The sequence below is a fragment of the Alligator mississippiensis genome, chromosome 11 (genome assembly GCF_030867095.1).
Source record: "Alligator mississippiensis isolate rAllMis1 chromosome 11, rAllMis1, whole genome shotgun sequence".
Classification (NCBI taxonomy): Eukaryota; Metazoa; Chordata; order Crocodylia; family Alligatoridae; genus Alligator; species Alligator mississippiensis.
The window spans coordinates 64,153,589-64,294,217 of NC_081834.1; the positions used below are offsets into that span (position 1 = coordinate 64,153,589).

General features: G+C 53.7%; 3 protein-coding genes across 9 annotated transcripts; 1 reads left to right on the plus strand and 2 right to left on the minus strand.

Moving 5' to 3' along the window:
- Positions 1-50,658: 50,658 nt before the first annotated feature.
- LOC102560735 (major histocompatibility complex class I-related gene protein) lies at positions 50,659-61,324 on the minus strand. 5 transcript variants are annotated; one of them, XM_059715305.1, is made up of 9 exons: positions 60,845-61,324; positions 57,763-58,026; positions 54,970-55,242; positions 54,211-54,504; positions 53,932-54,021; positions 53,493-53,525; positions 53,039-53,062; positions 52,294-52,326; positions 50,659-51,892 (listed from the first exon to the last, which is right to left on the minus strand). In XM_059715305.1, the coding sequence occupies exons 1-6, from the start codon at positions 60,924-60,926 to the stop codon at positions 53,509-53,511; spliced, it is 1,020 nt and encodes a 339-aa protein (XP_059571288.1). In that variant the 5' UTR covers positions 60,927-61,324; the 3' UTR covers positions 50,659-51,892; positions 52,294-52,326; positions 53,039-53,062; positions 53,493-53,508. The 5 variants fall into 5 exon arrangements, with proteins under 5 accessions (XP_059571288.1, XP_059571284.1, XP_059571286.1 ...); XM_059715301.1 differs by lacking the exon at positions 60,845-61,324 and having other exon boundaries at positions 57,763-59,664; XM_059715303.1 differs by lacking the exons at positions 53,932-54,021; positions 60,845-61,324 and having other exon boundaries at positions 57,763-59,664.
- Positions 61,325-68,539: 7,215 nt separating this feature from the next.
- On the plus strand, positions 68,540-81,643 carry LOC102560511 (H-2 class I histocompatibility antigen, Q9 alpha chain). Of its 3 annotated transcripts, XM_059715308.1 has the most exons (8): positions 68,540-68,648; positions 71,218-71,481; positions 78,017-78,289; positions 78,750-79,043; positions 79,591-79,680; positions 80,099-80,131; positions 80,305-80,336; positions 80,775-80,864. In XM_059715308.1, exons 1-7 carry the CDS (start codon positions 68,576-68,578, stop codon positions 80,331-80,333), a joined length of 1,056 nt encoding a protein of 351 aa, XP_059571291.1. In that variant the 5' UTR covers positions 68,540-68,575; the 3' UTR covers positions 80,334-80,336; positions 80,775-80,864. The 3 variants fall into 3 exon arrangements, with proteins under 3 accessions (XP_059571291.1, XP_059571289.1, XP_059571290.1); XM_059715306.1 differs by lacking the exon at positions 80,305-80,336 and having other exon boundaries at positions 80,775-81,643; XM_059715307.1 differs by lacking the exons at positions 80,099-80,131; positions 80,305-80,336 and having other exon boundaries at positions 80,775-81,643.
- A 44,857-nt stretch (positions 81,644-126,500) lies between these two features.
- Positions 126,501-132,727, minus strand: LOC132243763 (fish-egg lectin-like). Its single transcript, XM_059714151.1, has 4 exons — positions 132,673-132,727; positions 130,154-130,375; positions 129,031-129,370; positions 126,501-127,797 (listed from the first exon to the last, which is right to left on the minus strand). The coding sequence occupies exons 1-4, from the start codon at positions 132,725-132,727 to the stop codon at positions 127,653-127,655; spliced, it is 762 nt and encodes a 253-aa protein (XP_059570134.1). The 3' UTR covers positions 126,501-127,652.
- Between the last annotated feature and the right edge of the window lie 7,902 nt (positions 132,728-140,629).

Sequence of the window (140,629 nt, forward strand, 5' to 3'; positions counted from 1 at the left end):
TGGGGAACACTACTGCTGATGCTATCCAGGCCTTACAAGAACAGATCTCACAAGTAACTATACAAAACTGCATGGCCCTAGACTACCTACTGGTATCCCAGGGAGGAGTATGTGCCCTGGTAAACTCCACCTGTTGTGTGTATGTCAATCAAAACATGCGAATAGAGACAGACATTCACAAAATCTGCGACCAGTTTAGGGTCCTACACCAGGTAGCCTCAATAAATACCGAATGGGGAATCGAAGACATGTGGTCCTGGCTTACCTCCTGGCTGCCCAGCCTTGGGGCTCTGGGAAAGAAAATTCTGTATGGAATAATGTCTGTTCTAATACTGTGAGTAGTGCTATATGTTTTACTTCAATTGTCTCTTTGCTGCATACGCACTGGTATCCAAAACTTTGGCAAGATTAGTAAACCTAAGATAGAGAACAAAATAATGATATTACAGAGATGTGGGCAAATTGAGAAGGAACAAGAAAAAAGATATAATGAAATACAAGGGTTAATGAGCATTGAAGTTTAAGGCTAAAATGAGACTTAAAAGTCTCACAGGGTGGAGTGTGGAATTCAGACATCGCTGGCCTTAAACTTTGACTGGACTTTGTAAGAAAAAGAATATGAGTGGAAAAGTGCAATTTTTATCTTTCAGTTGTTAGCAGAAAGCGTTTGTTCTAGCAAACCCTGTCTCCCCCGTAACCGCTTCCCGATAACAGCAAGACAGCACGCGATTAGTGTCTATAGCTGCTTGTTCTAAAAAATCCCATTATACGATCATGTGAGTTGTAGTGGCTGTTTAAAAGTATATAAGCTGCCTGATTTTGCTTTTGGAGAGAGATCTCTTCCAAGTGCTTGGTGACTCCATGTCACTTTGAGGTCTCCTACAGCTGAAGTTTCATTTAAATAAAAAGCTTCTGCTGACCTGGATCAAACGTATCCTGCGTGTGTTTCCATTACACCTCCACCCCTTTTCTCCCCACCCCGAACTTCATGGTTGGTGTCAGATTAAGCTGGCTGAGTAGAGGACTCACTGAGATTTGCAACTGAGACTGCAGAGTCTCAAGGAGGATGAAATGCAACAGAAACAGAAAGCCTGGCATGATATCAAGATCATGCCTTGCCGTTATAAGAACAGGTTTGGCAGAGAAGTTTCCATCATTACAGAGAAAGTGTGAAACCCCCTAGAAGTCACAGGAGCTGTTCTGGAGTCCCAGCACAACGGCATCAACAAAACCACACGCAGGTCTAGCAGGGGGTCACAGGCAGGGTGGTCGAGGCAGCTGAAGTCTTCCATGAGGCACAAGGCTGACGGGCCAATCTTAGATGTAGCTGCCTGAAAGGCATTTTCTCAGAGCATCCTCCAGGGCAGGGAGTTGAGCTGCAGGGAAAAGGACTCTCTATCCCCATCTTCTAACCTACAGGATACAGAGAATCAGTCCAATGTGAAAAATAGGCATCCACTCTGTTCCTGACCCCTCTGCAATGAACTGGGCTCCAGAGAAGGCCAAGTCACTGCTGCATTTGGGAGGGCTCTTATATGGAAGTAGCGTCCCCCTGACAGGGATCAGCAGTGTGGTCTCAGGATCTGGATTTTAAACTTCATGCCAAAGTCCCTAGGGTATAAGAGGCATGAAAATGGGGTCTGCGACAGAGTCCATGGGTCTGGAAGAGCCAGCACCCACTACCCCAAAGCTTCCCCAGTGAGGTGTGAGAGGAATTAATTCTCTTAAATTGCAACAGGGGAGACTTAAAGTGGGGACTAAGAGGTTCATAACTGGGTGGCTCAGCCTTCAGACAGGTTACTGGAGAATTCGGGCAGGTCAGACACACGCTTGTCTGGGATGGTTTAGAAAGGGATGAGCAGAGGGTTATACTAGATGCCGCTCTTTCCAGCCAGGTTTTCCCAAGGGCACTAGCAGATGTTACAACTCTCCTGTGATTAATGTATTAATTGAGTGATACATTATAACATGACACATGTTCAAGCTATTTACCAGCTAATAACCACCTGAAAAAATGGTGATCCCGCCTCAGAGATGTTACTTGTAAAAGGTAGAACTTGTTGCAGCGAGTCTGTATGCAGCTTGTGTGCAGTGCTGCTAAGTGTCTTCTGCAACCCTGCCCAGCTGGAGCCTACCAGAGACTGATGATCCTGTCCAGAGCTGCCGGCTCATTGGCCCAGACAGGAGTAACTTGCAGGCAAAGCATTGAAGAGGAAGCAATTCTCAGAAACGGCCCAAATTCCTGGAGCGGGGCAGGGGGTGACGCTTGTGCTCAGTGGTGCAGACTTCCCCCCTGAGCAGCAGCAGAAGCTCAGCCGTGACAGGGGGTTGGGAGTGCAGAGCAGTGGGAGAGGGTCTGAAACCCCTGGGTCTATACTATGGGTTTCTCCTCGCCCTGAAATACCTGAGGGGCAGGGAACTGGAGTGACATAGCCACGTACACATGGGAGTTAGGATTTAGGAAGGGTCTCATGGCTAGTACTGTCAATGCACTGGTCAGTTTAGAAACCTAGGCAGAGATTTCAGGGATTGAAAGGTAGGACTGGCCCTGGAAGCTGCCTGAAGCATAGAAATAGGGGCTGGAGGTAAGAGTTAGTGCCAAGGCCTATACTTAGAAGCAGGACCCAGAGGCAAGATTAGGGTTGCTCTCATCTCAGTGAGCCCCAGCTCCATGTGCCCTGCTGCAGTCTGGGAAGCCCCAGACCAAAGCAGGGGTGGGTGGGGGCAGACGACCTCTGTAGTCAGTGCTGGGTCCATGTCAGGGAGCTTCCTGGCTTTCCAACCCAACAGCACCCGTGGATCATATGAAAGTCAGGCTGGAAGGGACCTCTTGAGGTCACATCTACTATCTACTCAAGGCAGGATCACTCCTGATTAAACCACCCCAGCCAAATGTCTGTCCCACCTGCTCTTGACACCTTCCTAGGAAGGAGATTCACAATTCCTCTTCTGGAAGCCTGTTCAGTGCTCGACCGCCCTCAGTCAGAAATGTCCTTCTCATCTGCAACTTCCATTTCTCCTGCTTCAGCTTGAGGCCATTGCTCCTAGTCCTGTCCCAGACAGCCAGGGAGGAAAGGATGGTCTGGCCTGTCCTCCAGGTGCCTCTGGTGAGGGACTTTCCCCAGACGACTCCTGCACTGAGCTGTAGTTAGACCAGAGCTTTCCAGTCCCCGGACTCTAGACTGGAGGTGCCCCACGAATGGATCTGGGGTGCCAGGCCCTAATCCTCCTGCAAGGGTTGGGGCAGGGGGTGATTGTTTAGGGGAGATGTGAGCAGAAGGCCCCAGCATGTGACCATTCCCACAACTTCATAAGGGCAGACCAGTACCCACAAATGCACACAATCCCCTCCAGGGGCCTGCCAGTCTGAACTAGAGGGGAAAATCCTTCCTGGCCCCAAAGCCAATGATCAGGGTCGCTCTGAGCATGTGACCAAGACCCTCCTTCCTGTCATCAAACAAGGGGATTCTCCACACCCGCTCAGAGCACCGACCCACCGTGTCCCATGTCCAGCCATGGCCAATCTACTGATGTTTCAGGGGGAAAAGTCTGCCCAGTAATTTCTACACCACCACGAATCTCACTCCTGCTCCCTGCAGCTGGATAGCTGGTGTCCTCCATCTTGAGAGTAGACTGTAGTTATTTCACAGCTCACCTGACAGTGATGAGGGCAGCCCAATGCTCCCCACAGGAGGAAGACGAGGGAATGAATGAGCAGTGGGGTTAGATGTCACAGACTCCCAAGGCCAAGAGAACTGTAACAACACCCAGCCCCCAAAGAGCAGAGTTTCTCCCAGACACTGCAGTAGAGCAGGCCATTGATGGGCATGCACAATGTCATGATAAAGCTTTCACATCACAATAGAAAAATCAGGAGCACAAGGCAAGAACAGACCTCCTGAAGTCCTCTCCCATTGACTTCAGAGGATAAGAAAGACATGTGATCCCCTGCATAAACTCAGGATGAAACTGGATATGCGCAAGTCTAAAACGACTCCAAGCCACAGTGAGTCCACCCCACCCTGGTAACGCCATTCCAGTGATTAATCACTTGCTGCTAGGAAAGTGGGTCTGTTGTCAACACTGAACTTATATGACTGCAATTTTGAGCTGGTGCCTCTGTTTATGCCGGTGTGAACAACAGCAAAATACCTCCCCTTTGCTACTTGTGAGCGGCTGCACCCAGGGATAGAAGCCCTTCTCCTCAAGCTAAGGAGACAGAGCTTCTGACACCCCTGGATTGTGACATTGGTTTTCCAGGCCCCTGGTTATTTCTGTGTCCCTCTGATATGTGTACATCTTTCTTGAAGCTTAGAATTGGATGTAGTGTCCTAATCACAGTCCTACCTGACCTGGGCACAGAGGTGAGTTCCTTCCCCCCCCCCACCCCCGGCCCCTCATCCCCACAGTCCTGGTTCCCCATTTCAGCCATTGAACACTACATTAAAACTAGCGTGCCTGGGTGACCTGAGGACCTTCTCTGAGTCATTCAAAGCAGCAAGTGTTGCCACGCAAAAGAAGTCACCCACTGTTGTAGCCCCTGCAACTCCCACATCACAAGCTCAGCCCTGTTTCAAGGTGCCCATAATTATACCAACAGCATACCAAACATGTGCATCAATCTTGTGAGACAGCTTCCCACTTGGTGGGTATGTAGCATAACAGACCCTGAAGCATCCCCTGAGCCAACAGACCAGAAGATAAGTATTATCAGATACTCAGGAGCATCCCACACAATCCACGTGATGATTGACATGCCAAAGAGCTACAGAGTCAGATTCCAGGACGCTGGATTATGGAACCGCATCAGACATCAGGTGGGGATTAGCCAAGGGAAGGAGCTTTCTCCCAAAAAGATCCCCCCACACCACAGTCAGCCCCTGGGCTCAGAATAAAAGCATTCTGGGTGTGGAGATGCCAATGGGCATGAGGTGGGACTTCCTGCCACTGTCCCCAGTCACATTGTTTTATCAATAGAAAAGGTAATTTTGCAGTCACAGGGTGCACCTACATATGAGACTTTGCTGTGCACTAGACTAATCTAATGCAGGGGTAGGCAATGTTTTTTGGATGGTTTGGATAGGGTTGATCCTGTCTCAGGCAGGGGGCTGGACTAGATGGCTTCTGGAGGTCCCTTCCAGCCCGACTTCTCTATGGTTGCATGAAAAGACAGACTTTATGAGGACTCAAGAACCTGGCTTACTTAAACATACCGGTTTGGACTTGAGAGACCAATGCCACTCACCCAAATTTAAAACCAATGCATTGGCAACCCAGACAGAGCGGTTTATTGTGGGGGATGAAGCAGCAACTGGACCGACCCGACATGTCAGGGGATACATATTTACAACCTCTTCCTTACAGCCTATGAATATATAATTACAGAGCTCCTGGCCTTCATCTCTGAAAACTCATGGTGATTGGAAGAGGTCCCAGATAATTGGAAAAGGGCAAAGATAGTGCCCATATTTAAGAAAAAGAAAAAGGAGGATCCAGGGAACTACAGACCGGTCAGCCTCACCTCAGCCCCTGGAAAAATCATGGAGCAGATCCTCAAGGACTCCACAAGGAGGAAGAGTTGGAAGTCCTTTCACAGTCATGGCACTGGGATGTGACTAGGAAATTGCCTGTGAAGAATGAGTGGGGGTGGGGGCAGGGACAGAGGCCCGTGTCCACACCCCCACCCCAGCGCTTTAGGTCTGGGTCCACCTCCCCACCCTCCATGACTTTGGCCTGGATCAGACGGCGTGCCCCCACCCCCTTTGGATCCTGGTTTGGATTCCCCCCTCCCCAACTCTGCCTCGCATCCGGGCCTGATTGCCCCCTCAGGTGCTTTGGGTCTGGGTCCAGCTTCCTCCCCTGTCCCCACTCTCCCCACCCGAATACCACTTTGGTTCTGGGTCTGCCTTCCAACCTCGCCCCAACCCCCTCTCCTCCCAACCCCCAGTCTTTGGGTCCAGGACCACTCCCCCTCTCCTTCCCCAGTTTCCCCTGCATTGACTCCAGGCCCACTCCTCCCCTCTCTTCCACTACTTCGGGTCTGGTCCCCCCCACCCCTGCCACCACTTTGGGTCTGATGCCTCTCCCCTCCCAACCTGCCCTCCAGGTCTGCTTGGTCCCTGTCCACCGGCCTCCCCGCACCACTCCCCTCCCTCCCTGTGCATCCCCTCTCCCAAGGTGCGGTGAGGCATGACAGTCGTGGTGGGCCCAGCCCCAGCCCCAGCCTGCTTCCCCCAGCCCCACACCTCCCTCCATCCCTGCCCACTGCCTCCCCCTCCCTGCCAGCTATTCTGAGGGGTGGCAGGGCTGGGCAGCAGTGGGGGCTGCCACCATCATCCCCCCCTGTACCCTCAGGCAGGGAGGCGAGAGGGGGCAGCCCAGCTGCTTGGATGACTGGTGCTTGTTCACCCATGAAGCCTGGGCTGCCCAGCCAATCAGTGCCAATTCTCTGGGCAGCACATGTGCAGTTGGCCTGGAGCAATATGACAGACAGACAGAGAGACTAAGCCTTTTATTATATTAGAATTGGAATAACAGAGACTTGGTGGGAGCTCGCATGACTGGAGCACTGTCATGCATGGGTACAAACTGTCCAGGGAGGGCAGGCAGGGGAGAAGAGGAGGAGGGGTTGCACTGTATGTAAAAAAACCTGATAATTGCTCAGAGCTCCAGCACAAAGCTGGAGACAGGCCTGTTGAGAGTCCCTGGGTTAGGGCTAGAGGGGCGAGCAATAAGGGTGATGTCGTGGTGGGGGTCTGCAAGACCACCACACCAGGAGGAAGTGGTGGTTGAAGCTTTCTTCAAACAGGTAGCAGTAGTTTCCCAATAACAGGCCCTGGTTCTCATGGGGGACTTCAATCACCAGGACATCTGCTGGGAGGGCAACACAGCAGTGCCCAGGAAACCTAGGAAGTTTCTGGAGAGTGTTAGTGACAACTTCCTCGTGAAAGTGATGCAGTGGCCAACTAGGGGTCTTGCTTTTCTTGACCTGCTGCTCACGACCAGGGAAGAATTGATGGGGAATTTAGTAGTGGATGGCAACTTGGGCAGCAGTGACCATGAGAGGACTGAGTTCAGGATCCTGAGGAAAGGAAGGATGGAGAGCAGCAGAGTAAGGATCCTGGACTTCGGAAAAGCAGACTTCAACTCACTCAGGGAACTAACCCATAGGCAGGATCTCCTGGGAAGCCAGCCCGAGGAGGAGACGAGTCCAGGAGAGCTGGCTGCACTTGACAGAAACCTAACTGAGATTGCAGGAACAATCCACTGTGATGCACAGGAGACTAGCAAGTACGGCAGAAGAACAGCTTAACTAATGTTATGTCTCAGCTCCATGCTCTTGGGGAACCCTGGCACAGGATGCAGCCTGTCTGACTCACAAAGGACTCACCCTCCCGCCCCTCCTCTACATAAAGAAACTGATTAAGATGCAGTGAGAGACACACCTAAAACCCTCCAGATCAGGGTGACAAGAGTGAAACAACTGCCCTAGGTCTCATTTGCATCCGAGATGGAACCAGATGACCATTCATTTACATAAGAGATGGAGAACAGAAAGCCTGAAGCAGAGACTGCAGTGAATTCTGGAATCAGAGAAGCAGGGGAGCACTGCATGATGGGGAATCTGTGCTCCAAATGCTAATCGACCCATGTTCACACATACCCAGCTCAGCATTTATCAGACCAGTTCTAATCTGGATTTACAAAAGACTTTTCCCCCCCCAGACACACACACACCTCCAAGTTTACTAGACATCTTGAGCCGTACATTCCCTGGTTCCACTCTGGGAGGCCTATTTAAACTTGATTGACTAAAACTCGGTTGCCAGGTTAGGGAATGCTGAGGCAAAGATACCGAGTCAGAGGCTGTATGAGCAACATTTGAACAATGGTTAAGGGTTCATCACAGCTTCCAGCCCGTTGGAGCCCTAATCACAGGTATTGTCATACTTTTCCCGAGATGACTGGTGGAAGTCCTCTCCATAAAAGGTTATGAACACCCCAATAATTGCCTTAAGTCTGTTAAAAGACTATAGTAAGATCTGGAAAAGTCATGCTAAGCTGAGGCTTGTTCACAACAAGTGAAAATCCAAAACCCTGATGCTGCAAGCTACCTATTGTTTCTGAAGAAACCAGGAGATATCCCATCAGTATATCTGCTAGCCATAGGAATTTCAAGCTGGCTCCCAAGTGTCTGGTTACTCCCTAACCTGATGTGTTTCCTGATTATCAATCAGTTTCTTGAGATGTTCCAAACCAGATAACCCCTTGTCAAGAGAAAAGACAATGATTTACACTATTGAGAGTGCTTTGAAGCAGCTAAACTGAGGGTATAAAAATCTGTAAAAAGCAGCAGTGTGTGTGCTTCAAGAAGAAAATTCCTGTGCTCACACCATCCCCTGTTGTTCTTGGGATGCTGGAAGAACAGATCGTCTCACTCTCTCTTCAAGGATTGTGCTACGGACTGTGCCTGTCAGCTTTGTAGCCTGAGTACCTTGGACTGTTGAGATCCCAACGCTCTCTCTCTTTTCTCTCTAGGCATATATTTCTGAACCTGAACTGTACTAGTTAAGCTTGAGCTAAGTTTCCCCAAATACTTAGTGAAACCAGGGTAGTATTGTAATTGTTTGTGTTGTGTTTTTTTTCTTTTGCATGTCTATTACTACTAGTACCATTATATATTTCATGTGCTTAGCAATAAATAACTTTTATAGTCAGACTGGTAGTAACTGGGTATATTTTTCCTTCTCTGCTTCTCTTTCTTCCTGTGCTCTGCAGCAACGCTTCTTTTACCTAAGCTGAAGATCCCTGTGAAGCTCAACAATACTGTGGGGTCTGCTCATCAAGAGGCCAAAGATTGGGACGTGCTGAGATTGAAACACATAAGGGGATCAGCTTGTACAGGCCGATTGACCCAGTTTGACTCAGACGTGCCCTTATGAACTGAATGCTGGCCCATGAGGGTCTCAGCTGGATATCCAGCCAGATTCAGAGGTATTCTGCTTGCCTGTGCGCTTGTGTCTGACTGCAGTTTATTGTTGCTCTGATGAACTGATTCTTGGCATATGAGGGTGTCAGCCTGTCCATGCTGATCAACCCAGCTGGGTCAGGCGTGTCACATTAATCTGTGTGTGTTTGTGTGTATGACTGATTTGGTGACTGGAGGAACCCAGCCCCATTGAGACTGAGTCCTGCAGGATAGCTCCACTGGGGGTGAGGGCTTGCAGAAGGGAGATATACAGCTCTGTATAGAAACACAGGTAACACAAGCAGCACATTGGCAGAATTACCAAGACCCTAGAAACCTATCCCTAATAAATGAGCACACCCCAAAGTAATGGGCAAATCTGGTAACACTAAATCATAAAAAGGAAGCTTATAAGTGGAAACTTGAAGAAATATCTAGGGAAGAATATAAGAGCATTGTTCAGGCATGAAGGGATGAAGTCAGGAAGGCCAAAGCACAATGGGAGTTGTAGCCAGCAAGGGATGTGAAGGGCAACAAGAAGGGTTTCTACAGGTCTGTTGGCAGCAAGAGGAGAATCAGGGAAAGTGTGGGTCCCTTACTGAATGAGGGAGGCAATGTTGGCTACAAAGGACCAACTCACAGGATCACCATAAATTCTAGTTTATTGTACAGAATGTGAAGTTACCAATAAGATCATAAATGCAAACTTTGAGTAATGAGGGGTATTAGCCACTTTAACACACACTGACACACACATACACACACTCATACAGACAATTGCTGCAATAGTAGTGTAGAACCAATGTTGGTTTATACCTATCCAGGGCGCTGGAGTCTGCTGTCGATGGTCAGCTTCCTCCAAGGTGATGTCTTCTCCAGAAGTGGGTCTTCTGCTTGTCCTTCTGTCTCGGTAGGTCGGGTGCTGGATGAGAGGGCACCACTGAGGGTCACGCTTCACTGCCTTTCATCCCTTTCTGGCAGACTTCTGTGATCCCCCAGCATCATCTTGGCTGCCCAGTCCAGAGGCTGCTGTCCCATGTGGGTCTTGCGTAGCTCATGACAGCTGTCAGTCACAGTCACTGGGGAATGTCACTGCACTCCCAATGTATTCTCATGTGCACAGTCACTGCACTCCCAATGGTGCAGTTTTGGGAGTCCACCCTTGACTTGACTGACTTAATGGCAGTGTCCTTGCAGGTTTCAGGTGGCTGGATTAACTTAAAATGGCTTGTAGAGTACAGTTTTGTAATGGTAAGTTCCTCTGGCTAGCCTATTGTCAATTAACAGCCAGAGGATTTTGCTTTGTCATTCAATTATCTAATGCAGGGGTGTCCAACATTTTTGAATGCGGGGCCAGATCACGAACTTTTTATCGCCCAGTGGGCCAGCGAGCCATATTCAAAGACCTCACAGGAAGTGACATCACATCAGAAAGCGATGTCACGTGACCTTTGACACCAATGAAGTCACAGGAAGTGACAATAAAATGGGTCTGCTCTGCACGGGAACTTACCCCATGCCTCCGTCCGCCCCGGCCCGGCCCAGAGGCACCCCGAACTCCGCACAGGAACTTACCTTGTGTCTCGGTCCACCATGCATGCAGGCAGGGTGCAGGCCATGCTGCAGCTCCCCCAGCCATGTGCTGGGGGCAAGAGGCAGAGCCCGTTACCAGCTCCTCCAATCACGAGCAGCTCAGGCAGCCCCACTCCGCACAGCCCTCACCGTTGCCTTGCTGCTGCTGCCCCGCCACCGCCCCTGCGGATCAGCGCTCTGCTGCCACAGCTCTGCGCTCTGCCGGCACTAACGCCACTGCCATGGCTCCATGCTCCACCGCCGTGGCTCCACCGGTGCTGCCACTGGTGTTGCTGTGGCTCTGCTGCAGCGGCTCCATGCTCCACTGTGGCCCTGCCACCGCGGCTCCACGCTACACAGCGGCCCCAGTGCCGCGGCTCTGCCCTCCATTGTGGCAATATAGCAAAACAAGTCCAGTGATTACAATTCCAATGTATTCTTATAATAATCATTTTAGTAATACAAGGTATGACTTACTCTACGGAATACATTCATTAAAAGTTAAAAGATATAAAACAAAATACAGAATACCAGGCCACAGATGAGACAGATGAAATATAAAAATGCACTGTGCCCATTCTCCACCCTGCATGTCAACACAGGCAGGGGCACTAACATGCAGTCTCAGGGGGTGCCAGGGGCAGGGCAGCTGGGGTGGGTGCCAGCGTACAGGTTCAGAGATGCACTGAAGCAGGGAGCTGGTTATCTGCTCTCTGGCAGCTGGACGAGGGTCTTTCCCAACTCAAGCTTCTCCCTTGCTGTTGCCTGGGAAGGCAGGAGGAGAGTGCACAGTGTAAATCCTTAGCACCATCACCCTGTAACCAGTGACACAGGTGCCCCAGTCCCCATGATTAATCAAGGACTGGATGGGGACCCCCCCCCACATGGGACATTTCTGCAACTCTCTGGGTCCTGGGGTCCCTACCACGGGCATGGGAGACCCACTACCTCCAGCCTGTGAGTGATGGTGTGATGCTAGCACCTTGCAGCTGCAAGACGGGATGTGGCACATGGTCCAGTGACATGAGGGGCTGTGACAGACGGGTGATCCTCAGCTTGGGGGCTCATTGCCTGGCCCACAAGGAAGTGCTTGTGGCGGGCCAGTAGGGGGTGCTCCAGTGTTGAGCCGCCCACCTCCCTGCGCCCGACCACCTTCTAGGCTCTGAGTGCCTCCCTGGGGTGCCTCATGTCCGGCCGACCCCTTCCCTGGACACCTGCTAGACTGGGGTTCCCACTGCCACCATCCAAGGCTCTGGACTCAATCCTGGCTCTGCGCACCTTGGACAACACAGGCCTGATCGTCCAATGGGTACTAGACCCAATACAGGCACTTGGGGCACTTCCCCAAGTCAGGGGCTTATTAGGAAAGTCTCCCTTAGTCCACAGACCTAAGGGGCCTCCTTGGCATAATTTAGACCCACCGCTCAATAAGTCTCCCACACCGGTCACAAGGAGAACTTTATTGATTACAGGGGGTAGGGTGGGAACAGGGTAGAAGGTAGAGCAGTATCATAGAAATATCAGAGGAATATCAGAGGAATCCCATAGAGCAAACCAGCATGGCTGAGGTAGCCTTTTAAACACGCATCTGAGTTACTGTAAGCTAAATATCTAGTCTGATCTCGAGTAGCTTACTCACACGCATCGTCCAGAGGTGGTTGGAGTTTTCCTCTGGAGGCAAGTCACTCTGAGCATGCAGTTATGAGGAGAGAGCCAGTTTCAGATTCACCTGGATGACCACATGGCTAATGGCTACCCTTCTTCCTGGCCCAGGCCTTTTTATAACCTTTCTGACCTCAACAGCCTGGTCCAATCGAAGCTACCAGTGCTGGTCACTCGCCAACCAATCTAAAAAACCATCACTGGCTACCTGGGCCGGTGAGCTGGGCTTTTCCCTCCCCCTCCCCAGGTGACCAGAGCATCCGCCACCCAGGCACCAGGCTTTTGTCATGTAGACAGGGAGGCCGATCCCCCACCCTGAGGAATTCAACCCCAGCCTCTCATGCTGGCAGAGACAGATTTCTGAAGAGGAACACAGACAGTGGCATTTCTGCCACACACCTCACCTCAGTCCCCAGAAAAATCATGAAGCAGGTCCTCAAAGAATCCATTTCTAAACACTTGGGGGCAAAGAAGGTGATCAGAAACAGTCAGCATGGATTCATTCACCAAGGGCAAGTCATGCCTGACCAACCTGATTGCTTTCTATGATGAGATAACTGGCTCTGTGGATGCAGGGAATGTAGTGGACATTATAGAACTTGACTTTAATAAGACTTTTGATATGGTCTCCCACAGTATTCTTGCAAGCAAGCTGAGGAAGTATGGGTTGATGAATGGACTGTAAGGTGGATAGAAACCTGGCTGGAGTGTTGGGCTCAACAGGTAGTAATCAATGACTCAATGTCTAGCTGGCAGCCAGTATCAAGTGGAGTGCCCCAGGGGTTGGTTCTGTTTTTTTTCAATATCTTCATTAACGATTTAGAAGATGGGATGGATTGCACCCTCAGCAAGTTTGCGGGTGACACCAAGTCATAGGGTGTAGTAGATATACTGGAGGGCTAGGGCTAGGATTCAAAGTGACCTACACAAATTGGAGGATTTAGCCAAAAGACATCTCATGATGTTCAATAAGGAGAAGTGCAAAGTCCTGCACTTAGGCTGGAAGAATCTCATGCATCAGTACAGACTGGGACTGACTGGCTTAGCAGCAGTTCTGCAGAAAAGGACCTGGGGGTTACAGTGGACTATAAGCTGCGTATGAGTCAGTAATCTGCCCTTGTTGCCAAGAAGGCTAACAGCATACTGTTGCAGTTAAAAGCAGGATTTTAAACCTAGTGCAGTTAAGGGTTGACATGACACCTTGTTCGATTAATAGCAGAAAGGCTTTAATAGCAACACCACAAACAAGCTATAAAACTAAATGACAGAAAAAGACTCCTTCCCAATATAAAATGAGCAACCACAGAAAGTCCTAGTACATATTTAGCTGCAGCAGTGTTTTTCCCACCAAGGCAGGCAGGAAGCTGGTCCAGTCTTCTTGCAGCCTTCACCAAGCAGGATCCTTCACCTTCGTGGTTTTCTGAGTGCAGAAATGATTCCTCTATCTTTCTTCTGGACTGTACACCTTGCTAGCAAATCTGTTTTGCTCTTATACTGTTTAATTGTACAGCTTCAAAGCATTTTTCCTTTATGGTTGGTCGATTAAAGTCTGAACAAAACAGGGAGGAAGGGGGAACCATCACATTATAATTGTTAAATTGCTTGGATCCTGTTTTTGTATTTGTCCAGGTGTGAAACTTGGTGGGGGTTGCAGTTTTCTGACCAGTTTGGAGGCTGTAAGTCAATCAAATGTGGTGAGTCTTGATTCGCTGAACAGGATACCTACAGGCATTGGTTACTGGACCTGTCTTTGGGTATGTCTTTAACAATGGGGCAGATTTGCAATAACCTGCACTGGTGATGGACTAGTTACAAAACCCCAGATAGACATTGAATGATTGAGACATTTGTAAAACCTCAGACAGACATTGAACGTCTGTTTTGAGAAATATGAAGATGTTTTAAGCAAGGCACATATAGCATACGCGCCCATGCAATTGTCACATACAGGACATCTTTCCTGTATTCAGTGCACTGTTTACAGGTTCTGCTTGAAATGTATATTTAGTCTTTTGTTTAGTTTAGTTACTAGTTCAATTGAAATGCATATGTAGTTTCCTGCTTCCTCTGGTTGCATTAACTCAGAGAGTCTGTGCACTTCTCTTTCTCTCTTAGCTTGGAGCATACACGTGGTGAGCGTGTCCCTTCTCTTCCAACAATTTTCCTCTTACAGGAACCATCACTTTTATTTTTAAGCTTGGGTGTGGTCAAAGATTGAAGCCTATCTAACTCAATACTTAGTGGATGGCAACCACTACCAGAGCAACTGTTTATTCTTCTTGATAGTGCACTCACCATCCTCATCCATGTTTGCCCCAGCCTTTATTATGACTGTTATCATCTCATGGCATGGGTCTAGTATTGAGTGCCACAAGCTCCACTTTCTCTATGCCTAATGGGTAGTAAGGGGATCAAGTTCCATAGTTTTTCTTGAGTTTGGATGGAAATGATGTGATGGTGGTTTTGAGTATTAAAGTGAAAAGGGGAGTTGGATCTTCCTGTAGTTTTTCATAGTAGGTGGTACCAGAGGTATCATCTGTTGGCTTCTTTTATCTAGTCTTCATGGTTAAGGGTAATTATAGCTGCTGCTTTATCTGTTGGTTTTCTTACTATTTGGTAATTGGGTCTTAGGGATTTTATGGCCCTTCTCTCTGAAAGGCAGGGTTGCTATGATGGCGTATGTTGCTGATTATTTCATTGTTCATTCTTTCCCTGAAGCAGCCAATATAGCAGTCAAGTTAGAACTGGGTGCACTGTGAGGTGTCCAAGCTGATTTTTTATTTTTATTTGGGGGGTGGGGGGCAGCTTGGGATTGATATTTTCCTCCATGTTGTCAAAGGATGAAGTGTTGTTGGAAGTGGATTCATTTTGGTTGTGGAAATATGACTTGAGGTGGGGGCCTCAGAAGAATTATTCTACTTCTCTACATTGTAGTATTTTATTAGGGTATTTTTTTCCAGAAAGAAATTCAGGACAGATTTTACAGCCTTGGTAAGTGTGTGCATAGAGCGACTGATCACATTTGAGGGTTGATTGCTTCTTTCAGTTTCATTTAGTCTGAGGTTGGAATTTGGTAAGGTGTTGGTGTTGTTTTTCTGACGGTTGTTTTGTGGTGGGAAAGTTATTCCTGAAGTAATTGGCTCCATTTCTTCTTTTTGTAGATAATGTAGAAAATGTTTGGTAGTCTCTTTGTAATGTTGTATGTTTGGGAAGATATCTGGATGTTTCTCTTATACGTTGCTGCAGCAGGTGTTGATTTCCATCTTGAACTGATCTCTCTTGGAGTAGGCTACCTGAAGAAGATGATTTCTAAGTCTTTCCAAAGTTCTCCTGTATAGTTGGGAAGCATATTTGCAGTTGTGTGTAGTGGTCAGAGAATTGTAGATGTTCAGTCCTCTGGGAATGATGTTATGTTTCTTGCATAGGCTTAAAAAATATATGTCGTTCTTGAGTTTGGCTTCTTTCTTTTTCATGTTGTGAAGTTTCCATTTCAAACAGCAAAATTTGATATCTTCCATGTTTCAGGGGAGTTGGTTATAGCCGTGTTGGTTTAAGGAGATAGGCAGACAAGGTTCTTTGGGTAAATCTGATATCTTTTATTAAACCAACTAAAACAGTTGGGAAAAATTCTTCTTTGCAAGCTTTTGGGTACAAGCACCCTTCTTCAGGCAAAGGGAGCATCTGCAATCTGTAAAAGGACTCCTGTCAGCCCCAGTCTCCTGCTGTAGGAGTTCATCTGCACGTGTTTGTGGAGCTTTGGCTGTGGGTGCGAAGCCAGTTCTGCAATGCGCTGCCCCGCGGGAGCACAGGTCGCTAGGGTGGCCGGGCTTGCAGCTGTTTCCCAAGACTGCACAGGAAAATGTGCATGCAGGAAGGGCACTGTGTGCAGATGCACATGGGTCCTGAACAGGGATTACATTGGTCTGAAGACACCCAGACACAACCCCTGTGCTCATGGCCAAATCAGTCCAAACCCTGTGTGCAGAGCAGGCCTCAGCACAGCGCACCACCCCCATGGATGGGCGTCCAGCACACTCCCCTCTCCCAGCATAGCCATTTCTGCACCAGGCTGCAGCTGCCCAGGGAGCCGTTGGTGGCCCAGGAAGAGAGGACACACTGCACCTCTAACAGGGAAGGCAGATGGGTTGCAAGCAAAGGAGAAGCTGCTTGTCCAGCAAGACCCCAGTGTGCTTTGCAGGGTCCCTCCTGCACCAGGTCCTAACTATGTAGTTGGACGGAGGCCTGAAAGGTGCTGGAGTTGGACACACGAGGGCTCCTCAGGAGCAGGGCGGGCCTGAGTGTCTGGGCTGTGCGAGTGCCTGTGCCTGGCATAGAGGGGGCAGGGCAGCACAACTGGCCTGTGAGACAGTGTGTGGCCCCTCCAGGCCAGGCCTGTGCCCTGCTGAATTCATTGATTCATAGATGTTAGGGTTGGAAGGGACCTCAATAGATCATCGAGTCCCACACCCTGCATAGGCAGGAAAGAGTGCTGGGTCTAGATGACCCCAGCCAGATGCCTATCTAACCTCCTCTTGAAGACCCCCAGGGTAGGGGAGAGCACCACCTCCCTTGGGAGCCCATTCCAGACCTTGGCCACTCGAACTGTGAAGAAGTTCTTCCTAATGTCCAGTCTAAATCTGCTCTCTGCTAGCTTGTGGCCATTATTTCTTGTAACCCCCGGGGGCGCCTTGGTAAATAAAACCTCATCAATTCCCTTCTGTGCCCCCGTGATGAATTTATAGGCAGCCACAAGGTCGCCTCCAAACCTTCTCTTGCGGAGGCTGAAAAGGTCCAGGTTCTCCAGTCTCTCCTCGTAGGGCTTGGCCTGCAGGCCCTTAACCATACGAGTGGCCCTTCTCTGGACCATCTCCAGGTTATCCGCATCCCTCTTGAACTGCGGCGCCCAGAATTGCACGCAGTACTCCAACTGCGGTCTGACCAGCGCCCGATAGAGGGGAAGTATCACCTCCTTGGATCTGTTCGTCATGCATCTGCTGATGCACGATAAAGTGCCATTAGCTTTTCTGATGGCTTTGTCACACTGCCGACTCACGTTCATCTTGGAGTCCACTAGGACTCCAAGATCCCTTTCCACTTCCGTGCCACCCAGCAGGTCATTCCCTAGGCTGTAGGTGTGCTGGACATTTTTCCTCCCTAGGTGCAGCACTTTGCATTTCTCCTTGTTGAACTGCATCCTGTTGTTTTCTGCCCACTTGTCCAACCTGTCCAGGTCTGCTTGCAGCTGTTCCCTGCCCTCCGGCGTGTCCACTTCTCCCCATAGCTTTGTGTCACCTGCAAACTTGGACAGAGTACACTTCACTCCCTCGTCCAAATTGCTGATGAAGACATTGAAAAGTATCGGTCCAAGGACCGAGCCCTGCGGGACCCCACTGCCCACACCCTTCCAGGTCGAAACCGACCCATCCACCACGACTCTCTGGGTGCGACCCTCCAGCCAATTCGCCACCCACCGGACTGTGCAGTCATCCACATCACAGCCTCTTAACTTGTTCACCAGTATGGGGTGGGATACCGTATCGAAGGCCTTCCTGAAGTCTAAGTATACGACATCCACCCCTCCTCCTGTGTCCAGGCGTTTCGTAACCTGGTCATAAAAAGAGACTAGATTGGTCAGGCACAATCTGCCTGCTATGAACCCGTGCTGGTTTCCCCTCAGCATAATTTGTCCTGCCGGGCTCTCGCAAATGTGAGCCTTGATAATTTTTTCAAATACTTTGCCAAGGATGGAGGGGAGACTGACTGGCCTATAGTTGCCCGGGTCCTCCTTCCTCCCCTTCTTGAAAATAGGCACTACATTGGCCCTTTTCTAGTCCTCCGGGACTTGGCCCGTGCGCCATGAGCATTCAAATATTCCCGCCAGTGGCTCTGCAGTGATGTTGGCCAGTGCCTTCAGCACCCTCGGATGGAGCCCATCCAGGCCTGCCGACGTAGAGGCATCCAGTTCCTCCAAGTGACTCTGCACCGTCTCAGGGTCTACGCATGGCAGTCTGGCACCTTGCTGCTGCCTCTCTACAACCCCAGTGAGAGACTTGTCGTGCCCCTCGCTTAGGAACACTGAGGCAAAGAACTCATTGAGGAGTTCAGCCTTGTCCCCCCTGCCTGTCACCAATTGCTTCTGCCCATTGAGTAGGGGTCCTATTCCTCCCTGGGCCTTCCTTTTACTCCCAATATATCTGAAAAACAATTTCTTGTTGTCTTTTACTTGGATTGCCATCCTCAGCTCCATGGTAGCTTTGGCCCATCTAACTGCCTCCCTACAAGCACGAGCAGAGGAGGTATATTCGTCTTTTGTGATCTCTCCCTGTTTCCACTTTTTATCTGCCCCCCTTTTGGCCTTTAGGCTACCCTGGATTTCTCTGGTCAGCCAAGGAAGCCGCCTGGCCCCTTTCCCTCTTTTTCCCTGCATCGGGACCGTCTCCCTTTGTGCCCGAAGGATCATTTCCTTAAGGCACAGCCACCCTTCTTGGGCTCCCATCACTTCAAAACTCCTACTCTGCAGTGCATCCTTGACTAATCGCCTGAGTTCATTGAAATCAGCTTTCCTAAAGTCTAGCACTTTCACCCTACTAGTTACCTTACCCACTCGACGTTTTATAAAGAATTCTATTATTAGGTGATCACTGTCCCCCAGATGGCTACCGATCTGGAGGTCCCCTATCATGTCATCCCCCATTGCCAATACCAGATCCAGTAAAGCATTCCCCCTAGTGGGACCGTGTACCTCCTGTGTCAGGTGGAGGTCCTGTACACAAGTTAGAAACCTGCGTGAACGGTGGGACTTTGCCGTCTGTGTCTCCCAGCAGATGTCCGGGTAGTTTAGGTCCCCCATGACTACCGCCTCTTTAGCTTTTATGGTCTCCAAGAGCTGCCTCAGGAGCTCTGAATCTATTTCTTCCCCTTGATGTGGGGGTCTGTAGCAGACCCCTACCACCAAACCCCTTTCTCCTTGCCCCCCATGTAGCCTAACCCACAATCCTTCTACTTCCTCATCCTTCGATTCCGTCTTCATGAGGGTTGACGTATATTGCTCACTGACATAGAGCGCAACCCCTCCTCCTTTCTTCCCCACCCTGTCCTTCCTGTACAATCTATAACTCTCAATATGTACCGCCCAGTTGTGGGACGAATCCCACCAGGTTTCTGTTAGCCCTACTAAGTCATAGGTGTTTTCTGCAAGCAGGAGCGCTAGTTCATCCTGCTTGTTCCACATGCTCCTAGCATTAGTATATAGGCACTTGAGCCCTGCGACTGGTGCCTTTGCTGCCCCCCAGCTCCGAATCCCAAGGGGCCCCTTATTTCTTACCTTCTCATTGCTGGCTGCCCCATGGCTTGCAGGTTCCCGGTGTTCTCTTTCTTCAGGCTGGGCTGTCCTTGTGGGTGCCACATGGTTTGGTGGTCCACAGCTTCCCCTGCCCTCGTACTCCCCTCCCCCCGACGAACCTAGTTTAAAGCCCGCCGGAGGAGATCCGCCAACCTAGAAGAAAACACACGCTTACCTTTGGGGGACAGGTGAAGCCCATCCCAGCTGAGCATGTCCCTCGTCGTGATGTGTGGGTCGTTGTCCAGGAAGCCGAAGCCTGCCTCGAGACACCACTGCCGAAGCTGCCAGTTGGTCTCTTGGATGCAGTTCTCCTGCCGTCTTCCTCGTCCGCTCACTGTTAGGATGGAAGAGAAAACCACCTGTGCACCGAACTCCCTCAGGACGCCGCCCAGAGCATTGTAGTCCGCCATCAGGTGATCGGGGGTTCTCCTGGCCGCATCATTAGTACCCACATGGACTAGGACCATGGGGTAGTAATCGGTGGACTTGATCCTGGCCTGGATTACTTCCTTCACGTCCCGGATCTTTGCTCCGGGCAGGCAGTACACCTCTCATGTTGAGGGGTCTTGGCAACAGATGGGCCTTTGCACACCTCTCAGGATGGAGTCACCTATGATGAGCACTTGTCGCCTCCTCCTCTGGGTCCGCCTGGATCTCTTGACCTGTTCAGAGTGTGGAGAATGTGGTGTTGCTTCCTGCCCAAGGGTTTCCTCCTCTCCTTCCATCTCCTGCAGGGTTGCCAGGGCCGTGTACCTGTTCTCCAGTCGGACTGGAGGAACTGGTACCTGTTCGCTGCGAGCAGCTCCGGTCCTGGATGTGACTGTCTGCCACTCTGCTGCGGAGGGCACTCCCCGGGGTGCTTCTTCCTTGGATGCCTGGGCCTGCAGGGAAAGGAAATAACCATCAATTTCATCCTCTACCTCCCTGATCCCCCTCAGCCTGCTAACCTCCTCCCGGAGCTCCCTCACCTGCGCCTCCAGAGCCCTAAGACGGGCACCTGCCAGAGGGGGGTGGGGGCCCCCAATCTCTGCCCCCCCCGGCCCTGCTGGGGATCCCCCACAGGCCAGGAGGTAGGGGGACATCAGCTCCCCCATGGGCTCAGTCTGGGTGGAGGCCTCAGACCAGCCCCGGGTAGGCATGGCCCCCTGGGCAGAGGCCGTAGCAGCACTCCTCGTCGACACCGTTCTATAAGCTGCTGTTCATTAGATCTGTGTGTTGTCTTCGCCCTACCCCTACAGGAGTTCAGGAACCAGCAGCGGGAAGGAGAGGAGTCAGGCACACGTGTGTCCTGCACGCACATGTGCCCCTTAACCAACTGACTGACCGGAGGCAGTGGCAGCAACAGCAGCAGCAGCAGAGGAATCGGCAGCGGGGGCAGCAGCAGCTGATCCCCCAAAGGTAAGTGGGGCGGAGGGACCCGGCGCAGCTGAGCCGGATCCGGAGGGGAAGCCCCCCAGGTCCCATATAGCTGAGCCGGTAGGGAGCCGCGCTCCCAAGCCGCGCAGCGCGAACAGAGCACGCCGGCATTTGCGCAGGCATTCACGCCAGCGGGCGGGCCGGGAGGGCCAGGAGTGAGACTCCTGTAGGGTAGGGCGTACACACCAGACAGATCTACAAACAGCAGCTTAGGATGGTGTCGACGAGGAGTGCTGCTAGGGCCTCTGCCCAGGGGGACAAGGCTACCCGGGGCTGGTCTGAGGCCTCCACCCAGACTGAGCCCATGGGGGAGCTGATGTCCCCCTACCTCCTGGCCTGTGGGGGATCCCCAGCAGGGCCAGGGGGGGCAGAGATTGGGGGCCCCCACACCTGTCCAGCAGGTGCCCGTCTTAGGGCTCTGGAGCCGCAGGTGAGGGAGCTCCGGGAGGAGGTTAGCAGGCTGAGGGGGATCAGGGAGGCGGAGGATGAAACTGACAGTTATTTCCTTTCCCTGCAGGCCCAGGCACCCAAGGAAGAAGCAGCCAAGGGAGTGCCCTCCGCAGCAGAGTGGCAGACGGTCACAGCCAGGACCGGAGCAGCTCGCAGCGAACAGGTACCAGTTCCTCCAGTCCGACTGGAGAACAGGTACGAGGCCCTGGCGACCCTGCAGGAGATGGAAGGGGAGGAGGAAACCCTTGGGCAGGAAAAAACACCACGTTCTTCACACTCCGAACAGGTCAAGAGATCCAGGCGGACCCAGAGGAGGAGGCGACGAGGGCTCGTCATAGGCGACTCCATCCTGAGAGGTATGGAAGGGCCCATCTGTCGCCAGGACCCGTCAGCATGAGAGGTGTACTGCCTGCCCGGAGCAAAGATTCAGGATGTGACGGAGGGAATCCAGGCCAGGATCAAGTCCACCGATTACTACCCCATGGTCCTAGTCCATGTGGGTACTAATGATGCGGCCAGGAGAACCCCCGATCACCTGATGGCGGACTACAGTGCTCTGGGCGGCGTGCTGAAGGAGATCGGTGCACAGGTGGTATTCTCTTCTGTCCTAGAAGTGAACGGACGCGGAAGACGGCAGGAGAACTGCATCCGAGAGACCAACTGGCGGCTTCGGCAGTGGTGTCTCGAGGCAGGCTTCGGCTTCCTGGACAACGACCCACACATCACGACGAGGGACATGCTCAGCTGGGATGGGCTTCACCTGTCCCCCAAAGGTAAGCGTGTGTTTTCTTCTAGGATGGCGGATCTCCTCCGGCGGGCTTTAAACTAGGCTCACCAGGGGGAGGGGAAGATGAGGGCGGGGGAAGCTGTGGACCACCAAACCATGTGGCACCCACAAGGACAGCCCACCCTGAAGAAAGAGACCTCTGGGGACCTGAAAGACATGGGGAGGCCAGCACTACGGCACAGGTAAGAAACGAGAAGGTAAGAATCAAAGGGCCCCTTGGGACTCTGAGCTGGGGGGCAGCAAAGGCACCAGTCGCAGGGCTCAAGTGCCTATATACTAATGCTAGGAGCATGGGGAACGAGCAGGATGAACTAGCGCTCCTGCCTGCACTAAACACCTATGACTTAGTGGGGCTAACAGAGACCTGGTGGGATTCATCCCACGACTAGGCAGTACATATAGAGGGTTACAGATTGTACAGAAAGGACAGGGTGGGGAAAAAAGGGGGAGGGGTTGGGCTCTATGTCAATGAGCAATATACATCGACCCTCATCAAGACAGAATCCGAGGTTGAGGAAGTAGAAGGATTGTGGGTTAGGCTACATGGGGGGCAAGGAGAAAGGGATTTGGTGGTAGGGGTCTGCTACAGACCCCCACATCAAAGGGAAGAAAGAGATTCGGAGCTCCTGAGGCAACTCTCGGAGACCATAAAAGCTAAAGAGGCGGTAGTCATGGGGGACATAAACTACTCAGACATCTGCTGGGAGACGCAGACAGCAAAGTCCCACCATTCACACAGGTTCCTATCCTGTGTACAGGACCTCCACCTGACACAGGAGGTACACAGTCCCACTAGGGGGAATGCCTTACTGGATCTGGTATTGGCAATGGGGGATGACATGGTAGGGGACCTCCAGATCGGTAGCCATCTGGGAGACAGTGATCACCTAATAATAGAATTCACCATAAGACGTTGAGTGGGTAAGGTAACTAGTAGGGTGAAAGTGCTAGACTTTAGGAAAGCTGATCTCAATGCACTCAGGCGATTAGTCAAGGACGCACTGCAGAGTAGGAGTTTTGAAGTGATGGGAGCCCAAGAAGGGTGGCTGTGCCTTAAGGAAACGATCCTTCGGGCACAGAGGGGGACGATCCCCGTGCGAGGTAAAAGAGGGAAAGGGGCCAGGAGGCTTCCCTGGCTGACCAGAGAAATCCAGGCCAGCCTAAGGGCCAAAAGGGGAGCACATAAAAAGTGGAAACAGGGAGAGATCACCAAAGACAAATATACCTCCTCTGCTCGTGCTTGTAGGGAGGCAGTTAGACGGGCCAAAGCTACCATGGAGCTGAGGATGGCATCCCAAGTAAAAGACAACAAGAAATTGTTTTTTAGATATATTGGGAGTAAAAGGAAGGCCCAGGGAGGAATAGGACCCCTGCTAAATGGGCAGAAACAATTGGTGACAGGCAGGGGGGACAAGGCTGAACTCCTCAACGAGTTCTTTGCCTCAGTGTTCCTAAGTGAGGGGCACGACAAGTCTCTCACTGGGGTTGTAGAGAGGCAGCAGCAAGGCGCCAGACTACCATGCGTAGACCCTGAGGTGGTGCAGAGTCACTTGGAAGAACTGGATGCCTTTAAGTCAGCAGGCCCGGATGAGCTCCATCCGAGGGTGCTGAAGGCACTGGCCGACATCATTGCAGAGCCACTGGCGGGAATATTTGAACACTCGTGGCGCACGGGCCAAGTCCCGGAGGACTGGAAAAGGGCCAACGTGGTCTCCATTTTCAAGAAGGGGAGGAAGGAGGACCCGGGCAACTATAGGCCAGTCAGTCTCACCTCCATCCCTGGCAAAGTCTTTGAAAAAATTATCAAGGCTCACATTTGTGAGAGCCCGGCAGGACAAATTATGCTGAGGGGAAACCAGCACAGGTTCATGGCAGGCAGATCGTGCCTGACCAATCTAGTCTCTTTTTATGACCAGGTTACGAAACGCCTGGACACAGGAGGAGGGGTGGATGTCGTATACTTGGACTTCAGGAAGGCCTTCGATGCAGTATCCCACCCCATACTGGTGAACAAGTTAAGAGGCTGTGACTTGGATGACTACACAGTCCGGTGGGTGGCGAATTGGCTAGAGGGTCGCACCCAGGGAGTCGTGGTAGATGGGTCGGTATTGACCTGGAAGGGTGTGGGCAGTTGGGTCCCGCAGGGCTCAGTCCTTGGACCGATACTCTTTAATGTCTTCATCAGCGACTTGGACGAGGGAGTGAAATGTACTCTGTCCAAGTTTGCAGATGACACAAAGCTATGGGGAGAAGTGGACACGCCAGAGGGCAGGGAACAGCTGCAAGCAGACCTGGACAGGTTGCACAAGTGGGCAGAAAACAACAGGATGCAGTTCAACAAGGAGAAATGCAAAGTGCTGCACCTAGGGAGGAAAAATGTCCAGCACACCTACAGCCTAGGGAATGACCTGCTGGGTGGCACAGAGGTGGAAAGGGATCTTGGAGTCCTAGTGGACTCCAAGATGAACATGAGCCGGCAGTGTGACGAAGCCATCAGAAAAGCCAATGCCACTTTATCATGCATCAGCGGAAGAATGATGAATAGGTCCAAGGAGGTGATACTTCCCCTCTATCGGGCGCTGGTCAGACCACAGTTGGAGTACTGCGTGCAATTCTGGGTACCACACTTCAAGAAGTATGCGGATAACCTGGAGAGGGTCCAGAGAAGGGCCACTCGTATGGTTAAGGGCCTGCAGACCAAGCCCTGTGAGGAGAGACTAGAGAACCTGGACCTTTTCAGCCTCCGCAAGAGAAGGTTGAGAGGCAACCTTGTGGCTGCCTATAAGTTCATCACTGGGGCACAGAAGGGAATTGGTGAGTATTTATTCACCAAGGCACCCCCGGGGGTTACAAGAAACAATGGCCACAAGCTAGCAGAGAGCAGATTTAGACTGGACATTAGGAAGAACTTCTTCACAGTTTGAGTGACCAAGGTGTGGAACGGGCTCCCAAGGGAGGTGGTGCTCTCCCCTTCCCTGGGGGTCTTCAAGAGGAGGTTAGACGAGTATCTAGTTGGGGTCATCTAGACCCAGCACTCTTTCCTGCTTATGCAGGGGGTCAGACTCGATGATCTATTGAGGTCCCTTCCGACCCTAACATCTATGAATCAATGAATCTATGAGTCTCTCTCCTGGCCCTTCCTGCCCACCTGCCAGCGCGAACGCCGGCACAAATGCCGGCGTGCTCTTACAGAGCCCACTTTGTTTGCGTGCTCTGTTCACGCTGCGCGGCTCGGGAGTGCGGCACCCTACCGGCTCAGCTATAAGGGACCCGGGGAGCTTCCCCTCCAGATCTGGCTCAGATGGAATTGGTCCTGTCCCTTCTCCCCTGGGCCCCTGCCCCTCACTCAGCTGCCTCTGCCCTCTCCTGTTGGGCCCCTGCTGCTCCCTCCACTCTGGCCGGCCCTGCAGCTTCCTCCGCGGCCCCTCCAGGAGGTGGCAGTGAGCCCTGAGGGCATTGGCTTCTGCCCCCACTAGTGCTGACCCCTGTCACTCTCCCACAGGCTCCCACTCCTGCCAGTCTTTCTACATGGAGGTGTTGGATCCTGGCCCAGACGTGCTCGCCTTCACTGCCCTGAACTATGTAGATGACCTGCCTATCATGTACTACAACAGTGAGACACAGAGGAAGGTGCCCTGTGGGGATTGGGTGCAGGGTGCTGAGGACCCAGACTTCTGAGACAGGAACACCAGGACCTTACAGGGCTGGCAGCAGGGATTTGGAGTTGATATGAGTACCCTGTGGGAGTGCTACAACCAAACCGGTGGTGAGTGTGGGCAAGCAGGTGTGGGGGAAGGACCCTGTCCCTGTGATGTGGTGTTCATGGCACCTGCCCAGCAGTGGAGGGTGGGGAGCTGAGTGGGTGTTTCCTGGGCTCTTTCTACCCTGTGTGTGTCAGCAGCAACATGTGATGTGGGAGGAGACTGCTGGGGGTGGAGGTAGATGGAGGAGACCAAAGGGAGATGTGAGAATCCCAGGTCAGGGCGACCCCATAGTGTGAGTACAGGGATTGAGTACATCAGTGCAGGCGGGGTGCAGGGCATCCAGGAAACAGGCCCCCATCACCTCTGGCGTGGCAATGCAGGGACTTGTTCTGAATGGGACGCAGGACTGGGAAGCATCTCCTGGGCCCCTGAGTCTGGTCCCTGCTCTCCAGGCAGCTGACCAAGCTCCATGTGGCCCCAGCTCCATTCCCGCCCCTGCTGTCCCCTGGGGAGGCTGTGCAGCCTCTCGCTGCTCCCATGCAGAGAAGGACTGTTCTGCTTTCCACCTGCACTCCTTCCCAGCTAGTTTCATCCCTGCCCCTTCCTCTGCCAACCTTGCCCTTTACCTTCAAGGATCCATGAACACCCAACCCCTCTGCCCTGCCTCTGACATTCCCAGGGTGCACATGGGCCTCAGTCACATCTCCTCTTCGCCTTGTCCTACTGGACTGATGCCCAGACCAGCTGGACCTCCTCCCCTCCCCACCCCTGGGAGATTGTGTCTGGTCTGTCCTGGAAGTCCTGACTCATGGCCCAGGTGTGTATCTGTGTTTCAGGGTCTCACAATCTCCAGCTCCTGTATGAGTGTGAGCTCAGAGGTGACAGTGTCATTAGGGGATTCCAGAAGTATGACTATGATGGGGAATTGCTCTTCAGCTACGATACAAGTACTCGTGCGTGGGTAGCAGTCGTCCCACAGGCCCAGGTCACCCAACATAGGTGGAATGAGGATCAGGCCGGCTTCCAGCAAGTGAGAAGCTACCTGGAGGAGACCTGCAATGAGTGGTTGCAGAAGTACGTGGGGTATGGGAAGAAAGCACTGCAGAGAAGTGAGTACAAGTCTTGCCCCATCCTGTGGCAGCACTGATGAGGGGCATCCCACTCACCCCACCAAGAACATACTGCTCCTCCTCCCGGTGGGGAGGGGAGAGCAGCCTCTCACTATTAGTCTGGTAGCTGATGAGGTCCATCCCTGCCTCAGTCAGTCCCCTTCAAGTGAGGGCAGCCTCCCAGGTGTCTGGTCCAGCCCCGTGTTTGAGAAGTAGAGATTAGCTCTAGCATTAGACCCCATTCCCTCAACTCAAGACCTGGGTGCTCCTGTCCCATGGAGACAACAGTAGGTTTTGTAGAGTGACCTGCATTTCCTTGACTACAGTTTGGCTAAGAGATACAGGAAATGAGCAGGTGAGAGGACATCAGGAGGTTTGAGTCACTCCAGAAAACCCTAGAGAGACTAGGAAAACCTAGTGGAAAGGGTGCAAGGTCTCCTTGATGGCATTTAGTGGGTTGATGCTTGACACAGTTAGCTTTAGACAAGACAAAGCTCCTACAGGCAGTGAGAAGAGGCCGATGAGTATGAGCTAGAGCAGCACCTGGCAGGAGTGCTGTTCTTCTTCAGGAAGCTTTTGGGCATCATAGCCAAGGCAAGGAGGATCAAAACTGGGCCCCCTTTTGGGACTGTCGCTCTTCAGTCTTGTATTGTAGTGCTTTCTGAATTGCCCACTTGCAAGTGGTCCTGAGCAGCGGTAGTTTGCCACTTCATTATTGACACCCTTCGGTAGAAGGTCCTTTCCATACCAGGCTGGCCGCCTGCTTGAGGCTTTCTGAGGTTTGGAGACCTACAAATGCTAATTGCTTTGAAACATCAATAAGATGGTTCTGCCTTCAGACAAATGCAGTTTTTCCAGGTTGATCGTGGGCTTGACACACCTTGTCCATGCTGTTCTGTTGTCCTTTCCCGTAGGCTGTTAGTGCATTTGCTGTCACACCTGTGGGCATTGTTGTGTGTAAGTGCTTAGTTCTGCTGGCCCATAGCCCTTGCAACCTTTCTTGGTTGCCAGAACCCAGCCGAGGGTCAACACACAGATGCTGCATGTTCCCACCTGGTTTGGGAGGAGGCAACAGTTCCTGGACTGAAATGGGAATGGGCTCCAGCTACCCCCATTGCTCAGTGCAGGGGCTCAGCCAGCCTTCTGGCAGGGATGTCAGCCCCACCAGATCCAGCTCAAGAAGCCCCTCTAACTGGGGTGTCTCCTCCCACCCAGAGCGCCCAACAGTATGGGTGAGCAACAGGCCATCGTCCTGGGATGGACTCACCACCCTGTCCTGCCAGGTCTATGGCTCCTACCCCAAGGATAGTATCAGTGTCATCTGGCAGGAGAATGGAGAGGAGCAGCTGCAGGAGACGAGCTGCTTGGGGGTGGTTCCCAGTGGAGGTGGGATCTACCAGACCTGGGCCAGAATAGAGATCGACCCCAGCAGTAACCACAATTACACCTGCTATGTGGAGCACATGATCCTGGATCGCTGAGAGTGCCCTGGATAAGTGTGAGTGACCCCAGCATGGGGAAGGAGGAGACATGGGCACAAGTGGAGAGAGGGGCTGACTGACCCTTGTGCCTGAGACAGGGTGGGGATGAAGGGGGCACCTGGGCATGGATGGAGGTGGGTAATGTGGAGGGGGACACGGGTCATGGAGTGGGGGTCAGTGGGCAGTGGGGGCAGGTCTGGAGTCCCCTTAGTCACAGACCCCTTCCTTGTTTCAGAGCCTGAGTCCAACCCAATGCACATCGTGCGTGTCTATATTGGTGTCACAATCACTGTCTTGCCAGTCATTGCCGTGATGATCCCAGCTGTTTTTTATCTCAGTGAGTGCTGGGCAAAGCCCTTGGGGTAGGTCATGTCCAGCCCTGTGGGGAGCGTGTGTCACCGCTGTGCTTGGGGCCAGGCCAGGGGAGGGACCATAGTCTCCGGTGGCTTTGGGGCCCCTAGCACTATGTTCCCCCGGCACAGAACCAGTGCCCTGAGACTGCCTTACAGGGGGCCCAGTCAGAGCCAATGGCCAGAGCTGTGCAACACCTGGAATCCCAGGGCCATGGGGTCCAAACCACAGGGAGCCCATATCCCCAAAGCCCCTGCGTGATCCCTGCAAGTCCATGGTGGCTGGGCCATGGCCACCAATTGGAGCTGTCACTGCCCCAGAAGCAGCCACACTCACTAACTTCTGCCTTGTCTCTGCAGAGAGATGGAGAGCAGGATACAGAGCAGAGCCTGGTAAGTGCGCAGCCCCCTCGTCTCTGTTTCCTTGTCATCTGTGCTGTGCGGCTCTGTGCAGAGTGGCCCTGAGGAGAGATGGCCTGGCCCAGCCCTGTGCCGCCTCCCTGCAGCTGCTGGGGCTGGTGCTGAAGCAGCTGGGCTGAGCCCTGGGCCTCACTCCTATGCCAGCAGAGATGGGGCATGCAGGGCATGGGGCTGGGGGATCTGGTCCCTGCGCTCAGGGAGCTCTAACAGCCTTTTCCTTCCCCCTCAGCCCACAATGTCTTGATCAGGAACAGTGAGTATCAGGGGAGGGGCTGCAGGGGCCTGGCATGTGTGGGCAGGATGGCGAGCCAGGCCCAGAGAGGTCATCCTAGGGCAGGACAGCTCTGCCAGTGGGTCTGTCTGGGTGTGGAGCCAGAGGAGCTGTTCTGGAGAGGGACTATCATCCTGCTGGCAATGTCTGTGCACACGCCCTCCCCCCCACCGCTCCCCCTTCCCGCCATGCCCAGGTGCCAGGGCTGGCCCAGCTGGGAGCTCTGGCTCCTGGGGGTGGGTGGTTTTCCTGCACGTCCTCCTTGGAGGCTGCTTTTAGCATGTGAGTCCCTGGCATGGTGGGGCCTTCTTTGCCCCCTCCCCGTCTGCCGTAGGCTTGGGCAGTGCTGTTTCCTGAGCTGGGATCAGATGTCACCCTCCCTCCCATGCAGCCAGCAGCTCTGGCTGGGTATGGGGCCACGGGGGTCGTTGCAATCCCCCCCACCCTCCCAACGAGGTGCAGGGCAGGGGTTTGAGATGCTCACACAACCTCTGTCTTCCTCCTCCCACAGTAAGTAACAGCAGCTCTGAGACCTGCCTCAAAGGTAAGTCCCAGGCACCCTGGGCTTTGGGTCCTGGAGGGGGGTCCATGAAAGAGGCTGTAGCCTGGGCACTGCTGAGAGCAGAGCTGGTGCAACTAAGGAGACCCATCAGTGGGAGATGTGTTGGAGAGAGGCATCTCGAAGTGGAGTTGAGTGCTGGGTCAGTGCCTGCCCAGTGCTGCAGTCCCTCTGGCTCCTACATCTCCTATGTTTCATTCCCACAGATAAGCAAAGCCTGGTGGAGCCTGCATTGCCTCTTGAGCAACTCACAAAGGAGGAGAGGGAGCAGCACAGACCATCACACTGCACTGATTCAGCTCTTCCAGATATCTTGGCTTTATTGCATTGATTTGCAGAGGAAAGGCCCTTGCTGTGGTTCAGCAAATACTGGGATCAGGCAGAGCATACAGCAGGGGAGGGGAGCCCCGGGGTGCCCTGGCTGGGGGCAGTGGGATCTGTTGGGGAACAGGAGCTGTCCAAATCCACTGCTCCCACCCTGGTGAGGCCTATTCTGAGCCTCCTGCTGGCTGCGGCCCAGCCCTGTCCTGTACCCGGACTGGGAACAGAGTCACAGAGTAGCCACAAAGACATCTGTCTGCTGGCAGTGGGGTCTATTTGAGAACAGGACCCCTCCTGCTGCTCCAGCTTTCCCTGGCAGCCATCTCTCCAGCCTCTGAGCAGCCCCCAGACCCTGCCACCATCCTGTCTTCCAAGCTGGGACCAGGGATTCAGGAGAGACAGTGCCAGGCCCAGACAATGGACACTTGTGAAGTGCATTTGCTCCATAGGAACAGCCTGTCGCCAGAGGTGGTTCAAGCACCTACTTTGAACGCCTTCAAGAGACATTTGGATGCTTATCTTGCTGGGATCCTATGACCCCAGCTGACTTCCTGCCCTTCGGGCAGGGGGCTAGACTCAATGATCTTCTAAGGTCCCTTCCAGCCCTAATGTCTATGAAATCTATGAAACAAGGGGCCTTGCCTTCGTGTGAAAGAGACTCCAGGAGGAGGTGGGGGGTGAGTTCAAAGCAGAAGAGCAATCCCCAAGTGTCTGCACTTAGTGCAGCTGCTCTTTCATCGAGGGACAGGAAGCGTGGATTGGGTTTGGCTTCATCCCTTCCTCACTGGATTCTGCTGAAATAAAAGTGTCCGTCCCCACAGGGAGCTGCTCTGCAACAGGCCCTTAGACTTGGTTTAATCTTTTTATATTATATTATTGCCAGTTGTGTTTTAAATTATTTTCCTCCCCCAGTGGTGACTGGTTTTGAGCTCTCTTTCCTCAGTTTGCTGTGCCGGAGGTTTCTGTATGGCAGTTGGGGCAGCAACTGGGAGGTTGGGGTCAGCTTTGGGGCTTTGACCTGGGGGAGGGTCATGATGGAGCTGGTGTCTGGGGCTGTGGCAAAGTCCTCATGCCTTTGGGTCACCCCAGGGCCCAGAACAATCTCCTGCCCTGCCCGGGGTTCCTCCTGTTGCTGCCCAGCAACTGAACCCCTCCTGGGTCCCTGAGTCTGGAGCGCGAGGTCTTGCCAGAGCAACCCCAGCCTGTCCTCTTGGCTGCAGGTGTTCTTCTGCCATGGTTCAGTACCCTCCCAGGTGTTGGGGCTTAAAGCCCACTTTATGGAAGTGATAGGCTCCTCCCCAGCTTGCTCCTGCAGACATGTGGCTCAGGGCAGGTAAAACCTGGGGGCATCCAAATCCCCACCACCACCCTTTTTTTCCCCTGCTTTGTCTCGCCTGTACATCCAGTAGCCCTCAATGTCCGCTGGCCAGTCGTGGGTGAATCCCACCAGGTTTCTGTGAGCCCCACTAGGTCTGGGTTTTTGCTAGCTAGCAGGAGAGTGAGTTCCTTCTCCTTATTCCCCATGCTTCGAGCATTTATGTAGAGGCATTTGAGGCCTCCGGTAGGTGCACGAGCCGCCCCCTTGTTCTAAATCAGAACTTGCCTAAATCCTGGTACCACCTTTCTCCATCACACAAGGCATTCAGTGCCACTCACATTTGGCTCACTTTTGCCTAAAATATTTGGAACCTGCCTGATGGCACTACAAGGGCCAAGTTCCAATTTGGGAGGTTTTAGCCTCTTGCCCCCACCCAGAAACCTGGAAAAATCAATACAACTGGGATACTAAAGGAACAATTTCCCCACTTGCAAGCCACATAAACAAAATTAACAGTTCATTAAAATGCAAATGAATAAATACAAAAATTAATCCTTATCTAATTCCCAGCTGATATAACCCCAAACAGCCAATACCCCACACTCCCCCAGGAACAATATCTGAATGTCCATTGTCCCTTTGGATATGAATGATCATGAATATCAAATTTGCTTACACATGAATTAACCTCAACTCCCAACTCTTGATAATAGGAGACACTCCAAAAATAAACCTAATGGCACCTAACATATACCTAATGATGTAGGTAGTGACGTAACATGGACATGTTAGGAGTGACCACCCCTAATTGGGTGGGACAGTCCCAGAATGGGATCATCAAGTCACTGGCCTGGGCTGCATGACTCTGGGACAGCATTTGTCCTGGATTTCCAGCACTGTGCACAGATGTGGGTTTCTCCTTGCAGGCTGGCAGTATCCCAGCCTGCAAGGGGCTGCCAGGAATGGGGGTGTCATGTGCACATGTGTGCCTCAACACATGCATGTGGCCAGGAAAGAGCTGGGTGGCCTGGAGAGCAGCTCCCTGCAGGTAAGGCTATGGAGGGCAGTGATCAAGGCCTCCACATTGAGGGAGGGTGGGTAGGAATGGGGCAGGGACTATGGCTAGGGGTGCTGCCCAGCCAGGGCAGTGCATGGGTTCCTAGGGTCAGGGAAGGGAGTGGGACAGAGCACCATTCATGGAGCGTGGGGAAGGGTGGCTCCCTGCTGCTGAGTGCACCCCTCCAGGGAGAGGAATGGTGGGCACATGCCCCCCAGATTTGTGCAGTGGGTTCAGGGATCCCCACATTGCTGCCCTCCCTTTGGGAGCCCCATGCTACCATGGCAGCATGCCCCCTGCCCGCCCAGCAAAAGCCAGGGCAGCAGTGGCATGGAATTCTGCTTCCCACTGCTGCCAGGCAGTCAGGGGGCATACGGTGGGCCTGGGGCTCCTGGCCTGCCGTATGCCCCATGATGGCTGTCCCATTTCATTTGTCAGGGGCTCTATGCTTCCCTTGTTCCTTTTGTGACTTCCTATGTATCTAAAGAAGGACTTTTTGTTGTCCTTGATTCAGGTTGCCAATTTATGTTTAGTTAGTGCTTTCGCTGTCCTGATCGACTCCCTACAGGTGTGGGTGCCTGCTGAGTACTCCTCTTTGGTAGTTGTTCCTGACTTTCATCCCTTGTAGGCTTCTCTCTTTAATTTCAAGAGGTCCATGACTTCCCTGTTGAGCCAAGGGGGTCTCCCAGCTCTTTTGCTGCCTTTCTTGTGAGAGGGAATAAACTTTCTTTGAGCTTCTAGGATTGCTTCCTTGAGGAAAGATCAATCTTCTTGTATTCCCTTTCTCATTGGACCATGGTCCCTCAGGGCCTCACCAACCAATCTCCTGAGTTTGTGGAAATCAGCTTTCCTAAAATCAGGGATTTCTACCCTACTGGATAATTTCCCTGGCTTGTGGTGAATGGAGAAAGTGATCCCCTCATGGTTGCTGTTGCCCAGTTTCCCTGGAGAGCCTTGCCTCTGGCTGGCTCGTAGACTTCCTGAGTTAGATAGAGCTCATCAATGCACGAGAAAGCAAGCCACACCTGTGGGGGATTGCAAATCATCATGGAAGAAACTGGACACAGAGATGGCAATCTTAGACTTATATTCTGTGAACAATTGGAAAGTCATGGCCAGCCTGTTGCATTGGCTTGGACAGAAAGAAGCTCCAGGGGGTCTCTGGGTAAACATGGGGAAGCCTCAAAAGACTGGACGCACACCTTGCTTGGGTTATTTGACCCCAGCAGTCTTTCCTGCCCAGAGCAGGGGGGCTGGACGTGAAGATCTCATGAGGTCAATTCGAGCCCTAAACATCTGTGAATCTGTGAATTTCCTCAGGGGTTGCCCTTCTGCTCACTGATCATGAAGTATCATTAGGGTGAAACCCCCCAAATTAGATGTCATTTCTCATGCAGTCGTTTCTTTTTCATTCCTGGTACTTGCCTGATATCCCTGTAAAATCCCCTCAGATTTCACCTGAGAAATCAATAGAAAAATATGGCAAGTTTTATCTTCTCTCCCTCCAGCTCACCAGTAATGATAGCCAAATCAGGTGCTGCCACCTCCTTGTGCCTGGTGATACATTTCCCTTCCATTGTCCAAAGCAGCAGCCCCTGGTCCCTTCCCCACCCAGTGCTGGAGGGTTTGGGGTGGGGAGACACTGGTGTGATTAAACCCCCTGGCCGACAGCTTCCCACCCATGCTCAGGGTCAGCCCTGAACCCAGCCACATCCTACAAAGGAAACGACTCACCTGTTTCCACAGGGAGAGTGACCCTTACCGCTCCTTCTCAGACACTGCATGAGCCGTATCTGAATGAATCCCGCAGCTTGGTTTCCTATGGATTATACACTCATCTAGAGCTGATCTAAACACCCGTTTTAGCTGGTACAAAACAATTCAAATTTTAAAAATGGTTTAAACGGGACAAGGTGTAGCTTAAAAATCTGCAGCTAGCAGTAGTCTTCTCCCCTCTAGTGGTTACATGAAAAAAAAAGAAAGTGGAAAGGAAAACTAATAGTGGTCTGTGTGTGTATGTGTGTGTTTTCACCAAAAATAGTAGAGTTTTTCCCCCTGTTCTCTCAGGACCCTCTCTGCTGTCAAAGGAGGGGGAAGAGGGCAGTTGGGAGTTTTAACACCATCAGAAGCTGTTTTTCTAATTACACAATTCTTAGTCTTCTGCTTTGGCCAAAGTTTGCCTATATACCCACACACATGCACTGAGCCACAGGATTCATTGGGATAAAGCTGAAGCAGTGTCTGAGATGAACATGTACAGAAGGGTCTGCCGCCCATTTCAAATAAGGGACAACAAACTGCATGTGCATTCAGCATAGGTGATGCCCATGAGTTGGGAGGCGGATTCAGCTGCAAGAAGAGTGTCCATCTACTCAGGGAGCTGCTCTGCAACAGCCCCCTAGACTCAGTTTAGTCTTTTTATATTATATTATTGCTAGTTGTGTTTGAATTATTTTCCTCCCCCAGTGTTTGACATAACAGGAGAAATCTCTATTAGAAATCTGGAACATGATTAGGACCTGAGTCTGCACTCAGTACGTTGACATATTAACACATATTTAATATTTTGGGTGCTGGCTGACCAATTACCCCCGCCCTTTAAAATTTAACTGTCAACTTAACTGGCAAAACTTGCAATGATTTGTGAATACGTAAATAACAGACTTCCACAAGAAGTGACTGGTTCTGAGCTCTCTGCTCAGTTTCCCGGGTTTGGAGATCTCTGTGTGGCTCTTGGGCCAGCAGCTAGGAGGCTGGGGTCAATTGTGGGCCTTTGACCTGGGGGAGGGTCACAATGGATCTGGTGCCTGGGGCTGTGGCAAAGACCTCTTGCCTTTGGGCCACCCCGGGGCCCAGAACAATCTCCTGCATGGGGTTCTTGATGTTGCTGTTAGCTACAGGACAGGATACAAAGAAAACAGCGAGAGATTACTTGGTGGGCACCTTAGATAACCCCACAGAAGGTAAGATGAAGCAGTTCAAGTGTAAGCTGACAGATCTTGATCTGAAGGAAGGCTGTGAATGAGTACTTCTGGGCAACTCTGCTATCTGACAATTTGGTTACCAAGGTCACTGCAGAGGGCAGACATCTCTGCCCCTGAGTTGTAACCTGAGCTGGATACATTCCTGAGGGAGGGGGGAAACCTGCTCCCTCTGTCTACATGACTGGCCTCACACACGTGTGTGGAGGCTTAAGCTCCCTGTTGTTCTAAGCAATGCCAACATAATGGGGAGGGGGCTAAGGACCCTGCCAGTCTACCTGGCAACCAGTGATCCATTTCATATTGGTTTGCTGGAGGCCAACAGTTGCTGGCCTCTATTGGACCAGGAAATTAGGTCATAAGGGCTATATAAATTTAGGACTGCCCAGAAGGAGGGGCAGTAACCATGATGAAAACTCACAGATAGTAGCTGGATCATCTGAAACTTTTTCTCTTCCTTGAAACTCATGATCAAGAAACTGCCTGCCTCCAGAGGGAAACTCCACCTGCCTCTGGATGATACTCACAAGCAACCTACCTGAGATCTAACTAGATATACAGCTTGCAGGAACTCAGATGTGTGATCAAAGGCTACCATGCCACTTTTCTCTAATGGATTTCTCTGATATTGCTCTACCCTGTACCCTATTCCAGACCTACTCCTTGTAACCAATAAAGTTCTCCTTTGTACCTAGCATGGGACACGTATTGGGAGAGGGGTTAGATTATGCCTTGGGGTTCCCTTTAGTTCAGCTGACTAAGGGAGACCACTATTTGTGCTTCAGACTGAGGGAAGCACCCCAAGTTCTTGCAGTGGATCAGGGACTACTAGGCCTGTGTTTCCCAGAGGGTGCAGGTCCCAAATCAGTCCAGGCTCTGCTGGGTGGTGGCAGCATTATCACCAGGCTAGAGGGTGTGCTCCAGGAAGGGGGTCAGCCAGATTTGAAGCACCCCCAGGGAGGCACTTGAAGCCTGAAAGGGGGTTGGGTGCAGTGAGGTGGGTGGCTCAGTGCAGGAGCACCCCCTACTGGCTCGCCACAAGGGGCATTTAGAAAAAGTAGACATGTACAAGTCCATGGGGCCAAAGACAATGCACCTGGGGTTGCTGAAGGAGTTGGCTGATGTAATTGTAGAGCCATTATCTCTGAAAACTTGTGGTCATTGGGAGACATCCTGGAACACTGGAAAAGTGCAAATATAATGCTCATATTTAAGAAAGGGAAGAAAGAGGATCTGAGGAACTACAGACCAGTGAGCCTCACCTCCCTGCCTCAAGAATCACGAAGCAGGTCCTCAAGGAATCTATGTCTAAGCACTTGGAGGAGAAGAAGGTGATTAGGAACAGTCAGCATGGGTTCACCAACGGCAAATAATTCCTGAGCAACCTGATTGCCTTCAATGACAAGATGACTGGCTCTGTGGATGTGAGGAAAGCAGTGGAAGTGGTATACCTTGACTCTAGCAAGGCTTTTGTTATTTCTCCCACAACATGCTTTCATGGAAGTTAAGGAAGTACAGGCTGGATGAACTGACTGTGAGGTGGATAGAAAACTGGCTGGATCCGAGGGCTCAAATGATAGTGATCAATGGCTTGATGTGTAGTTGTCAGCTAGTGTCAAGCAGAGTTCCCCAGGGGCCAGTCCTGGGGTTTTATTCAATATTTTCATCAGTGACCTGGAAGATGGGATAGAGTACACCCTCAGCAAGTTTGCAGATGACACCAAGATGTAGGGAGTAGTAGATAAACTGGAGGATAGGGTGAGGATTTAGAGAGGCCTAGACAAATTGGGGGATTCAACCAAAAGAAATCTCATGAGGTTCAATAAGGAGAAGTGCAAGCACTTAGGATGGAACAAGCCCATGCACCGGTAGAGACTGCAGCCTGACTGGCAAAGCAGCAGCTCTGCAAAACACGACTTGGGGGTGACAGTGCACAGTAAGATGAAGATGAGCCAACAGAGTGCTATTGTTCTGAAGAAAGCTAATAGCATCCTGGGCTGTATTAGCAGGAGCAGGGCTGTCCCTAGGGGCTGGGGGGGGCGGGGGGGGTGAATTGGGGTGACTGCCCCAGGCCCCATGCTTTGGAGGGCCCCGTGAAGCCAGGCGGAGTGGCCACAGCGATTCCGCGCTGCCACCAGCTTCACGTCCAGCCGCTTGGCACACCCCTCTCCTCCCCCCCCACCGAATCTGCCGCCAGCCTCTACGTGTCCAGGGCTGGGGCCCCTCACAGGCTGATTTGCCCTGGGCCCCACACGCTGCTCGGGTTGTCTCTGATGCCAGTTTACCATGAAGAATGGATTGAATCCATCCCACATGGATGTGTTGGCAGAACGGTGTGCTGGCTGTGCCAGAGGCTGGACCTACTTGGGATGCCAAGAACGGGTTACCTCACGAACAGTCCCGATTTCAGCCTTGTTTGTGTCCCACTTTGAGCATCCAACCTCAGCAGTGATCCATCCAGGGGACAGGGGCTGGCCTGAAAGGGAAATGGGTGGCATTGTCCTTCTCCTTGCCTGTCTTTCAGGTGCCCCCACAGTTCTTCCAAAGCCCTGAGGGTGGGAGAGCAGGGAAGGTGCTAAAGCAGCTGGAGATGCCTCCTGTGAGGACAGGATTGCACAGTGTGAGCATCATTACGTATTAGCATTAGTAGTAATGAGTAGCCCCTAGTGTTAGAAATTTCCTTAGTTTATAGGTCAAGCAAAGGCAACATTCACAGACTGTGCCGTTACGTGGCTTGCTAGGGGCTATGTTCACTTCTGCTGCTCTGCATTTCCAGATCTTGCAAACTGGCTCCCTCTCTGCTGTTGGGGTGTTTGCCTAACCATGAGGGACATGGCCTAGGGCTGTGCATGATCCCACACCGCGTGCATCTTGTGTCTCTTGCTGTCTTTTGCAGTTCCATATGTGGAGTCTCATCAGGACCGTTTTTCTCCTTTTTCTTCTCTGTTTTTCATCCCCACAGCTTTTCCTGCTTCTCCATCTGTCTAGAGCCTCTGAATCCTGCTTCCCTCCCAGGCTTTTTGATTTGCCGTGTGGGATCTGCAGCTTGGTGCAGCCTGACACCTTTCTTCAAACTAGGACTCTAGTTCCTGCAGCCTGTTCTGCAGCCTGGGTTCTTGCAATGGAATCACTGTCGGATCTCCTGTAAGGGGATGTGCTAGATTGCAGTGGTGACAAGTTTGACTTGGAGAGGTGCAATTAGCCGTTTAGGCTCCCTACCCCATGCATTCTCAAGGGGCAGTGCAGGCTGGGCCAATTGCCAAGGTGGCCACACCTACCTTGAAGCTCCACCTGCAACTCTACCCCAGCTAACAAGCCTGCTGGCCACTGCCTGGGCCTCTTGATTGGCTGCTGGAGAAAGCAGCTGCCTCTTTCGTTCCCCCTGCAGCAGCAGGGTGCAGGCCAGGCAGCAGTTTCTCTGGAGGTCTGCTCCAGGGAGCCTCCCTGGGCCTGTGCTCCTGATTTCTGACCCTGCTTGGCTCTGATCCTGGACTTGGGCTTCTTGGGTTTCCCGTTATATCTGGCCACATCGGGTTTGCCTCCCAAACTTTGACCCAGCCTGTGTCTCTGAGTCTGCCCCTGGGTTTTCCTTGAACCTGGGAACTTGGTCTCTGGTTTGACTTCTGTGGCCAGACTGCCCCTACGCAGACACTTACAATTGGTGATCCTTCCCTTGTTACATTACTGCCAACTCATTAATGTCAGTACTGATCAAACCCCTTCAAAAGAGTCCCCACCCCTGGGCAGGGCTGTGGGGATGGACAGGTCTAAATCCTCAGGACTCTGGCGGGGCGGGAGGTGTCAAGAGCCAGCCCCCTCCACCAGGACTGTCTTAGGGCCTGGCTGCTGAATGAGCAGAGCTGTCCCTGCGGGAGAAGAGATGCCGTTCTCTAATAAAACAAACCATTCCCATACTTGTGACAGCCACCTCTCCAACCTAGAGATCGTCCTTTCCCAGCAAGGCTGCTCCCGCACAGATGCACACATCTTTGAACAAGCCACCCAGATACCCCACAGCAAGTCACTACGATACAAAAAACTTCCCGCCCGCCCTAGTGAGCACACATTCCTGGTTGTCACACACCACCAGAGCTGACCCTAGGGGGCGTGCGGGGCCCAGGGCAAATCAGTCTGTGCAGGGGCCCCTCAACACTGCGTGGAGCTGTGGTACCGGGTCTCCATGCTTCTTCTGCAACGCGGGGCTGAGCCACCAGCTCCAGGCGGGCCCTGCAGGAGAGGCCACAGCTGCTCCACCCAGCTCTGTGGTGCCCCCTAAACCATGGGGCCCGAGGCAGCTGCCCCGATTCCCCATGCCCTAGGGACGGCTCAGCTCTGCATACCACCCCACATTGGAGCCTTTCAGAGGGATTATCAAACAGTTACTGCCTGTCCTCGAGATAAATATTCCCAACATCCAAACCTCGCACAACTAATCATCAGAAGCAAACTGATCTCCGCTGATCAACAAAAAGCAAACTGTATGCAACCCTGTTTTGAGAATAGATGCAAAACCTGTCAACACATCTCTACTGCCACCACAATCACCATTCCCTGGCAGGAAATTGTCCAAACCCACAGATCCTACGCAGGTGTGTCAGAGGCTGAGGTATATCCCATTCAATGCACTAAATGCCCTCATGGAAACAATGTGTATGACACCAAACAACCATTACACTTTGGAGCCAACTCTCACAGGAAAAGCATGAGACAGGGACACCCGGGCGCTTGTGGGAGAACACTTCACAGAACAATCAGTCCCATTCTTACCTGTCCTGTTATCAAGGGAAATCTATAAATCTCCATCAGAAGACAGGTCTAGGAACAAGAATTCAGAGTTTTGCTGAAAGATAACCACTGGGCATGTCTACACTAGATGCTAACTGCACAGTAGCCTAATAACGCCGCACAGCAGCATCCCAAGCAAAAACCATACTAGCACACTACTGCGCAGTACTATTAGGCTCCTGAGCAGTAACTGTCACTAAATAGCCATGCGCCGGTGCTATTGTGCAGTAATGCAAGTTATGGCACATAGATTTAGTTTGCCATAACTTAATGTGCCATAACTATGGTGCATTAATGAACTGTAGTCCCATTCACTGTGGATTAAGTGTAGAGGATGGCTTCAGGACTCATAATCTAACAGGTCTCTACTAACCTCCAGTGCTCGGGGAGTTGCAGCCCCCAGCCTTGGGCTCCGACCGGCTCTGCCCAGCCAAGCCCCATCTCCCTCCCCGCTGTGGCTCCTGCAGTGTCTGCTGGGATCGTGACCAGCGGTGCCCTCAGGAAAGCCCCAGCACCAAGAGACCCGGGAACCCCCACACTCCATGTCCCAGGACCCGCGAGTGCAGGATGCAGAGAAAAGCTGGACCAGGCCCAGCACCCTGAGGTGGGAAGGGCCCAGGGCAGTCGCAGCTGCAGACAGTGCTCCCCACTGGGCAGGGCCTGGGTGTGCATCCTGGCAGGCGGGACCCATGTAATGGCTGCTGTTAACAGGGGCAGAGTGGACAGACTCATGATGCCAGAATCTGCCCAACCGCCCCGCCGGCTGGAGCTTCATGTCCGTGGTGCAGCCCGGGTGTCGCAGTGGGGGTGGTGCCTGCTATAAACAGGGATCTCTAGGCCAGCTTTCAACAACAGGGCAGCAGCAGCAGCAGACAGGGATGGGCGCAGGGCTCCAGCAACAGCTCCTGCTCATGATGGTCACCTTCTCGGGTGGTGAGCGCGGCCAGGCCAAGTGGTTCAGGAGCCTCAGGGGTGGTGTCCGACCCTGCTGTCCAGGCCTCGGCTCCCTGCCCGGCTCTGCACATCCCAGGGGTCGTGGCCCTGCCCCAGAGGCTTTACCAGGCAGGGGAGAAACCAGGGTCGGCCCCGAGGCTCTCCCTGCAGAGGTCAGATCCCCCAGGATGGTGCTGTGCAGTGCAGGGTGCAGGGTGCAGACCTCCAGGGCCCCTACGAGTCTGCTGCAGCCTCCCAGTGGGAATGTCTTGGCTGTACACCTGTTTTATGCACAGGGGGATTTCTCCAGGGCTTGCTCCGCTATGGCCTTTGGCTGGGGGCAAGTGAGACTCGGGGGCATCTGAACCCCACAGTCCTCAAGCTTGGGGCTTGCACGTGGGATGCCTGCTCTGGATTTCGGAGTGTCTGAAGCCACAGGCAGAAGGGTCGGGGAAGGGGAGACTTGCCAGTCAGTGGTAGCACCACACAGTCCTGAACCACTGCGCTCTGTTCAGTCTTTGGCATTCAGACCTGACTTGGCTGATTTGCCCGAGATGCAAAATTAAAAAAAAAAAAAAAAGTTTATCAAAATCTGTTTCAGTCCCAGACCTTCAGCCTGCAGGCCAGAACAGCCCTGCTGTGGTCCAGTGCAGCAGGCCAGCAAGGCAGGGACTAGCGCTGCAGTTCTCCAGCCCTGGTCGGTACTGGAGGTGCTGTCAGGGCTGCCCCAGGGCCGCAGGGTCAGTACTGCTAGGGACTCCGACAGGGCTCACAAGAGAAAGCCACAGAGTGAAACAGGAAGTGTCCTGTGCATCAGACACGTCTTGCAGAGCAGCAGCCTGTGGCTCTTTCCGGTTACTTGGCCCCAGGGGAGCAACTCTAGGGTTTCTGTGGTCAGAAAACTAAGAGATGGCCTTTTCTGAGGAGAGCTTGGGTCCAAGGCGGAGAACCACTGTAGCAGGGGATCATGTCACGGGGTCAGGGTGGGGAGGGGTTGGGAGGCTGCTCTGGGCTTTGCTTGTTCTTCTCCACTCTGCTGTGCTGGGATCAGCCTGAGACCAGGGCTGAGGGGGGGCAGAGGAAGCACCAGCCCAGAGCAGCTGTTGGCCTTGTGGGGGCCAGCTCTGGTGAGCAGCGGGTTAACCCCTTCCTAGCATGGGGTAGAGGGAAGTGGCCCAGGTGGGCACAGTTTTGCTCCAAGTCTTCCCTGTTGAAATAGGCATTTCTTTGTCACTGCCGTGCAGCACCCTGTCCTGGGCAGGACCTACTTGCAAGCACCTGAACTTGCTGAACAGTCTTGTACGCTGCATTAAAAGTCCTCACATGCCCATGTGCTCAGAGGAGATAGCTTCGGGGGCAGATCAAGTGTGGCCCCTGTTCTTACCCATCATGGTTTCTGAGATGTGTTCCAGTCCTGGACCTTAAGACTGCAGGCCAGAACAGCCCAGCTTTGGTCCAGTGAAGAGTGGGGGACTCTGGTAGCAAAGGCTTTACCTGCTGCAGCTGGGCAGTGGGGACCTGTGCCCAGATTGGGCAGCTGGAAGTCATGTCTGAACCACAACCTCAAGAGCCTGGTTATATCAAAATGTGATCGTCAGACACGCTGAGATGGGGGTTTGTGGTGTGTCCGGTGCTTCCTAGACCTGCCTGTGTGCACGGGCTGCAGTCGCTTCAGGGCAGGTGCCATCCTGCAGAGCCATGGATGAGGTCTGAGCTCCCACGGCAGGTGATTGGTGTAGTTTCTTCTTCAGATGTGCATGTGTTCCTCAATCAGCATGGGGCTGAGTCTGCCTTGGTGAAGCCCATGTGGTAAGAACAAGTTCAGCAGCTACCATAGGTATTTTTAGGGTTCATTTGCATGTGTGGGGGGCTCTGGCTGTGGGCATGAAGTCAGCTCAGCAATCACTGCCCCTTGAGAATGCAGGTCTCTGGTGTGGCTGGGCTTCCAGCTGTTTCCCACAACTGCACAGGAAAAGGTGCATGCGGGAAGGGCATTGCAGGCCTGTGCGAGTAGGCAGCTATTCGATCCGGCTTCAGATCTGGCCATTTCAGATGCCAAGGATCTCATCCGGAGCTCTGGACCAGGTTCCCACTTCGATCCGGCTGAAGCAGCTCCGAAGCTTTGGAGCCCCCTCAGAGATCCAGCCATAGGGTATAATGGGGAATCAATGAAATATCTATAACTTTGTTGTTTTTTATCTTATTTGGATGACACTTGCAGAGATGGTAGCCCCTGCTGAGCATGAAGTCTGCCAAATTTCAAGAAGGTTGGTGCATGGGCTTGGGAGGAACTGTACCCCAAATTCTTGAAAGCAAAACTCATGTCACATGTATGTGTTACAGCATGGGAGGGGGCATGAAAACTGCAGGGGTGATGGCCCCTGGTGAGGCCATGAAGCCTGCCAAGTTTCAAGGTGATAGGTGCAGGGGTTTGGGGGGAACTGCACCTCAAGCTGCTGACAGGCAAAACTCATGACATGGGTGACCCTGTGTGTGTTAAGCCGCAGCAGGATGAAAGCTGCAGGGATGATAGCCCCTGCTGTGGCCACGAAGCCTGCCAGCTGTCGAGGAGATGGGTGCAGGGGTTCTAGGTTCTGGGGCCTGCACCTCTGCAGAAGGGGGAGCTGGTTGTAGGGTCAGAGGGGCCCCGGGATGGGGCTGGAGGGCAGTGGAGGGATTTCTGGTTCTTGGAGGGCTGAGAGCAGGGCAAGAAGGGCTTGGAGGTTCAGGGAGGGACCAGGCAATGGGAGGGGGTATTGGAGGGTGCGGAGAAATGGACAAGAGGAGAAAGTGGGGGAGAGAGATAGAAGGCCAAAGTTTGACTTGAGAATCCCAGGGGAGAAGGACCAGACCCCCCCCCCCCCCCGAGGCATGTGAGGACTGTGGTGGGGCAGTGACCGTGGAGACCGAGACGTCTGTATAGTAGGAGCTGTGGGGTGCAGGGACCAGGCTGCATCACTGCCCCAGGTGCAGGGCAGGGGTTGGGCTGAATGGGGCCCAGCCCTGGGCAGCACCTCCACGGCTGCAGAGTCTGGTTCCTACTCCCCAGGCAGTTGCAGCATCCACTGCTCATGCTCCACTCCTGCTCTCCCTGATGCTCCGTCAGGATGCTGTGCAGCCCTGCACTGCTCCCACGAGGAGAAGCACTGCTCTGCTTTCCAGCCTGGACTCATTCTGACTGATTTCACCCTGCTCCCTCCTCTGCTGACCTTGCTCTTTCCCTTCCAGGGGTCTGTTCTGTTGTGCACCCGCGGCAGTAAAGGATTGCTGAAGCATAATCTACCCAAAGTGAACATGGAATACGCCTCACACCATTCAACGTAACTAAAAACTGACTTTATTAACACATTAAATGTATTAATAGTTTCTACATAGAGAAAAACATGTAGTCCAGTTGTCACACCCAATCCCAGATTTTACTCCACTTCACAGGAAAGGTGGCCCATCAGTTCCTAAAAGTGGAGCATGGTCGTCTGTGGGTAATGGCTGTTTTATTCAGCCCCAATGTTATTGGATGACAATACTGTGGCGGGCCAATAGGGGGTGCTCCTGCACTGAGCCACCCGCCTCACTGCACCCCACCAAAAACCATGTTTCAAGTGTCTCCCCTGGAGTGCCTACATCAGGCCAACCCCCTTCCTGGAGCCCACCTGCAAGCCTGGGGTAATTGCTGCCACCACCCGGGCTCTGCTCTTTGTTAGGGCTTTGTGCCAGGGTACACAGACCCTGCTGACCTTGGGGGTGCTTTGCCCACTGGTAATATTTCTGGGTGCTCCTTATAGCTTGAAGCCTCCCATGGTGATCTTAAGTGTGTCTGGGGTAGCTAATAAATAGCCAAGACCTTCTGGGAGCACAAAAACATCTCTGACCCGGTCAGTGCTGGGACAGGGAAGGTGGTGCGACCCCTGAGGCCTCCTGCCCTTTCCTCATTGGGATGTGATCCCCAAAACCCTGCAGAGGAAGAAATGGGATGGGAGAGGCTCCCCATTAACCCTGCCCCTTGTGTGACCACATGGGTCTCTAGCTATTCTTAGGAACATAAGAACTGCCATGTGCTGGGTCAGCCCGTATATTCCTCTTGTCCACTCTCCTGTGTCACTGAGTGGCAGAGAGTGGATGCTGAAAGGGAGAGTGAGATGGGTCTGACAAGGGTTTTTTCACTGTTCCTCCCTCCCCTGCAGCCTCCAGCATTTAAGGTCCATCCAGGAAGTTCTCATTCAGAGGCTGAAACCATCACTCATATGCTCAATAGCTCCTGATACCTCTTTCCTCCAAGGATGTGTCCAATCCCTTGGTGAATCTGGCTGAACTCTCAGCTTCCACCACATATGATGGCCATGAGTCCCAGCCTTTAATGACCTACTGGCTGAAAAAAGAACTGCCTTGTGTTAGTTTTAAACTTATGGCCTACTTGTTTCATGTTGCGAACCCTTGTTCTTGTCTGGGGAGAGACGGTCAATAACAAATCCCATTCCATGTGACTTTCTCTTCACCATTTCTTATTTTGTAAAGGCTTCTCCTGTCCCCTTTCAAGCATCTCTCTTCTAAACAGAACAGGCCTGGCCTTGTTAGTCTCTCCCCATAGGGAAGTCCCTCTATGTCTGAATCAACCGTGTGGCCCTTCTCTGGACCTTCTCGAGTTCTCCTATATCCTTTAAGGTGAGGGGACCAAAACTGGGCACCATGTTCAAGGTGTGGATGCACCACGGATTTATAAAGAGGCACAGTGATACTCTTCTTGTGGGAACAGCTTCTCATTGGGTTCCCACTACTGCACTCTTAAGAAGCTGCCGGCCCCACTAGGTGCCAATACCCCTGAGCTTGTCTTTCCCTGGCACCATACCCATTGGCTCCTGGATTTGGGCGAAACCCAGCCACTCAGTTCTGCTGGCCTCAGGCTTTCCCCATCTTCCCCTTGTCTTGCTTTGGAGCCATTTCCCCACCATCCTCTGCCCCCAGGGCTCCTCTGCCAAAGTATCCTCCCTCCTAACTCCAAATGCCACTGCAAAGGCCCCTTTTTACCCTGGGACGCACAGCTCTGCACGCCCTGGCTTGTTCTCTAGGGTCTCCTCCCTGTAGCCCCTCTTCCCGAAGCCCTCTGCCTCTCAAGGGCTGAGGGGCCAGGCATCTGCTGAGATCCCCTCACCCTGCCATTCTCTGTGACCCAGATGCAGGCAAGTTGGGAGACAGGTCTCCCAGGGACAGCAACAGGGCATCACCCTCTCCTGAGCCCAGATCCAGGATCCCTGCATGCTGATCCTGGATGACCCCACCAGTGCCCTGGACACTGAGATCCAGCCCCAGGTGAGAGGCACAGGCAGGCTGAGAGCAGGGGGGCTGTGGGTCAGGAGTGAGGGGCACTGGCAAGGGGAGCCCAATGCTGGGCTTGCAAGGACTGTGAGGGTCAGGCATGAGGAGCATCAGGGCAGGAGGGGCCAGGATGAATCATTGGAGTTAAAGTGTGGGAGTGAGGGCCATTGGTAGAGCTGGGGGGGGGCCGGGGCAAGGGGCCCTGGTGGGATGGTGGCAGTGGCAGGGGACTGCATAGGTTCTGGGGCAGGCCATGACCACGCTGCCATGGCAAGTGCAGGAGGAGGTATACGAGGGGTGTGGGCCAGGTGCTCCGTGCTGCTCATTGCCCATTGGCTCTGCACAGTGGAGCAGGCTGACCTCACTGTGGTGTTGGAGGATGGTGTCATTCAGGAACAGGGTACCCACCAGGAGATGCTGGTGTGGCAAGCTACCTGCTGGCACCTGGTCCAGGCCAAAGAGCAGAATGGAAGTGATTGGGCTGGTGCCGGCTGTGGAGAGGAGTCTGGGGAGCCCTGAGACTCTGCGTGTGACCCCCACAGGGGCAGGGAGGGCTGAGTCTGGGCTCCCAAGGCTCAGACCCCTTCCCTCCCTGCAACCCAGGTGCATTGAATTACTGGCTGTAAGGCTAGGCTGGGGCATGGGAGCCATGAGGTGAGGGTGGGGTGGTCGTAGACTGCTGATAGAGGAGCCTCCCATGCCAGAGAGAGGCAGGTCCCCCTGGATGGCAGCCCTGTGTGAGACTGAGCTGGGTGATAGCTCCCCAGGTTGGTTTGCTGCTGACTATAGACTGTGATCAGTTTAGGCTACAGTTAAAGGTTGAGTTAAAGTTTTGCTCAGGTTGTCATCTTGTTCCCCTTTTCCCTTGTAATAAACTTCTTATTTAACACTGGCTTGTGAGTGGGAAGCCTTGTTCACATGAGAATACCCCGTTCAAATTTACTTTACTGAGTTACTGGGTGGGGGTTGTGGCAGAAATGCCACCGTCTGTGCTCCTCTCCAGAAACCTGTCTCTGCCAGCCTGAGAGGCTGGTGTTCAATTCCTCAGGACGGGGGATCTCCCTCCCTGCCGACATGACAAAAGCCTGGTGCCTCGCATGTGGATGCTCTGGTCACCTGGGGAGGGGGAGGGAAAAGCCCCGCTCACCGGCCCAGGTAGCCAGGGATGCTTTTTAAATTTGTTGGCTAGTGGCCAGCACTGGCAGCTTCGATTGGACCGGGCTGCTGAGGTCAGAGAGGTTATTTAAAGGCCTGGTCCGCCTTTAGCCATGTGGTCATCCAGGTGAATCTGAAACTAGGAGCGGAGCTTCACCATCTGAAACAGGCTCTCTCCTCATAACCGCAGGCTCCAAGAGTGCCCTGCCTTCAGAGGGAAACTCCAACCACCTCTGGATGATGCGTGTGAGTAAGCTACTCGAGATCAGACTAGATATTTAGCTTACAGTAATTCAGATGCGTGATCAAACGGCTACCTCAGCCGTACTGGTTTGCTCTATGGGATTCCTCTGATATTCCTCTGATACTGCTCTACCTTTTACCCTGTTTTCGCCCTACCCCCTGTAATCAATAAAGTTCTCGTGACCGGTGTGGGAGACTTATTGAGGGGTGGGTCTAAATTATGCCGAGGAGGGCCCTTAGGTCTGCGGACTGAGAGAGGTTTTCCTATTAAGCCCCTGACTTGGGGAAGTGCCCCAAGTGCCTGTATTGGGTCTAGGACCCATTGGACGATCAGGCCTGTGTTTTCCAAGGCGCGCAGAGCCAGAATTGAGTCCAGAGCCTTGGATGGTGGCAGCGGGACCCCAGGCTAGCGGGTGTGCTCCAGGGAAGGGGTCGGCCGGACGGGAGGCACCCCAGGGAGGCACTCGGAGCCTGGACGGTGGTCGGGCGCAGTGAGGTGGGCGGCTCGACGCAGGAGCGCCCACTACTGGCCCGCCACAGGGGTTGGGATACATTTGAAAAGTTGATGTAAAACCCTGTATGTGTGCAGCCATTCTTACTGCCATGCAGAGCCTGGCAGAACAGCAAAGTACAGGCCTTGCAGGGTGGGCTTCACCTGGCAGGGTGGTGCTTAAAACCTTCATTTTGGATCAAGCAGGGACCCACCCAGGTTTCTTCAGGAGAGTGCCTCAGTGGTGGTGACGTTGGGGTGATCCCTGTAATCTCAGCCTAAGAGCAGCTCCTTATTTGTAACACTATAAATAGTGCATGGGTCTGGAGCTGCCGGTTGGCTGGCTGGACTGTAAAGGCTAAGCTTTGGTTGGGGAAATGCCATGCCCAGACTTTTTCCACACGAGTCTCCTGCAGGTGGTGACGTGCGTTTTGGGTTACCTGATCATCCAAACCCAAAACCAAGCTCCTTGTTCAGGGCAATGTATTCATTCCACAGGCCTGAGGGGCTGTCATGTGTCAGGTTGGCACTCAGAAACTGAGCTTCAGGTAAGACAGGACTTTGCCCAGTCCTTTTAGGGAGAGTCCCCTGATAGCAGAGACATGTTCTGTGAGACCCAAAGTGGGTTTTGCCCTATAATCCCAGCCCAAAATAAGATCCTTATTTGGTGCAGTGTACCCAGTGTGCAGCTATTGGGGGGCAGGTGGCAGGTGTAAGGCCAGTGCACAGTGATCAACCAAGCCAAGCAGGTACCTACCCAGGCTTCTTCCAAGAGTCCTCAGGGAGTGAAGAGGAGTGTTTGGGGTGATCCAAAAAGGATTTTGCCCTGTAATTCCAGCCCAAAGTCACTCATTATTCTCAGAACAAACACAGCTGGGGGCTGTCAGCTAGGAGGCTGGCATGCAAAAACCAAGCTTTGGGTCAGGCAATGTACTGTCCAGACTTCTTCTGGAGAATCCCCTGGTGGTAGGCGCATGGGGCTTAGGATATTCCAAAAAGGATTTGCAATCATGACCCCAAATAATCTCATTTGGTGCTAAGTGATTAGTACACAGCTCTGGGGGCCATCAGGTGAGAGGCTGGCACGTAAAAACTGAGCTCTGGGTCGGGCAGGGGCCTCCCAGAACTCTTCAGTAGAGTCCCCAGGTGGCGGTGAGGTGTGCCAGAGAGGTGACCCAAGGAGGATGTTACCTGACTGACAGGGCACCACGTCTGCCTCGTCACAGAATGCCAGGGAAGTGAAGGGAAACAGAAAACTTAGTAAGGAGTCCGAGGGGAGAGAGGGCTGGGGGCCCGGATGGAGGAGAGAAGGGCCCAGATGAAAACATAAAAAAGGGCAGCATGCGCAGGGAGAGCAAGGACAGTGTTGGCTGCAAGAGAAGCACGAGACAGCCGGCAGGACTTAAAGGGGAACAGAGCCCAGAATTAGCTCTTGAAAAGAAAAGAAAGAACCCAGAAGAAACAGGGAGAGACTACAAGAGCGAGACAACAGATGAGAGAGAGAAGGGAACAGAAGAAGGGTCCTGGAGAGAGACTTACCCGGGAAGCTGAAGTGAGGTAACGAGGGAGACCTCCGAGTTGGTGAGTCTGATACCTGAGGACATCAGGTAATGTCCCAAAGACCTGAAAAAGAGAAAGGAACAAGAGTGTTTGAAGATTAACAAAGAGAGGAGAACCCTACATTTCGATATCAGGAGAAAATACAAAGTGGCATAGGATTGCCATTTGCTTGGGACCTGTGAGGAGGAGAACGGGGCAAGCAACCAAGAAACTGAGAGCTCCCAAAGAGACAGGGAACTAAATATATCTAAGATGTTAGTTATCCAAGACAGACATAATAACTGTGCAAAAGAGCTATTTTTGCTGAACCGCAGACATGATATCTTCTTAATCTATCAGGACTGTGTTTATTTCCTTACCTTATTCCATCAAAGTCGTGGCGGGTGAGAAATAAAGGACATTAACCAGTTCATATTAAAACAAGAGATTGTGATTTATTTTTGCAGGCGTAGCTTAACTCTCACACTGACAATCCCAGCCCAAGTTCAGCTCCATATTCGAGGCTAAGTACAGAGCACATAGGCCCGAGGTCTGTCAGTTGTCACTCACAAACCAGGGTAGAGCCAAGCAGGGCTCTGCCCTCACTCCTTTGGGAGTCTCCCCCAGTGTTAGGGACCTAAAAGGGTTTTCCACCAGTAGCCCCAGCCCAAACCCAAGCTGTTATTCAGGCCCAGAGGCCTATAAGGTGTCAGCATTGCACTTACAAGCTGAGCATTGTATTGGGCAGGACACTGCCCAGGCTTATTCGGTTGTCACCCTATATGGCAGGGAAGTGTGCTGTGGGATGACCTTAAAAGATTTCTACCCATAATCCTGGCCCAAACCCAGATCCTTATTGGAGCTTGAGGACCTGTAACTTTTCAGACTGGCATATCAAAACCAAGCTTTGGGCCAGGCAGCACCCCGCTCAGACTTGTTCAACCATGCTTGCAGGTGGTACAGACACGTGTGTTAGGGTAACTTTACACTGGGATTATGGAGCAAAATCCCTGTAATCTCAGATCTTTGGTCAAAGCAACGTACTGGATGCATGATATTATTTTACATTTTTATTAATAAATTTTTGAGGACATCCTAAAGTCTTTAGCCTGTGCCATTCATTACGAACAACCTTTAATTGGGTAAGGATTAGCTTTGAAAGAAGAACCAGGAACCAGCAATAAGGAAGCAATTTCAGTCTCATCCTCCAACTCCCTCTCCTGCACCCCCCAGTTAAGGCTGTGCACTTCTGCCTCCTATAAACCCTTCTTCCCACCCTTTCCTCGGGAGGCAGCTGAAACAGCAGGCTCTGTTCTTTTCATGAATTTCTATGATTTTTTGGCAAATGCTTTTTCAGTACCTCCCTATTTATAAATTTAAATGTTATAAATATAAATAAATATATGTAAACAAAACTGTGGTCCATCTGATCAGCTGAGGCAATCCCCAAATCCTACCCCCCTCCCCATAATCCCATCAGATAGGCCACAACCCAGCAGTTTTAATGTCATACGTAAACTATTTGCTGCCAAGAACAAGGGGCTTTGCTCTGGCAAAATTAAGGCATTCAGAAGGGGTGGATCAGTGCAGCATATTGCTAAGTGTTGTTCCCTCTCCTCTTCCATGGGCCCCTCAGGAGGCGGTGCAGGCTCCACCGGGCTCTGTTAAACTGTGGGAATGAGAAGGGAGATGTAGCAGCTGGAGGGACTGCAGCGCTGGGCAGGCACCGACTCAGCACTGCTCCAGTCTGAGTTCCCTCCCTGCACTGAGGGGAGGAGATACCGCTCCCCAACACACCTCCTGCTGACAGGTCCCCTGCGCTGTGCCAGCTCTGCTCCTGGCAGTGCCCAGGCTGCAGCCCCTTCCCCAGGGCGTGGATGACAATGGACACCCCTGCTCTGCCCCTCTCCCCGCAAAAGCATGGGGCTGGTGCAGACCCAGCCCTGCAGCTCTCCTGCCACTCAGCTCCTGCAGCAGCCTTGCCTGGGGTGACCGGGGCTCCCAGGGCTAGTAGGAGAGGGGCAGCATCTCCTTTGGGGGATTCCTGAGGTCAGAGTCCCCCCTACTTACCTGTGAGGTAGGTTTCAGACTTGCGAATACTTCCTGTGGGGGGAGGAAGGACGGGCATTAGTCAGGTTATTCTGGCCCTGTGAGATCCCCCAGCCCTGCCCTGCACCTTGTACTGGGGCAAAGTAGAGCCAGGTGGATGCAAGCTGCTGCCAGCACAGCCAGGAGGCCCTTCACACTCACACTGCTCTGGAGTGACCGTGACCAGGCGCCAGGTGGCAGGGACTAGCCAGGTCATGGGGCTGGGAGCTGCACCCCTGGGCTGCCCCTAACCCCTGCTCCACAGCTCTCACAGAGCAGGGTGTGATTCCCAGGAGCCCTGTGGCCCCACACCCAGCCAGAGCTGCCAGCTGCATGGGAGAGAGGGCGAGATCCAACCCCAGCCCAGGAAACAGCACTGCCCAGCCCATAGGAGATGGGGCAAGGGCATCAGGCCAGGGATCCACATGATGAAATCAGCCTCCAAGGATAAGGGGCAGGAAATCCACTCACACCAAAGGAGACACTAAGCTCCCAGGTGGGCCAGTGTGGGCACCCAGGCACGGGGACACACAGCCAGCAGGACAACACTCCCTCCTCAGCCTGGCTCCTCAACCTTCAAACTCCAGGTCGGTGACAGACAAAGCAGGGTTGCTGTGCCCCCAAGGCAGCTTCCTGGGGCAGGCGCATAGGATGCCAACCCCTTTACCCCATCCTCCAGGCCCCAGCAGCCCCTCCCCTGGGTCGGGTCCCTTGCATTGACACTCACCGGGGCTGTCTGAGCCTTTGGGGGCTGAGGGGGAAGGAAGAGGGGTTAGAGCTGAGCACAGGGACCAGTTCCCCCAGACCCATGCCCCCTCCCGCTGGCAGGAAAGCCCAGATACCACAGTAACTAGTGTTCTTGTGCCCTCCTGGACAGGAGTGAGGCCTGGGACTCTGCCCCATGACCCCAGCACTATCACCCTGCCACAGCAGGGAGGCAGCATGGGGCTGGGTGAAGCCATTGGCTCATGGGGCTGCTCCAGAGGTGGTGCAACCACCTATCCTGGAAATCTTCAAAAGGAGACTGGACAGTCACCTCACTGGGGTCACTTGACCCCGGTTGTCTTTCCTGCCTGGTGCAGGGGGGCTGGACCTGATGATCTTGTGAGGTCCCTTCCAGCCCCTCACCATCTAGGAATCTGTACAGAGCTGCAAAGCGCCAGCGACAAGGGGTGACTCACCAGGCGCTGCATTGCATCAGGTTCCCCATCTCCCTGCAGAGAAAGCAAAGGTCAGCGAGTGCAGCTGCTTCCACACCCGAGCACGACTCTGACCTGGGGCCACAGCCCAAGAAGAAGCTGCCTGCACAGTAAGGAGCTAACTGGGATGTGGGACCAGGACATCCCCACCACAAGAGAGGGGAATGGGGCTGTGCGGCACAGTTCACATGAAGCCCAAAAGCAGCTCTCGGGGGCCCTCAGCAAGGCAGCCTCCCAGCACTGGTGCTGGGGCCTGGCTGCTGCTGCTGCCGTGGAAGCACATGGACCTGGGAATCCAGACCAGCTAGAAAATCCACCGCCCCCCCCCCAGGTCCCGGACATGGCAGTGATGAGGCCTCACCACTTGCCCCCCCCACCCCAAGGGCATGGACTGAAGCTAAGGGCTTTGCCCAGCACTTACTGAGGAAGTAAAGAGCTGCACCTAGCAGAGCGATGACCAGCACCACAGCAATAATGATGCCCACAATCAGCATCATGCTGGACTCGGGCTCTGACAGAGGTAAAGGGCTTGTGAGCAAGGGGAAACCCCAGACAAGCCCCCACCACTGAAAGGATCATACAGTTCATCCACATCAGTGCCCCTTGTCTCCTCCGATCCCCGAGCCCTTCCCTCCCCTAAAAGCCCTTTCTTCCACTAGCACCCAAGGTCTTCTGTCTCCTCATGCAAGAAGTCACTCACCCTTCCTGCTCTTGTCCCAGGCCACTCTCAAGTCTGCACCCAGGCTCACGTGCTTCACACTACAGATGTAATCATGGTTGCTGCTGGGGTCAATCTCGATGGTGGCCCGGGTCTGGTAGGTCCCATCTCCACTGGGAATGACCCCCGAGTGGCTCATCTCCTGGGGCTGTGCCTCCCCATTCTTCAGCCAGACGACAGAAATTTTCTTGGGGTAGAAACCATGGACCCAGCAGGACAGGGTGGTGAGTCCATCCTGGAACAACAGCCTGTTGCTCACCTGTGCCTTGGGGGGCTCTAGGAGGAAGGAAACACCCATTACAGCAACTGTCCCTGCTAGATCCCTGGGCCCAAGATCCCAGCCAGAAAGCTGGGTTGGGCCCCTGCACTGGGCTGTACAAAGCTGGCTCCATCGGCCATTTCAGGCAGGAGTAGACTGCATTGGGGTGGGAGCACAGGGGACAGGAGACCTGGCTGTGCTAGGCTTGGGGCTACAGAAATAGGGTCTGATATAGCTGATCTCTGGTTCTCAGACATACAGCTGGGGGTACACACACCCCATGGGCTGCACCCACATGGGGGGGCTGACCAGGGCAGGGACAGGGGACACCATGTCCCACAACGATGCTAGAGCTTCACTCAGTGGCTTTAATAAGACACAATATTCACCACCCCAGAAACAAGGGGCTAGGGTGGGTGTTCTCCAGGGGGAAGGGGTGCCCCAGTCAGTGCTGCCCTGGGCAAGGTGACACCTGGACTCACTGCTCTGCAGCGCTGCCGTCCCGTGCTGCAGGTACTTCCGCAGCCACGCGATGCACTCCTCCTCCAGGTAAGCTCTTGTATACTGAAGAAGGCTCTTATCCTCATTCCACTTGCGCTGGGTGATCCGGGCCTGTGTTGGGACTGCTACCCAGGTGCATGTTCTCAGGTCATAGCTAATGAATTCTCTCTCATCGTAGCCCAACCGCATGTAGCCTCCAGTGCTGCCATCTTCATGGATCTCACAGCCGTACATGAACTGGAGAGTGTGAGACCCTGAAACACAGATAGATCCAGTCCCTGGGTCAGGGACACAGCCCCAGGGAGCAGGATCCACCAAGAGCTGCCAGGCTGGGCAGGAGCAGGGCTCACCTCATGGTGGAGGGGAAGCAGGTGTAGTATTGGGGCATCTCGGGGGCTCTACTCACAGAGAACAAGACTGAGGGGACACAACTGTGGCCCACATGCACCCTGGGAATGCAGGAGCACCAGGATTGGGGAGCAGGGGTGGGAACGGGCACCTGGAAGGGAAAGGGCTGGGACAAGTGTAGGCTGGAAAGCAGAGTGGTGCTTCTCATACAAGCAGCGTGGGGCTGGACAGCTTCCCAGTGGGGCAGCAGGGACAGCGGGCGCAGAGCCCAAGCAGTGGATTCTGCAACTGCCCAGAGCAAGGACCAGAGTCTGCAGCCCCAGAGGTGCTCCCCAGGGCTGTGCCCCAATCAGCCCAACCCCTGCCCTGCACCCAGGGAGGTGATGGGGCCTGGTCCCTGCATCCCACACCTCCTGCTGCACGGACCTCTGAGTCTCCACGGTCACTGCCCCACCACAGCCCTCACGCACCCAGGGGGTCCAGTCCTTGTCCCCTGGGATTCTCAACTCCCCTTTGGCCTCCTCCTGCCTCCCTTCCCCAGTCTCCTCTTGTCCCTTTCTCCACATCCCCCAACACCCCCTCCCATCTCCTGGTCCCTTCCTGCCCCTCCAAGCCCTGCCTTGCTCCGCTGTTGGTCCAGGTGCCCACACCAGCTCTTCTAGGGACCAGCAGCCCCTTCGCTGCCTTTCTGGCCCATCCTGGGACCCCTCCGACTCTACAGCCACCTCCTCTGCCTCAGACCCAACTCCATGTCCCCACCCTCTCACCTCTCTGCCTGTTCTGCCACCACCTTTCCTCTGTAGACATTTTGCCCACATTTCCTGCCTCTGCCGGCTCAGCTCCCTCCAAGTGCAGCGGTCAGTGTCCCCAGCCGAGAACTGAGCGCTAGAGCGCAGGGCACAAGGGCTCGTGGACTGTGGCCTCAGGGAGGCAGGCTGCAGAAGGTATTTGGAAGCAGCACCGAGGGGTGGGAGATGGCAGGGACACAAGGAACAGGCAGGGCAAAGGAAAAAGCACCCACCCAAGGCAAAGGAGCTGCATGGACAGTGTGGGCCACCGAGAAGTCTGCAGTGGGCAGAGATGCGCTTTCCCTCTTAGGGAACACAGAGCCAGCCAGGCTCCCTCCCATGCATGGGCTGGGGAAGGGCTGGCATGGCATGGCATGGTGGGGAGGGGAGGATCTGGCCCCCTTGCCTGGCTTTCCTGGTGCCTGACACCAAGTCAGTCACCGGTGTCCTGGAAGGAGACAACACCAGCCTCCCCCACACATGGGGCCCAGGTCTCTGATGCGACCACAGGGAGCAGGGTGGGGTCAGGATTGCCAGTCAAGAATGACTGGGGGGGATAGAGCCCTGCTCCACCTCCTCCCCCCCGCCACCCTCCCCCACCCTGGTCACTCCAGGTCCTGTCCCCCTCCCCTCCACAATGTCTAGCCCCACTCTATGCCCCCTCCCCACCGCCACTTTGAGTCCAGCCCCATCAAACCCCCCTGCCGCTCCAGGTCCAGCCCCACTCTACCTCAACCCCACCTCCTCGCTCTGGGTCTGGCCCTGCTCCACCCCAACATCTGCATCTGGCCCCGCACCCCTCCAGGTCCTGCCCTTCCCTGCCACCACTCCCCGGGTCTGGCTCTGCTTCACCCCCACCTGTCCACTCCACTCCAGGTCCGGCTCCAATCCACCCCCCTTCCCTGCCACCCTGGGTCCGGCCCCGATCTACCCCCACCCCACTGTGTCCAACCCCACCATCCCTCAGGGCCCGGTCCCTCTCTACCCCGCTGCTCTGGGTCCAGCTCCTCTAGCCCCCTGTATCCGCCACCCCCAACAGCCCCACTGCTCCGAGTCTAGCCCTGCTCCACCTCCACCCATCCCCTCCACTCCAGGTCCAGCCCTGATCTACCCCCCTCCCCACCACTCTGGGTCCAGCCCTGATCTACCCCTACCCCCCTGCATCCAGCCACCCCTGCCCCCCACCACTCGGGGCCAGCCCCTCTACTCCGCCGCTCTGGGTCCAGCCCCATTACCTCCCCCTACCAGATCTGGCCTGCTCTACCCATCCTGCTGCTCCAGATCTGGCCCCATTCCACCCCTCCCCTCCGTTCTGGGTTTGGCCCCACTCTACCCCCACCCTGGCCAATTTGGGTCCTGCCTTGCTCTACCCCCACCCCCGCCCCGCATCTGCCTCCGCCCCCCCACCACTTGGAGTCCAGCCCAACTCCACCCCCACCCCTCCCTACCGCTCCAGGTCCAGCCCCGCTTTACCCCATGGCCGGCTGCTCCGGGTCCAGCCCTGCTCTACGCCCACCACCCCACATCCAAAAGACCTGGATCCCCACCAAGTGTTTCTGATGGGCATGTGCTTCTCCCACTCCCCTGTCTGTCTCCCCTCAGTCCCAGGGTCCCCCACAGCCCCCTGCCCACACTCACCATCGGTCTGGTTGTAGCGAAACTGAAGTGTGATCAGGTTCCCTTCAAATCCCTCCTGCCAGCCCCGCAGGGCCCAGGTTTCCCTGTCCCAGAAGTCTGGGTCGACAGCCCCCTGCACCCAGTCACCACGTGGCTCCTCTCTCCGTGTCTCGCTATCATAGTGGAGAATTTGCTGGTCGTCCACGTAGCCCAGGGCAGTAAAGGCAGGAACGTCCGAGCCTGGATCTGACACCCCCGTGTAGAAATATTGGTAGGAGTGGGAGCCTGTGGGAGAGTGACAGGGGTCAGCACTAGTGGGGGCAGAAGCCAGTGCCCTCGGGTGCTCATTGCCACCTCCTGGAGGGGCCGCAGAGGAAGGACCTGGTGCTGCAGGCCAGGCTGGCATGGAAGTGCAGAGCGGAGGGAGCAGCGGGGGAGCAGAGGGCAGAGCCGTTTGAGTGAGGGGCAGGGGCCTGGGGAGGAGGGACAGGACCAATCCAGCAGGGCACAGGCCTGGCCTGGAGGGGCCACACACCATGTCTCACAGGCTAGTCGTGCTGCTCCACATATCTTTGTCATCAGGGGACTCTCCCAAAGAAGCCTGGGCAAGCCCCTGTCTGACCTGAAGCCCGTTTTATGACTGCCAGACTGCCAACTGACACCTCTCCACCCAGACCTGTGCTAGGTACTTAGCCCTGAATAAGGAGCTGCCTTGGAGCTAGTATTACCAGGGAAAAGCCTTTTGGGGTCTCCCCAAACCCCTAGTCCCTGCCACCAGGGGACTCCCTTGAAGCCTGGAGTCCCCTGCCTAACCTGCTGCACACGTCTCACATGCCCGTCGACCCCAGGTCCGTGAGGTCTGTACATTGACCCAGGTGAGGAGGTGGGTTTGGCCCCAGATTATGGGGGAATATCCTATTTGGGATATTCCAACTAACACCTCTCCCTCCAGGCCTGCATGCTCTGTACATAGCCCAGAATAAGGAGCTGAGTTTGGACCCAGATTTTTGGGCAAAATCCTATTAGAGTCACTCTAAACACACCTGTGCTTTGGGATGACTAATAGGATTTTGCCCAACAATCTGGGCCCAAACATGTATAATTATTTTAACAAGTCAAGCATATGTATTTTTGAATTTTTAACTATTTTAGTTATAAATGTGAGATGTATTTCTAACAAAAATTAAATAGATATTTCCAGCCAAGTCAACATGAGAAACTTAAAATACTGAGTTATGCAGCAAACTCAGTCTTCACCTTAACTCTTCCTATTTATTCATAGACTGGAAAAGACAGACAAGCTGTCTGCTGTTTCTGCTCCCAAGCAATTTTTCAATGAAGAATGAATTAGGGCAGAGGAAGAATATATTCTTTCTACACCTGCAGAAGAAGCTACTGCTGTTAAAACTGGATTATCACTTCAGTAGTTTCTGATGGATCCAGGTGCTTAAGTGTCCCACCAGTGAACTGGTGGAAGTTTCTCTTTAAAACCTCATCAGCAAACGTATTTTTTGAATGGTTCATTCACCCTCAGCCCTGAAGTGTATTGCAGCTGGTGTTATGGAGGGATGACTGCTGGATGCCCATGTCCTAGCCAGCTCTTCTTCTGCAGTTAAGGATTGACCCTGGTACCAAGTACTGAAAACATTGGCAGGAAAATGAACTGGAGATAGTGCTTGATCCATTTGGTTTTGTAAATGTCTGTAATTTAACTCTGTCACTAGGTATGTCTCTTTTCAAGGTCCCACTCACTTCCCTCCAGATTTCAACAGCATCACAAATAAACAGTGGTTTCCCTGCACGTTAAGGCTACAGAAACAAGTGTGAGGCCAGACTGCATAGCTCTGCGTGTCTCTTTACCCCCAGCGACACGGTCGGCGAGGACAGCTCCAGCGAGTCTGGCACCGTGACTCTGCTCCCGGATCGCACCGCCGCCCCGCGCCTGCGCCCACGCTCACCGCTCCGCGCCCGCACTCACCGCCCGCGCCCCGCGCTCGCACTCACCGCCCCCGCCCAGCGCTTGCACTCACCGCCCCGCACCCGCACTCACCGCCCACGCCCCGCGCTCGCACTCACCGCCCCGCGCCCGCACTCACCGCCCGCGCCCCGCGCTCGCATTCACCGCCCCGCGCCCCGCGCCCGCACTCGCCGCCCCGCGCCCGCACTCGCCGCCCCGCGCCCGCACTCGCCGCCCGCGCCCCGCGCTCGCACTCACCGCCCCGCGCCCCGCGCCCGCACTCGCCGCCCCGCGCCCCGCGCTCGCACTCGCCGCCCCGCACCCGCACTCACCGCCCCGCGCCCGCACTCACCGCCCGCGCCCCGCGCCCGCACTCACCGCCCCGCGCCCGCACTCACCGCCCCGCGCCCCGCGCCCGCACTCACCGCCCCGCGCCCCGCTCCCACACTCGCCGCCCCGCGCCCTCACTCACCGCCCCGCGCTCGCACTCACCGCCCCGCGCCCGCACTCACCGCCCCGCGCCCGCACTCACCGCCCGCGCCCCGCGCTCGCACTCACCGCCCCGCGCCCCGCGCCCGCACTCACCGCCCGCGCCCCGCGCTCGCACTCACCGCCCCGCGCCCCGCGCCCGCACTCGCCGCCCCGCGCCCCGCGCTCGCACTCGCCGCCCCGCGCCCGCACTCACCGCCCCGCGCCCGCACTCACCGCCCGCGCCCCGCGCCCGCACTCACCGCCCCGCGCCCCGCGCCCGCACTCACCGCCCCGCGCCCCGCGCCCACACTCACCGCCCCGCGCCCCGCTCCCACACTCGCCGCCCCGCGCCCTCACTCACCGCCCCGCGCTCGCACTCACCGCCCCGCGCCCCGCGCCCACACTCACTGCCCCGCACCCCGCGCCCGCACTCGCCGCCCTGCGCCCCACGCCCGCACTCACCGCCCCGCGCCCTCACTCACCGCCCCGCGCCCCGCGCTCGCACTCACCGCCCCGCGCCCGCACTCGCACTCACCGCCCCGCACCCGCACTCACCGCCCCGCGCCCCGCGCCCGCACTCACCGCCCGCGCCCCGCGGCCGCACTTACCGCCCCGCACCCGCACTCACCGCCCCGCGCCCCGCGCCCGCACTCACCGCCCCGCGCCCGCACTCACCGCCTGGCCCCGCCTCCGACACGGCCACGACCACGGCCGCCGCTGCTGCGAGCGCACGCCACCGCACGGGGTCCGCCGCCATCGCCCGGCGCAGCGCCCCGCCACCCCCGACAGCCGGGCAGCTCTGCAGAGCGCGCACGGAACCGCCGTCCTTATACCGCCCCCGCCCCGCGACTGCAGGTCTGACACCGCCGCCCAACAGCGGCTCCGCGAGCCTCGCGTCACCGGTCTCCGGGCAGATCCCGCCGGTGCAGGGCTGGCCGCCAGCGCCGCGTGCGGGCTGTGATTCATCGATGCCATAGCCATTCAGGCTGGAAGGGAGCTCGGAACATCGTGGAGTCTGGCCCCCGCCCCTGGGGTAGGAAGCCAGCTGGGGTTACAGGATCCCAGCAAGATAAGCATCCAAATGTGTCTTGAAGGCATTCAAAGTAGGTGTTTGAACCACCTCCGGTGGCAGGCTGTTCCAGACGGGGGTGGGGCTCAGACAGTGAAGAAGTTCTTCCTTATGTCCAGCCTCAATCGGTCTTGCAGGAGTTTATAACCATTCGACCTCACCATCCCTTGGGGCACTGTGGTGAACAAACTGAACATCCCTGATAAACTTATAAGTGGCCGCCAGGTCACCCCCTAGCCTGCGCTTTTCCAGGCTGAAGAGTCCCGTGGCTCTCAGCCTGTCATAAGCCCTCTTCTCTTGCCCTCTGATCATGCACGTGGTTCTTTTCTGCACTCTCTCAAGCTTCTCCACATCCTTTTTGAATTGTGAAGCCCAAAACTGGATACAGTACTCCAGCTGTGGCCTCACCAAGACCGAGTACAACGGGAGAATGATGTCCCGGGATTTGATTGAGAAGCATCTACGGATGCAAGCCAGCATTTTTCCCTAAATCCTTTTCATCCATAGTGCTAGCAAGTGTAGCACCGTGGAGCCTATAAGGATGCTGCAGGTTTTTCCTCCCAGGGTGGAGAGCCTTGCATTTCTCAGTGTTAAACACCATCAGGCTCTCATCCGCCCATTTGCTGAGCCTGTCCAGGCCAGCCTGGATCGCCCCCCTGTCTTCTGGTGTGGATGCTTTACCTCAGAGTTTGGTGTCATCAGCAAACATGGCCAGTCCGCTTCTAACTCCAATGTCTACATCATTAATGAAGATGTTAAATAGTATAGGCCCTAGGACTGAGCTTTGAGGGACCCCACTGGTCACAGGGTACCACAACAATTGACTTCTACCAACTACCACCCTCTGGATCCGACCACGGAGCCAGTTCCCCAGCCAGTGGATTGTGATGAGGCCGAGGCCTCAGTTGGCCAGTTTTGCCAAGAGGTGATCGTGGGATACCAGATGGAAGGCTTTTTTAAAGGCCTTTGAGGACTGTGGGGCCGCCAAGCTTCCCCCGCACTCTCTGTGTCTCGGGACGCAGAGTCTGGCAGGGAAGCCAAGGGGAGATGCCCTTGGAGAGGAGTCTTAGAGCAGGGAAATAAGCAGGGCTTGCAGCAAATCAGTGCCCTGGAGCCTCCTTCTTCTCTCTCTCCTGTAAGATAAAATTCACCATGTCTGGTTGCAAGGACTAAGCTGCTGCTCCGGTTTGCCCAGCGCACACCAGTTCACCTCCTGCTTCAGGTCTGCACCGTGGAAAACCAGGAACTTGCTCACAAACAGACACTCAGACCCCACGATCGAGGACCATATTAAAATGGGACTAAGTCAAATGCACTGGTACTACAGGAAGACAGAGGAGGAGGACGGGAAAGAGATGGCAGAGCTCAACTGCTGGAAAGGGTCTGACATAGACTGTTTCAGGAGCAGGACCTCTGAGAAGGGTGGTGGGTGGGGATACGGGAATGGAGTTGGGTGTGCAGATACATGGTGTGAACTGTGTAATGGGTTTTTAATAGTTTAACTGTCCAAGTGTGCTTTGAGCTGCCAAGAGAACCACAAGGGCCACATGGCGGAGTGTTGGAGGTAAAGTTATCTATCTATCTTTCTTTTTTTTTGCAAAAAAATAAATAAAAAGTTTGCCCAGTGCACAGCGCCTGCTCTCTGCATCCCTGCAGCAACTCCAGGACAAGGCTGTGTCCACAGGGAGACTAGCACCAGTAGCATCATCAGGACATGGGTCAAACCAGACTCCACCGGGGCATCAGCTGCTTGGTGCTGGGTGTGCAGAGGAGACCTCGGCTGGGCAGGCGCAGCCCCAGATGCTCTAGATCTTTTTTCCCTGGCCTCATGTCCCATAGACAGAATCTTGTTTCCTCCTCTCCCTTTGGTTGGGGGGGCGGGGGGGAGGGCAGTCGAACAGGAAGCTGCCAGACAGGAAGCAGGGTGAGGTCTGGGGGCCCAGCTGCCTCAGTTCTGTTCACATTATCTGCCACCCTCCTGTCACCAGCCTCTCCTTCCCCTCCCTGGTGCCTGCAATGGGGCAGCATGGAGCACTCCTGCCTCCCTGCACGGGCCGGGCCGGGGCAGGGACTCCTTTGCCTGCACAGACCGTCCCAGGAGAACAGTGGGCTCAGGATGGGGTGACTCCCCAGCAGGGCTGCCCCAGCCCCAGGGCCCCACAGGCCTGAGCCCCTGTGCAGAGCCAGGCAGAGCTGGCTGTGGCATCCACCTGCCACAGGCTCCGACCAGATTTTCCCCATACAGCCCCAGCACCTTCCCTGCAGCCAACTCCTGTGAGCAGGGGGCTGTGGAGGAAAGCTCAGTACCGGGCCCAGCACTGCCAAGGCACAATCACATGGCCCCACAGCATGGATCGAAGTGGATGGAGTCAGCCCTCCCTGTGCAGGTGGAGACCTGGGCTGGCACATCCTGCTCACCAGCCCTGGGTGCCAAGGGCTGCCAGGCCCAGCGCTGAGGAGAGAGAAAGGGAGGCAGCAGGGTTTGGGAGGAGCTGGGCAGCTGGCAGATGCCCCAGGTTTCCAGAGTCTTTGAGGTGTGGAAATAAGTTGAACCAGGTCTCTTACTTGACTGAGAGACAAAGAGAGAGAAAGAGAAGAGAAAAAGATGCTGATGCCATGTGTTTCAAAATGTTCTAAAATAAGAAAAAACCTTCATGCCTTGTTTGGTCTTGATATATTAAGCTCTGTGTGCAGATTTTAACCTCCTCCTCTCCTTCCAACTAGAAGCTGATAACTGTTCCCAAAACATAGTGTTTTCTTTCCTGAAAAAGTAAACTGCTTACGTGTGACAAACAAATGATCAACATCTTTCTGTTTCTCTCAAGGTTGCTTTGTCTAAACCCTGCATCTTTTCTCGCTGTCTAAAGTATAAATACGCTTGTAAACTTGTAGAGGTCAGAGTTCCTTTAAGAGCTCTCCCTGTGATCACTTGTATAGTTTTAAATAAACCTAGATGGCTCTGCCAATTCTAATACAACCACAATGCAAAGTTTGATTTCTTCCACAGAGGCCACAGGTGCGGGGGTCTCCTCCTGCCAAAGGAGAGTCAGGGAGGGAGCTGGGGGACGACAGTCGCCCTAGGCTGTCTGTGGGGCAAAGGGGCAGTGCCCAGCTGGTTCTCTACAGCACCCAGCCCCTGAAGACTGCCCAGGCTAAATGGGACTCCCAGATCTGGGGCTGACTGCAGCAGGGTAGGATTGGAACTGGAGTTTCCTGTCACTTCTCAGCTTTTTAGCTAACACCCAGCTCCTATCTGAGTGGGGTGAGGCTCACAGAGCCCAGATCTTGGCAGGATTTCCATCAAGGGAGCTGCAGCTGTGGAAGGCTTTGGGCCTCCTCCACCAGCTCCTGCACCAGGTCATGGGGGCTGTGTCCGTCCTGGTGACCAGCACTGGTAAGTGGAAGTGTCTGCAGCCTTTGTGGAAGCTGGGGGTAGGAGGGAGCCAGAGTCCTCATCTGGGGACTGCAGACCTTGGTGCAGAGCTCTGAGCCGAGCTGCAGCGTCTCCAGTGACTTCCATGGCAAAGGGGCCGAGTCAAAAGGATGTGGCTGGGGGTTCAGCTGGGAGTGACCCTCAATTCCCATCAAGCCATACCAGGGTGCAGTCACATCTGGGTTGGGAGCAGGATGGGGAGTCATGTCTGAGTCAGGCTGGCTCTGCAGAGCAACGGCAGGACCTCCCTCCCCCTGCGGCAGGGCTGACCATGGCGTCTTGGCTGAGCAAGGCCCAAGTGACGAAGCAGCTTCTACTGGCAAGAAAAATCTGTGAGTGCTGTTGTGTGAATGGTTCACAGGATGAATCCAGGAATTAAAACATGAAAGCCCCATAGCAGAAACATCTTTCCCCTGCAGTGCATGGTCCGTCTGAGGTCTTTGCACTGAGGAAGTTGCTGTAGTGTTTTTCTGTGCCCCCAAAATAGTGAAAACTAAAAGCTGGCAATTCCTGAGGGGAGCCTCATGTCCAAGGCTGAGAGCCGCTGTGACAGGGATCAGAGACAGAGGAGAGTGGGGAGAGAATAAACGTGCACCTCTGGCAGCTTGGGGCTATTTCAGTACATGAGCTCTTGGTTTTCTGTCATCCCATCCTGTACGGAGGCTTCTCTCTGGGGCAGGGCTGGGGCTGGGGTGAGGCACACAGAAGGGCAGTATGTGTTGTGGGGTCTGGAGCTGTCTCTGAGCAGTACACCTGTCCCATCATGTGTCACCCTGGTGAGGCTTGTTCTCAGTCTCCTGCTGGCTATAGCCCAGCCACATCCTGTTCCCACATGGGGAATATCACCCAGGGTCCCGGAGTGCCAGGAAGGTGCCTGTCTGCTGGCAGCAGGGTCCTGCTGCTGTAGCTGTCCCAGACACCCGGGCTGTATTCTAGCGGTGGCCAGGGAACAGGTTTTTTGCATTTTCATTGGTTTGTTCCCTGGCCTTTTGGCTAGGAGCAAGCAGGACAAGGAGGTATCCAAACTCTACGGTCCTTGGGCCCTGGACTTGAGCATGAAATGCCAGCCACAGATTTGGGGAGTATCTGAAGATGCAGACTGATGGGCCTGGGAAGAAGGATATTTACTCCAGGGTGGAGCCACAGAGACGTGAATGATTGAGCTCTGCTCAGCCAGAATTTGGAGCTTAATTAGTTATTGGGCTTTGCCCACTTGAATTTGAAACTGGTTTGGCCCTTGAACCAAAAATAAAAAACAAAACAGGCGAGCAGGGTCAGCGGGGTTGGCATAGGAAGCTGGGACACCTGGCTTCTCTCCCAGCTCTGAGCATGGTGCAGGGCCTGGTGGGGCCGGCAGGGAAACAGGACACCCGGAAGGAAGTGGTTGTTGTTGGTCAGAGCAGACTGGGGAGTAGGAGCCAGGGAAGGAGAAATAAAATATAGCTCCCAGAAGTAATGCAACCTGGAGAGCGGCTTGTGTAGACAAAGGAATTACAGCCTATGTTGTCACCATTGGCAGCCCCTGTGTGGAGCTGGGGGAGGGGGGCCATCTTCTGCTGGAGCCCTGGGGGAGGATGGGCACCCCAGGCTGTGGCTGTCTGAGGGGCACCACCTGACCCTCCACAGTCCCCAACCCCTGGTGGGGCTGAGCTGCATACTGGGGCAGGCCCTGGCAGCTGGTCCTGAGGCACCAGGGCAGAGCTTGTGGGGAGGGTCAGGGCATGCAGGGAAGCTGTGGGGCAGAGGAGCAGGGCTGCAGGAAGGGGCGTGGATGAGATGCACAGTGATGCTGATACACGTGACATGGAAGGGTGCCAGGACATGTCAATTTTCATGCTCCAGCAGACTTGAATAATTGAGTCTGGTCCGACGTGCTGGAAATCCAGCACATCAGAGCAAACCTCATGCACATGTACAGGAGCCCTATCTGTCTCCAGGAATGTGGCTTACCCACTCAAACGAACAGCCGTTTGACCGCATGGCCCAGCCGTGTCCAGCAGATGGGATGACAGCAGGCTGCTGGTGTTGCAATGCTCCTGAAAGGGGACACCATGCGCTCCCTGCAGCACGGAGAAATAACTGCAGGCAGACTGCTACAAGCCACTTTGGAAACTCGTGGGGGCTCCTTTAAAGTACTGAATGTGTACGTGCCAGCCAACAAAGAGGTGAGGTGCACATTCCTGGAGAGTATGGCAATAATAATGCCGACTGTCCAACCAGTAATGCTCACTGGGGATTTCGACTGCATCAGGACATGGGTCAAACTGGGATAAGGGGAACTTTTGACTGAGCACTCCCCTGCTGTTCTGGATGCCACACTCCAGAGGGGCATCAGCTGCTTGGTGCCAGGTGCGCAGAGGAGGCCTCGGCTGGGCAGGGGCAGCCCCGATCCTCTGACATTTTGCACTGGCCCCATGCCCCATGGATGGAACTTTCTTTCCTACTTCCCTTTTGTTTTGGGGTAGGGTGGAGGTAGGGCAGGGAGGGGAGAGTTTAAGCATGTAAGAGCTTCTTTAGAGAATAAATGTGCAGTCTGGGGCAGCTTGTGGGGCAGCTTGGGGCTCTGCGCTTTTGGTTTTCTGTCCCCCCATCGTGTTTGGAGCTGTCTCTCAGGGACGGGGCTGGGATGAGGCACACAGCAAGGCTGGAGGCAGTGGGAGGTGTTGGTGGCTGGAGTTGTCTCTAGGCAGCACTCCTGTCCCACCTCATCCCACCCTGGTAAGGCCTGTTTTGAGCCTCCTGTGATCCAGCCATGTCCTGTGCCCAGACAGGGACATCCCCCAGGGGCCCAGAGTGCCAGGAAGGTGCCTGTCTGCTGGCAGCGGGGTCTGTGTGGGGACAGGACCTCTCCTGCTGCTGCCGCTGTCCCAGACACCTGGGCTGTGTTCCAGCAGTGGGAGGGGAGCAGGTTTTTTATATAGACCCCTGCTTTGTTCCCTGGCCTTTTAGCTAGAAGCAAGTGAGACAAGGGGGCATCCAAACCCCAGGGTCCTTGGGCCCTGCTTGCACATAGGATGCAAGCCACAGATCTAGGGAGTATCTGAAGGTGCAGACTGATGGGTCTGGGAAGGAGGATACTTGCTCAGTGATAGAGCCACACAAACTTGAACAATTGAGCTCTGCTCAGTCAGAATTTGGAGCTTGACGCGGGCTTTGCCCACTAGAATTTGGCAGATTTGACCTTTGAAATGGGGGGTGGCGGGACAGAGGAGCAGGGGCAGGAGGTCTGGGTCAGGGGAGCAGGGAGCCAGGACGCCCGGCTCTCTCCCAGCTCTGAGCACAGGGGGCATGGGGCCTGGTGGGCCAGAGCAGGGCCAGCAGGGAACCAGGACACCAGGGTCCTCCCCCCGCGGGTTGGCCAGTCAGAGCAGTGCGGGACAGGGAGACAGAGCAAGGGGAGAGAAAAGTCGTTCCCGGGAGCTGGCGCGGGGTGTCTGGACAAGAGATGTGCAGCTCTGGGCACCGCTGCCAGGCCCCGTGGAGCTGGGGTCGGGGGCCCCGGACGCCTGGGCTCTGCCCCCTCCTGCACCATCCTCTCCATCCCTCCCCGTGCCCGTCCCCGGGCTCCTGCCTCCCGCACGGGCCCTCCCGGGACGGAGCAGCGGGCTCCGGACGGGGCGGCTCCCGGGCAGGGCTGCCCCGGAGGCCCGAGCCCCGCGCGGAGCCGGGCGTGGACCCGCCTGCGGGGCGCGGGGAGTCGCAGCCCCCGGCCCCGGGCTCCCCCGGCCTCTCCCTTCCCCGCGGCGCCGTCAGGAAGGCCCGCGCCGAGAGCCCCTCCGCCGCCGCCGCCTTCCCGCAGCTCCTGTTCGGCTCGCGGCCACCGGGGGGGCGTGGCCCAGCGGGGGGGCGGGGCGGGGCGGGGCGGGAAAGGGCGGAGCCGGCGGCGCGGTGCGCGCAGGTGGGGATGGGCGCGGGGCTGCTGCTCCGGCTGCTGCTGCTCGCGGGGGCCGTGTCCGTGCCCGCGGCGGGGCCCGGCGGTGAGTGTGGTGGGACGGCGTCCGGCCCTGTCCCGGTCCCGGTCACTGCTGCCTGCCCGGCCCCGCGGCCCGGAGCGGCCGTGCCCGCAGCGCGGGAGGAGCCGGGGGCTGCGCGGGCCGCGGTGTCCGCAGTGGCCGGGCCCGGCACGTCCTGGGGTTGGGGGCTGCTCCGGGGTTGTGGGCGGCGGGGGCGGTGTTTGCGGGGTCGGAGGGGCGGCGGGGGCAGCTGGGCCCGCCGGAGGCCGGACCGGACCGGGCCGGGCCGAGGGGCGCAGGGCAGTCGCGGGGCCCAGCTCCGACCCAGCTTGGACACGGCGGGCACCCCTGCGGAGGTCGGAGCAGGCGCTGCCGGACCAGAGGCTGGTTTTGCGTGCCGGCCGGCCGGCCTGCCCGCGGATGGCCCCGGCCTGTGGTCTGTGTGCACAGCACTGAATCGGGAGCTGGGTGTGGGCCGGGATTACCCCTGCAAATCCTTCCGGGCTCACCCCAACGATTGTCTCAACCCCCCTGGGACTCTCTGGAAGAAGCTCGCTGGTTCAGGCCGACCCAAAGCTCGGCTTCAGTCATGCCAAGCTGCCTACTGGCAGACCCTGGGCCTTGTATTAAATACTTATCCCCAACTAAGGAGCTGGGTTTGGGCTGGGGTGACGGGTGGAAATGTTTTTTGGGTCAACCCAGACACCAAGTCTCGGGAGATGCTCCTGAAGAAGCCTGGGCAGGCCCCTGCCCACCTGGAAGCTCGGTTTCCAAGTGCCAGCCTGCTGCCTGCACCCCTCGGTGCCTGCACGCTGGGTACGTTGTGCCAAATAAGGGTCTTCTTTTGGAGCCAAACCCCCTTCGGGTTTCCCCAAGCCACACATCTCCCTGATCGGGGGATCTCCTGAATAAGTCCGCACAGGGCGGCGCTCGACTCAAAGCTTGGTTTTCATATGCCAGCCAGCTAACTGAGAGCCCCCCAGGCTTGCGCGTTATGTACTCGGCACCAAATAAAGGGTTGGATTTCCAGACAAAATCCTTTTTGGGTCACACCAAACTTTCTTCGGGAGAAGCCCCCAGTGGCAGAGACATGTGGTCTGGGGTGACCTGAAAAGCATTTCCACCTGTAATCCCAGCCAAACCCAGCTCTTTATTTGGGGCTAAGTATTTAGTACAGAGGCCTGGGGTCTGTCTGTAGGCAGCCTGGCACGCCCCAGCTGAGCTTCCGGTCAGGCAGGACTCGGCCTAGGCTTCCTCAGAAGACTCCTCTGGTGGCAGAGACATGTGCTTTGGTACCCCACAAAGATTTTCAACTATAATTCAAGCCCAAACTCAGCTCCTTATTCAGTGCTATGTACATAGACCACAGGCCTGAGGGTCGTCGGTGGGCAGGCTGCCATGCAAAAACCATGGCTGGGTTGTGCAGTGCCTGTTCAGACTTCTTCAGACGTGTCCCCTGAAAAGGATTTTGCCCCATAATCCCATCTCTTTATTCAAGGATGTGTACTTGATACGCGATATTATTTCACGTTTTTATTAGCAAATATATATTTTTGATGAAATCCTAAATCTTTAGCTTCTCTAATTCACTGTTCAAGGTCAGCTTTGAAAAAGCAACCGGGAATGGGGGATAAGCAAATAGGAATAAGGAACCAAATTTAGCCTCGCGTGTTTTTAGGGTTCATCTGCATGTGTATGTAGGGCTTTGGGTGTGGGCACGAAGCCCGCTCAGCAGCATGCTGCCCCATGAGATCGCAGGTCCCTGGGGTGGCTGGGCTTCCAGTTGTTTCCTGCAATAGGAAAAGGTGCATGCAGGAAGGGCCTTGTGTATGGGTCTGCACGTGTCCTTCAGAGGAGTTACTATGGTCTGAAACACCCAGACATACCCCCTGCGCTCATGACTGGCTCAGTCCAAACCCTGTGTGCAGAGCAGTCCTCAGCACAGCGCTGCCCACTCCCTGAGACCACCCCTGGGCAAAGCATCTCCATGGATGGGCATCCAGCACCCTCCCCTCTCCCAGCGTGGCCATTTCTGCACTAGGCTGTAGCTGCCCAGGGCACTGCTGATGGCACAGGAAGACAGGACCTGCTGCGTCTCTGATGAGGAAGACAGATGGGTTGCAAGCAAAGGAGAAGCTGCTTATCCAGGCAGACCCTCATCTGCTCTGCAGGGTCCCTCTGGCACCAGGCCCCAACTGTGTAGCTGAACTGAGGCCTGAGTGTTGCTGAGCTCTGGCCCTAGCTGCAGGGCCCAGGTCCTGACTCAGGAACACAAGGGCTCCCCAGGAGCAGGATGGGCCTGAGTGGGTTGTGCGGGTGCCTGTACTGGGGGTGGAGGGTGTGGTGCAGCACAACTGGCCTGTGAGAGAGGGTGTGTGGCCCCTCCAGGCCAGGCCTGTGCCCTGCTGGATTGGTTCCTCACTCAGCTGGCTCTACCCTGTCCTGTTGGGCCCCCACTGCTCCTTCTGCTGTGCGCTTCCAGTCGGCCTGGCCGGCAGCTCCATGTCCTTCCTCTGCAGCCACTCTGACAGTGAGCACCTGAGGGTATTGGCTTCTGCCCCCAGTAGTGCTGACCCCTGTCACTCTCCCACAGGCTCCCACTCCTACCGGTCTTTCTACACGGGAGTGTCAGATCCTGGCCCAGACCTGCCTGCCTTCACTGCCCTGAGCTACGTAGATGACCAGCAAATTCTCCACTATGATAGCGAAACACAGAGAGTGGAGCCACGTGCAGATTGGGTGCAGGGGGCCGTCGACCCAGACTACTGGGACAGGGAAACGGAGACGTTGCAGGGCTGGGAGCAGAAATTCGGAGTGAAGCTTCGCACCTTGCAGTTTCGCTACAACCAGACAGGCGGTGAGTGTGGGCAGGAAGGTGTGGGCAGGAGGGCGGTGAGGGACACTGAAAGTTAGGGATGACTGACAAGGGTGTGTGGCACGGGATGGGGAGGTGCAAGGATGTTGCATTGTCTCATGTCTGGTCTGCGTGTCCCTGCCATCCAGCTCCTCTGCTGTCACCTTAGGCAGAGGCAGGGGCACCTGCTCAGTCTTCAGCCAGGGAGTCAGGTGGCTGTGAAGGGAACCCTCCCCCTCCTGTGCGCCCAGTGTAAGTCCCCTGGCCTGTGTCCAGGAGACCAGGGCTCTGGTGCTTCCCTGGCCTGGCAGGTTAGTGACTTGGCACCTATTACACCAACTGCCTCCAGGCTGTCTGGCTCCTGGCAGCAGGAGCCCAGCCCTAGGGGTGCACCAATAAAGATTTTCCTGGCTGATACCAATATCTGATTATTAGCCAGCCATATTGGCTGATACTGATCCGATAGCTGATTTTCCAGGAATGCAGCTGGGCAGCTTGGTGAACAGCGCCCTGCCAGTAAGTCTGTTGGGGGGAAAAGGGACATGGGGGAGGGAAGGCAGATCGAGGCCCCACAGTGAAGCAGGGAGTGAGGAAGGGGTAGGCGCTGGCCAACTGAAGCAGTGAATGCGACCCCATGGGCCAAGAGTGGGATGGAGCAGCAAGCTGCAAGCAGCTTGTCCAGGGAAGGGTGTGGAGGGAGGTGGCTCCCCACCACTGCATGCACACCTGGGGGAGGCATAAGGGTAATGTGCCCCCCCGGATTTGTGCATGGGGCGAGAGCGTGCTGCCCACTGTAGGCTCAAAGCCAGGGGCTGCGTTGGCCTCTTCTAAGTGGGGGGCTGGCCTCGGGTTGGGTGGGGCAGGCTCAGCTATGCAGGATGGGTGGCAGTGGCACCGGTGGTTCTGGGAGAGGGACTACAGGGAATTTTGAGATGGCTATAGCCCCACAAGCCTCCCCTAGCACCACCCATGCTTGGGTCACTGCTCTCTAATGCCTTTTCCTCAGAGCCCCAAGTGGAGTGCCCCGAGCAAGGGCAGTGCTATGGGAAGGCTTGGGGGCCATAGCCACCCAAAAACTCCCTGTAGCCACCCCTCCCAACAACCTTACTGCCTTCCCTGACCTCAGCTCCCCCCTCAGCCACTAGGAAGAGGTCGGTGCAGCCTGCCCTAGCCCCACACACAAATCCGGGAGGGGACATGCCCCCCACGCCTTCCTTGGGGGTGTGTACAGCAGCAGGAAGCCAGTTCCCCTTCACTATCCCCCTTTGCCCCCTGGGCAAGCTGCCCATGGCTCTGTTGCAGTCCTGGCCCTAGGGCAGGGGCAGGCAACTATTTTGGGCAGAGAGCCGCTTACCCAGTTTTGGCAGGCTGTCAAGGGCTGCATGGGTAGCCCCACCCCTTGACAGGTGCCCCACCCCTTGACAGGTGCCCCACCCCCTGGTCACCATCATGGGACCAACGTCCCAATGTCTTGAGACCAGTGTCCCAGGGCCAGCACCGGTGGGATCCAGAGTGGGGCACAGGCTAGCAGGGGTCTGTGGAGTCAGGCTGGGCTGCCCCAGCACGGAGCGGGGAACTGGCCTGGCTCCATAGAGCCCCTGCCTGCTGGAACCTCGCGCTCCTGCCACCCTGCTCTGGGTCCCATCAGCACTGGCCCCGGGACGCTGGTGTGGGCCCTGTGCTCCCACTGGCTCCCCGCCCACTCACCCTGTACCCCCCTGCCCTGCAATACAGGTGGAGGGCAGCGCACAGCCCTAACCCCTTGCTCGCCAGCAAGGAAGAAGCTGGTGCTGAGCATGGGGAAAAGTGGCCCCTTGCCTGCCCCATGGCTGGCGCCCAGTGTTGCAGGTGCTCACAGCCCACACTGGGCAGTACAGAGCAGGCACAGACAGCCTCATATGGGCTACAAGTGGCTGCGGCGTAGGGTCCCAGGCATGGGACGGGCGAGGGGCAACTTTCCCCCACACTCAGCCCCAGCTTGTAACCTGCCCTACTGCCAGGCTAGCAGTGGTGCTGAGCACGGCTGGGTGGGGGGGAGAAAGCAGCCCCTCCCCGCCCCATGTCCAGTTCCCCACGCTGCGGCCACTCGCAGCCGGCCTGGGGCTGCCTGTGCCTGCTCTGGACAGCCCTGCATGGGCTGCAAGCACCTGCGTCAGGGAGTGCTATCCATGGGGTGGGCAAGGGCCACTTTTCTCTGTGAAGGGAAGGAGCCCAGGGAAAAGCTGAGCGTGGGGGGAAAAGCGGCTCCTCCCCCGCCCCAATGCGGGCGCTCCCTCCTGCAACCGTTTGCAGCCCGCGGGGCTGCCCGGAGCAGGCACAGGCAGCCCCACACGGGCTACAAGCAGCTGCAGTGCGGGGCACCTGCCATGGGGCAGGGAAGGGGGCGCTTCCCCCCCCCCAGTGCTCCTTCCCTGCCTGGGGTCCCCCCCCCCCCCCCCGACTTATCTGAGCTTCCCACATGGAGCAGCCACTGCTCCCAGCCCAGAAACTGCATCTGGGGCTTCCAGCTGGGGGGACAGGCGGGCCCCATTGTTGTTGGAACCCGCTGGGCTTCCCTGCGTTTTTGACAAGAACCAAGGACAGAGAAATATTAATTTCTTACATTTTTTTAGGGGCCCTGTGGGCCATATTTTGCCCACCCCTGCTCTAGGGTCATATTCACCACCCTGGCTGTGCAGCCCTTTCCCCTGCCCTTGCCCCACTCCCTTGCTCACCATGGGGGCCTCCATCTGCACTCCCCAATGCCCCTGCCCCCCAACAGACTTACTGGCACGGTGCTACTCTCCAAGCTGCCTGGCTGCATTTCTGACAGGATGCATACTGCGGCTGTAAGCATGCACATCGCATTTATCAGTGACATTATCAGCTACACAGGCAAAAAAAAGCTTGTGGCCGATAAAAGGAAAGCTAACATTATCAATGCCGATAATGCAACTGATATATCTATACACCTCTACCCAGCCCTCGTTCCCCAGGTTGGAGCCCCCAGGCTGATGTGGAAAGAGAAACCCTGTGTTCCTGATAGGGGTGGGAATGACTGTTGTCTATCCTGCCTCAGCTCACAGCTCCCCAGCTCGTGCTTTCTCCTGTCACATGGAGCTCCCTGAGCTTTGCTCCAAGCATCTTGGTGTCACTGACAGGTGAGGTGTGTTAACCCACTCTGCCTTCCTGAGAAGGGTCAGCCAGGGGCTGTTGCTGCCCTGTCACATGCTGCTAGGGCCCATGTTGCCAGCTCTGACACGCTCCAGCCCCATGTGTGGGGAAGGCTGATGCTGCTGTCTTCCAGGGCACTGGTGAGCAACTTGGTGTCAGGCACCAGGAAAGCCAGGTGAGGGGCCCAAGTCCTCCCCTCCCACATGCCAGCTGCAGGGTCTAGCTGGAACCCTCTATCCTGCCATGCCCTGCCCTTCCCCAGCCCACACAGAAAGGAGCCTGCCTGGCCCTGTGTTCCCAGAAAGGGGGAGCTCATCTCTGCCCACTGCAGACTTCCTTCCCCTACCCCACCCCCCCACTCTCCCTGCAGCCCCTTTGCCGTGGGCAGGCAGGTGCTTTTTCCTTTGCCCTACCTGATCCCAGTGTCCCTGCCATCTCCCACCCCTCAGTGCTGCTTGCAAACATCCTCTGTAACCCACCTCCCTGGGGTCACTGTCTCCAAGCCCTTGTGTCCTGCCCTCTGGTGCTCAACTCTCTACTGAGAACACTGACCACTACACGTGTGAGGAGCTGAGCAGGCAGAGACTGTTGGCAAAATGGGGAAAGGGCAGGTGGTATCACAACAGGCAGGGAGGTGAGAGGGATGTGGGGGGTGTTTGGGCTTGGGACTGCAGGAGGGGGAGCTGGTTGTAGTGTCAGAGGGGCTCCAGATGGGGCTGGAGGCAGTGAAGGGGCTGCTGTTCCCTAGAGGAGCTGGTGTGGATCCCAGGGCTGAGAGCAGGGCATGGAGGGGCTTGGAGGAACAGGAAGGGACCAGCTGATGGGAGCGGGTGTTGGAGGGTGCAGAGAAAGGAACAAGAGGAGAATGGGGGAGGGAGGTGGGAGGAAGCCAAAGGGGGAGTTGAGAATCCCAGGAGAGAAGGACTGGACCCCCTGGACATGTGAGGGCTGTGGTGGGGCAGTGACCATGGAGACACAGACGTCTGTGCTGTAGGAGCTGTAGGGTGCATGATCCAGGCCCCATCACCTCCAACTTTATGGAAATGGGAGACTCTTCCCTAGTTTGCTTCTGCAGTCATACAGCTGAGCGCAAGCAAAACTCAGGCCTCTGGGCTTGGCCCTGCATGTATACTGCCCACCAAAGATTCATAGATCTTCAGGTCAGAAGGGACCTCAGTAAACCATAGAGTCTGACCCCCTGCCCTAAGCAGGAAACAGCGCTGGGGTTAGATGACCCCAGCCAGGTTGGAGCTCCCAGGCTGAACTTGGAAATATCTGAAGCCCCAGGTTGAGGTGGAGGATACTTGCTGGTAGCAGGGCTGTGGCAGGCCAGAAGGGGTGCTCCTGAGCTGAGCCACCCACCTCACTGTTCCCGACCACCTTCCAGGCTCTGAGTGCCTCCCTGGGGGCCTTATGTCTGGCTAACCCCCTTCCTGGGGCACACCTGAAAGCATGTGGGTAACACTGCTGCTGCTCTCAAATCTCAGTCTGTTAGTGGCTCTGTGTCTCATGAGGTACATGGGCTTTATAGACCTGAAGCGTACTTGACCCCCTGCAAGAACTTGGGGTGCTTCCCTTAGTCTGAAGCACAAATTGAGGTCTCTCTTAGTCAGCTGAACCAAGGGGACCAAGAGGCATAATCTAGACCCTCTCTCAGTAAGTCTCCCATGCTAGGTACAGAGGAAAACTTTTTATTTATTACAGGGAGTAGGTTTGGAATAGGGTACAGGGTAGAGCAATATCAGAAAAATACCGTAGAGCAAACAATGCCATGGTAGCCTTTGATCACGTATCTGAGTTACTGCAAACTATATATCTAGTTAGATCTCAGGTAGCTTACTCACAAGTGTCATATAGATCCAGATGGAGATTCCCTCTGAAGGCAAGCAGTTCATTGACCGTGAGTTTCAGATGGTCTGGCTTCTCTGCGAGTCCTCATCATGGTTGCTGCCCTCCTTCTGGGAAGTCTTTAACTTGCATATACCTTATTTACCTGATCCAAGGAAGGTCAGCAGTTGTTAACTGCCAGCCAACCAATTTGAAATGCATCACTGGTTCCCAGGTAAACTGGCAGAGTCTGTAGCCCCGTTCCCACCGCTCCTCCCCAGCCCTGGGCTCCTGCGTTCCCAGGGTGCACGTGGGCCACAAGTTGTCCCCTCGGCCTTGTTCTCTGTGAATGGAGCCCCCAAGCTGTCCCAGTACTACCTGCCCACCCACTCCCCGCCTCCAAGGTCGGCTCTGCCCCTACCCAGCTTGGCAACCCTTTGTGCAGGGGTGGGCAACTATTTCAGGTGGAGGGCTGCTTAACCATCCAGAGGTTTGGTGAGCTTTGAGGGCTGCATGGGTAGCCCCATCCTTTAACAGTTGTTCTGCCCCCTGGTTGCCATCTTGGGAACAGAAGTCCTGCTCCTAACCCCTGCCCTTTGTCACCTGAAGTCCCTCCCCTTGCTCCTTAGAAATACTCCAGTTGGGGTTGCCATCTTAGAACCAGAAAAAAACCAAATCATATACTAAAAAACACCTACTGTAACATTTTAATTTTATTGCAAAAAATCTTTTTGTTGTGATTTGTGTTTGTGTACTGTATATTGAGGTGATTGCATAATAATGCAAAAACTTCTGACAGAGTCCCGGGACCTGGGTGGCAAGAAGCGCACTGCAGGCAGCTGGCTCCAGCGCATGGAGCCAGAGCTGGTGGCACGCAAGTGTGGGGACTGCATGTATGTGACGGGGATCTCTGGTGATAGAGGTGGGCAGGCCAGGCTGAGCTCCTCACCGCAACGTGCAGCACTGGCCAGAGCTGTGTGCTGCTGGGTGGCAGTGCCTGCCTCAGGCACAGGTGCCCTGAGCACCTCCACTTCTGCTGCTGCTGACGATGCCACTGCCTGCAGGGATTGTGCACCATGGGGGAAATTGGGGGGGGGGGATCTCCTCACCCTGCCACCCAATCTCCATGCTGCTGCTCCCCTGGGCACAGACACTGAATGCGCTGCTGCCAGCCCCACCCTGATGCTCCTCAATCCCACCTAGCTACAGCTCCCCCCCCCCCCCCCCCCCCCGCGACCCCAGGCCTTGCTGCTTCCCTGCCTGCTTCCCAGAGCAAGCAAGATGCCAGGGAAGCAGAGCAGGTTCCCAGCAGCTGCAGCAGGGTGGGAATGAGGCATGCTAGGGTATGTTTGGGGTATGTGTATGTGGGCACCTTGCTCCCAGCCTTGTAGGCAGAAGGGCTGTGTGGGGAACAATTAGTTGGTGGGCACCATGGGACAAATGAAAGTACGTGACTAGCTGGGTCGGTCCCATAGGCTGTATTTTGTCCGCCGCTGCCTTTGTGGCCCCTCCCCTCTGAGAATGTGACCCTGACCCAGGGCCTGGATCTGTGTTTCAGGGTCTCACACTCTCCAGCTCATGTACAGCTGTGAGCTTGGTGAAGATGGCAGCCCTGGAGCCTATGTGAAGTTGGGCTATGATGGGAGAGACTTCCTCAGCTATGATCCTAAAAAGCGCACCTGGGCAGCAGCCCCAGCAGAGACCCAGGTCACCCAGCGCAGGTTAAATGAGTATAAGGCCTTTCTTCAGAGTGCAGCAACCTACATGGAGGAGACCTGCATCGAGTGGCTGCGGAAGTACCTGCAGCACGGGAAGGCAGCGCTGCAGAGCAGTGAGTCCTGGTGTCACCCCTGCCAGGGCAGCACTGACCGGGGCACCCCCTCCCACTGGGGAATGCCCACCCCATCCTCCTAGTCTGAGATGTCAAACGCTGTGTCTCAGTTCTGCTACTGAGCAAGACCCCAGCACTGCTGTGGGACACAGGGCGTCCTGTGCTTGCTGTGGTCCGGCCCCCCAGCTGGGGAGAGCCCACAGGGTGCATGTACCCAAGCTGTGTCTCTGAGAACAGAGATCAGCTGTATTTGACCCTGTTCCTACAGCCCCAAGCCCAGTGCAGCTGTCTCCTGTCCCCTGTGCTCCCACCCTGGTGCCATCTGCTCCTCCTTGAAATGACCTCTAGAGACAGCTTTGTATGGCCCATTGCAGGGGCCCAGCCCAGCCTTCTGGCAGGGATCTCGGGCCCAAAGGTCCAGGTGGGCTGGTCAATCTAATGGGTATCTCCTCCCTCCCAGAGCACCCTGTGGCACAGGTGAACGACAGGCTGTCATCCCGGGATGGACTCACCACCCTGTCCTGCTGGGTCCACGGCTTCTACCCCAAGGACGTGGCTGTCGTCTGGCTGAAGAACGGGGAGGCGCAGCCCCAGGAAACAAGCCGCTCAAGGGTCCTTCCCAGTGGCGATGGGACCTACCAGATCTGGGCCACCATCAAGATCAACCCCAGCAGGAGCCACGATTACACCTGCAGTGTGGAGCACGTGAGCCTGGGTGCAGCCCTGAGAGTGGCCTTGGACAAGAGCAGGGTGGGTGAGTGACCCCCACATGGGGCGTTTCTGGCATGGGGTAGTACCCACGGAGGTAATGTATAGTTACTCTCCCACATTCATTGCTCGTTGGAACATCTTGGCTTTACGCCCACTTCATGGAAATGGGAGACTCCTCCCTAGCTCGCTCCTGCAGCCTTATGGCTAAGGGCAAGTGAAACCCAGGGCTATCCGAACCCCAAGTCTCTGGGCTTAGGCCTGTACGTAGGATGCCTGCCAAAGGATTTGGAAACATCTGAAGTCTCAGGTGGGTGTGAAGGATATTTGCCGGGAGCAGGCCCACTTATAGTTCTCAGCTGACACACACATTTGGAATGGATTTGGCTTGGAATGCAAAAAAAAAATACATAAAAAAGAGGAGACCCCAGACCGTAATGGAGGGAGTGGCTGACTGACCCCGTTAAGGGAGGAAGGAATGGGGTGAGGGGGGGCAGAGGAGACACAGAGCACAGATGTGGTGTCATGTGTGCCTTGCAGCGGTGGGGGCATGTCTGGGGTCCCCTTGCTCACAAGCCCCTTTCTACTTTCAGAGCCTGAGTTCAACCTGATGCTGATCACAGGCCTGGTTGTCACTGTGGTGCTTGTTGTTGCCGTGTCAGGCTCAGCTGTTTCCTTCCTCAGTAAGTGCTGGGTGAAGCCCTTGGGGTCAGGACATGCTCAGGCCTTGGGGCAGCGTGTGGAGCAGGGAGGGCTCATCACCACCATGGTTGGGAGCTGACAGGGGACGGTGGATTCTCCAGCTGCTCTGGGCTCCCAGGTCCACGTGCCCCAGGGGTGGCAGCAACCAAAGCCCAGCACCAGTGTTGTGAGGCTGCCTTGCTGAGGGTCCAGGAGGGCTGCTCCCGAGCTCCATGTGAACCTTGCCCCACAGGCCCATCCCCTTCCCCCAGTGCAGGTGTCCTAGCTCCGCATCCACATCTGAGCCCACCATTTCCTGTTGGGCAGGCAACTCCTTTCTGGGCTGTGGCCCCAGGTTAGAGCCGTCCCTAGTTGTGGAAGCAGCCGATGGCATTGCTAACTTCTGCCTTCTTTCTGCAGGGAGGCAGGGAGTGGGGTACAGAGCAGCACCTGGTGAGTGTGAAGCCCTCTCCTCTCTCTCCTTGTCACCGGTGCTGTGTGGCTCTGTGCAGAGCAGCCTCATGGGCAGAGGGCTTCACCCAGCCCTACGCTGCCTCCCTGCACCCTGAGGTGCAGGGCAGGAGCTGGAGATGCTCACACAACCCCCTTCTTCCTCCCCCCTGCAGGGAGCACTACCACTCCAACACCTACCTGAATAGTAAGTGCTGGGGGCTGTGGCCTGAGGGACCCTTCAAAAGAGACGCTGCCCCTCTGCAAGCCAGTTTTGAGAGCAATGGGTCATGCCAGGCTGGGCAGTTGCAGGGGCTTAGTGGTGGGAGAGCTGCTTGGCTGGGTGTGCACCAGCCTTCTTGCTCCTAAGGGAGAGGGGCAGAGTGGGGGTGTCCATCATTATCACTGGCAGCCTGGGCTCTGGGGCCTATGGGTCCTGGGAAGGGGCTGCAGTATGAGCACTGCTGGGAGCAGAGCTAGTGCAGGTCAGGACACCTGTCAGTGGGAGGTGTGTTGTGGGGGGGGGGGGGCATCTCTTCCCCCTCTGTGCAGGGAGTGATCTCAGATGGAGCCTAGTGCTGGGTCAGTGCCTGCTTGGTGCTGCAGTCCCTCTGGCTCCTTCATCTCCCATGTCTTGTTCCCACAGCTAAATGGATCCCGGTGAAGTCTGCACCACCTCCTGAGGGGCTCATGGAGGAGGAGAGAGAACAACACAGAGCAACGCACTTCAGCCTATTTGCACCTTCATTTTAGCCATGATTCTGTCAGAACAAAGCCCCTTGCCCTCGGACAGCACATAGCTCATGTGTGACATGGAAACTCTGCTTGGCTGCAGCCTGGCAGGGGTGGGAGCAGGGGTGTTCTGGGCATTGCTTATTGTAGTTTTGCAACGTTCCTTGTTTGAAACAAAAGAAAAAACAAGTTAGAGGTGAGATGCCCTGGAGAAAGGAGTCTTAGAGCAGGGAAATGAGCAGGGGCTTGCATGAATCGGTGCCCTGGAGCCCCCTTCCCTCTGTCTCCAAGTTAACTACAACATAAACTTCACAGTGTCTTTTTGCAGGGACTAAGTTGCTGTTCAGCTTGTGTAGTTCCTGTCTGCTGCTCCGGTTTGCCCAGTGCACAGCGCCTGCTCTCTGCATCCTGGGAACAACTGCAGGACAAGGCTGTGTCCACAGGGTGACTCGCACCAGTAGCACCATCAGGACATGGATCAAACTGGGATAAGAGGAATTTCTTATCTAACCTGGTGCCCAGGTGGCTGAACACCCCGCTGCTGTCCTGGATGCCAGACTCCACCGGGGCATCAGCTGCTTGGTGCTGGGTGTGCAGAGGAGGCCTAGGCTGGGCAGGTGCAGCCCCAGATGCTCTGGTCCTTTTCCCTGGCCTTAGGTCCAATGGACACAATCTTGTTTTCCTCCTTTCCCTTTTCCTTTCCTTTTGTTTGGGGGGAGAAAGGGGGAGGAAGAGTTTAAGACTGTAAGAGCTTCTTTAGAGAATAAATGTGCACATCTGGCAGCTTGGGACTATTTCAATGCATGTGCTCTCTCCCCATCCTGTTCGGAGGCTTCTCTGGGATGGGGCTGTGGCTGTGGAGGGGCACATCAGGCCACAGGAGCAGTGGGGAGGGTCAGGCTGGACGTCATGGGAGGTGCTGGGGAGCTGTAGCTGTCACCAGGCAGCATACCTATCCCACCGTGTCCCACCCTGGCTAGTTCTGAGCCTCCTCCTGGCTGCAACCCAGCCATGTCTTGTGACCAGACTGGGAACTTTCCCCAGGGTCCCTTAGTACCAGGGCGGCACCTGTCTGCTGGCAACAGGATCTGTGTGAGGGCAGGGCCCCTCCTGCTGCTGCAGTCCTGGACACCTAGGTTCTAGTGGTGAAAGGGGGAGCAGGGTCTGTGGGTTTGGACTAGGGGAGCTGGGAGCCAGGAATCCTGGCTTCTCTCCCAGCTCTGAGCGTGGTTTGGGGTCTGGTGGGTTAGAGCTGGGCCAGCAGGGAAACAGGACACTGGTGTCCTCCCCCAGCTCTAGGAAGGGAGGGGGTTTGATTAGTCAGAGCAGCATGGGCACTGGAAGCCAAGGCAACAGGAAATAAAAATAGTTCCCAGAAGTGATGTGAGCTGGAGAGCGCCTTGTGCAGATAAAGGAATGGAGCAGCTCTGTTGCCAGCCCCTGTATGGAGCTGGGGGAGGGGAGCCTGGTTTCCACCCTGGCTCTGAGGAATCTGGTGTCTGGGGGCACAAAGGCAGAGGAGGGGACATGGGTGGGAGGCCGGACACCTGGGTTCTGTTCACACATTTGCCATGACCTGTCCTTTCCCTCTCTGCCCCTGTGACTCTCCATGCTCCATCACCCAGGGCACCAATGCTGGGCAGCACCAGGCACTACTGCCTCACCCCACAGCAGGTCTGGGGAGGTGCTACAGCTCTTGCACTGCTAGGAGCATAGGCGGTGAAAAGGGGGGAGGTGCTAACTGGGCTCAGCCCCCCCAAACGCAGGCAGCCTGTAAGGCCCTAGGGCAGCCCAGCTGCAGGCTGCTGCAGGGGGAGAGGGGTGCAGCCGGGATCACAGCTGGCTGAGCAGGCAGATTAGTTTCTGTCTGTTTTCTTTACCTGGGCTTCAGGGAGGCAGATCGAGACCCCCACAGCTCAGGAGACAGTGTGATAGGAGCAGGGGCAAATCATTCACCCCTGCCCTGCTCCCTCCTGCACTGTGGGGATTGCCCCATGACCTGGCTTGGGTGGGGCCAGATTCACAGGGCCAAGTCGTGGGGCAGTGGGAGCCCGGCGGCTGTTCCAGGGGCATGGGTGGGTGGCTCCCGCCACTCTGCATACCGCAGGGGAGACAGGGGAGGGGGAGCACATTTCTCCCCCTTGATTCCCCCATGACATACCCCTGGATGACCCGCCAGGCTCTAATTGTCCTACAACCCGGGCCAGCCAGGGCTCCATTCACGGTTAATGGGGCCCCAACCATGCTGGGTCATGGGTCAATCAGAGCCCAGCAGCACCTCCACAGGTGGGCTACAGCTGTGAGTTGTGCTTTGCCTGCTCCACGCCTCGCTGCTGCCTTTGAAAGTGGCACGGTGCCATGTGAGTCCCACCGCTGGGCAGGGCAGCGAGACACATGGCGTGTGAAAGAGACTCCAGGAGGAGTTGCGGGAGGAAGTCTGAAGTGGAAGAGTGACCCATGAGGGCCTGCCCCCAGTGTCATTGTGGAACACGATAGCCTGGATTGACTTTGGCTTAATCTATCCCACATGGGCTTCTTCTGGAAGAAGAGTGTTCATCTGCTCAGGGAGCAGCTCTGGAAGGGACAGGCCCTTGGGTTTAATTTTAGTCTTTTTGTATTATATTATTGCTAGTTGTATTTAATTTTTTTCCTCCCCCAGTTTTTCACATAACAGGAGAAATCTCTATTAGAAATCTGGAACATGATTAGGGCCTGAGTCTGCACTCAGTCATTTGACACATTATCACTTATTTTGTGTGATGACTGATCAATTTTTTTCCCCCTTTTTTAAGATTTTCATAGATTCATAGATGTTAGGGTCGGAAGGGACCTCAATAGCTCATCAAGTCCGACCCCCTGCATAAGCAGGAAAGAGTGCTGGGTCTAGATGACCCCAGCTAGATACTCATCTAACCTCCTCTTGAAGACCCCCAGGGTAGGGGAGAGCACCACCTCCCTTGTTAGCCCATTCCAGACCTTGGCCACTTGAACTGTGAAGAAGTTCTTCCTTATGTCCAGTCTAAATCTGCTCTCTACTAGCTTGTGGCCATTGTTTCTTGTAACCCCCGGGGGCGCCTTGGTGAATAAATCCTCACCAATTCCCTTCTGTGCCCCCGTGATGAACTTATAGACAGCCACAAGGTCGCCTCTCAACCTTCTCTTGCGGAGGCTGAAAAGGTCCAGTTTCTCTAGTCTCTCCTCGTAGGGCTTGGTCTGCAGGCCCTTGACCATACGAGTTGCCCTTCGCTGTACCCTCTCCAGGTTATCCGCATCCTTCTTGAAGTGTGGCACCCAGAATTGCACGCAGTACTCCAACTGCGGTCTGACCAGCGCCCAATAGAGGGGAAGTATCACCTCCTTGGACCTATTTGTCATGCATCTGCTGATGCACGATAAAGTGCCATTGGCTTTTCTGATGGCTTCGTCACACTGCCGGCTCATGTTCATCTTGGAGTCCACTAGGACTCCAAGATCCCTTTCCACCTCTGTGCCACCCAGCAGGTCATTCCCTAGGCTGTAGGTGTGCTGGATATTTTTCCTCCCTAGGTGCAGCACTTTGCATTTCTCCTTGTTGAACTGCATCCTGTTGTTTTCTGCCCACTTGTCCAACCTATCCAGATCTGCTTGCAGCTGTTCCCTGCCCTCTGGCATGTCCACTTCTCCCCATAGCTTTGTGTCATCTGCAAACTTGGACAGAGTACATTTCACTCCCACGTCCAAGTCGCTGATGAAGACATTAAAGAGTATCGGTCCAAGGACCGAACCCTGCGGGACCCCACTGCCCACACCCTTCCAGGTCGAGACCGACCCATCTACCACGACTCTTTGGGTGTGACCCTCTAGCCAATCCGCCACCCACCGGACTGTGCAGTCATCCACATCACAGCCTCTTAACTTGTTCACCAGTATGGGGTGGGATACCGTATCGAAGGCCTTCCTGAAGTCTAAGTATACGACATCCACCCCTCCTCCTGTGTCCAGGCGTTTCGTAACCTGATCATAAAAAGAGACTAGGTTGGTCAGGCACGATCTGCCCGCCACAAACCCATGCTGGTTTCCCCTCAGCATAATTTGCCCTGCCGGGCTCTCACAAATGTGAGCCTTGATAATTTTTTCAAATACTTTACCAAGGATGGAGGTGAGACTGACCGGCCTATAGTTGCCCGGGTCCTCCTTCCTCCCCTTTTTGAAAATGGGGACCACGTTAGCCCTTTTCCAGTCCTCCGGGACTTGGCCCGTGCGCCACGAGCATTCGAATATTCCCGCCAGTGGCTCTGCAATGATGTCGGCCAGTGCCTTCAGCACCCTCAGATGGAGCTCATCCGGGCCTGCCGACTTAAAGGCATCCAGTTCTTCCAAGTGACTCTGCACCACCTCAGGATCTACGCATGGAAGTCTGGCGCCTTGCTGCTGCCTCTCTACAACCCCAGTGAGAGCCTTGTCGTGCCCCTCGCTTAGGAACACTGAGGCAAAGAACTCGTTGAGGAGTTCAGCCTTGTTCCCCCTATCTGTCACCAGTTGTTTCTGCCCATTTAGCAGCGGTCCTATTCCTCCCTGGGCCTTCCTTTTACTCCCTATATATCTAAAAAACAATTTCTTGTTGTCCTTTACTTGGGTTGCCATCCTCAGCTCCAAGGTAGCTTTGGCCTGCCTAACTGCCTCCCTACAAGCACGAGCAGAGGAGGTATATTCATCTTTAGTGATCTCACCCTGTTTCCACTTTTTATGTGCTCCCCTTTTGGCCCTTAGGCTGCCCTGGATTTCTCTGGTCAGCCAGGGAAGCCTCCTGGCCCCTTTCCCTCTTTTGCCTCGCTCGGGGATCGTCTTGCTTTGTGCCCGAAGGATCGTTTCCTTTAGGCACAGCCACCCTTCTTGGGCACCCATCCCATCAAAACTCCTACTCTGCAGTGCTTCCTTGACTAATCGCCTGAGTGCTTTGAGATCAGCTTTCCTAAAGTCTAGCACTTTCACCCTACTAGTTACCTTACCCACTCGCCGTCTTATGTTGAATTCTATTATAAGGTGATCACCGTCTCCCAGATAGCTACCGATCTGGAGGTCCCCTATCATGTCATCTCCCGTTGCCAATACCAGATCCAGTATGGCATTCCCCCTAGTGGGACCATGCACCTCCTGTGTCAGGTGGAGGTCCTGTACACAGGTTAGAAACCTGCGTGAGCGATGGGACCTTGCTGTCTGCGTCTCCCAGCAGATGTCCGGGTAGTTTAGGTCCCCCATGACTACCGCCTCTTTAGCTTTTATGGTCTCCGAGAGTTGCCTCAGGAGCCCCGCATCTATTTCTTCCCCTTGGTGTGGGGGCCTGTAACAGACCCCTACCACCAAATCCCTTTCTCCTTGCCCCCCATGTAGCCTAACCCACAGTCCTTCTACTTCCTCAACCTCGGATTCTGTCTTGATGAGGGTTGATGTGTATTGCTCACTGACATAAAGTGCAACCCCCCCCCCCCTTTCTTCCCCGACCTGTCCTTTCTATACAATCTATAGCCCTCAATATGTACCGCCCAGTCATGGGATGAATCCCACCAGGTCTCTGTTAGCCCCACTAAGTCATAGGTGTGACTTTCTTTACATCTCTTCTTAGCTCACACAGCTTGCAGTGAACTTTAAACATGTAAATAACACACACCACAAGAAGTGACTGGTTCTGAGCTCTCCTCCCTTTCCTGGTCCACAGGTCTCTGTGTGGCTGTTAGGGCAGCAACCAGAAGGCTGGGGTTGGCTGTGGGCCTTTGGCCAGGGGGAGGATCATGGCAGATCTGGGGCTGTAACAAAGGCCTCTTGCCTTTGGACCAACTGAGGATGCAAAACAACCTCCTGCCCAGGGTTCTTGCTGTTGCTGTCCAGAAATTGAACCCCTCCTGGGTCCATGAGTTTGGGGCATGAGGCTTTCCCAGAGCAACCCCACCCTGTTGTCTTGGCTGTGGGTCCTAGGGCCCAGCCCTGTTCCCTGGTTGCCCAGCACAGAGCAGGGCTGCGCTGGTTTTCCAGTCACTTTCAGGACAACAAAGGTCTGTGCTGGGAGGGACCGTCCCTCTGGCGCAAGCAGCCAGGCTTGAGAGGGGGGAAGTGGGATAGAAGCAGTGGGGCTGGGCCGATGGAGAGGGCCTGGAGTGTAAAGGCAGTGCTGCCGGGGCACAGAGCAGGGCTGGACTGATCAGCCCAGACCAGAGGAAGGATAAGAATGAATGAGAACTAGACGGCCGTATTAGCCTTGCATGCACAGCCAGCCAGAGGGACGAGGGGGTGAGAGAGGGCTGTGGGGCCTAGCACACAGCCTGGACCTTTTGAGGGTTAGAGAGGATGCGGGCACCTCAGGGGGATGATGGACAGGGACTGGGACCCCCAAGGAGGCTGGGTCTAGAAGGCTGGTATGACATCCCCTTGGGGGAATTTGGGGGGCTCCATGCTCTGGGGACTTGTGCTGTGATTATGCCCTGCAATGGAGAATGGCTGGGGTCTTTCAGCAGAGGTCAATGGGGCCAGAGCCCCGAGAGGCATTGGGATCCCTGAATGAATGCAGGAAAGGTCTCAGCTGGAGGTCTGTGACCAGGACAGGGGTGGAAGAAGTTGTGCCTTCTAGCCCCTCACCTGCCCCCTGCCCTGGGCAAGGGGCTTGGGGAAGGGTCTGTCCCTGAAGGCTGCAGCAGAGCTACCAGACCCCTCCCAGCCTGGCCTCCTCCGTGGGCAGAACATGTCCCCAGTATGACCGATTCCCCTCAGCTCCCCACCCCCCAGGTTTTGACAGGACAGACCAGGAGCCATGGCCTGGTCTCCAGAGCCAGGGGGAGCCGGGCTGTCACCACTGGCTGTATGCTATGTGGCCCTCTCCACCCCCTCACCTGCACCCTGGCCCGGCCTGCTGCAAGGGGGATGATTGGCAGCTGTCCGTGGTGCTGGGTGCAGGGAGGATTGTGGAGGTCAAGGGCGCAGTAGGGCAATGCAATCATCAGGAAAGGGAGATGACCCCCTTGTGCCCCTTCCTCCCCAGCACCTCAGGGCAGCTGTTTCCCTCTCCCTCCATGAGGTGACAGGCCGTGGGGCAGGGAACAGGGAGACCCAAACCCAGGGGCTGAGGGACTTTGCACCCACAGATGGGTTGGGGGGGCAGACCGCCGGGTTGGGAGCTGGGTGTTGGTCCCTCACCCCCAGGCCAGGCAGCTGGGCCCCAGGGCTGTGTGAGGTGCCAGGGACCAGCGGGGCTGGGTGCGGGGGGTGGAATCTAGACAGTGCTGGGGCAGTTGGGGGCAGCGGGTCCTGAGGGGAGCTGTGGGGGAAGATAATATGGCCCTGGGCCGTCTCAGTCAGGCCCCGGCTCTGCCCTTCCCCTCCAGGGACCCTGCACCCTGCAGCTGCCAGGTCCCCTTCTCAGGGGAGGAAGAGCAGTGACAGCTCAGCGCCATGGCGGTTGTCTTGCTGTGCAGGTCGGTAAGGAGGGCAACGAGGAGGGGAACTGCAGCTGCCCCTTCATCCCTGCTCTGAGCTTACACGGTGGGTCCTGATGGCAGAGGGGCTCCAGCTTGTCCCCCTGCAGAGGCCGAATGATCCCAGGTCTGCAGAAACAAGGGCGCGCAGGGGGAAGCAATCCCCAGTGCAGCTTTGGTCCCCTTTTGGAGGGGGCACTTGGCAAAGGGGATGTGAGGGGAGAAATAGGGTAAAACCTGCAGAGAATTTACCTTGGGGCTTGGGAACTGGGGAAACACGGAGAAGTTTTCCTGCTATTTGGTGGCTGGTGAGGAAGAGGGCTAGGTCTGGGCAGAGGGATGATTCCCAGCTCTCCCCCCGCCAGCCCGCCCAGAGTTTGCTAATGACTGAGAGAAAGGGCAACAGCTGGAGAAATGTTATATCTGCGTGGGGGAATTAGAGGTGAAACAGCCCAAATGCGAAGCGTTTTCAGGTCCCTGTTTGGGAAACAAAGAGCTCTTCCTGCAATGTGTAATAATTGGGTATAGAAAGAAAAGCAGGCTGCACGGATGTGAGCTCCTCTCACATGTGTGATTATCAGAGAGACTTTTCATTTTCCCCCATGGGAGACACCAATTCAAGACACCACCATGGGGAGTATAGGACTCCCCATGACCTGGCCTGCACCCCCTGTACCTGCCAGGGAGTTGCTCATGGAGAGGGGTTAGCTGTGTCAGTCTGAAGTCGGGCAGAAGGCAGGGTAGACAGGTCCCCTTTGGTAGACTTTGAAGGCAGAGACAAACTCCAGCCAAAGTAGAAAACTAAGAATCGTGCAATTAGTAAACCAGCTTTTGTTGATGTGAATATTTCCAATCCTCTTCGTCTTCCTCCCTTAACACCAGAGGGTCTAGGACAGGGGCGGGCAATTATTTTGGGCAGAGGGCCGCTTACTGAGTTTTGGCAAGCCATCGAGGGCCACATGACAGGCAGCCCAGGGCAGATAAATATTAATTTTATAATTTTTTTAGGGCCAGCTAGAGTGGCCTGGCGGGCCGCATTTTGCCCACCCCGGTCCAGGAGGACAGGAGGGAAAACGATATTATTTTTGGTGAAAAAAAATGTGAATGACTTCCACATACATAAGAAATGAAAAACTTAACAGAAAAGTTCAAAGGCAAAGAGTTTCAATAATAGAGTTTTCCAAAAAGTTCAAAGCAGCTACGTATGACTCTATATGTGCGTGCAGGCACACATGCATACTTTTTTCTCCACTTTCTTTTTTTCCCCTTCATGTGACCACTAGAGGGGAGAAGACCACTGTTAGCCACAGACTTTTAAACTACACCTTGTTGCAATCAAATCACTTTTTTTTATTTGAATTGTATCAGTTGTAGATGACAGGCAATTGAACAGGAAACTGAGCCACAGGATTCATTCAAATAAAGCTGATGCAGTGTCTGTGGAGGAGCAGGAATGGTCCCTCCTTATAACTGGCCCGTGAGACATGGTGTGTGGCTCCTCCAGGCATTGGCAATGCGTAGGGGGTGCACACAGGTGCATGTGAACCCCCTGAGCATGGCGGTGCACCCCCTGAGAAAAGGTGCCTGAGGGTGGTTGCCACTCGCCACCCTCCCCCACCCCACCCCCATTAAGGCAGGTGAGGTTCATGGTGGGGCAGTGACTATGGAAACTCAGACATCCATAGGAGCTGTGGGGCACAGGAACCAGGCCCCGTCACTTCCCCAGGTGCAGGGCAGGGGTTGGGCTGAACAGGAACAGCCCTGAGGAGCACTTCTGGGCCTGCAGAATCCGGTACCTGCTCTCTGGGCAGCTGCAGCATCCACTGCTCAGGCTCCTCTCCTTCTGTCCCTGCTGGCCCGTGGGGAGGCTGCCCAGCACACTGCTGCTCCCACAAGGATTAGCACTGCTCTGCTTTCCAGCCTGGACTCCTCCCAGCCAGTTTCACCCTGCCCCTTCCTCTGCCAACCTTGCCCTTTCCCACCCCTCCTCCCCAGCCCTGGGCTCCTGTGTTCCCAGGGTGTACGTGGGCCACAACGTTGGCCCCTGTCCAGCCTGGCAGCCCTTGGTGGCACCTGTTCCCTGAGGCTGTGACCCTGACCTAGGGCCTGGATCTGTGTTTCAGGGTCTCACACTCTGCAGTATGGCTGTGAGCTGGGCCAAGATGGCAACACTAGAGGCTATGTGCTGTTCAGCTATGATATGCAGTCTCAGGGAGACTTCATCAGCTATGACCTGAAAACGCACAACTGGGTAGCAATCCCAACGCAGGTTCTAGCCACTGGGTCTAATTCTGCCTTATCTTTACTAGATCAAAAAGCCTCTTAGCACTTGGTATTCTTCCCCATAAAAATGTTTATACTCTTTGGGTGTGTCTACAAATGCATTAAGCTGCTTCTCCTAATGCACATTAAATTTAGTGTCTCCAATATAAGGTATTAAACAAATGCACATTAGGCCACCTCAATGCAGAGTAACAAATGTGCATGGGTTTTAAGTGAAGTTTAATGCACAGTACCCTATTTTATTGCACACTAGCATAGTAGCATGGGTTTTTACGTGACACAAATGCACAGTAAAATAGGCTGCTGTGAATTAAAGCACACATGTAGATCCACCCTATGATCTTGTTACTGCTGGATATTTTGTTTGATATGCTCTCTCAGTCTCTTGATGTGAGTTATATTCTCCAGTCCTGAAGTATTTCCCTAGTTAATTGTGTGGCCGTGTTGTGTGCATTCCTTTGGCTTCACTGGGAGGCTGCTTTTCTCTCACCACTTTGCTGACCAAATTGTTATTCATATCCAGCCAGGTCACATGGCTGCCAGGCAGGGAGAATCAGGGCATGCTCCAGTGAATGAGCTGCAGGTGCCTCTACCATCCTGAGTCTACCTAATGTAACCCAGTTTCTGGGATGCCTGAGTCACTGCAATCTATGATAAATGGTTTTCTTCCCACCACCAGCAGCCCAGAGCTGAAGTACATTCTGGTGAAGCAGCGTGTGAGCTTGTCCTCCTGTGGCATTGATGGAGACAGCATGTGCAAGTGCATCTGAGCTGCCTCTTTCTATCAGGTGGCTGAGCTGAACGTGAGCGGGCAGCTGGGTTTTGGGAGGAGGGGGCTAGACATTTGGCTGAGGTTGGGCTAACTGGAGTATGCCAGGCGTTCCAGTCTGTGGGGTCCGGCAGGCCCTGCTCCAGGCAGCTCCTACCGTTCCCCTGTTCTGTGCACATGGGGCTGTACAGACCACGTGGCAGAGACCCCTCCCTATGGCTGTAGTGGGAGGCACTTCCATGGTGCTGAGGCTTGGCGAGTGGCCCCTCCCTGTAGGGGTCTAACTGCACCACCCAGCAGTATAATTGCTGCTTACACCTTCTCCCCAGTTTGAGCTTCTCCCTTGTTTGATCTGCTCCAGGATCTTCTGCCCCAGCCTCTCATTCACTTGCCTGAAATGGAAGCATGGAGAAGTGTGAGCTGTCTCCCCTAGGCTGAGAGCTGCAGGGAGTCCAGCCCAGCCCAGCTCCTGCTGTTACTGGTGCTAGGTATCATGGGTGCCAGGCTTTACCACCCCCTCCCTGGTGGCTGGAGTGGGGAGACAGGATTTTCTTTAGCCACCTGTAGGGCACCTCGTGTGGGGTGGCCACCCTGTTCTCCCTGAGCCTACAGCTGGAGATCTTAGACGATGTTGAGGCGGTGCCCGGCTGCCTACTCCACATCCGGGCATGAGTGGCGGGGGTAGTGGTTAACTTTGTAAACATTTATGCCCCCATCCAGGACCCGAACGCAGTGGAGTTTTTCCACAAGGCGGCCAACTACATGGGCACCCTGAGCCCTTGTGAGAACCTGGTGTTTGGTGGGGACTTCAACGTCACCCTTGAGGACCAGGACAGCTCGCGTAGGCAATGGTGCCGGGCTGCCATGGACGCCCTCAGGGGATTCCTAGAGGAGCGCTCCCTGGTGGACATCTGGCCTGTCTGTCACCCCAATGGCCCCCCAGCCCCCACATACGTGCGGCTGGGGGGGAGCGGGTGAGCCACTCCCGGTTGTACCAGATTTGCATCTCGCTCCGTGTGGATGCCCGAGTGTGGATCCTCCAGAGTGAGGCCAGCCCCCTTCAGCGATCACCATCTGGTGTGAGCCCGGGTTGCATTTGGCCCTGGGCGGCCGGGGTCAGCCTACTGGCACTTTAACAACAGCCTACTGGAGGACCCCAGCTTCGGAGCAGCCTTCTGGGAGTTCTGTTGGCCTGGTGCAGGCAGCTGCAGTCTTTCCCCTCGGCTCGGAGATGGTGGGACGGGGAAAGGTGCTCAACCGGCTCTTCTGCCATAGCTACACCTGGGGGCACACCCGGGAGCGGGAGGCAGCCAGAGAGCAGCTGGAGCGGGAAGTGTTGGAGCTGGAGAGGCGCCTGGTCACTAACCCGCAGAATCCGTCCCTCTGTGGAGAGTGCAGGGAGAGGCAGGAAGAGCTGAGAGCCCTGGAGGACCACCGCACCCGCGGTGCGTTCGTCCACGCACGAGTCCACCTCCTGCACGAGATAAACCATGGCTCCTGCTTCTTCTATGCCCTGGAAAAGTGGAGGGGGGCCAAAAAGTACATCGCTTGCCTCTTGGTGGATGATGACACCCCCCTCTCAGCCCCGGGAGAGCTGTGAGATCATGCGAGGGCCTTCTACGGAAGGCTCTTTTCCCGGGAGCCGATCGAGGCCACAGCCTGCAGCGCACTCTGGGAGGAACTGCCCAGGTAAGCGCAGGCAACCGTGACCGGCTGGAAGCTCCTCTCACCTTGGCCGAGCTCACGCTCACTCTCCGTCTCATGCCTGGCAACAAAGCGCCGGGGCTGGATGGGCGCACCATGGAGTTCTACCGGGCTTTCTGAGACGTGCTCGGACCAGACTTTGCCATGGTCTGGGCCAAGGCCGAGGGTTGCACGGAGCTCCCCTTGTCATGCAGGAGGGCGGTCTTGACCCTCCTGCCGAAGAAGGGGGACCTCCGCGACCTGAGGAACTGGTGTCCTGTGTCCCTCCTCTGTACAGACTATAAGGTGGTGGTGAAGGCCATCTCGCTGCACCTGCAGTCCGTGCTGGTGGATGTGATCCATCCCGACCAGATGTACACAGTGCAAGGTCGCTCCATCTTCGACAACCTGTACCTGGTGCGGGACCTCCTGGAGCTGGCGCATCAGGAGGGCCTGCCGTTCGACCTGCTCTCCCTTGATCAGGAGAAGGGGTTCGACAGGAGGGACCACGGGTATCTCACAAGTACTCTGTGGGTGTTTGGCTTTGGATCGCAATTTGTGCGGGCTCTCCAGGTGCTGTGCGCCTCCGTGGAGTGCCTGGTTAAGCTCAACTGGTCCCTGAAGGAACCCATCCCATTCAGGCAGGGGGTGAGTCAAGGCTGCCCGATGTCAGGCCAGCTGTACGCTCTAGGCCTGGAGCCCTTCCTGTGCCTCCTGCAGAAGCGGGTGGCCAGGTTGGTGCTCCGGGAACCGGCGCTGAGGCTGGTCCTCTTGGCGTACGCTGACGACATGCTCCTCATGGTCCAGGGCCCGGAAGATCTGGAGTGGGTGGTGGCCTGCCAGTCAATTTATTCAGCAACCTCTTCTGCCCAGGTCAACTGGGCCAAGAGCTCCGGGCTGACGGTGGGTGCCAGGTGGGAGGTGGGCTCACTCCCACCCACGCTCCAGGGCATTAGGTGGAGTGCAGGCTCACTGCTTTATCTGGGGGTCCACCTGTCCCCCACGGACCCCTCCCTGCCAGAGAATTGGGCAGATCTAGAACTGAGGGTGGCGAGGAGGCTCCAGGCATGGACGGGGCTACTGCAGTGCCTGTCCATCCGGAGGCAGGTGCTGGTGTTTCATAGTTTCATAGTCGGTTGGGTTGGAAGGGACCTTGACAGATCATCAAGTCCAACCCCCTGCCATGGCAGGAAAGAGCGCTGGGGTCAAACGACCCCAGCAAGGTGTTCATCCAGCCTCCTCTTAAAGACCCCCAGGGTAGGAGTCAGCACCACTTCTCTCAGAAGTTGGTTCCAGCTCCTAGCCGCCCTGACTGTGAAGTACCACCTCCTGATGTCTAGTCTGAACCTACCCTCTGCCAGCCTGTGACCGTTATTTCCTGTCACTCCTGGTAGTGCTCAGGGGAACAGGGACTCCCCCAATGCCTGCTGGTCCCCCCTGACTAGTTTGTAACAAGCCACTAAATCCCCCCTCAGCCTTCTCTTGTGGTTGAATCAGTCCTGTCCTTGCTCTGATAGCACTTCAATATCCTCCCGGTGCCCCCCGAGGTTCTTGCCAGGCTCCAGAGTTGGGCATTGGGGTTTTTCTGGCCAAGACGGTACTGGGTCTCTGTACGGGAGCTGACCCTCCCCTTGCGAGAGGGGGGACAGGGCCTGGTGTGCCTCCGCAGCCAGGTCCTGACTTTCCGGCTTCAGGCCCTGCAGAGAATGTTGTACAGTGATGGTAGCCACGCGGCGTGGAGCCTATTGGGGTGAGCCTTCCTCTGCCACCTCCGGGGGCTCTGATATGACCTGCAGCTCTTCTTCCTGCACAGCCTAGAGCTTGCACGGGTCGTGGGGGAGCTGCCGGTCTTTTACCAAGACCTCCTCAAGGCCTGGGGGCTGGTCTCTGCCTCCAGGTCTCCTTTGAGGGTGGCCAAGGACAGAGACCTGCTGGCTGAGCAGCTGTTTTTCAACCCTTAGCTGGCGTCTAGGTGGCAGCCTCGCCCAAGGCCTCCCTGACGATGGCCCGGGTGGGAATCACCCGGATTGGAGACCTCGTAGACTACGATGAGCAAGGATGGTTGAGCCCCGTGGCGCTGGCCCGGTGCACAGGCTTGACCATAGGTTGTGTAACTTGCTCATGCCTAGTCCGGGAGGTGAAAGCTGTGCTGCCCACGGACGGCCTTGCCTATGTCGAATGGGTCCTGCGAGAGGGTAGTCCCCGCCCACCCAAATCCCCCAGCCTGGTGGAGTTACTAGTCGGGCCCGCAGAGCAGCAGGCTCTGAGGCACTCCTCACCACACCATCTCTGTAAGCTGGGGGACACACAACCACTCCGCTTCTCAATAGCCCATCGGCGCCAGGTCTACACGCTTGCCCACAGGACCATCCACCACTTTGCCCTCGCATCCCGCCACATCACCAAGTGGTGGGACTATTTCAGTGAGGGCAATGCCAACGGGCCCCAGTGGCAGAGCCTGTACTTGGAGCTCATCTCGAGAGCCACCGGGGACCTAAACTGGCGGCTCCTTCATGAGGTGGTCGTGACGGGCGTGTATCTGGCGCAAATTGAGATGGTCTCCGATGAGTGTATATTCTGTCAAGAGAGGGAGACCCTGGCACACATGGTCATTGAGTGCGCCAGCTGTAGCCCCTGCACCTCCTCCTCCAGAACTTGCTGCTCAAGTTCTGGCTGCACATCTCCCCGCACCTTTTGGTTTATGCACACCCCACCCATCACCCCACCAAGGCCCAGGACCTCCTGGTCAACCTCCTCCTGGCTCTGGCCAAGCTTGTCTTCTGGCTATCCAGGTGGGAGGCTCTGGCTGGGAAGGCTCCCAGTGACCTTGGGGCGTTTTTCCTCGATGTCCTTCAAGCGCATCTCCAGGCGGAGCACCGCTGGGCAGTAGCTGCTGGTGAGCTACCTCAGTTTGTGAGCTGGTGGGCGCTGTCTGGGGTGCTCTGCTCGGTGTCCTGGGGTGCTCCTGGGGAGCACTTGTTTTGGCCCTTTGACCTTCACGTGCACGCCCTGTTTTCTTTTTATTTGTCCCCAGGAATCAGTTGATGTTTTTATGGCACTTGCCGCCCAAACACAGTGGCCACCCCTAGACATTTTTTGACAAGTACGGAAGATATCATCTGGACTGACCAGAGGACGTTGTGACACAACAGCTGCCCACCCAGTGGTGGCCCTAAGACTCTGGCGGTAATCCGCGCAACTGAGGACATCAAATAGTCCCTGCCACTCACATATGCTCCATCGCCCACTGGCCAATGCTGGCCAGCACCAGCTCATTCTTGTGGCACAGCCGGCAGCTGTCAGAGCGTGTTGCTCTCAGTGAGGAGCGCAGGGCTTCCCTCTGCAAGGGAAGCAGCACAGCCTTTTGGGCACCAGTGCTGGCAGGTGGCCAAGAGCCCCCTTTTCTTCTGCGAGCCTTGGCACTTTGTCATGGGTCAGCCAAGTGATGGGGGTACAACAGGAGCAGCTTCTGCACCAGAGCCTGGGCTTTGGATGGGCAATGGTGGTGGTCCCCAAAAGGGTGGGGTGGGCAATTATTTGGGCCTGTGGGCAACATAGACTGTTCTGCTGAGCTATTGTTGGCTGGGTCACAACCCTTCCCCCTTGCACGACACCGCACTAAAACTCCCTATGTGGGACAGGGCCCCAGGCACGGTGTTTGGGAGTGGGATGGGTAGATGCGAGTTCCACAGGCAGGGGCATGCAAGGAGCAGATCGCAGCTCTACTCCAGCCCCGCACTGTCACTGCCCCACAATCCTAGCCCCAGCCGTGGATGCAGCTCCCCACCTGCTCATGCACCTGCCCACGTGGCTCCCTGAAGCTACATCCAGGGCTGGGGCCAGAGTCAGGATCATAGGGCAGTGACAGCACGGAACCAGGGCAAAGCTGGAAGCTGTTGCTGGGCCTCACTGGGGGTCTGCAGCATGCACAGGGGGCAGAGGCCGGCTGTGAGCCCTGTGGAGGAGGCTTGGGAAGCCAAGGATGGGAGGCAAGGGCAGGGGACAGCCACGGGTAATGGCCGAGTTCGCCAAGTGAAGGGAACTTAGCTTTCCTCCCTCTCCCCTACCCTGTTGCCTCTCCTGGCCTGGGGCATGCAGCCTGCAGGCAGAAGACAGAGGAGCAAACCTGGTTCTGCCATGCACTTGCAGCATCCAGAACCAGGTCAGGGCTGGGGAAGGCAGGTAGCACAGGGGCACTGCTGTCCCATGCCAGCCCACAGCTCATCCCAGGATGCCTGCTCAGCAGTTAGAGCCTCCAGCCCTGCCAGCCTGGCATGGGGTGGATTGGTGTGGAGCAGCACAGCATGGGGGCAGCAGCAGTGGTAGGAGCCCCAGTGAAGGCTGCTGCATTCAGGGCCAGTCTCCATGAGGACTGCATGGAGCAGGGTGGGGAGCTGTATCTGGGGCCGGGGCCAGGCTCCATGGCCCCCAGATGCAGGTCCCTCACTGGGGCTCCCGCTGTCACCATGCCACTGCTCCACCAGACACTGAGCCGGCTGGGCTGCGGGCTGCCACCTCTGTGTGGGCATCCTGGGGTGAGCTGCGGGCTGGCACGGGACAGGGGACTGAGGCACTCACCATGGGCAGGGCCAAATCACTCTGCAGGCTGTATTTTGCCCACCACTGCCTTAGCAGGCGGGGCACAGAGAGACCTATGGTAGAGAGCAATGGAGCAACCACACCCAACCATGTTTGCCCAGACTCATGGCCGTTTCTTAGCAGGGAAAGAGCATGTCTGTGTCTGTGTCTGTCAGTGTGTGCAAAGATCTTACCTCGGCACTGGAGGCCATGTATTTCTGCCACAACAGGTTCACATCATGCTGTAGGACATATCTCTACCAAGGAAGCCAAGGGAGGAGGTATTATAAGGGCAAGGCCCTTGTCATCAGACCCTTTGGATTTGCACAAGTGTCGGGCCAGTGGCCCTGGTGGTCATGTGTGGCTGGGCTCCAGCCCCCAGCACAACCTGGGAGAAGCAAGATGTGGGCAGCACCCAGACACACCAATATGTGACCCCCACCCCCCACATGGGCTACGCAGGCCTGTGCGCAGGTTTGGTGCAGAAGCAGGTCTTTTCAGCCAGATCCCTACATGCTGAGCCCTGAGATCAGGGCCTGGTCTGGGGTGCAACCAATTCATTTGCTGACTGATGTTTGGATGGATTGGAGACAGCAGCAGGGTTATATTCCACCTCCCAAGGAAGCAGGGCACTTCCTACTTCAGGGGCACCTTCTTCAGGGGCTATGGTCTCCCCATCTTTCTCCAGTGGGCTGGGCAGGGCCCCAGCAGCCCCCACCTGCTGTACCTGGCCTCCTGTTCACTGATGGCCACCTGGTCCTGTAGTGCTTGCAGGTTGGCCTCCAGCTTCCTGCCAGCCTGCTTGTGCTGCTCAGCCTTGGCCATGTGCTCACTTAGCAGCTCCTGCACACTCTGTAGGCTGCTCTGGGCCAGCAGCACCAGTTCCTCCTGCTGCACCAGCTCCTGGGCTGTGGGGCAGGATCCAGGTGGGACTTGCTCACAGCAGGCGCTCAGCTTATGCCTCTGCCAGGCCTGTGGGAACAATGGCACACAAGGATGGGAATGTGCAGGGTTCTGTCGTGGAAACACACGCAGCAAACTTTTGGGTCAGGTCAGCAGAAGCTTTTATTTAAAAGAAACTACAGCTGTAGGGGGGATTCCAAAGTGACATGGATTTTCCAAGCACTTGGAAGGGGTTCCCCCCCAAGAGCAAAATCAGGAGGCTTATATACTTTTTAACAGTTGCTTACAACTTATGTGATCATATAGTGACATTAGCATGAAAAGCGGCTATAATATTACTTCATTACTTCTTTGCTGTAATCAGGATGGGAATTCATGGGGGAGGTGAGGTTAGTTCACAAACCTCCTTCTTGCATCTGGAAATCAGAGTTGTACATACTTTTTGCTATCTTCAAGGCCGCTGTGAGTGAAGCAGTTGCAGAGGAGTTACAAAGAACAAACACTTGCCCTTATCTGTTCTACTGTACAGAGCCAGCAATTCTCCACAAAGTGGTTATGTCATCTTATAACTAAAATAATCAAAGTTTAAGGCATATATATTTTCTGATTCCACAGTCCCCCCTTTGAGACTATTTAGTCTCACTTTAGCCTTAAATTTTTATTTTCATGAGGTCCTTTATTTCATTATGCAGCCTTTCATGTTTTCTTTTAATCTGCTCACCCTTTTGTAACACTATTATTCTAGATTCTGCTATGGGTTTTCTTGTCTTGAGAAAGCTTCTTCTGCTGGCTTTCACGCAACAGAGGATAAGTTGCACTAAGACATAAAATACTGTCAGAACTATCAAGACAAACAATATTTTATACAGGATTTTCTTGCCAAGGGCTCCGAAATCTGGGAGCTAGGAGGTTAGCTAAGACCATATTTCTTTTAGACTCCAGTCAGTATTTTTTTTTTTTTTGAGGCCACTTGATGTAAGGACGCTTAACTGATTTTGAATTTTATGAATGTCGGTTTCTATTCTCATATTCTGACTGACATAGACACAACAGGTGGAGTTTACTAAGGCACATACTTCTCCCTGGGATACCAATAGGTAATCTAGGGCTATGCGGTGTTGTATAGTTGCTTGTGAGATCTGGGAGATCTCTTCTTGCAGAGCCTGAATTGCATCCGCAGTGGCATTTCCCATAGCTTCCATTGTGGCTGAACTGTTAATTATGGCTAATTCCAATTTTCTTACTCCAAGCCATGGCATGAAGGGTCTTATAAATTGATGGAACCCTGTGTTTCTGGTAGCTAAGGGGTTAACCGCCCTTTTTATGTGATGGTTGAAATTTTTTACTTGTTCTAGATATATTGCACTGTACATTTCGAAACCAGGGATAACACATCTAAGAGTGCATGCCCCCACCTAATTTTAGGGCAAGATTTTATGAGCCCTGTTTCTGCAGAGCCAGTAAAGGCCTGGGGCAGAAAGGGTACTCATATCTGAACAGGTGTTTTGCCTTATCCGGCACTTTAAATTGACATGCATCCTATTGGATAGACTATGTTCGGCTGCTATCTAGCCAAACTCAGAATGGCAGCCAAAGTCTTTCTTCGTCCTCTGGGTTCAGGTTACTTAAAGGACTGATAACGTCGGCTCTTGGTCTTGATCGAGGTGGTGATCTTCCGAGTGGGAGCATTCACTTTCTTTGAGGCCGGAGATGATATCTTCATTCTTCAACTGATGAATCCAGCTGGGCTGAGGTGTTGGGTTCAGGGGAGAGGTTACTAGCACTTGCACCCTGAGTGAGGTCCTGAGGCTCTTTGTCCTTGGCCTCAGGGAAAGGTCCCGACCTTGGTTGGAATTCAGCTGCTTCGGGGTCTAATGGAGGTGATACCTTCTTGCAGTGCGAGGCGTGAGTCCATGTTTGCTGACTTTGGCAATGAACAGCAGAATTAGTGGTCAGAAGTACCTGGAAAGGTCTCTTTCATCTGGGTTGAAGTGCGTTTTTCCATTGATAGACCTTTACGTAGACTCAATCTCCTGGTTTGAGGTTGTGACAGGGAACATCCGGTGATTGAGGTAAGGCTTCTTGGACCTGTGAATGAACTGACCTGGCATATTTTATTAATGCCTTGTAATAATTTAGTACAGTTTCATCAGTTAATTGTAGGTCTGTTTGGTGTGGGGCAACAGCTGGTGTAGCTGGCATCCTCATGGGTCATGCCATGAGTATTTTATAAGGGGTTAGGCCATGTTTTCTGTTAACAGTGTTCCTAATGTGCAATGTGCATAAGAGCAATGGGCAGCGCATCAGGCCATTTGAGGCCTGTTTCAGCACAAATCTTCAAAATGCACATTTTTAAATCAGAGTTTTTACGTTCTGCAGCACCACTTGATTGTGGATGATAACTACAGTGTAGGTGTTGCTGTATGTTGAGTGCTTGGCAGATGTTTTTTATTATCTGTTCTGTGAAATGGGTGCCTCAGTCAGTAACTATTATGGGGGGCAATCCAAATCTAGGGATTAATTTTTTGAGCAATTTCTTCGCTACAGTGATGGAATCAGCATGTACGCACGGGCTGGCTTCCACCCATCCAGAGAGCACATCAATAATAACAAGAACGTACTCATAAGAACAGCACTTAGGTAGCTGCACAAAATCAATTTGCAGATTTACAAACAGTTCCCATGGAGGGGGATGGGCTGCGGGTGTCGTTTTTACCCGTTGCCCAATGTTGTGAGCTAAACAGATGGGACAGGAGCTGCAGTACTGTTGTGCCATGGAAGGAAAATCTGGGGCAAACCAATTTCTTTGTACTGTAGCAATCATCCCCCCTTTGCTCGTGTGGGCCACAGAGTGGGTTAAACAAGCAAGATGTGGCAAAAGCTCTCTAGGCGCCACCAGGCGGCCGTCTGGGGAGCGCCAGAGAGAGTCGGGGTGCAGTGAATATTTTGTACGCAGCTAGTTATCTATTTCCTTTTTGGGGCTTGATTTTGAAGAAGGGTTAGACTTGAAAGGCTAGCTAAAGGAGACTGGTCTGCTGAAAAATAAATAAGAATAGAGTTAGGAGCCTGTGGGCTAGAAAGGGTTGTGTTTTTGGTAGAACGGTTTGCTAGATTTTTTTTTTGTGTGACATTATTAAAGGGTTTTTTATGAGCTTTGCATTTAACAATAGCAATAGTAGAAGGTAATTGAACAGCTTTTAAGAGCGCTTTTATATAATAACTATGACTGATTTGGGTTTTTGACGAAGTGAGGAATTTTCTTTGTTTTTAGATTTGTCTAAAATTATGAACAACACCAAAAGTATACTTAGAGTTAGTATAAATGGTTGTGGTTTGATTTTTTTGCAAGAATGCAAGTACGTGTTAAAGCAATGAGTTCAGCAACTTGAGTAGAACAAGCTTGGGGTAAAGAACAGGTTTTTAAAACAGCATACTGAGTGCATACTGCATATCTTGCAACTAATTTGTCTGTATTATTTTTAAGATAGGAATTATTAACAAACAAAACAAGTTTAGAGTTTGGGATAGGAATGTCTTTGAGGTTAGTCTGAGGGGTTAACAATTGAGTTGTGATAGATAGGCAATTATGAGGCTTACTATTAGAGGCGATTGGTAGAAGTGATGCAGGATTTAGAATTGAACAGCAATTTAAGGTTACATTTGCAGCTGACGGTAAAAGTTTTTTATATTTAGTAAGATAGGAATTGGAAATGTGCTGAGTTTTGCCCTTGAGGAGAAGGGTTATCACAGCATGTGGAACTGCAATGGTTAAAGAGTATTTTAAAATTAGAGAATCTGCCTTTTCAATTAACAAGGCAGCAGCTGCAACTGAAGGGAGGTAAGGAGGAAGTTTCGCAGCTACGGGATCAAGGGCAGAGTTGTAATATGTAATTGGGTGATGCTTTTCACTATGCAGCTGAGTTAGTACTTTTAAAGCGGTTTTTTTTCTTGTTTATGATAAAACAAGGTAAAGGGTTTTTTATAATTAGGGGGTTTAACACTGGGAGTAACAGTGAGGGCTTCCTTAAGGGCTACGATCGCTTGTTTGGCTTTAGGAGTCTAAGGGAGGGGTTCTGGGGTGGTATGAGTAAATGCTTGTAAGTGTTTTGTAAAAGTGGCATAACTTAGGATTTACTGTTTATAATAACCCGTTGTACTTAAGAATCCCCTCATCTGTTTTTTAGTTATAGGTTTGGGAATGTTGAGGATAACTTCAACTTTACTAGGGGAAAGGTGTTGTTTTCCTGCTGAGACATTATGCCCTAAATAATGTACCTTAGACTTGCAGAGCTGCAATTTAGATTTTGAGGCCTTGTGGCTTTTCTGAGCTAAAGCTGTGAGGAGTGTTGCTTACAGGCTTTTAAAGTGGGTGAGGCTAATAATAGATTATCAATATACTGAACAAGGGTGGACTCCCCTTTGAACATGATAGGATCCAAATCTTTTTTTAGGATCTGGGAAAACAGGGTGGAGGATTCTGTATATCCCTGAGGGAGTCTTGTCCAGGTATATTGGAGTCCCTGATAAGTAAATGTAAACAGATACTGGTTATTTTTATGAACGGGGATAGAGAAAAAAGCATAACAAAGGTTTACTACTGTGAAATATGTAGCATTTGAAGGGATATAGGAAAGAATAGTAGTAGGGTTAGGGACCATGGGGAAAGTAGGTAAAACAGCAGCATTTACAGCTCGAAGGTTTTGCACAAAGCGATAAGTATCTTTATCAGGTTTTTTGACAGGTAGGATAGGTGTGTTACAAGGGGAGCGTATTGGGACAATAATTTCTTGCTTAAGGAGTGAGGAAACAACAGGCTTGATTGATCCTTTCCTCAGCTTCCTTTGAGATGGGGTACTGTGGGACACGAGGAAGTGGTTTGGTAGGGTTTAAGGTGATACGCACTGGTTCAGCACTCAGCATGTGCCGCACTTCATTGGCACGGGTGGACCACAGCTGTGGAGGTACTCGTGCCAACAGTTCCTCTTGCAAGTAGGAAGTGTCAGGATTAGAGTACTCCTGGGTTAGCAAAGCTACAAGCTCATTTTTTCTATGTTCTGGTACTTTAAGGTAAACACTATCTGGGCTACAATAAATGATGTATCTTAGTTTACACAGCAAATTCTTACTAAGAAGGTTGACAGGTGTACAGGGGTTAAGAAGAAAGGCATGATTTTTAGACAAAGGGCTAATAGAGATGGAGACAGGTTTAGAGACGGGATGTGGGATAGGTTGTTCGCCTATACTGACAGCATTTACAGTTTCAGGAGTATAAGGTAGGAAAGGAAACTCAGCAGTCTTTAGTGTGGAGCGGGACGCTCCGGTGTCGATAAGACAGGAGACAGGTTTACTAGCAATAAGGTATTTAACAAACGGACTAGATTGGTTAGTAGTAAGCAAAGGAGCGATGATGTTACTGTTTTTCAGGCTGTCTTATTTAACACTGGGAAAATTGACAGGAAGAGGAGGTGGGGGCTGGGGTCTGGGTCTTTGGCCGGGGTGGTTGGGGCACTTTGATTTTCGATGTCCTTCTTGCTTGCAATAATGACATTGGTTTTTATAGTCTGGGTTTTGTGGGCCCGAAGATCTATTTTTCCCCCTGAATTTACCCGGGCTTCTCCTTTTTCGTCTTCGTTTTCTTCCTTTACTTGGACCCTGCAACTGAGAAATCTGTAAGGTTATTAACTTAAACTCGGCATCGTTTTTAGACCGTTCTAATTTGTTATGAAAATGGTTAGCTGCAGCAAGGACTTTAGTTAAATCTTTAGTTTCCCAGCTAATAATTGTTTGACTTTTCTTAGCAATTTTAGGGTTAAGTCCTTGGACAAATGCTGTTACTATTGTTTGTTTAGTATTTCCAACTGGGTTATTCATTTTTGAATATCGTTTAAATGCCTGTTTGAGGTGTTCTAAATAGTTACTGGGTGTTTATTTATGTTTTGTTTATAGGTATTTGTTTTGGTCTAGTTTTGTCTTTTTTGGGCAAACTGTGAGAATTGCCTGAACTAAAGCATTTTTTTTGTTAATAAAGTCTTGGCTAATTCTTGGGTTTTGATCTGGTTAAGTACAGGTAGCGTATAGATGTAGTATCGTTTTTTTTTGGGCAAAATGGATCGCATGAGCTGATTAATGTCAGCCTATGTTGGATTATAACAATTTATAACAGTCTGCAATTTTTTCTGAAATTTTTTTTGGGGTTTTTTTTGGGGGGGGGGAATTTTTTAGTTAAATTGTAGAGATTATTTGGAGTCTAGGGTGTGTGTATGGTTACTATATTTTGTTTATTGGTGCCAATGTTTGGCATTTGTTTTAGGGGGTAAACTTGTATAGCTTGGGATTTAAGATTGATGGGAGATATTTTCGTGTTTAGTTTTATTCTTTTAAATACACCTGTGGTGGGTTGTGACTCAGGAGTAAATTGCCACACTGGTGATGATTGAATGGCAGATATGGTGGATGAGTCCAGACTATTAAGCTCTGTGGATGAATTTACTGAAGGAGCTTCAGCTAATGGGTTACTAGTTTGGGCTGCAGCCTGATGTTGAACCGGTTGTTGTTGATGTGGGAGTCTCAGGAGAGCAGGGTTTGATCAAAGATTAAGGATATCTTCTGCTGGATCCAGTGGTGGGGGCGCCCTGTGCAATGCTGGACACATCGGAGCAGTGGCCAGCGTGTAATTTGGGGGAGTAGCCAATTTTTCCCAAACAGCTTTTAACTGCTGTTTTAATTTTTCTTGAGAGTCTTTTAGATTTTTAGTTTGAGATTTTGTCTGCTTTTTGGACATTTTATTATATTAATAAAAGAACGTATTTTATTGGTTTTGTGGTGTTTTGGATTTACGGGACTCTAAAGCCCCTCTTAAGTGCACTATTTTATCTTGATTAAATGTTCCTTCTTGTGGAAAATGCTTCACGGGATCATCCCTAGTATACTAGTTCTACTTATTCAGGTACTTGTAAGCTTTGGGAGACTAGTGTGTGTACATAAAGTACGCCGGAGTCTCCTTAGGGGGGACAGGAACTTGTTTAGACTGATTTGTTCTCATTTTTAGTCACACAGGGAGACATAGGATAGGCTTATTTAGGATGTCTGGGCTGCTCAGTGTCTTGCTCTGCAGTTTTTTACCGCTTAGACAAAAGGCTTCTGACCTGACACTGGCTCATAAAATGGAAATAGGGAGGAAAATACAAGAGGGATTTTTTTACTCCTGCTTTCGGCAGAAGCTACTGGGATAAGAGGTTTGGAAAAGACAAAATCACTTAGACGCCTTGTTCACTGGGTTACAAGGTTTTAGCTGGGCCCCCTTGCTTTCGACGCTACTTTTGTAGGTAGAATCGGGGCGGCTAGACCCAGCCTTAGTCCCAGACCTGGTCAGTGATTCATTTTTTTTAAATACACACACGCACACACACACAGTTAGTCAGACTTTCTCCCCCACACCGCCTTAGTTAATTAACTACAAGCCCGATGTGCTGTTGGATGAAGGTGCTATAAATAGTTTCTCTTTGAATAAAATGTATGTTACTAGACATAAAATTGGATCCTTTATCAGACAGAAAATTTTAGCCGGCAGTAAGGTTTAGACTGACCTGTTTTAACAAGGTTCAGATTCAGTTACCACGGCCAAGTTGGGAGCCTACAGGCAGTCCTCCTCCGAAACCCCAATAGAGATTTTGAATTAGGTTTTTTACCTCTTAAGTTTGGCGCCTCGGAGTTCGAGGGGGGCAGTCTGCGGTCCTCTTTCTTTAGTACATGTTCTGGATCTGAGTCACGGCACCAGGAATTGTCGTGGAAACACACGCAGCATACTTTAACTTACGAAGGAGGCGAGGTTAGTTCACAAACCTCCTTCTTACACCTAAAAATCAGAGTTATACATACTTTTTGCTATCTTCAAGGCCGCAGTAAGCAAAGCAGTTGCAAAGGAGTTACAAAGAACAAACACTTTCCCTTATTTGTTCTACTGTACAAAGCCAGCAATTCTCCACAAAGCGGTTATGTCATCTTATAACTAAAATAATCAAAGTTTAAGACACACATTTTTTCTGATTCCACAGTTCAATGCACTGCAGCCTGGGCCTGGCTGTTGCAGGGCAGAGAATGGCATGTGTCTGTGTACATGTGTGTGCAGTGAGCAGGGTATGGATTTGATGACTGGCCCAGTGCATGGCTAGGCAGGACCTGTGCATGGCCAAGCAGGACCTGCTCCCTGCCCAGCCTGGCAGGGTGCTGAGGCTGGGGCAAGTCTGGGAGGGTGCTGTATGGCAGATGTGGGATGTCTGCACACCATTCTGGCCCAGGTTCTGCTGTGCTCACAGGCAGGAGAGGGACATGCTCATGATGACAGCTCCCAGGGCCATGAGCAGGGGGGAGGCAGGCAGTGTGGTACATGGGCCCAGGCCAGCCCTTCTCCCACCCCACAGTATGCCAGCGAGCTGACAGGTGATGTCATGTGGGGGCAAGGCAGTTGACACCAGGTCCTTTGGTGCCTTCATAGGGTTGAGGTTCATTCCCCTCCCTAAACTGGGGTCAGGGGGTACTGGACCCCACTGTAGGGGAGCCACTAGTGAGATGTGATATGGCCACCCCTCTAAGGCTGCACTGGGTTGGGCTGGGGAGTGCCCCTTGCTGTCCCAGGGTAGGCCCAGTAGCATGGGTAGGCTCCTCACTGGCCTGTTGCAGACATTGCTGGGTGTCCTGTAGGCTCTGCCACAGTTCCTAGAGCTCCTCACACAGGGCTGTACCAGCCACTTCACTCTAGTCCTCCTCCTGCTGTTCCTGCTTCATGCTAGCCTCCAGGCTCTGGTCTGTAGCATGCTGCTGCTCCACCACCCAGCCCTACTCCTCCAGGGCACTGCAGGTGTGCACCGGCTCATCCTGGGCCTGCCACAGCCACTCCTCATGCCACTGGACAGCCTATGCAAGGGGGACTGAGTCTTGCTGAGTGCATGCATTCCCAACCCCCCAGCCCCTTCCTCCTTAGCCCCCAGTCTCCAGTCCTGTGCTGCATCCCATGCCCTCATGCCCTGCACTGCCTGGCCTCATTTGCACATGCCTATGTTGGTGAGTCCTAGCATCCCAAGCCCCTAGGTGCTGGGCATTGCTATCACCTCACAGATGAGCTGGGTTCTGGGATAGGTCCAGTCTGAAAAATAAGGGTTAGCATGTGAGAGAGGGCATGCCCATGACAGGGCCAGTGTGCAGTAAACTGAGATGCACCAGCCAGTGACCACAGCATGACCCCATAGGCAGACCCTCATCGCGTTGTGACTCAGAGGAGCATGCAGAAGTGGTGTGGTAGGGCTGGAGCGATGGAATCCAGGATAGGCCCAAGGCGAGGGATTTAGTGATATCTGTTATTGTTACTGTGGTTCAGACAGCTGTTTTTGGCATCAAGTGCCCTCCTCAGGAGACCGCTGGGTTTGGTGACCCAGGGAAGGCACCTGGTGCCTGGAAGCTCATCTGGCAGCTCTCCCAACTGCAGCATTTCACTCCTGTGGCCAAGAGGTCATTTGCTGCCTGGCATGCAGGAGATTGTGGATTCAGCAGCGTGTAAATGCTGCAGGGGCAGGGGCAAGGGCAAAGGTAAGGGTGGGGGCCTAGCACTGCCTTGGATCCTGGCATCCAGGAGGTCCTGCTCCAGGTTCTGCACCCAGCCCTCCAGCATGCTGGCCTGACTCAATGACCCACGTCCAGGCTGCTCTCCTTGATGCTGCTCTTGCTCTCAGCTGTGGTCAGGTGTTCCCGCATCACCTGGAGGTGCTTCTGCTCCTGGCCCAGCTCCTCATAGTACAGCATCTGCAGGTGCCACATGATGGCTGGGAGGTCAGGTCATGGCCTGCAGTGGTACTGGGAGGCCCTGGCCAGGGACTGGGGCCTTGCCAAGTGCCCACAATGAGGCCTGTACTGCCCATCCATGGGTTACTTCCCCCAGAGGGACCCCTTCCCTGCTCCCCCCCCGCCCCCTTGCTTAGTGTGCTGGAGCCCAGGGGCTCCCTACCTCCTCCTTCAGAAACCAGCACTGCTGTACCCAGTGCTCTAGGTCCAGCCCCTGCATCTCCGCTGTGCTGCTGCAGCTGCACAAGGGTCTTGTTGTTCTTCCTGTAGCCAACATCCAGCTCCTGCAGCAGGCCCTGTAGCTTTCCTTGCAGCTGTTCCAGCTCAGCCTGGTGGTCTTGCTGGTTTGACTGCAGCATCTCTTGTGTCCAGCCCTGGAATGCAGTGTGGACGGCCAAGAGCAGGGGCAGGCAATTACGCGCACTGCTTCCCATCAGTGTTGCACAGCACCATTCAGACCAGCTCCCTGTCTGGCGCATGGCAGGGCTGGTGCTCAGACGAGAGGATTGGCAACATCAGAGCTCAGTGGATAGGCCAGGGGACATGGCTGAGAAATCACTGAGCACCAGACAGATGGATGGAGGGACGGCTGGACATGAACAGGGCAGGTGCAAACAATGGGGTGAGGCATGCCTTTTTGTGGAGCCTGAGCTTGGAGAGGTGCTATGTGTGGCAGAAATGCCACCGTCTCTGCCCCTCTCCAGAGATCTGTCTCTGCCAGCGTGAGAGGCTGGTGTTGAATCCCTCAGGGCAGGGGATCTGCCTCCCTGTCTACATGACAAAAGCCTGGTGCCTGGGAGGCGAATGCTCTGGTCACCTGGGGGGGGCGGGAAAAGCCCCACTCACCGGCCCAGGTAGCCCAGGTACCTGGGAACATCCTGCAGTGTTCCTAAGCAACTTCGAAAGACAAGCCCAGCAGTGTAAGGTGCTGGCGGAAAAGATCATGATGTATTTGTCTGTTCTGGTAGAAGGTGACATGGCGGTGGTCCTGAACAGCCTGCCCTCAGATGCAGCTGATGACTATAATGCCTTTAAAGCTGCTGTGTCTAAAAAGTTCAAGTTAGGGCCGGATTATTTTTGGAAAAAATTCCGGAATACGTGCCCACAACCCAGCAAGTCATTGACTGTTTATGTGGCCCTGTTGAACGACACATACATTAAATGGTTAGCCGAAGCCAAGGATGACACTTTAGAAAAGGCACGCCATCTCCTGGTGCTGGAACAATTCTATTTTTGGTGTCCAAGAGAAGTTAAGACCCTGGTCAGGGACAGGGACCCCAAAAATGCTCACGAGGCCGCTGAAATTGCAGACCAACTGTTGCTAAATCGTGAGAAGACTCCCTACTCTGGGGAGGAACAAAAAGGGTTTCAAAGAGGGGGGAAGGGAGGTCCAGGTCAAAAAGGGGAAAGAGGGCCACCTCCTGCAGAGTGCAAGGCGGCCCCAGATTCGGACAAACCACCCAATTTGGAAAAGAGGGGGTGCTATAACTGCGGGGAGCAGGGCCACATCAAGCCCAACTGCCCAAAGCTAACCACTAGACCCAGGCCCATCAGGCGGGCAATAGCCGTGAGCAGTGAGGGGGAGGGCTGGAGCCCCTCTGAGGGGAGGGTCTGTTGCTACAGGATCACAAACTCGGAGGAGGGGATGGCCCCCCACCGGACCATGATAATGATAGAGGAGAGGACCCTTGTGGGGGAGCTGGACACGGGGGCCAGTGTGACATTAATCAATTCCAACCTTGTCTCCCCTGCAGACATAATCCCGGGGAAGACCCTCACTATTCATGGGGTGCGGCCCACACCTCTGATGGTACCGGTAGTCCGTGTACCCGTTGTGTGGAACGACTGTGCAACGTACCTGGAAATGGGGGTACTGGAAGGGGCTCCGGTCCCCATCCTGATGGGACGGGATCTTATGGGGCAGGAATCCCAGCTCCGGAGGTGGGAACAGACCCAAGAGCCAAAGCCCTGCTCTGTTCATGCGGTGACTTGTCTGCAGAGCAGAAAGGCTAAAGAGCGGGGGTTAGGAAATCTCCAGGAGACAGCCACACCATTGGCCACAGGGGAAGGGACCCCTGCAGATGGCAATGGCACACCGGCCCCGGAAGGAACTAGCGACCCCGAGGGTGGGTTAAGTGACAGTCCCGGGGAGGTGTGTATTCCGTCAGTGGCAGAGGGAGGTGAGACTGGCAGGGAGGAGACCCAGGAAGTCCCTGAGGGTGAGTGTGCACTCCCTGCAGGAGCACCTGCACTCCCTGCTGACTGCCTAGCTGGGCAAGAGGAGTTCAAGCGGGAGGTTCGGGAGCACCCCAGCTTGGAGGGACTCCGGCAGATGGCTCAGGAGCAAGAGACTGAGTTCACTCCTGACAAGAGGGAAGAGGTGGTCTGGGATAAGGGGCTTCTCTATCGGTTGTGGGTGCCGAAGAACCATGCCAAGACCTGGGAGCCCCCGCGCCAGCTCATAGTACCCCAGAAATACAGACAGCAATTGCTCTCCATGGCTCATGATTTACCATGTGCTGGTCACATGGGCAGGGAACGGACACGCCAGCGGTTGCGGGTGACCTTTTTTTGGCCCCGAATTTCCCAGAATGTGACAGACAACTGCAAATCTTGCGAGACGTGCCAGCGGACAGGCAAAAGTGGGGACAGGAGAAGGGCTCCCCTGCAGCCCCTCCCTATCATCGACCAACCCTTCCCCAGGGTGGCCGTGGGCATTGTGGGACCGCTGAAGCATAGGACTCGTAGAGGAAAGACATACATACTGACTCTGGTGGATTTCGCAACGCGGTACCTGGAGGCAGTTGCTTTGACCTCCATCAAGGCACCCGTAGTTGCTGACGCCCTCATCAAGGTCTTCTGTCAGCTGGGTTTTCCCTCCGAGATCCTGATGGACCGGGGTGGGAACTTCATGGCGGAGGTGATGAAGTGCCTGTGGGACTGCTGTGGGGTGCAACACCTTAAGACCACAGCCTACCACCCTCAGACAAATGGGCTGGTGGAAAGGTTCAATGGGACCTTGAAAGGGATGCTAAAGGCGTATGTGGACTCCAACCCCAATGACTGGGATGAAAAACTGCGGCATCTGCTCTTTGCCTACCGGGAGGTGCCCCAGGAGTCCACTGGGTTCTTGCCCTTCGAGCTGATGTTCGGGAGGCGAGTGCGAGGTCCTCTCGATTTGGTGAGAGAGGAGTGGGAAGGGAAGATCGCTTCCACAAAGACCTCCGTGGTGGAGTATGTGCTTAACTTTTGTCAGAAACTGACTGACATGATGAAGGTGGCACGGGACTCCCTGGGACAGGCCCAGGAGAAGCAAAGGTCCTGGTATAATGAGAAGGCCCGCTTACGTACCTTTGAGCAGGGTGATAATGTGATGGTTTTCCTGCAACTAAAAACAGCCAAGCTGCAAGCCGCTTGCAAGGTCCTCATGCTGTCCTGGACAGACTGGATGATGTGACCTACGTAGTGGGTATTAAGGGTAGGAAACCTAAGACAGTTCATGTGAACATGCTTAAACCCTACTATAACAGAAAGGAGATGGTATTCTGGGTTCCCTCCATTGAGGGAACTCCAGAGGACCCCGAGGAGCCGGTCATGTATGGGGACTGGGATGGCGAGGCAGGGATCGAGGAACTCCGCCTGCCGGACCATCTGCCCTCCCAGGACAAGGACCAGCTGCTCGCAGCACTCAAGGACTTTGAGACTGTGTTCTCCAATAAACCAGGTAGAACGGACCTGGCGGTACACTCGATAGAGACGGGCAGCCATCGCCCTATATACTCCCGACATTACCCAGTCAATGAGAAGGTGAGGCAAGAAATAAAACAGGAGATCGCAGAGATGGAAGAGTTGGGGGTAACCCAGCCTTCATCGAGTCCCTGGGCCAGTCCGGTGGTACTCGTCCGGAAGCAGGATGGGACCATCCGGTTCTGTGTGGACTACCTGAAGCTGAATGCCATTACCACCCCTGATGCGTTCCCTATGCCCAGGATGGACACATTGCTGAATCGCCTGGGCCCAGCCAAGGTGATCTCAACTTTCAATCTGTCTAAAGGATTTTGGCAGATGGCCCTGGACCCGGATGCCATAGCGAAGTCTGCCTTTACCACACCTATAGGGCTCTATGAGTTCACCATTTTACCTTTCAGTAAGCGCAACTCTCCCGCCTCTTTCCAGAGACTGATTAATAATCTGCTGCAAGGATGTGAGCAGTTTGCCATGGCTTACATCGATGACATCGCCATCTTCAGTCAGGATTTCGAGTCGCACCTGATTCACTTGACCACGGTTTTAGGTAAGATCAAGCAAGCTGGTCTTACAGTGAAAGCCAAAAAGTGACAGTGGGCACTATTGGAGGTAGTGTACTTGGGTCATCGGGTGGGTGGAGGTCATATTGCTCCCTTGTGGGACAAGATCGAGGCCATCAAAGACTGGCCACCTCCACAGACCAAGAAGCAAGTCAGAGCCTTCCTTGGCCTGGCAGGTTACTACCGAAGATTTGTTCCTGGGTTTGGAGCAACCGCAGCACCGCTGCACGAGCTGACCAAGAAGGGCAGCCTGGACCCGGTGGTCTGGAAGCAGGGGTGCCAGGAATCATTTGACACCTTCAAGGCTGCCCTGGTCAAACAACCGATCCTGAAGGCACCGCTCCAGGATAAACCCTTCTACATGGCAACGGATGCCTCTGACGCAGGACTGGAAGCTGTACTCTTACTGGAGCACCAGAAGACATGGCACCCCATGGTGTACCTCAGCCAGAAGCTAATCCCTCGGGAGCAGAACCTGTTCTCCATCAAGAAGGAGTGCTTGGCAATTGTCTGGGCCCTGAACAAGCTGAAGCCCTATTTATGGGGACAACAGTTCACCGTCCTGTCGGACTATGCCCCGCTGCAGTGGCTGCAGACCATGCAGAACCTGAGTCCAGAGCCGTGGATGGTGGCAGCGGGAACCCCAGGCTAGCGGGTGTGCTCCAGGGAAGGGGTTGGCCGGACGGGAGGCACCCCAGGGAGGCACTCAGAGCCTGGAAGGTGGTCGGGCGCAGGGAGGTGGGCGGCTTAATGCAGAAGCGCCCCCCACTGGCCCGCCGCACTATGCAGGGGAGCCACAGGCCTGGACCCAAGGACTTTGTCAAGGTGGGGCAGAGAACATGAGGTTACTTGGCCTGGCTGCCCCAGCAGTGCTGGCAAACAGCCAAGCACACAGCACTCCTGAAGATGGACAACACCTGGCTTCTCCCCTACACTGTGTAGGCTGGATCAAAGCTGTCTGGTGCTGGGGCTGGGGTGGGGCCGGGACTGGGGCCAAGCCCAGGCCCTCACCTGGGTGATACAGGTCTCCTTCTCATGCTGATGTTGCTGGATGGAGTGGTCCTGCTCATGAATAATGTCTGGCCCTGGAGGCTGGGGGAGCACGGCAATGGGAGCATGATGAAGGCAAGTGGGGAGCTGCTGCAGGGACCCACAGCTCTGTCAGTTGTGGGGGCGGAGGGGTGGCGAGTGCTGACACCACCAGCAGCATTGATGGCAGCCCGCAGCAATCACAGACTGCCCGCAGACACTGTCAGCGGCGAGGGGGGAGGGTGGCAAGTGACAACCACCTGCAGGCACCACCAAAGATGCCTTTTTGCAGGAGGTGCACCGTCACACTCAGGGTGCACGTGCACCCACGTGCACCCCTACCTGTCGCCAATGGTCCTGCTCCACCATGGCTTGCTCCATCTCCCTGGAAATCTCCTGTAGATAGATCACTGGCAGAACCTGTCACCTGCTGTTTCAGCAGCTTTCAGATATCGTCGCCAAGGTCTGGTCACCAAGCACTGGCTGCAGTCGGGCTCCAGGGACAATGCTCAAAACTCAGAACCTGGCACAGTGAGCTCTGCCCTGCACTCTCTACCTGGCCCTGCTGGTAGGCAGGGGCAGCCTGAGCCATGAATGTTCGCTGGGGCAGGCCCTCTCTCCTCCTGAGCACTGCTTAGCTCAGCCAACGCCTCAGATCTCCAGACTTGGGGCCAGAGCCTCTCACCTCCCAATCTCCAGCCATACTTAGAGGAAACATGGCCTAGTGGGTTCCCCCATAGTCTGGCAGAGCTGGGAGCCCTGGCACCTGAGTTCTGTCCCAGCTCTGGGAAGCACGTTAGGTCATAGTATTTAGAACAGCGAGGCACTGGGCACCCAAGCACCTAAGTCCTGTTCCAACTGTGAAGAAGATATGGGGTGTAGTGGTTAGACCAAGGAACATGTGTGTGTTTGCCCATATGTGCAGAACATCTTTGTTCTGTGTCACTGTGATGTAATGAATATATTGAAGTGATACAAATTGGTGGAAATGTCTTTACATCCAGTAGCTTTTCAAGTAGCTGGTTGAAAAGAGATTTGCCAACAATCTGCATGTGTCACTGAGCCTTTGATCTTGCAGACTGGTTCATCACTCGACATCCCTTGTTCAGTTCTATCCTTTTCTCAGGGTATTCCTTCCCATTGACGGCCTCTTGAAACTGCTGGGGGATGGGGAGTGGATTCGTCAGTGTGGTGTTCTGTGATAACCCAGTTTGGCTGGGAAACATAAGTTGATCAAAAGTTCCCACCCCCATTTCCCTTGGAACCCATTAGCAAGTTGCTGCTTGCTGCATTTACATCTCAACAGTCACATCTAATCAAGAGAGAATAAGAGCATGTTTATGAACTCCTGCAGAAATATACCCCTCAGGTGTGGTAAGCAAAGTCTGATCAGCTCTGGGATCAGGTTTTAACTTTTCATATTAATCCTGCAGATCAGCAGTTCCCAATCTGTGGTACATGTACCACCAGTGGTATGCAGACAACCTGACGGTGGTATGCGTTAACAGATTTACTGTAATTACTTTATATGACAAAAATGTGCTGGTGGTACTTAAATTTGAACTGAAAAATTTGCTGGTGGTACTTAAGGTTGTATCATTTTAAATTGGTGGTGCATAATCTGTCAGAGTTTGGGACCCGCTGCTGCAGATTGTGAGACATGAATGTGGGCTTTCATACACACATGCTGGTGAGATAGAATAACCCTGCAAGTTGTCATTGTTCAAGGTATGCGATAGGCTTGCAATAGGCTAGTTAGGGCTTCAGGCAAACAAGGGCCTAGGATCGCACATTTATCTGCATGTGTAAAAGGGATCATGTAGCTTCACAGAATCAAAGAGAAAAACTAAGTGCTTGTCAAAGCTACAGTGCCTGGTTCTGTTGCTCCCATAATGGGGTGTCAGAGATCAGCTGGAAGGAAGTCCTCTGGGCAGTGTCAGCTGTCAGCCTTCCAAGCTCAGCGTACAGCAGTGTGGCACCCTCCCAACCCACCTCAGGCTGGGCATGGATAAGCTGTTGCCTTGCCATGCACTGGACCAGTGTATGACACACACACACATAAATCACTGCACACACACAGCTTAGTATACATGCACATAGCTCCCTATGCACACACACAGTTCAGTGCACACACACACGTTTGCTGCACACACACACATACGAACACCCCACTCGCTGCATGCATGCAGCTCACTGCACATTCATATACACAGCTTGCTAGGTACACAGAGCTTGCTGCACACTCCCCTCCCCCCCGCTTGCTGTCCACAGAGTTCACTGCACACAGACACTCACACATCTCACTCCACATGCACATACACACACAAAGCTTGCTATACACACACATAGAAAGCTTGCTCCAGACACACAATTCACTGCACATGCATACAGACACAGCTGGCAGTGGCTACACACACTTCTGCACACACAGGTTTCTGTGTACACATATATGCAGATCTCACTGGACACAAACACACAGATCTTGCTGCATATGTACACACATACATAGAGCTCACTGCATAGACACAGCTCGCAACACGTGCACTTAGACATACACGTAGCTTGCTAGACACATGCATGCACATGTACACACCGCTCACTGCACATACACACAGAGGTCAGTCACTGCAGACAGCTCACTGTATACACACACAGAGCTTGCTGTGCATGCACACACAGAAATCACTGCATCTTGCACAAAAACACATACATATATATTCATACAGAGCTTACTGTACACAGAACGCAGCTCACTGCATGCACACATACATACACATAGCTTGCTACAAACACAGCTTGCTGCACGCACACACAGCTTGCATTCATGTACACATACAGCTTGCTGCACATAGAGTTCACTGCATGTGCAACTCACTGCATATGCACATAAAGAGCTTGCTGTGTGTGCACACCAAACACACAGAGCTCACCTCCCTCACCCTGCTCACTGCACATACACAGCTTGCTGTGCCCTGCACACACATGCATAACTCGGTGCACATGCAGAAAGCTTGCTGCTCACTGTAAGAGCACATGGGGTGCTCTGTTACTCATAGGGGTGTGGGCAGCAGCCCAGCAGCTGGCAGGTGGCTGCAACCCCAATCAGGCACAGTCTGGTGGGGCTGCCGGTGGTGGGGTAGTCCCTGGAAATGCCAGGCCAGTTGCTTCCCCAGTGAAAGATGAGTGTGGGGTGCCTTATTACCCCAAGCCCCACAACCCTGTGGGTATTAGGGGGCCCTGAGAGCGAGGCGTGAGGCTCCAGGGGTAGAGCGCCATGTGTGAGGCTCCAGGACATTGAGCCAGATGTAAGGCTCCAGTAGAGTTGTGAGCAATGTTCCCTCTAAGGCGTAGTGATCCGTGAGCGTGCCGCTTCGGTCTGTTCCCAAATTGGTCCTGCCTCCCCCTTTTGGCGTACGGAACAAATTATTCTCACAACATTATATGAGAGAAAAGGGTCTTGAAATACTAAACTATACATATATATTATATACTAAACTATATATAAAAATTAACATTTCATTTATGCCTCTGATCTAAGCAGCTCTCTTCTGCCTCTGTGTAATTTTAAGTAGATTTTTTTTGTGTGTGCCTTTCTTGTTTGCAATAGTTGTTCTCTGATAGCTACAAAGTGTACAGTAAAAAAATTAAAATACAAAACCCTACTAAGATAGAAAAGTTTATGTATAAGTCTGCACCTGAGGGGAGCATGCAAAAGAGAATGGATTGCATGTGACAGACATAAATCACATCATTTAATATACTCTGTTAAGCGCTCAGGTACTGTGAAACACTGAAGGTATATAAGAACATGTGATGTTTCCCCTGATTGCCTTGGCTATGGCCTCCTCTCTATTCCGACTCTCTCCTAGCACATCTTTATTAATTTTGATGTTACTGGTCGGGAGGTATTATTGTCACAGTAGGATACTGGCAGTCTCTCGCAGTTTCTATCAGTGGCCCAACCTAGTCAATACCTTTCTTGACTGATGTCCCGGATTTAGGCTATCATTCGAATCACAGTTATATGGTGTTGAACAATTCTCTTTATTATTCTTTTTTTTTTTCTTTTACACTCACAACTATTTCACACACATCTGCATCATGGCTATTTACAACTGTTTATTTGGGAGGGGTTAGTCTTTTATGAACACCTTTTATGAAGTTTCTTCTTTAGTAATATACAACAGAATAACATTAACTTTGGAACAGTTTTTTTAACTACACAGAAAATTTTACTTTCATTTTTTTTTCTTCTTATGCAATATCCTATTGGGTTAATCCTTTTGGGATACTCCCGTGTTCTTCCTGCTAGGATGGGCAGTAGCCTCGTTATACCCTCAAACACCCTCGAAGAACTGTGAATGTCAAAATAAAAACAAAAGCTAAACCAGAGCAATCTCAATGTGGTTTTTTTGTTTTGTTTTGGGGGTTTTTTTCTAGGAGCATACGTGGCACCTTTCTTTCTCACAGCTTCTCTCTACCCCATACCTCTACTTCTCTATACACTCTTACAGTCTATTTATATACCCCGGAGACTCCCAGCTTCCTTACTTAGTCATTCATGCCTTTCCCAGCACACTGGACTGACCCCAGGGATCTCCCCGACCCCATCATCTTCTCCCAGTCCTCACTCACGGAGTCTCCTCTCACTCCTGTCTCTTCCTCCAGCCCACGCCATCCCACCCCGGGCATTTTTATACGCAGGGAGCAGCTGCTCCTGAATCACTGTTCTCCCAGCTCGATCTCTTTTTTTGCTTTTTCAACTTGATTTTTTGTTAGTACTTCTTCACAGAATAGAATAGAAGAAATGGAATAGTACATTGCTATATACAGTCCAGTTGTCTGGGACATTTAAATCACGACTGGATCCAACACTAGGAAATGTATAATTGAGCAATGTCACAATGACATGTCTAGCTACTCCTCTTCCCTATCTGGAAGATTTCATCACTTTCAAAAATGATCAACATTGCTTCCATGCCTCCACAGCAGTTGAAGCCATGTGCATCCTGCCACTGGGCAAACCAGGCAGCGAGGAGGCACCTGGCATCGGGGCTTGGGGCAAAGCTTGCCCGAAGGGGCTGGGGAGTGGAACAGTTCCCTGGAGCCAGCAGAGACTGCTCAGTGCCCAGCCTTGCCCCAGCCCCTGTCCCTTTCCCCACCCCTGCCTCACCTCTGGAAGGAGTTGCTGCCTGCCTTGCACCGCTCTCCCTCCCCGCAGGGATGCTGGCGCAGTGATAAGTGGAGCGCAGCCAAGGGTAACTTACCACCGGTAACTGTCCCACACCAGCCCCGATGCCTTCGCCATGCTCCAGGTTTCCAGAAAGCCACAGCCCAGCTCCTCTCTGGGCAGCTGCACAGCATTAAAAAGTTAATGTGTGGCAAGATAGTTTTTTGTGTACAGCCTCACACCCACACAGCTTACAGGGAACCTTGGTTGTGAGTCCCAGTGCAGGGCAGGGGATTGTAGCCTCAGGAAATGGTAGGGGCTGGGAGCCCTGAGCAGTATGGTCATGAGCTGGGTATTAGTCCAAACAGATTATAGGCTGGGTATGAGGCCCTGCTGAAGGAGTGTCAGACCAAATGACCTGGAGGCCCAGTGCTAGGCTGAACAAGCTTGAGCCAGGTGTTAGGCCATAGATGCCATCTGCGAGGGACGGGTCATGGTATAGGGAAGGTTCATATAGTCATAGATTAGCTAGAGTCAGAAGGGAACTCAACAGATCATTGAGTCCGACCCCCTGTGTCTGGGCAGAAAAGAGTGCTGGGGTCAGATGAACCCAGCCAGATGCCTATCCAGCCTTCTCTTAAAGACCTCCAAGGTAGGGGAGAGCACCACCTCCCTTGGGAGCCCATTCCAAGTTTTGGCCACCCTTACTGTGAAGAAGTTAAAAAAAACTACCACAAGTGGTGAGGCTCCTAAGAACAGAAACCACTGAGAAAAACACAGTTGACCCCAGTGTGATTTGAACACACATCCTTCTGATCTGAAGTCAGACATGCTACTATTGCACCATGAAGTTAAAGCTGTGTACACAGGCCCTTGGCATCCAGGCAAGTAAATGGGCAGCCTCCCACTTGATTGACATCTTAATCAGTGTGGCAGGCTAGTAGGGGAAGCTCCTGCATTGAGCATCCCACCTCACCACCTCGGTCCACCTGCTGGACTCCACGTGTCTCCCCAGGGGCGCCTGCTCCCTCTGCCTACGTGACTGGCATCACATACCTGGGTGAGGGGCTTCCTTCCTGGTGGGCTAGGGTCTTCCCGGCAACTAGTGATGTATTTCAAATGGGTTGGATTACAGCCAACAAGTGCTGGCCTCCATCGGACCAGGTAAATGAGGTCACATGGGCTATATAATTTAAGGACTGCCTGGGAGTGGGGGGCAGCAGCCATGAGGGATACTCAGGAACAAAGAAGAGCTGGACCGTCTGAAACTTGCTCTATTTCTCAAAACTCATGATCAAGGAACCACCTGCCTCCAAAGGGAATCTCCAACTGCCTCTGGATGATACTTGTGAACTGAGATCCAACTAGATATATAACTTGCAGATGTGAGATCAAAGGCTACCCCAGCCACAGGAGTTTGCTCTATGGGATTTTTCTGATATTGCTCTACCCTGTACCCTATTCTAACCCTACCCTCTGTAACCAATAACGTTCTCCTTTGTACCTAGTGTGAGAGACTTATTGAGGGGTGGGTTTAATTATGCTCAGGAGGCCCTTTGGGTCTGCAGACTAAGGGAGACTATCCTTTTTGGCCCCCGACTTGGGGAAGTGCCCCAAGTTCTTGTATTGGGTCGAGTACCCATAGAGCTATTAGGTCTGTGTTTCCCCAAGGACACAGGCCCCAGACAGTCCCTTCCTGGGGTGGTGGCAGCACACATTACCCCCGGACTCTGCGGTGGGGCTCGAAAGGGGGTCTTCCAGGGCTTAGGCACCCCTGGAGAGACATGTGGAGTCCGGAAGGTGGACGGGCGTAGTGAGGTGGGAGGCTCAACACAGGAGCTCCCCCTACTAGCCTGCCACATAGCCTGCAGCTCTAGCAGGCTGGGGCCATGGCCAAACTGAAGTTGGGAGCAGCCAGGAGCAGGCATGAAGCCTGCAGCAGAACATACATGCATTCGGCATGTGCACACACATAACTTGCATCTGGAAGAGAGTACTACTATCCTATAATTCATCAGGGCATGACAGCCACCGCATCCACATAGGTCCTTCTCCTACTGCACAGTCCCACTAGCCATCCCTTGGCAGGTGCGGCCCCAGACTCCAGGATCCTGACCCTTGGATCTCCCTCCCTTCCAGGGTATGCAGTAAAAGCATGTGGAGTACCTGGAAGGCACATGGAGGTGCCTGTTGGCCACTCTACCCAGCTGGGACAGGTTGCAGTTCTCTTGGGAGGTGAGCACAATGAAGAGGAGCTGGGCTCAGAGGACAGACAGCCTCCAAGCCCTGTGAACTCCAGAGGCTGGTCCTCAGAGATGTGACCTTGCCTCCTGATATGGGAGACAGGAGGATCCTAGGGGATCAACATGTTCTGTGACAGGCATGAAGGCACCCCCCCGCCCCCCCTGAGAGATTGTCCACAGATTTGAAGATATCCCTTCTGGTCCTGGCTTTGGGGGCTGGGAGAGGTTGAGGTTCTGTCTTCTTCATGACATGGTGTTTGTGACTCATGTTGTGAGAGGAGAAGGCCAGCCCTGAGATTGAATCTGGTCCCAGCGTAGGGAGCTAAGGACAAACTTTGACCTGCAGCTGGGTGCAATGTCCTGGAGGCAACAACACCTTTCAAAACATTAGGACTCAACAGGCAGATGTTTGACCCTGGGCTCAAGACTCAGCACTGAGGAGGAGAGCGGGGATGGGGCTCACTGGTCCAGCAGATGCAGGTTCCCACTGCCTTTGACTTCTTCCTCCCACCTCACTTAGCACTGTGGATCTAGTCACCAGAATCCGGGCACAGAATGATCTGCATGAGGAGCTGCATAACTCTGCCCAAATTTTGCTGTCTCCATCTTCCTCTACAGTTTGCTCAGTCTAATGTCAGGGCCACGTAGGGACCCCAGAGTCCCAGGTCATTGCAGTGGACCAGCACTGTAGGATCATAGAAAAATAGGGCTAGAAGGAATCTCAGGGGACCATCTAGTCCAACCCCCTACTCAAGGTAGGGTCATCCCTATTTCAACCAGCCTGGACAAGTACTCATCTAACCCGTTCTTAAAAACTCAAGGAACCAATTTAGTAGGCATTGGAATAAATGGGTGTAGAGCAGCAAAGTTTCTGCCTCAGTGGAAGCAAGGTCTAGCCTTAAACAGGGCCTGTCCCCCATCCAAGAGCCATCTCGCTGAGCCACCCACTCTCTACCCTGGTTTCTCCTGGTCCCACATATCACCCCCTTTTGGCTGCCCAGAGGCCAGCTTCTAAAGAAGCACTGAAGATGCCTAATCCATGGTGTGTCATGCTGTGCTGGTAAATCAGATGGAAATGTCAAACCTGTACCAGAGGAGGCCCTAGAGCTTCAGTCTCCAGCTTCCTAGACCAGTGGTCTGATCATCAGGGATCCTGGTTTTCTCTGATAAAAGCTTGCAAGTTCTCTGATTTTAAAAAAACAACAAAAAAAAAAAAACCCAAACAAACCCACAATTAAAATGAAATACTATATATATATATATACACATACACACACAATTGAACACAATGTTTTATTGATATATTCACAATTTTCAAGCAATTTGGAAGCCTACCAATGCCTCAATTACTATACTAAAATAAATTTGAAATACCTATCAATATTGGTGTTTAATTTTGGGATTTTTATCATGGAAAATCAGAGCTCCTGCCTGCCCCTTTAGCACACTAGGACACAGGTCCAGCCCCTCTCTCCAGGTCACAGACCCCCAGCCCTGCTGATGCTCCTCACCCCCCACCCACAGCCCTCTGCGGAGGGGGCCCCCAGCTGCCAGAGTTATGAGATCAGGGACCTGGATCTGTAGTTCCCTACCCTCTGCAGCAGCGCCCAAGCCCCAGCTGCTGCATGTGTCAGGCGGAAGCTGCTGTGGCAGAGATGGGCGCGGAGCCCTGCTCCCCATCCCCTGCTGGCAGCACGGCTGGGGGGGTGGTGGCGGTGCTTGGGCTTGGGCTTGGGCTTGGGTGGTAGGGGGCCAGCTCCACCACTGTGTGCACTACCAGGGGGCATGGGGGGCACAGTGAGTGAGGCCTGGGGATCGGGGCTAAAACACATGGCCACAGGAACCCAACAGGGAGTGGGATAGAGCCATGGGCATCTCATCCAAGGGAAGGGAGGGGTGTGGCTGGCACCCCACTGCTGCATGCACTTCCAAGGGAGAATGGGGAGCATGTGCCCTCCAGATTTGTGCATGGTACTGGGGTGGGCTGGCCACTGCGGGCTTTGGCTCCTGCCCTGCTGCCCTCCCTTTGGAGGCTCCACAGCCCAATGGGTGGGACCCAGTGCAGCAGGGCAGAACGAGGCCAGGAAGGGAAGCTCCTTGCTGCTGCAAGCCCCGCGCAGCCCTGGCAAAGCGCCCCCTGCCCGCCTAGCAGCAGCAAGGGGCACAACTCTGTGCCACAACACCGCTGCTGCCAGGGTGGAAGGGGGCTCTTCACCAAGGCTGCACAGGGCTTGCAGAGGCACTGAGCTTCCCTGCCCAGCCCCACTCTGCCCTGCCATGCTGGGTCTTTCCTCCTGGACTGCAGAGGCCCCAGGGGGAGGACAGCAATGTGGGAGTGCCAAATCACACAAATCTGGGAAGCACATACCACCCATACACCTCTGGGATTGAGTGCAGCAGTGGAGTGCCAGTCCCACCCCTCCTGCCTCTTGCGTGAGCTGTTTGCAGTGTTGCCCCTAGGATTCCCTTTGCCAGAGACCCCCAAGGATTGACACAGCCCCTCATCTGGTTTAGTATCAAGTGAACTTTTAATAGGAATCCCTAGGCTTATTACAGACAAAGTTCCTTGGGTGAATTTGATATCTTTTATTAGACCAACCCAAATGGTTGGAGAATAGTTATTAAGCAAGCTTTCGGGTTCAAAAACCCTTCGTCAGGCTAAGGACGCTGCAGCAGTTGCTGCGTGCTCTTCCTGGATGGAATGAAAAGTAAAGAAGCCAGGGGCTGGGCTGGGCTGGGGAGTCAGTTGCCAGGCAGATTGTAATGTATCAAAAATCCAGTGTCTGTGTTTAGTCCCTGATCTCTAGTATCAAGCATTCTTCCTTGTAATACAACCTGGCAAGAGGTTCCTTAGACATCACAGCAGTGGCTTTTGGTGGTACCGGCCTCAGATCCTCTGCTGAGCATGTGGGATGTTAGTTTCTGGATTCCTCATTGTTCAAACAAGCAGTCCAAGGTCACTCGTGTCTCCCCAGGGTGACAACACAGAACAGTCACGTTCCTTTGTTTGTCCATCAATTTTGTAACTTTTCTCATCCCAAATTGTCCAATGCTCTGTCTCTGTGCCAAGCATTCTGTAACAGGGTGATATCGCAACCCTATTACAGGAGTGACCCAGAGTAACCCCATCATGTCAAAAATGGGGCAAACACAGGAAAATGCCGGTGCGGCTGAAGAAGAAAGCCCACACCAGTGATTAATTACTTTAATTTTTGCAGGCAAACATCCAGCTTTCATGGCCAAACCTGCAGGGGAGGGATAAAAAGCAGACACTCAGTCAGAGTGAGTAGCTGCCCCCAAGGGCATGACAAAGATAAGAGGCCACACGGAGGATCAGACAGCAAGACCCAGGATGGTTCACAGCTGGACTGGAAAAGCCCAGCTGAATGAATAAAACATAGATGGGTAAGCAAGACACAGCCCAGACCCCACCACCAAAAGAGGCGCAAGAATTCTTACTTACCAGGGACAAGGTGTTCGCCAGGACACCGACGGGGGAGCTGGAGTAGGAACCCTAGAGGAGGAAAGCAGGGTTCAGAAGCTGGCTCCAGGACTCAAGAAAAGTGGTAGTTTGTTGCTTAAAGAGACAGACATCTATTTCTAATACACAAGAGGGAACTGTTCAATAAAAGGAATCCTGGTAACTGGCTAGAATCTAACTGCAGTTTGTCATGTATTTTGTCTGGGGGGGTGGGGGGGGGGTTAATTCTATTTTTTCTCCTATCATAAGTCATGGCAGGCGAGTCCCCCAGACAAACTTGAGGGTAACACCATCTACCCTACTACACATTCCTTAAATGATGCACAAGTCCCCTGGCATTGTGCCAGCCATGTTCTTTATAAGGAAACTGCTGTCCCTTGCTTGCCCAGTGCTCAGTCACAGCACTCGCATCTCCCAGAGCCACAGAAGGCACTCTGTTCAATTTTGTTGCTTAGTTCTGAGTTAAAGGCTAGGATAAAAGTCTTACCATAATTCAGTTTGCCTGCTATAGCGGCTCTGTTCCACTCCCTGCTGGGGCCCTTTGGCCATGCATTCCAGGCCCGGGCCAAATCCCCAGGCACCACCCAGGCTGGGCAGCAGCCCCAGCCCTGCTCAACTCCTTCCCTCCCTCCCACTCTACTGGGGCCTCAGTCCTCTGTCCCTGCCCCAAACCTAAATTACCCACAGGAGCTGCTCTCCAGGCTGCCTGGCAGCCATGTGCATGCACAATCTGGCTTTCTTTCCATTTTTCCATGGGAAATGAAAAACACAGATCCCAACTGATCACTCAGCTATTCAGACTGAAACATAGTAGTTGCTGCCTTCCTCTACCACCATGGGGGATCTGGCTGCCTAGATCTTCCAGATTTAGAGGCAGCTATGCATCTGGAATGGGTATGCATACCTAGCTGTATATATACCTAGTCAGTCTCTGATCATACTGGTGGTACAAAGAAGGGCCACCCATATGATCAGAGGCGTGCAAGGCAAGCCATACAAAGAAAGGCTGACCTGACCCCAGTTGTCTTTCCTTCCTGATGCAGGGGGCTGGACCCAATGATCTTCCGAGGTCCCTTCCAGCTCCTTAAAATCTATGACTCTATGAGTATGTAGCTTACTGCACATGCTCGGTCTACCTGTGCACACTGCACGTGTAATAGACTCACTATCTGAGTGTAAGTGGCATTTAGACACACAAAGGGAAATAGATTTCCACCAAATAAATGTGTGGGGTGTGTGTGTATAATATCTTTATGGATGCACAATGTATTTTGACCTCTTCTTTCCATACTTTGATCTACACCCCTATGTCCTTGTTAAAATTAAATATCTGGTTACAAACATTTTTGTGAAGAGATTGAATAGTTTTCACTTTCTCTGAATCATCTGTTAGTTGCTCTCTTTTTTCTTAGGAATGTTTGTTCCCATGTAGAACCTCTTCTCATTGCCATTTATGTTCATTGCGTATTGTAAAACTCAGAATATTTCTTTTTCAACCGAATACTTCTCCTTAGTGTCTAGGCTGATGATTCCCTGGTACACCAGTATTCTCCAAACTTGAGTTCATAGATTCATAGATTCATAGATCCTAGGGCCGGAAGGGACTTCAACAGATCATCGAGTCCGACCCCCTGCCTAGGCAGCAAAGAGTGCTGGGGTCACATGACCCCAGTCAGATGCCTCCTCTTGAAGACCCCCAGGGTAGGGGAGAGCACCACCTCCCTTGGAAGCCCATTCCAAATTTTGGCCACACTTAACATGAAGAAGTTGTTCCTGATATCTAGCCTAAATCTGCTCTCTGTCAGTTTGTGACCCTTGTTTCTTGTTACCCCAAGAGGCGCACTGTTGAGAAGACCAACTGGTTGTGTAGTTGTGTTGATTCCAGAAAATACATAAGTCCACAGAGGAAGCATGGGATGCTGAAAGGTTTTATTAGCATAAGCACAGTCTAGAACAGAGGTTCAAACCGCCGGCCCACAAAGGGTTGGATGCTGGGTCATGGCACAAGCCCCCTGCTCAGACCCCAGTCTGTCCGCCTAGGCAACCAGCTTCCACTGCCGGCAATCACGTGCGGGGTTGAAGTTGGACAGCGGGGCAGTACCAGGAAGGAGGCAGCTGGCTCCATGTGCCCCGTCCCATTGCTATGCCGGTCCGCAGTATAAAAAAGGTTGGGAACCACTGGTCTAGAACACAGAAAAAGCCCAGCCTCTTCCACAAGACAGTAGAGAACAAAAAGTTTTTACCACCACTTTTCTTCTTAGAGACTATAAAGAGCAAATACCTTACTGAGGTAAATAACAGGTTTAATCCATCCTTGAACAAATTAAAGCAGGGAATTAGAAGTAAGTTTCCCGTATTCAATGCACAGTGGTATGGAAGAGCCTTCAAATAAAAGTACTGGGGACAACAAACCTAACACATTTTAAGCTGGTGCATGACCAATTTGTGAAAGTGATTGCACTGAGGAGTCTCAGCCCCAGGCCCTCAGGACACATCCGCCTGGCAGGGGAGCCCTGTTACCCAGACTGCCAAACCCCCACGGTTTTGCATCACTATTGTAATAAGTACTGGTAGATTAATAGATTTTAAGACCATAATCACTAACCCTTTAGAGCGATTTCCTACATAGCACAGCTAAAGATTTCAGCCAGTGCTCCTTGCATCGCCCCCAAAAACCTGTGTCTGACTTGGAATATATCAGATTTGTGAAGCCATCCAGTCTTGACTGGAGGACAGTAAGCGATGGAGACATGCCTTAGTGATCTGTTCCCGGGGTTGATGATAATCCTCATTGTTAAAACTTTGTTACACTTTACTTCCAGCTTGAAATGAGCTGGTTTCAATTGCTTGCTATTGCATGCAATTCCAGAATGACGAAGTATAGGTGAGAGAACAGAGGGATAGCATTGGCGGGCTGTACTGAACTCTCTGGATCTTTCTTGTGAGATTTTGTCCTAGGAACAAGGGCTTCAGCCTACTATTAAGAAAAGAAATACAGAAGTGCACAACAAGCAAGAAAGTGTTCGTAGACATTGCTGATCTCTGTTTTGTGGAGATCGTGGGTTGTGGTTTAGACTTGGCATTTCATGATTTTCCCCTCACTATAGATAATCCACAGCAGTCCCAGGTCATAAGACACATGTTTGCATTTGCAAATATAATGGAGGATCCGGGTCCATGTGGTGCCCACAGGGTTGCTGTTAGTTATCCCATCCCTGAAAGAAAGCATCCAGGGCTGATGTTAGTAAGTCTGTTATGCAAAAAGCTCCCACTGCATGGAAAAATAGATTTTCAGCGGGACCAAAGCAATTTTCCTGGTTTACACCTACTGCCACAGTTTCAGAGCTCTGCACAGCAGCACCTATCCTCCTGAATGACCGCCCACATCTAATCTACTCAGATGGAAGAGTCACAGCTGAGTGATGCCAGCTCTGTCTTCAGTGAAGGGACAAGGGAAGGGAATACACCCTCAGCTTGCAGAACATTCTTATTCATTATTTAGCAGAGCGCTTTCTTCAGTTAACAAGGAATCCAAAAAAAAAAAAAAATTTGATGGGACAGTGTAGATGCAAAGAAAATTCCCTGGTACTGCAGTCAAGTGGGGAGGGAAATTGTGGAAAGCTAGTGAACAGCTGTTCTCTTTCCCAAACACGCCAGTAAGCTTCCTCCTCCTAAATGCTACCTGGGCCCTGATAATAGAAGGCAGCAAGAGTATATAAGAAACAGATTCTCTGCTTTCAGTTTTGTGCTTTTGAGGCCTAACATTTGTACAAATGTGGACAACTCGATACATAGAGCAAGGCACAGTCTTGACACCAAGGCACAACCTACTTCGATGCATGGAGGTACCAGATAAAATGGCCTTAGCAATTTTTCCCCCACAACACTGGGCAAACACCATACTTCCCAGAACCTTATCCTTGGTAACAGTAGAATACTCTTAACTGAATCTTTCTACAAAAAAAGAAGAAGAAAGTAGGAAAAAGGGAAGAAAACAGAAAAATTCAGCCAGAATAAGACACCTGGAGTATATCATTCTAACCAAACCGGTTCAGCTTGGCAAAAATAAAAGCAATTGTAAGCAGGAGCTTATAACAAAAGGTGCCAGATAACCTTAACTGTTGGCATCTGTTTCCAAGAGGTAGCAAGGACAATGGAGCCTCTGCTGTGTGCCAGACTCCAGTCTGGGCTTTAGGTATGCACCTTGCAGCTAACAGGTATTGCAGGTTATTCCAATTAGGCACAAGAAAGTGGCCACAAGAGGCCATATGGGTGCTGGAAAGCCCTGGAATCAGTTCAGTATTGAATCCATGAGTATCTGGCACCAAAGTTAGCCTCCTACACAATATTAGGTAATATCTTGTGCTTCCAAAACTCATCATGACTGGCATGAGTAGTCCTGGTCTTTATCTTGGAAGAGCTTCCACCCACATTCCCCTGTACTGTACCTGCGAAAAATTTCTCCTGAACTTGACACTCCATAGACAGATCCTTCAGTTCCAACTTCAATCATGGACAGCCTGCCATCGATCTGCTCCCACCTAGATCCTGCACAAGACTCGGGGGTGACGCTATGCCGAAAATAGATATAATCATCAGAGTTAACTCCCCAGCAGCCCCGCAGCCCACAGCTGTAGTACTTCAGTTTTCCTGCAATGTTGACCCAGGGCGGGGAGGATTGTTCCTTCACAGAGATAGTTGATGAACTGTGCAGGCAGTAAATGTCATCAATTGCATTTGCACCAACGACAAACTGGTCTCCTCCTGCATCAATCTGCTTGAGTGCCCCTGAAACGTGAAGGGAAAGTTCTGTTTAGAGGACAAAGAAGGGCTGTGCTAGCAAGAAGCACATAAGGAAGTCGATCAGCTGCTGGTAATTCAGTAAGAAATACATTAAGAATCAGGATGGGGAGGTGGTGGAGTGGGAGGAGTGGGAGGGTCAGCATTCAGGTACAGACAACTGTAGTTTAGAGTGAAAAGGGGCCAAGATACTGGGACTCCTGGATTCTATTATCAGGATGTTTTATTTAGGAGCTAACATTTGTACATCCAAATTTGGAAATACTGGCTTTAACCTCTCAGAGCCTCTCTCAAGCCTTCTCGTTGAAGGTGGACTATTGTGCAGAAAGAAATGCAAAAAACGAGGGAACGGGCAACAAGCTCTTGAATAAAGGTGCATATTGGAGCAGGGATTTTACATAGTGGATTCACTTTTGCATAATCCACTTCAACATATTCCGTTAACCACGTAGGAACAAAAGAATGGATTTAAGTCAAATCCATAAAGGAGATCAGCAACACCAGTCTTTATGGGACCTTTGGAGTACCACAAAAACCAACACTTCACTGTAACCATCAGTGATTGTTTCATAACTCGTGACACTGAAAAAAGGACTTGCAGTAGTGGCGGGCAGATCTGGCTGTGATGGCAAACCCAGCTATCGGGGGTGAGGAAGGCTGGGCCTCTCTGACTGGAGAGATGTCTGGGGCAGGAATTTGAAATCAGGCACCGAATCCTAGCAGGGATCCTACTAGCCATCGCCTTGTGACATATCCAATGGGATACCATACCTGAGACCTGCTGCCAGGTGCCACCCACCAGCTTGTAGATGTTATTGTTCACGCCCCAGACTCCAGCAGGGCCCACTGTGACATGCTTCAGGGAGCCCGGCACCTCCACAAAAGTGTTCCCGTACAGTGTGAAAATACTGCCTGTGCTGTTCACTCCAAACACTTGCCCATTACTGGCATCAATCTGCTTTAAGGACCCCGGTACCTCTGTGCAATCCAGAGCTGAAAAATATAACAAAAAGAGCCATGTAGATGGACTTGTCAGTTCGAGGAGGGAAGGAGGGGAAAAGATGAAAAGTCTGGGATCAATGTGGCTGAGTCTACAAGTCCTCCATTTGTCCAGATCCCAAACAGGTGGCTGATAATCCCAAGCACTTTACCATCTGAAGCAGGACTGTCCAGCTTCAAAGCAGTCAGGGGCCACGTGCCCCCGCAGGCCACACTAGCAGTGTGCACGCACTGCATGGGCAGCACTAGTAGGGGCCATGTGTGTGCAGGTGCCCGCTACCCCTCACACCTGTATCATGCACAAGCGGGCTCTCCCGCACTCGGCTGCACCCTGTGTGTGTGGCGGGAGAGGAGGGGGGGAAAGGCACTTCCTTATGCTGTTTGTGTGTGGGAGGAAGGACGGGGCAAGCACTCCCCTATGCTGTGTTGGCCCCTGGTCACATACAGCTCCTTGTGGGCTCTCCTGTGGCACCGCACTGCATGGGCACGCTGGGCTGCTGGCTTCCCAAGACCCACAGGCTGTGCTGCACCATGCTTCCCCACCCCTTGGGGAACAGTTAAGCACCTGGTGTTGTGGGGGAAGGAGGAGCCCCGAGACCCTGGGCGCTGCTGCCGCCAGAGCAATAGGAACAGTGGCAGCTGGGTGGCAGTCCAGGTGCCACACATTCGTGCCCTGCAGGCAGCATGCTGCCCATGATCTACCTCATTGGACACTTCTGATTTAATGTCCCCTAAGACAATTAGCTCCCTTCTGCCATCCACAGCAGCAGCCTGCACTAAACAAAGGACAGACTGAGGGCTTCAACAGAGCCCCCCTGCCAGGATAGACGGGGCATGAGGCCTCAAGATCAGATCTCTCTTCCAGAGAAGGGTATGTGTGAGACTGAAGTGGTTACAGAGGCTACAACCCACTCCTATAGCTGGAAGTTTGCCAGCGAGGCTGCTCTGAGTTCAAACCCACTTCAAATCCAGCAGCTGCTCTCAGGTCTGCCTCAGACTAAGGGCTTGCAAGTGGATGCGGGGGATGATCCCTGACTGGAGGGCCTGTAGACATGGCCTAGTGGGGTGCTGGTGATCTGTGGTTACCCCCATCTGTTCCAGGACCTGTTGCCACCATGCTGCATGATGCCCTATCTGGCCCCGTGCCTTTTGTCCCCTTCCCCAGCTTCCTCAGTTCCCAAGGCCTACAGAAAAGTCTTTGAAACTATTTGAAAAGAAAATGTCTAGGCTATCATTGTTATTGATTTAGACTGCCATGACCCTCGGGTGAAGGTGTGGGTATGGTTCAAGTACAGAGGAAAAGCTGACGGTCACATCAAGGACTTTGTTCACACACAGTGTGGTTCTTCATCCTCCCCCATGCCTCAGGGAGGTTAAGTGCAGAGCTGACTGAAACTAAGGATATATAGTACACAGGTAGCTTGGGTGGTTTTAGTGTGGTTTGGTGGAAAGCCCTATATGTTGAAACTTCCCTCCAAACTGGAAATCTCAAAACTTGGCCTTGGAACAGCAGCACATGGTGTTTCCAAATGCAGTATGCTTTCATGCACCCAACAGCCACTTGAAAGTTGTGGTTCAAGGGCTGCAGTGCAATGTTGATCTGGCCTGGAACTGGAAATGCCCAGTCTGCCAGGCTCCCAGACCAGCTGGCTCTTTGGGCTGCCCAGGGTAGCAGCGAGTCATTTGGCCTGGAAATCTAGCAGTCCAGGGGAGACCTCGGCTCTGAACTCTCCGCCTGGGACAGGTGCCCAGGGGTCGTAGACCCTGGAAGTGCCGAGAGCCCCAGCCCTAGCTCCAGTTGGGATTGTCAGGACTTCCAGCATCCCCCATGCAGACCTATAAACCTAGCTCCTGGTTGCACTGGCTTGAGCTGCACTGGGTGCTCAGGGTGTTCAGGCTTCCTGCTGCATAGCAGCGAGTCAAGCCCCAGTTAGACCCATGTCTCAGGCTTTTCCAACTACCTGGATGCACTGCCATAGAAAGAGTGCCTTAGACTTGTCCTTTCTGAAAGCACCTGGACTCTATGCCTGGCACAGTCTGCACAGCTGGCTGCATCTGGCTCTGCAAGCCCTGGGGGCCCCATCTCAAAGTCTGCATGGTGGGGCAGCACCAAGTTTTGGACACTGGAAGCATGCATCCTCAGAAGCTTGGATCAAGCCTGTGTGCATTTCATCAAACCACCACCACTTTCCAAAATAGTTCACATTTGAAATCAGTTCCCAGCAATCAGCCCAAGTTGAAATCCCACAAGCATATGTTAAGCCTTTTAGCAGAAGGAACACCTGCTTTACCTGAGCTCCTTGCAAAGACGGGCAACAGAAGCAGCAGGAAGTTGGATACCCTCATCTTCAGAAATGCAGGGACTGCTGGGAGTGGAGGCAGGGGAATCTGGAGCTTTTATAGCGTTCAGGTATTGCTGTGCAGTCCCACATGGGCAGATCAGACAGACAAAGGCAGAGTTCATGACTGCTGCTGAAGCTTCCTGCTACTCACCCTCACCACATCATCACTGTTGGCACTGGATTTATGACCCGGATAGCTTATTCCGGGTGGATCCAAATTCTCAGAATGACCACAATGTGTTCCTTTGAGTAGGCAAATGTTACTGATACGCAGTGATAGCAGAGAAGAGGAACACAAACAAGGAAAACAAAATACCCACCTGCTCCAATGTTATATTTACCATCCCACGGTCTGCGGAGGGAAGGTGCATCTGGCCAGTACATCTGACTGCTGCAGCCCTATTCCATCAAAATGGGTCACTAGAGACGGAGATAATCGTTCTCAAAATGGCCACTACATAGGAAAGAGGTAATAAGGAAATAACTGCTTGCTACGTGTATGCTGGTTCTTTGCTTTAACAACTAGTTCTTTGCACAAGTTTCTCTCCTGTTTTTCATTCCTATGAAGGGAAACAGCACTGCAAAGGTGACGGCTAGTGCTTCTGTGGCCATGGCAATGCTTACCTGGCCTAGCCACCACTGCCAAGTCACCAGAGCATGTTCACACCAGAGCATATGCTTCTAGCAGCTTGCACAGCTCCACTCAGTAGCTGGGCAGAGAGAGCAAAGAGTGCCATGTGGAGGCGCCAACTGCTGAACAAACCACAGCAGCCAGCTGGAAGCCTTACTCTGCTCCACAGACATGGAAAAACTCCCCCAGCAGAGCAGAGCCTCTGGCCACAGGGGTTTTAGGTGTCAATTCTCCAAACTTTGTAATGTAGACTAAGCCTGAGAAACAGCCTGGCTTTTTCCAAGGGTTTGGGCTGGGGTTTCAGGTAACTGCAGTTAACTCGAAGTAGTGAACTAGCATTGGGGCTTGCTGTTCCAAGTAACTATCTGCAGTTAGTCAAAGGCTGGGCATCATGTGGCCAGGCGTTCAGTGGAGGTGAGAAACCTATGACAAGGAAGAATGAAATCCTTGCAGATCATCATCCAGCCAAAGCACTGGAAGGATGGACTTGATGAACTGATGGGCATATGTGGAAACAGACCCACAGTTGCCATTAGAGGCGGTTGGACCAGAAGACCTTTAAAAATATTTCTTAGTTGTGGCTGAAGTTGCAGCAGCACGTACCTCCTGCCCACCTAGAAGCTTGGACACTGGCAGGCAAATTGAGAAGGAAGTTTACTGCCCCTCTTGCCTCATCCATGTGCCTTACAACACTGCTGCTCATGCCTGCCAGGCCCCCAAGCATGGCCACATCCATCTGTAATGGTCATTGACAGGCAAAAAGCCCCCTAAGAGCTCTATGCATGCTGGCAGAGTTGCAGCCTGCAAGGGGCTAGGGGGGCAGGGGGCACCATGTGCATGTGCACGCTCATATGCACATGGCTGCCAGGGAGCCTGGAGATCAGCTTCTGCTGGTAAGTTTGGCAGGAGGGGAAGGGAGATTGAGGCCCCCATAGTGAGGAAGGGAGGGAGTTGCATGGGGCTGGGACTGCTGCTCAGCACGGATGGTGCTTGGGGCCCGGGCCCAGAATACATGGCCACAGGGGGTGGGGGGGGCTGGCTTTCCACCACTGCATGCATTCCCGGGAGGGGTAGGGGAGTTGCATGCCCCCCAGATTTGTCCATGGGGTGGACGTGGGCTTCCAGCTGCGGGCTTGGGCTCCCCACCCTGCTGCCTTTCCCCCAGGGCCTCCACAGCCCAGTGGGTGGGATCGGGCAGAGTGAAGCGGAGAAACTCTTTGCTGCTGCAAGCCCTGCACTGCCCTGGTGAAGAACCCCTGCCTGCCTGGCAGCAGTGGGGGTGGCAGTTCGGAGTTGTGCCCCTTACTGCTGATGGATGGGCAGGGGGCGCCCTGCTATGGTGGTGGTGTTCCCAGCAGTGGCAACAAGTTTTGCCACCCTGCTTTGCTCTGCCATACTGGATCTCACCCGCTGGGCCATGGAGGCACTGGAGGGAGGGCAGCAGGGTGGGGAGGCTGAGCCTACAGCTGGCAGCACTCCCCCAGTCCACCCCCAATGGACTCTGCTGTAGCAGAGCTATCCATGGGAGAGGGGGAGCTGGGTGCTGCGCTCCAATCCACCATAGCAGCCATCAGCCAGGGTTTGGGTGCTGCTGTGGGGGCAGGGGGCTGCCAACTCGGGTCCCTGACCCCATAGACCTGGCAGCTGAGGGCCCTTCTGGCAGAAATGGGGGGGAAATGTGGGTGGGGAGAGAGGGACACCATCAGGCCTGGGTTGCTGTAACTTGGGAGTGAAGGACCTGGACCTACATCCTGGTGAATGAAGGGGGCAGGGGGGAGTTCTAATTTTTCCATGATAAAAATCCCAAAATTGAATACCAAAATGTATAGGTATTTAGAATGTATTTTATTATAGTGACTGAGGCACTGGCTGGCTTCCAAACTGCTTTAAAACTGTAAATATATCAATAAAACATAGTGTTCAATGCATACCTCTATATATAGTGATGTTTCATTTTAATTGGGGAGAAATGCAGCTTTTCAAGGTTTTTTTAATCAGAGTTTGTGATTTTTAAACAGAGAAAACCAAGATCCCAGGTGATCAGTAGGTCTGTGCTCCAGCCGGGCAGCTACACAAGGATATAGAAGTTCCCAGATATGGGCATCCGGCTGGAGAATCCCAGAAAACTGTGGGCAAAAACCACAACTAGCAGGAATTGGATGTGGCGGGCCAGTAGGGGGCGCTCCTGCGTTGAGCCGCCCACCTCCCTGCGCCCAACCACCTTCCAGGCTCCGAGTGCCTCCCTGGGGTGCCTCCCGTCCGGCCGACCCCTTCCCTGGAGCACACCCGCTAGCCTGGGGTTCCCGCTGCCACCATCTGAGGCTCTGGACTCACTTCTGGCTCTGCGCACCTTGGAGAACGCAGGCCTGATTGTCCAATGGGTCCTAGACCCAATACAGGCACTTGGGGCACTTCCCCAATCAGGGGCTTAATAGGAAAAGTCCCCCTTAGTCCACAGACCTAAGGGGCCTCCTTGGCATAATTTAGACCCACCCATCAATAAGTCTCCCACACGGGTCACAAGGAGAACTTTATTGATTACAGGGGGTAGGGCGGGAACAGGGTAAAAGGTAGAGCAATATCAGAGGAATATCAGAGGGATTCCATAGAGCAAACCAGTGTGGCTGAGGTAGCCTTTTGATCTCGCGTCTGAGTTACTGTAAGCTAAATATCTAGTCTAATCTCGAGTAGCTTACTCACACGCATCATACAGAGGTGGTTGGAGTTTCCTCTGGAGGCAGGGCACTCTTGGAGCATGCGGTTATGAGGAGAGAGCCAGTTTCAGATTCACCTGGATGACTGCATGGCTAATGGCTACTTCTTCCTGGCCCGGGCCTTTTTATAACCCCTCTGACCTCAGCAGTCCGGTCCAATTGAAGCTGCCAGTGCTGGCCACAAGCCAACCAATCTAAAAAAGCATCACTGGCTACCTGGGCCGGTGAGCTGGGCTTTCCCCTCCCCCCACAGGTGACCAGAGCATCTGCCTCCGAGGCACCAGGCTTTTGTCATGTCGGCAGGGAGGAAGATTCCCCTCGCTGAGGGATTCAACACCAGCCTCTCACGCTGGCAGAGACAGATCTCTGGAGAGGGGCACAGATGGTGGCATTTCTGCCACACTTCCCCCCCTCCTTCATAAGCTTGGACACAGGGCCTCTCAGGGCCATGTGTCCAGGCGTGTCGGGTCAGGGAGTTCCCACGGGATGCCAGAAGAAGAGGAGAAGAAAAAAAAAAAAGAAAACCTGAAACCTGAATTGAGTTATAACGATAACATACAGGAACCATAAAACCTGATGGGCAGTCTTACACTAGTGATCTTCTCACTAGTCCTGAGTCCCGAGGACCCACTACCCAGAGTCCTTTTGTGACAAGGCATCCGCTATCACATTCTGGCTTCCCTTGATGTGCTTGACAGTGAAGTTGAACCCTTGAAGCTGCCAGGCCCATCGCTACAGCTTGGCATTAGTGTTTTGCATGGTCTGCAACCACTGCAGTGGGGCATGGTCCGACAGGACGGTGAACTGTTGTCCCCATAAATAGGGCTTCAGCTTGTTCAGGGCCCAGACGATTACCAAGCACTCCTTCTCGATGGAGGACAGGTTCCGCTCCCAAGGGATTAGCTTCCGGCTGAGGTACACCACGGGGTGCCGTGTCTCTTGGTGCTCCTGTAAGAGTACAGCTCCTAGTCCTACATCAGAGGCATCCGTTGCCACATAGAAGGGTTTATCATGGAGCGGTGCCTTCAGGATCGGTTGTTTGACCAGGGCAGCCTTGAGGGTGTCAAATGCTTCCTGGCACTCCTGCTTCCAGACCACCGGGTCCGGGCTGCCCTTCTTGGTCAGCTAGTGCAGCGGGGTGGCAGATGCCCCAAACCCAGGGACAAATCTTCGGTAGTAACCCGCCAGGCCAAGGAAGGCTCTGACTTGCTTCTTGGTCTGTGGAGGCGGCCAGTCTTTGATGGCCTCGATTTTGTCCCACAAGGGAGCAATATGACCTCCACCCACATGATGACCCAAGTAGACTACCTCAGATACTGCCCACTGGCACTTCTTGGCTTTCACAGTAAGACCAGCTTGCTTGATCTTACCTAACACGGTGGTCAGGTGAATCAGGTGCGACTCGAAATCCTGACTGAAGATTCATAGATTCATAGATTCATAGATGTTAGGGTTGGAAGGGACCTCAATAGATCATCAAGTCCGACCCCCTGCATAACCAGGAAAGAGTGCTGGGTCTAAATGACCCCAGCTAGATACTCGTCTAACCTCCTCTTGAAGACCCCCAGGGTAGGGGAGAGCACCACCTCCCTTGGGAGCCCGTTCCAGACCTTGGCCACTCGAACTGTGAAGAAGTTCTTCCTAATGTCCAGTCTAAATCTGCTCTCTGCTAGCTTGTGGCCATTGTTTCTTGTAACCCCCGGGGGCGCCTTGGTGAATAAATACTCACCAATTCCCTTCTGTGCCCCCGTGATGAACTTATAGGCAGCCACAAGGTCGCCTCTCAACCTTCTCTTGCGGAGGCTGAAAAGGTCCAGTTTCTCTAGTCTCTCCTCGTAGGGCTTGGTCTGCAGGCCCTTGACCATACGAGTTGCCCTTCGCTGTACCCTCTCCAGGTTATCCGCATCCTTCTTGAAGTGTGGCGCCCAGAATTGCACGCAGTACTCCAACTGCGGTCTGACCAACGCCCTATAGAGGGGAAGTATCACCTCCCTGGACCTATTTGTCATGCATCTGCTGATGCACGATAAAGTGCCATTGGCTTTTCTGATGGCTTCGTCACACTGCCGGCTCATGTTCAACTTGGAGTCCACTAGGACTCCAAGATCCCTTTCCACCTCCGTGCCACCCAGCAGGTCATTCCCTAGGCTGTAGGTGTGCTGGACATTTTTCCTCCCTAGGTGCAGCACTTTGCATTTCTCCTTGTTGAACTGCATCCTGTTGTTTTCTGCCCACTTGTCCAGCCTATCCAGGTCTGCCTGCAGCTGTTCCCTGCCCTCCGGCGTGTCCACTTCTCCCCATAGCTTTGTGTCATCTGCAAACTTGGACAGAGTACATTTCACTCCCACGTCCAAGTCGCTGATGAAGACATTAAAGAGTATCGGTCCAAGGACCGAACCCTGCGGGACCCCACTGCCCACACCCTTCCAGGTCGAGACCGACCCATCTACCACGACTCTTTGGGTGCGACCCTCTAGCCAATTCGCCACCCACCGGACTGTGCAGTCATCCACATCACAGCCTCTTAATTTGTTCACCAGTATGGGGTGGGATACCGTATCGAAGGCCTTCCTGAAGTCCAGGTATACGACATCCACCCCTCCTCCTGTGTCCAGGCGTTTCGTAACCTGGTCATAGAAAGAGACTAGGTTGGTCAGGCAACGTCATCGATGTAGGCCATGGCAAACTGCTCACATCCTTGCAGCAGATTATTAATCAGTCTTTGGAAAGAATCAGGAGAGTTGCGCATACTGAAAAGTAAAACTGTGAACTCATATAGCCCTATAGATGTGGTAAAGGCAGACTTGGCTATGGCATCCGGGTCCAGTGCCATCTGCCAAAATCCTTTAGACAGATCGAGAGTAGAGATAACCTTGGCAGGGCCCAGGCGATCCAGCAAAGTGTCCATTCTTTGCACAGGGTAGTCATCAGGGGTGGTAATGGCATTCAGCCTCTGGTAGTCCACACAGAACCAGATGGTCCCATCCTGCTTCCGGACAAGTACCACCGGACTGGCCCAGGGACTCGTTGAAGGCCGAATTACCCCCAACTCTTCCATCTCTGCGATCTCCCATTTTATTTCTTGCCTCACCTTCTCATTAACTGGGTAATGTCGGGAGTATATAGGGTGATGGCTGACCGAATCTATACAGTGTACTGCCAGGTCACTGGCAGTACTGCCAGGTCACCCGCAGAGCTTCCTCTCATGCATGGATGACCTCTACCTGACTCAAGAAGTCTATGGGCCAACGAGAGGCAAAGTGCTGCTCGACCTGGTACTGGCTACTGGGGATGACCTAGTCAGCGACCTAGTGATCGATGGGAAGCTGGGTGACAGCGACCACGAGCTGATCACCTTTACCATCCGCCGAAAAGCTGGCAAGTCCGTCAGCAACACGCAAGTCCTTGACTTCAGGAAAGCCGACTTTGACAAGCTCAGGAGGCTTGTCAGTGAGGCCCTAAGGGATCGTGACCACAGGGAGAGGGGAGTTCAAGAAGAGTGGTTGCTCCTCAAGGGAGCGATCCTCAATGCACAAACTAAGTCTATTCCATCTCGGAGGAAAGGCAGCAAGAGGGCACAGCAGCCCCCCTGGCTCTCCAGGGACCTAGCAGACCTCCTGAGGCTAAAAAGAAAGGCCTACAAAGGATGGAGGATGGGAGTCACCTCCAAGGAGGATTATTCTGTACTGGTCCGGTCCTGTAGGGAGCAGACCAGGAAAGCCAAGGCTGCAAATGAACTCCAGCTAGCTTTGAGCATCAAGGACAATAAAAAGTCCTTTTTCAGATATGTGGGGAGCCGGAGGAAAAGCAGGGGCAACATTGGACCCCTGTTGAACCAGATGGGGCAACTGACAACTGACGCCCAGGAAAAAGCCAACCTATTAAATAGGTACTTTGCATCGGTCTTTCATCAGCCCCATGGGATACCCATGCCCGCTACAGGGCTGGGAAGTCCGAGTGAGGGTGATCCCCTGCCCTCCATTAATGCTGACTTTCTGAAGGAACATCTTGAGAAGCTGGATACCTTCAAGTCAGCCGGCCCTGACAATCTTCACCCCAGGGTACTCAAGGAGCTGGCGAGCATCATAGCCCAGCCTCTAGCGCAGATCTTTGAAAACTCTTGGTGCTCTGGTGTAGTGCCCGAAGACTGGAAGAAAGCCAATGTGGTGCCTATCTTCAAGAAAGGGAGGAAAGTGGATCCGGCTAACTAGAGGCCCATCAGCCTGACTTCTATCCCGGGGAAGATCTTAGAAAAGTTTATTAAAGAGGCCATCCTTAATGGACTGGCCGACATCAACATCTTAAGGGATAGCCAGCATGGGTTTGTTGCGGGTAGGTCTTGCTTGACCAATCTCATTTCCTTCTACGACCAGGTGACCTATCACCTGGACAAGGGAGAAGAGATTGATGTCATCTATCTTGACTTCAAAAAAGCCTTTGATCTGGTGTCCCATGATTGCCTCTTGGAGAAACTGGCCAATTGTCGCCTTGGGTCCTCCACAATCCACTGGCTGGAAAATTGGCTCCGGGGTCAGACCCAGAGGGTAGTAATTGATGGAAG

Coding starts and splice junctions, on each gene's coding strand:
- LOC102560735 (XM_059715302.1), bottom strand. CDS start 58,279: ATGGTGTGTGGCCCCTCCAGGCCAGGCCTGTGCCCTGCTGGATTGGTC. Junction 55,243..57,762: donor TCGCTACAACCAGACCGATG/GTGAGTGTGGGC, acceptor TCTGTGTTTCAG/GGTCTCACACTCTCCAGTTC. Junction 54,505..54,969: donor GACGGCAGCGCTGCAGAGCA/GTGAGTCCAGGT, acceptor CCTTCCTCCTAG/AGCCCCCCAAGGCACAGGTG.
- LOC102560511 (XM_059715306.1), top strand. CDS start 68,576: ATGGGCGCGGGGCTGCTGCTCCGGCTGCTGCTGCTCGCGGGGGCCGTG. Junction 68,649..71,217: donor GCCCGCGGCGGGGCCCGGCG/GTGAGTGTGGTG, acceptor ACTCTCCCACAG/GCTCCCACTCCTACCGGTCT. Junction 79,044..79,590: donor CTTGGACAAGAGCAGGGTGG/GTGAGTGACCCC, acceptor TTCTACTTTCAG/AGCCTGAGTTCAACCTGATG.
- LOC132243763 (XM_059714151.1), bottom strand. CDS start 132,727: ATGAGGGTATCCAACTTCCTGCTGCTTCTGTTGCCCGTCTTTGCAAGG. Junction 130,376..132,672: donor CGTCTTTGCAAGGAGCTCAG/GTAAAGCAGGTG, acceptor TATATTTTTCAG/CTCTGGATTGCACAGAGGTA. Junction 129,371..130,153: donor CACCTGGCAGCAGGTCTCAG/GTATGGTATCCC, acceptor TTCACGTTTCAG/GGGCACTCAAGCAGATTGAT.